The 144,179-nt window shown below is 48.2% G+C and overlaps 1 protein-coding gene across 2 annotated transcripts; it reads right to left on the reverse strand.

Moving 5' to 3' along the window:
• Positions 1–5,530: 5,530 nt before the first annotated feature.
• NQO2 (N-ribosyldihydronicotinamide:quinone dehydrogenase 2) lies at positions 5,531–62,970 on the reverse strand. 2 transcript variants are annotated; one of them, XM_075314811.1, is made up of 6 exons: positions 62,729–62,970; positions 53,041–53,205; positions 45,605–45,735; positions 27,210–27,323; positions 19,923–20,024; positions 5,531–6,247 (listed from the first exon to the last, which is right to left on the reverse strand). In XM_075314811.1, the coding sequence occupies exons 1-6, from the start codon at positions 62,733–62,735 to the stop codon at positions 6,089–6,091; spliced, it is 678 nt and encodes a 225-aa protein (XP_075170926.1). In that variant the 5' UTR covers positions 62,736–62,970; the 3' UTR covers positions 5,531–6,088. The 2 variants fall into 2 exon arrangements, with proteins under 2 accessions (XP_075170926.1, XP_075170925.1); XM_075314810.1 differs by lacking the exon at positions 5,531–6,247 and adding an exon at positions 6,298–7,729.
• Between the last annotated feature and the right edge of the window lie 81,209 nt (positions 62,971–144,179).

The raw sequence follows: 144,179 nt of genomic DNA on the forward strand, positions 1-144,179 counted from the left end.
GTGATCCCACTCGCTCCCTCCAGAGCCCTACCCAAATTAACAGCCAGGAAAAGATTTCCTTGTTAGGGGATTTAACACGTACCTTTCAATTACCTTACAACACTTCCCCCCAGCTCTTCAAAGACCCCCTGCGTAGCCAGAGAAGCTCCGACTACAATCTGTATACACAGGGGCGGAGTACAAGTTTCCTGCAGGACTATAGCTTTGCTGAGGAAAGGGCCAGGGCAGCCGTATTGTCTCCGTTGGGGAAGTATTAATATTGCGAGATACATATAGTACAGACCAAAAATTTGGACACACCTTCTCATTCAAAGAGTTTTCTTTATTTTCAGGACTCTGAAAATTGTAGATTCACATTGAAGGTATCAAAACTATGAATTAAAACATGTTCAATGAAATACTTAAAAATGTGTGAAACAAGTAAAATATGCCTTATATTCTAGGTTCTTCAAAGTAGCCACCTTTTTCTTTGATTACTGCTTTGCACACTCTTGGCATTCTCTTGATGAGCTTCAAGAGGTAGTCACCGGAAATGGTCTTCCAACAGTCTTGAAGGAGTTCACAGAGATGCTTAGCACATGTTCGCCTTTTTGCCTTCACTCTGCGGTCCAGCTCACCCCAAGGCATCTCAATTGGGTTCAGGTCTGGTAACTGTGGAGGCCAGGTCATCTGGCGTAGCACCCCATCACTCTTCTTCTTAGTCAAATAGCCCTTACACAGCTTGGAGGTGTATTTGGGGTCATTGTCCTGTTGAAAAATAAATGATGGTCCAACTAAACGCAAACCGGATGGAATAGCATGCTGCTGCAGGATGCTGTGGTAGCCATGCTGGTTTAGTATGCCTTCAATTTTGAATAAATCCCCAACAGTGTCACCAGCAAAACACCCCCACACCATCACACCACCTCCTCCATGCTTCACGGTGGGAACCAGGCATGTAGAGTCCATCCATTCACCTTTTCTACAAAGACATGGTGGTTGAATTGAATGATCTCAAATTTGGACTCATCAGACCAAAGCACAGATTTCCACTGGTCTAATGTCCATTTCTTGTGTTCTTTAGCCCAAACAAGTCTCTTCTGCTTGTTGTCTGTCCTTAGCAGTGGTTTCCTAGCAGCTATTTCCTATTTTACCAGAAGACCTGCTGCACAAAGTCTCCTCTTAATAGTTGTTCTAGAGATGAGAAGGTGTGTCCAATCGTTTGGTCTGTACTGTATGTCCCCCAGATATGGCGGGCATACCGCTGATCTCAAAATTCCATAACACACATCTCACATATTCCAGCTTAATCGTAGGACATACGGAAGAGCCACAAATTAAAATCTGCCACCCAAAACATACCAGATCCCCCTTGTGTGGTATCCACCTTCTGCTAAAATCATAATATAAAAAATGAGGTTAATATCGTCCGCGGGTGATGCTCCCACACAGAGGTATGAGGACCATGAGGATTTCATAATGTTGGAAGAGGGGAAAACCCCCTCCCTTGCATGATGTCAGCAGAGGTGGGGGCTGCGGGTGAGACAGAGGTTGATAAAAGCCAGTGTCTTAGTAGCCACTGTGTCAATGCCCAGGGGATATACATTCTGTGTATAGGATTGTCCATTTCCAAGGGGGTACCCCTACCCTAGATCTGAGCCATATTCCGTGACCAGGTGTAGCAATCTCTTTCATTTCTCCTTTTTATTTTATGTAACTGTCTATATTGTATTTGTATTGTTCCCTTTTGTAAATTCTTGTATATTTTTTTATAAACACTGTCTTCTATTTTGGATTGAGTATATAAAATGTAATAGTTTTTTTCCTTATGCTCCATATATATATAAATCCAAAACCCGAAGGACCTTATGCTATCTGTAACGGGTGGTCGGACTGCCTGTGAAACGTCTGGTGGTGGCAGCGTAATTATTCTTGCATAGAATTATTGGGGTGCTATCAGTAAGGGTACCGAGGTATATATATATTCCATTAGCGGGAATCGGTGATATATACATTTACCCTTGCTATGAGACCTCCAATATTTGGCATTATTAGCTCAGCAGCCTCATTTACTTATTGTCCGGCAGTTCCGAAATTGACCTGACACTAAGGGGGCACTAGAGAGTAGTGGTGTTCTTCACAAATCAGTGAACAACAGGTGGGCTTCTGGTGTGACCCCCCCCGGCTCTTCCTGACAAGAAGGTTATTAACTCTTCAGGTGCTTCACAGTAACTAAAGCAATGTGGAAGGAAAAAATGAACATTTTACTTTTTGCAACAAAAATGTTAATTTCGTCTCAAATATTGCATATTTTCAAGAGTAGCAGGATTAAATTAACCCCAAAAATTTGTTGGGCAATTTCTTCTGAGCACGCAGATACCTCATATGTAGTGAAAAACCACTGTTTGGGCGCACGGCGGGGCTCGGAAGGGAAGGAGCGTCATTTGACTTTTTGAACAGAAAATTAGCTGGAATCGTTAGCCGCATCATGTTGCGTTTGGAGAGCCCCTGAGGTGCCGAAACAGTGGAGCTCCCCCACATGTGACCCCATTTTGGAAACTAGACCCCTCATGGAATTTATCTAGATGTTTATTGAGTACTTTGAACCTCAGAGGGCTTCACAAAAGTTAATAAAGTTGAGCCATGAAAATAAATGTCGTTTTTTTTTACCAAAAAATTGTTACTTCAACCAGGTAGCTTTTTTTTTTTACAAGAGTATCAAGAAAAATCGCACCATAGAATGTATAATGCAATTTATCCTAAATACACAGATACCTCATATATGGTGGAAATCAAATGTTTGGGCGCACAGCAGGGCTCGGAAGGCAAGGAGCGTCTTTTGACTTTTCAAACGCAAAATTGTCTGGAATAATTAGCGTATTCCATGTTGTGTTTGGAGACCCCCTGAGGTGCCGAAACAGTCGAGCTCCCCCACATGTGACCCCATTTTGGAAACTAGACCCCCATGGCATAAAAAACTGGGAGGGCTATATTGGCTTCTGGCTGAGTGTGCATCAGCCGAGACTTGCCAAGGCCGATAAGTGTGCTAGACGTCACTGTAGCACCCCTGAACCCATCAGAGCACTACAAGGTACTGCATCCTGTCAAAGATGCAGGGTCTACCCCCATAGACCTGGTAGACCAGTGCCAGTAACAGCAAAACACACTGTAATCCCAGTTTTTCCCCATCCCCACAGACTGGTGACAGACTAGAGTTGGACCCAATGGATGGCCACCCAGGGGTGGAGCTGATCTAGTCCGCTAGACGACAACCAGGTGGGAGGGGACAGTTAAACAGTTAGTAAGTGGAAGTGAGAGGAGACGGACGTAACTGCTCTGACAGGGGAGTGTAACGGCGACCTGAGGGCCCAGGCGTGTGGTTGCCGGTGGAGTACAGTAGAGTACTCCCGGAACCATAGCACCGATGGGGTGCAGAGCCCTAGGTCAGGCAAACGCCCCAGGCAGACCTGATAAAATCTGCACAGTGAGGGGACCATCCAGGACCTCACTGATCTTAGAAGTCCAGGGGCACCAGCAGTAACGGCTGAACCAAGGAACGGAATGGAACACTGACTCTACAGGGTTCACACTGTCCGCTGTACAGACTAGAGACTGAGAGACTACCAGGAGGTGACTCCCAGACGCTCCAGGCCACGGGGACCCACCAACTAGAGAAGGGTGCAGGGGGAAAGAAACCACCAGGTCACCAAACTGGCACTGGGACTAAGGGGACCAGCGGTGAGAACCAGACTTCCTCCTGGTACCAGCCCTCCAACTGCTGTGAGTAAAGAGAACCAGTTATACTGCAATCCCTTGTGTGGCCTACCTTCTTTCCGCATCTAACGCCATCATCCACCCCCTTGGGGCCCGGCCCTACTTGCGGAGGGCCTAACATCCAGGCTGCCATCAATATCAGCTCCAGCGGAGAGACTGTGCAGCGGCGGTTCTATCTCCATAACCGCAGCCCGCAAGTAGTGTCACGACATAAACTTTATTAAATATTCCCCTATACATAACCCCTTTTAAAGCAACCCCCAGGATCACGGAACCAGGCAACGGCCACCCAGTGACACATCCTAGTAGTACACCGCCCGGGACCGAGTACCCCATAGCACTGGGGCGAGTCATCACCACTACTGCAATAGTACACAGGGGAAGGAGGACAGACAGGTGGTCATAGACAAAAGATATGCAACAAACTTCATTGCTGCAGCCAAACACCTGGGCTGCAGATAACATGGCTCCAACAGCAGAACTCTAACAGCTACTAGAGACTTACTCCCTCCAAAGTGGCCATAACAGAATGAATCTATTACCGGCATCAGGTGAGGGATCATGTGACTATTTCAAAGGAAGGGGAGTGGTTACAAGCAGGCTGCAGCTGGAAAGAACAAACCAGGAGCTATCAGCAAGGAAAGTCATTAACCCTTGCTGTACGAACAGAAAGAAAATGAATTTAAAACACCAAGCAATAAGAAGCGTAGACCCCAGAGTTGTCACAAGTCTCTTAAGTACGGGAGAGACTTGTGACACTTATGTTCTCATGTAAGATATGACTGTGTAGTCATGTGTAACAAGTTGGTGTGACAGAGCTTGCCCCTAATTATGATGCATTCAAAGGGTAAAACTGCTGTGATTTAGTGGGTAAAACAAAATGAAGAAGTGGTGCATATGTTTCTATTCGGTGTAAGGAGCGGATTTAACTCCTGAGCGCACTCAATACACATTCTACTCACATTAAACTTATAGTTATGGAAGATAAGACAGAGGCCTTTTACATATTCTATTAACTAATTTTTCAAGTCCCCTAGCAGTTTGTTTAAAAAGATATATATTTTTTGTGGATATAAGAGTGGATTGCAGACAAGAATGTGCTGCACCAAGAGTAAAACCATGAAAAATACTTTTCTTCCTGATCCGTCTGGCTGTTCATTAATAGTTATAAGGGCCATTTCCTTCATTCTGTAGGTTGGATGTATATGGTTGGCATTAGATATTCTAGCCTAGTTTCACAGTAGCAGCATCAATCCAGCATCCAATTATAAAATTGGTGACATTTGAGGGGTATTTACTTTTATTAATTTTCAGGTAAATACAATTGTAAAGGAAAGACTCTCAATGGCAGAGCATTGTCCATATGTAAAATGTACAGGTAGTTTGAACTTAATCTAGATTATTCGGCCTCTTGATTATGCAGTGTACAGGCCAGCAATGACACACCCACAAATTTAAAGGGAAGCTGTCATCAGAAAATGACTCTATTGTTTAAGACAAGCTTTTGTGCTACATTTATATTTTTTAAAACATTTTTTTTTACTTCATGATTATAATTAAAAAGACAAATACTAAATTAGAAAATGTGCAGTTTTCACAGTGGCCACTGGGGCTTTTTTTTATAGTCATACATCCTGTCCTTTCAGGAACAGTTTTCAGCAGGCTCCTTATCATCAGAGACCAGATTATAATAACAGGTAACACCTTGATACACAGCTGATTACTCAGGATTCACTATCTCACACCTGTGTCACCAGTGTGTTGCAACCTACTGAAAACTTAGGGGGAAACAGAGATCAGAAGGTCTCAGTGTTTGGTTGATTGCAGATATGTTGTAGAATCTGCTTATCGCTTATTCTAAATAGGAGTGTATTTAATTACATTTGGTGCTGAAGGGCCTAAGGTCTCTATTCTCTCCTGCTGAGACTGACTTAGCTGTTAATTTCAGTTGCAGCCATGTCCTTCCACTATAGAAACTCACTTCTCACTCTCTCCCATGCCGGCTATAGCTTATTCTATAGCTGACTACTTTGAAGGAACCAAGCCCTGGAGAAGCTGAGGTGTTGTTTCTGTTGCAGCAGAGAAGCTTCCTGCTTGAGTAGCTGTAGAGAACTGTTTATTCTGTCTTTCCCCTGTTTGTCTTAGCTTCTTCATGTTCTTTCATCGTAGTGGTGAGACTACTGTCTCGCTGGTCTTCACACTGATCAGGGTAAGTTCAAGGCCAGTGAGGGCCTAGGCACATGATGGCGCATGGGTGAAAGACCCGTCTAGGGATGTTGGGGAGTGCAGGGATCAGCATTAGGTAAGTGTTAGGAGGTGACCCCGCCCAATCTTCCTAGCACAAGGGCCATCTGTTGTATTGTTTCTCTGCTGTATCCATTGTGTTGTGTCGCTTGCTGGGCTCCTCTTGTTTCCAGCGTGATAACCTGACACGGCTCCCCCTCTGTATACAATGACTTTTGCATAGCTTTATCAGGTATTCATGTGGTATTTTCTGAAAATAACAGGAAGTTAGAGTCTACAATAGCTGCAGTGACAAGTATGAAAATTTCAAGATTTCTGTTTTTATTTTTCAATACAGACTGTAATATGGAAGATATCAGTACCAAAAAACATTAACGCAAAAATCTGATATAAACAATAAGTGATTCCCTTAAAAAGAAATCTTAACGGGATTCCCTACAACATAAGGGAGGGAACCAATATAAATTCCCACCAAGCATTTACCATTCACCTTAAGAGTCCTTACATGCATTATTACTTTCTGTCTAGCTCTTTAGAGTTTTTCAATTTAAGTATTTATCTTATAGCATATCCATTTGATATCTAACCCAAAATCTTACTCCCTAATAATATATATACAGATGTTTCTATCGGGAATCGTCCTTACCATATACCTAACGGCCTATGGAAACAATATTAGAGAATTTTATTATAGTAATAAAATTAGTATGATGACTAATATCAGTTTATGACATTTATTATGCAAGATTTAGCTTTTTTTATCTACAGTGTAATATGTTTTGTCTAAAAATGCAGGAAATGACTAATTTAGTCATATGTAATGGTGATAGTAATGTTTGCTTCCTTCTGTGAACGGCAATCAGTTGATTTCTGGGAAGCAGCACAGCAGGTGAGTATCCAGTCTTTTGTATTCAAATCTATTTTCAGTTGCTTTTTTACAATATGTACTTAAGAAAATGACAGCACTTGAAATAATAACTTAGGAATGTAAATATAAGGCTGCTGTTTTTAACCAGATCCTTTTTACTGCTTTCTTTTTCAGGGTTTAAATAAACAATAGTTTTGAGGAAATATGGGGAAAAAAATGAGGATAGTTTATTAGGCTATGTTCACACATTGCGTTTTTTAAGTATTTTTTTTTCTTCTCTGCAAAAAAAGAAGCTGTGTTTTATAGAACCAGCAAAAGCTATTAGATCTCAGAAATCTTGTGCACACAGTTTTTTTTCTTCCTGACAATTTAAGAACTCCAGTGTTTTTTAAAATCTACAGCTTATCAATGTGCAGTCTTTTTGCAGCATTTTTTCGCTGTTGTTTTAACCCCTAAAAAGCAATGAGAAAGGGCAAAAACACAGAATAACATTTGGGCTGCATTTTTCCAACGGTTTTGATGAAAAAAACGTAATTTCTTAACATTGATCCACCTGAAAAATTTGCTGCATTTTATCCACAGTGTTTTTACTGCCAAGAATGAAGGTTTTGGCTGCAGAAAAAAAACGCTCCAAAGACGACAGCTGTGAACATAGCTTTAGATCTGCTGTTTCACAGAAACATCAAATATCTAGTGGAAATACCAAGGCGGTGTACAATCTATAGGATTTTCATCCCAAATTTTTTTTAGTCTTTCGGACCAATTATTCAGCATTTCTTTTCTTCTTTCTTCACTCACATACTCTGGTGAATATGATATTTGAGGAGTAAGGACTTCAAATCCACAGAAGTGCATTATGCCATGCTGAGGAAAGCAACAATAAATATATTTAGTGTATTGACTTCATATCTTGATTTACCTCAATGCAGAAACAATAATAAAAAAAGAAATATACTGGGGTATTGCAGTAGTCATATACTGTATACCCGGCGTTGCCTGGGATAGTAACTAAGTGCCTGTCTGTCTCTCTCCCACTCTCACTCTCTGCCTGTCTGTCTCCCTCTCTGTCTGTCTGTCTTTCTCTGTCGGTCTCTCTCTCTGTCTCTCTCCCTGTCTGCCTGTCTCTCTCTGTCTCTCTATCCGTCTGTCTGTCTGTCTCTATCTATCAATCTCTCTCTGTTTCTCTGTCTGCCTTTCTCTCTCTTTGTCTGTCTCCCTCTGTCTCTCTCTGTCTCTCTGTTTCACTCTGTCTGTTTTTCTCCCTGTCTGCCTCTCTCTCTGGCTGTCTCTCTCCCTGTCTGCCTCTCTATTTCTCTGTCTCTCAAATCAAATCAAATCAAATCAAATAGGCTTTATTGGCAGGACCAAAAAACAATTAGCATTGCCAAAGCAAGAAAAGAAGTGTGACAGGGGAGTGGGTTAGGGTTGTGGGGATGGGGTGTTGGGGCCACAACTTGGGGAATGATGGTACATTTGGAAGTCTTTAGTACCCCTCATCTTATGACATGTGATGACATATTGGGCGGCGATCTCCACCATTGATTCTTCTTCCCCTAGTAGGATGCAGAGTTTCCTCTCCTCGTCCATGGATGGATATGAGCGGTAAGTTTCTGGAAGTGGGAGTCCCTCACTGCTGAGTATTTGTCACAGTGCAGTAGGAAATGTGCCTTGTCCTCCAGGGCCCCCTGCTGGCAGTGCTGGCACAGTCTGTTCTCCCGTGACTTGTATGTCTTTCGGTGCCGCCCTGTTTCCACCTCTAGGCTGTGGGCACTCAGTCTGTACAGACTCAGGGTCTGCCTGTCTTTGGGGTGGTGTAACCTTTCCAGATATGGGGCCAGAGTGTAGTCCCTTCGCAGTGACCAGTAGATGGTGAGTTTCTGGGAGTTTTCTAATTCACTCTACCAATCCTCTATGTATTGCATCTTGCAGCTCTCTTTTATTTGGGCTTTTGTCAGGGTGTGTAGCTGACTTTGGCTGGACTGGATGCCAGGGTTCCTGGCTTCCTCTGGGCTCTGGCTCAGCAGGGCTTTATGATGGTAGGATCTAGGGTTGCTGTTCTGTATGTGCACCTGGTGTGATAGCGCCCGCTTGTGTATACTGAGCCATAAGGGGAATCGGCCCAGCTCTGCCCGACCGGCTATGTTTGAGGTGCTGCGATGGACTTGGAGGAGATATTTGCAGAACTCCAGATGGAAGACATCAGTTGGGCTGGAATCCCACTTTGTCTGGTCTGGATAGGTCACTGGGCCCCATACCTCGCTGCCATACAGCATTATAGGTGTGATGACACTGTTGAATATCTTGAGCCAGACTCTCACCGGTGGCTTGAGGTGGTACAGTTGTCTTCTGATAGCAAAAAAGGTTCTGCATGCTTTCTTCTTTAGGGTCTCTGCTGCTTGCTTACGGCTTCCGGTTTGACTTAGCTCCAGACCGAGGTAGGTAAAGCTGCTGGTCTTCTCCAGCGTGGTGCCATTTAGTGTGAGGAAGGGAGTCGAGGTTTCGTTATAATTCCTCTTCTGAAACACCATGACTTTGGTCTTATTTTGGTTGATGGGCAAAGCCCATGTGGTGCTGAATGTTTCTAGCACAGCCAGGCTATCTTGAAGGCCTTTCTTGGATGGGGAAAGCAGCAGGAGGTCATCTGCGTACAGCAGGATCTTCACCTCTCGGTCATGCAGGCTGAGACCTGGGGCAGGGGAGGATTCCAGGGCTGAGGCCAGTCCATTTATGTAGATATTGAATAGAGTTGGGCTCAGGCTGCAGCCCTGTCTTACCCCGCGGCTCTGCCGGAAGAAGGCCATCCTCTTTCCGTTCACCTTCACGCTGCATCGGTTCTCAGTGTATGAGCTCTTGATCACGTCGTAGGTTCTGCCACTTATTCCACTCTCTAGGAGTTTAAGGAACAGGCCTGGATACCACACTGAGTTAAAAGCCTTCTTGAAGTCCACAAAACATGCAAATATTTTCCCCTGTTTTTTGCCGTGGACGTGGGTCTTGATGAGGCTTTGCAGGGTGTAAATGTGGTCCGTGGTGCGATGGTTTGGCATGAACCCAGCTTGGCTTCTGCTGAGGGTGTCCCGCTGGGTGAGGAAGGTGATGATCCTTTTATTAATAATGCTGTTAAACAGTTTTCGCAGAATGCTGTTAACACAGATCCCTCTGTAGTTTGCTGGATCATATCGGTCTCCATTCTTGTAGATGGGCGTTATGAGACCTTGATTTCAGCTCTTTGTGAAGTAGCCGGCACTCAGGACGTGGGTGAATAGTTTAGCCAGTGCTGCATGTATATCTGGAGAACTGTATTTGATCATCTCTGGGAGGATGTCGTCACTGCCCGCAGCCTTCTTGCATTCCATAAATTTGATTCTGTCTTTTATTTCCAGCACCCTGATTGGTATGTCCAGAGGATTTTGGAAGTCTTTGATTGTCTCCTCCATGTCCCTGAGTTTAGTGGTTAGGTGCTCCTGTTTTGGGGTTAGGTCTTCTTCTGGTATATTCTTGTAGAGGCCTTTGAAGTAGCTGTGCCAGATGTTGCCACTTTGGATGTGGAGAGTGCTATGCTTGGACTTTGTGCCGATATGACTCCAGGTTTTCCAGTATGAGTTAGTCTCTCTCGCGCTCTCTGTCTGTCTTTCTCTGTCTCTCTCCCTGTCTGCCTCTCTCTCTATCTCTCTGTTTCTCTCTTTGGGCTCATGCGCACATTGCCGAATTTCATGCATTTACGCTGCGTATTGCACTGCAGCGTAAATGCATGCGTCCTGCGCCCCTTGCACAATCTATGAAGATTGTGCATGAGACGTACGCATGTTGCTTTTATGAACGCAGCGGTTTGGGTGCTAAAATTTTGACCCAAATCCGTGCGTTCATAAAAGCAGTATGTCAATTATTTGTGCGTTCTGGGTGCAGCTCCCACTCTGTCTATGGTGGGCACAGCATCCCGAGCGCATGAATTCTGCTTTTTTTTAACAAAAATACTGCATTCATTCTGCATCGATTTGAAGTGCACATGTGGTGTCAAATTGCTGCAGAATAATCAGCAGTTACGTGCGCATGAGCCCTTTGTCTCTCTCTCTATTCGTCTCTCTACCAAAATCATATTAACTGACACATAAGCTTTTTATACTAAGAATGTCCTTTGTTGCCTATAGAAACCAGTCAGAGCTCCTATTAATGACCTGTAGCTCCCAGCTCCATTGACTTTAATGTAAGCAGTTTTTTGGCGAATAACTGTAAAGCGCAGGGTTCAATTTCCCCCTCAATTATAGTTTATGACGTTCCCTGAGTCAAATGAGGTGGCTGTGCAAAATTTGTGATTGTAAATGCGATGATGCAGATTTCTTTAGCGGACATACACACATACATACATACATACTGTCACGCTCCCCGGGTCCCCTGCCACACTCTCCGGCTCTCCTGCCTCGCTCCCCGGCTCCCCTGCCACGCTCCCCGGTTTCCCTGCCTCGCTCCCCGGCTCCTCTGCCAGGCGTCCCATCACCTGCGGTCCCCAGGCGGCCCGGTCCCCGCTCCCGGCGCCCGTCGGCAGCTCTGCTCCAGCCCGGCTCTCCTGCCTCCTGTTCACTGCTCCCTGCCCTGGCTTCTGGCACCCGGGCCTCGCGCATGCGCATTAGGGCGCGCGCGCGGTCATTGACCCTCTCTTAAAGGGCCAGTGTCCTCCAACAGGATATTGAAGGATCAGGTACTGGGTATATAGGGGGATCCTTTCCAAGTGGGCGGGGCCTGTTCTTCGTGTTTTCTAAGCTAGGAGTCAGGTCTCCTTGTGTCTTGTGATATACTCACCTATCTCTCTCGTAGAGCCGCTCCTGCCTCACCAACCGGTCCTGACGATACCCGAACGGTGACGGCCTGCCATCCCGTCAGTTCCTACCATCTCCGATCCCTGTGGTGACCCGCCTTCTTGCTCCATTGGTTCCGGACTCTGCCTGACGTCATCTCGGCCTCCGAACCTGAGCTCCGTCACCCGGACTACCATCAGAGACCCCGTGGTCCCAGGGACTTCTTCACTCCACTCCTCTGAACGGACTGTCCTGCTAGTGCTCCGGCTACCGGGCACCTTGCCCTCGGTGAGGTGTTCAGCCCAGTGGATCCACCTCCTGGGTCTGCCCGTCCACCTGGCCCTAACAGTAAGAACAGGCCATGGATCCCGCCGAAGCACTAGCGGCCCAGCTGGGCGCCCTGCAGCAGGAACTCGTACGACAGCGCGAGACCCAGACCCGCATGCTGGCCTTCATGTCCTCTGTGGATACCCGCCTGCACACGCTGCAAGCATCTGCCACGTCCATGGTGTCTCAGGTTGCTACTGCACAGTCCACGGCCACGGTTCCTGTGGCGGCTACCTTGGAAGCTTCTAAACTCCGCTTGGCCTCTCCACCCCGATATGCCGGAGATCCCAAGACCTGCAGAGGATTCTTAAACCAGTGCTCCCTCCATTTCAAGCTGCTTCCGCACTTGTTTGCCTCCGACCAAGCCAAGGTGGCGTTTGAGATGTCCCATCTAGAGGGTGAGGCACTGGCCTGGATGAACCCCTTGTGGGAAAAGGAGGACCCTGTGACCACTAACATGCAGGACTTCCTGCAGGCATTTAGAAACACCTTTGACGAACCCGGACGTGCCGCTGCATCCGCCTCATCACTCCTCAGGCTACGTCAGGGGACCATGACGGTAGGGCAGTATGCCATCCGCTTCCGCACTTTGGCCTCAGAATTGGGATGGAACAATGAAGCCCTCACCGCCGCCTTCTGGGAAGGACTCTCCAGCCGTATTAAGGACGAGCTGGCAGGCCGCGATGTTCCTTCCACCCTGGATGCCCTGATCGCACTAGCCAACCGCGTGGACCTCAGATTCCAGGAACGATCCAAAGAGGTGTCCCGTGAGAGACGTCCGATACGGCATTCCTCTCCTCCGCAGAAGCCCGCCGTACTTCAGTCAGCGTCGTCTGGTGTCTCTGTCCACGAGCCCATGCAGATTGACCGTTTGCGGCAGTCCGAACAACGCCGAGCAGAACGGCTCGCCAAGGGCCTCTGCTTCTACTGCGGAGAGGGCACACACCTTCTACGCTCCTGTCCAGAGAGGCCGGGAAACTCCAAAGCCTAGGGTTGGTAGGAGAGGCCACCCTAGGTGCTGGGACTCTCTCAGACCCGGTTACGTGGACTGTTCAAGTGACAACGGGAGAGACGCGGTTCACGGCCAGCAGGCAATTTCATCCAGCAGGCCACGGTGGACAAGTACCAGGTGCCTGTTACTCTACTCGACAAACCCCTCATGATTGCCTCTGTAGATGGGAGACCCCTCTCTGACACCATCTCGTGGATCACCAAGCCGGTGGAACTACGTATCGGTGCCCTGCACACCGAGAACATCGCTCTCTACGTCCTCCCACACATGTCCCATCAAATCCTGCTGGGACTCCCCTGGTTACGGACACACGAACCGTCAGTCAGCTGGTGTACTGGTGAAATCACTCGATGGGGCTCCTCTTGCCACGAGAACTGTCTGAAGACTATACAGCCCATCCGACGACCTCCGGTTCCGGAGTCCCTACCGGGACTGCCCTCGGCCTATTGGTCCTTCGCGGACGTCTTTGATAAAAAGGAGTCAGAGGTACTTTCGCCACATCGTCCTTATGACTGTGCCATCGACCTACTCCCGGGAACAACACCACCTCGAGGACGGATATATCCGCTGTCTCCTGCTGAAACAAGGGCCATGTCTGCCTACATCACGGAGAACCTGGCAAGGGGATTCATTCGGAGATCCTCCTCTCCTGCTGGAGCAGGCTTCTTCTTCATTAAGAAGAAAGAGGGCGACCTACGCCCATGCATTGACTACCGGGGATTGAACCAGATCACCGTGAAAAATAAATACCCCCTGCCGCTCATCCCCGAATTGTTTGATCGGCTTAGAGATGCTCGTGTGTTTACCAAGTTGGATCTTCGGGGTGCCTATAACCTGGTCCGCATCCGCTCTGGGGACGAATGGAAGACCGCATTCAATACTCGTGATGGGCACTATGAATACTGTGTGATGCCCTTCGGCCTCTGTAACACACCAGCAGTGTTTCAGGAATTGGTGAACGACGTGTTCCGGGACCTTCTCTACGTCTGTGTGGTGGTGTATCTGGATGATATCCTGGTCTTCTCTCTGGACCTCCAGACCCACAGAGAGAACGTGCAGCTGGTACTACAAAGACTGAGAGAGAATCATCTGTACGCCAAGTACGAGAAGTGTGTCTTCGAGCAGTCTTCTCTTCCCTTCCTGGGTTACGTAATCTCCGATACCGGTCTGCAGATGGACCCGGAGAAGGTCTCTTCCATTCTCAACTGGCCCCCTCCTTCCGGATTGAAGGCAATCCAACGCTTTCTGGGATTCGCAAACTATTACCGTCAGTTCATCCCTCACTTCTCTGCCCTGACTGCGCCTCTCTCCGCCTTGACCAAGAAGGGGGCTAATCCAAAGGACTGGTCACCTGCGGCCGACGCCACGTTTGGCTCCCTGAAACAGGCATTTGCTTCTTCCCCTGTGCTCCACCGTCCTGAGTTAAACCGACAGTTCACCTTGGAGGTGGATGCCTCCTCCTCGGGAGCCGGAGCAGTGCTCATGCAGAAGTCCTCCTCCGGGAAGATTGTTACTTGCGGTTTCTTCTCCAAGAGCTTCTCAGCGCCTGAACGCAACTACACCATCGGTGACCGAGAGCTATTGGCAGTCAAACTGGCTCTGGAGGAATGGCGCTACCTTCTGGAGGGAGCAGTGTACCCCGTGATCATTTACACGGACCACAAGAACCTGGAATACCTGCGGTCCGCTCAGCGACTGAACCCACGGCAAGCCAGGTGGTCCTTGTTCTTTGCCAGGTTCGATTTTCAGCTCCATTTTCGACCCGCGGACAAGAATGTACGAGCAGATGCCTTGTCCAGGTCATTCATGCCCATGGAGCAGGAGGAGGAGACATCCCAGCCCATCATCTGCCCTAGTAAGATCATTCCGGTGGCTCCTGTCACCCTGGCCCAGATACCGCCCGGGAAGACCTATGTCTCTGAGACTGACAGGCAAAAAGTGTTGCACTGGGGCCATGCCTCGAAAATAGCCGGCCATGCTGGTCAGAAGAAAACATGGAGTACAATTGTACGTCACTACTGGTGGCCATCCCTTCGCACGGACGTCGCTTCTTTTGTCTCAGCCTGCTCCTCTTGTGCCAGGAACAAGACACCCAAACACCTGCCATATGGTCGTCTTCTGCCTCTGCCTATACCCTCCGTTCCGTGGCAACACATTGCGATGGACTTTATTACGGACTTGCCCCTGTCCTCCGGACACACAGTCATATGGGTCGTGGTGGATTGGTTCTCCAAAATGGCTCATTTCGTCCCTATGGCTGGACTGCCCTCTGCCCAGGAACTCGCTGACGCTTACATACAGCACATCTTCCGGTTGCATGGCTTTCCATCTCACATTGTGTCCGACAGAGGAACTCAGTTTACCTCCCGCTTCTGGAGGGCCCTGTGCAAACATCTGGGAGTGACTCTGGACTTTTCTTCAGCCTACCATCCTCAGTCGAATGGCCAAGTGGAACGAGTCAATCAGATCTTGACCTCCTTCTTACGTCACTACGTTAACGCCCATCACGACGACTGGTCCACACTTCTTCCTTGGGCTGAATTCTCCCATAACCACCACGTCAGTGAGTCCTCCTCCAGCTCTCCCTTCCATGTCATTTACGGACTTCAGCCTTCCATCCCATTACCTGTATCTTCTTCCTCGGATGTCCCTGCTGCTGATGCTGTAGTCCGTGACTTTACAACAATTTGGGACTCTGTCAAGACATCCCTTGGACGTGCTTCCCTGCGGATGAAGAGACACGCAGACAAAAGGCGTCTGGATCCTCCGTGTTTCTCTCCAGGAGATCTGGTCTGGCTTGCTTCCAAGTACGTCCGATTGAAGCTACCATCATACAAGCTGGGTCCTCGCTACATCGGGCCGTTTAAAGTCCTCAGCAAAATAAATGAGGTCTCCTACAAGCTGCAGCTCCCGGCCACGATGAGGATACCCAACTCCTTCCACGTCTCCCTGCTCAAGCCGGTTGTCCTTGGTCCCTTCTCCGCTGCTGCCAGTTCGGCTCCTCCTCCTATTGCTGATGATGACATCTATGCGGTAAGGGATATCGTGGCCATGAAAACCGTACGGGGCCGACAGTTCTTCCTGGTGGACTGGGCAGGGTATGGTCCTGAGGATAGGTCCTGGGAACCCCGGGAGAATGTGGGTACTCCTCTGATACGTGCCTTCCTGTCCCGGTTGCGGGGAGGGGGGCGTGGGGGAGGGGGTACTGTCACGCTCTCCGGCTCTCCTGCCTCGCTCCCCGGCTCCCCTGCCACGCTCCCCGGCTTCCCTGCCTCGCTCCCCGGCTCCTCTGCCAGGCGTCCCTCGCTCCACAGCCTCCAGGCCCCATCACCTGCGGTCCCCAGGCGGCCCGGTCCCCGCTCCTGACGCCCGTCGGCAGCTCTGCTCCAGCCCGGCTCTCCTGCTTCCTGTTCACCGCTCCCTGCCCTGGCTTCTGGCACCCGGGCCTCGCGCATGCGCATTAGGGCGTGCGCGCGGTCATTGACCCTCTCTTAAAGGGCCAGTGTCCTCCAACAGGATATTGAAGGATCAGGTACTGGGTATATAGGGGGATCCTTTCCAAGTGGGCAGGGCCTGTTCTTCGTGTTTTCTAAGCTAGGAGTCAGGTCTCCTTGTGTCCTGTGATATACTCACCTATCTCTCTCGTAGAGCCGCTCCTGCCTCGCCAACCGGTCCTGACGATACCCGAACGGTGACGGCCTGCCATCCCGTCAGTTCCTACCATCTTCGATCCCTGTGGTGACCCGCCTTCTCGCTCCATTGGTTCCGGACTCTGCCTGACGTCATCTCGGCCTCCGAACCTGAGCTCCGTCACCCGGACTACCATCAGAGACCCCGTGGTCCCAGGGACTTCTTCACTCCACTCCTCTGAACGGACTGTCCTGCTAGTGCTCCGGCTACCGGGCACCTTGCCCTCGGTGAGGTGTTCAGCCCAGTGGATCCACCTCCTGGGTCTGCCCGTCCACCTGGCCCTAACACATACATACATACATTGATTGAAGGAAATAATGATTTGATCCCTTGCTGATTTTGTAAGTTTGCCCACTGACAAAGACATGAACAGTCTATAATTTAAGGGTAGGTTAATTTTAATAGTGAGAGATAGAATATCCAAAATAAAATCCAGAAAATCACATTGTATAAATTATATAAATTGATTAGCATTTTGCAGAGAAAAATAAGTATTTGATCCCTCTGGTAACAAGACTTAATACTTGGTGGCAAAACCCTTGATGGCAATCACAGCAGTCAGTTTTTTGTAGTTGATGACAAGGTTTGCGCACATGTCAGAAGTAATTTTGGTCCACTCTTCTTTACAGATCATCTCTACATCATTAAGATTTTGAGGCTGTCGCTTGGCAACTCAGAGCTTCAGCTCCCTCTTTACGTTTTCTATGGGATAAAGGTATGGAGACTGGTTATGTCACTCCATGACCTTAATGTGCTTCTTTTTAGCCACTCCTTTGTTGCCTTTGCTGTATGTTTTGGGTCATTGTTGTGCTGTTAAACCCAGCCACGACCCATTTGTAATGTCCTGGCGGGGAGAAGAAGGTTGTCACTCAGGATTTTACAGTACATGGCTAAATACATTGTCCCATCGATGCGGTAAAGTTGTCCTGTGCCCTTAGCAGAGAACCTCACCCAAAACATAATGTTTCCACCTCCATGCTTGACAGTAGGGATGGTGTACTTTTGGTCATAGGCAGCATTTCTCTTCCTCCAAACATGGCAAGTTGAGTTAAGGCCTAAGAGCTCAATTTTTGTCTCCTCTGACCACAGCACCTTCTCCCAATCACACTCAGAATCATCCAGGTGTTCATTGGCAAACTTCAGATGGGTCTGCACATGTGCCTCCTTGAGCAGTGGAACTTTGCGGGCACTGCAAGATTTTAAGCCATTACGGCGTAATGTGTTACCAATGGTTTTCTTGGAAACAGTGGTCCCAGCTGCCTTGAGATCATTAACTAGTTCCTCGTGTAGTTTTAGGCTGATCTCTCACCTTCCTCATGATCCTGGATACCCCACCAGGTGAGATTTTGCATGGTGCCCCAGATCGATGTCGATTGACACTCATTTTGTATTTCTTCCATTTTCTTACTATTGCACCAACAGTTGTCTCCTCACCTAGCATTTTACTTATGGTTTTATAACCCATTCCAGCCTTGTGCAGGTCTATGATCTTGTCCCTGACATCTTTAGAAGCTCTTTGGTCTTGCCCATGTTGTAGAGGTTAGAGTCTGACTGATTAATTGAGTCTGTGTACAGGAGGGTTTTATACAGGTGTCAATTTAAGACAGCTGTCTTTAATGCAGGTAAACAGTTGATTAGGAGTGTCTAAGTGGTCTGTAGGAGCCAGGACTCTTAATAGTTGGTAGAGGATCAAATACTTATTTCTCTCTGCAAAATGCAATTAAATGTACAGACAGAGACAGACCGGCAAAGAGACAGACCGGCAAAGAGACAGACCGGCAAAGAGACAGACCGGCAAAGAGACAGACCGGCAAAGAGACAGACCGGCAAAGAGACAGACCGGCAAAGAGACAGACAGGCAAAGAGAAAGCCGGGCAAAGAGACAAATGCCCAAAGAAACAAATGCCCAAAGAGACAGATCTGGAAAGAGACAGACCTGGAAAGAGACAGACCGGGCAAGAGACAGACCGGGCAAAGAAACAGACGGGCAAAGAGACAGACGGCAAAGAAACAGCCCTGGAAAGAGACAGCCCTGGAAAGAGTCAGACTGGCAAAGAAACAGACTGGCAAAGAGACAGACGGGCAAAGAGACAGACGGGCAAAGAGACAGACCGGGCAAAGAAACAGACCGGGCAAAGAGACAGACCTGGCAAAGAGACAGACTGGGCAAAGAGACAGACGGGAAAGAGACAGCCCTAAAAAGAGGCAGCCAGATAAAGAGATAGCTGGGCAAAGAGACAAATGCCCAAAGAGACAGACGGGTAAAGAGACAGACCTGGAAAGAGACAGCCCTGGAAAGAGACAGCCCTGGAAAGAGACAGCCCGGAAAAGAGACAGCCCGGAAAAGAGACAGCCCTGGAAAGAGACAGCCCTGGAAAGAGACAGCCCTGGAAAGAGACAATCCTGGAAAGAGACAGACCTAGAAACAGACAGTCGGGCAAAGAGACAGCCGGGCAAAGAGACAGCCGGGCAAAGAGACAGCCGGGCAAAAAGACATAGTGAGAGAGAGAGAGACAGACAGATACATAGATTGAGACAAATAGACTGATGCAAATACAGACAGAGAGATAGAAACAGACTGACAAGGAAAGAGACAGAGCGAGACAGACAGACAGCGACACACAGACAGAGACTGGGAGAGAGACAGAGAGATTACAACTCATTCACAATATAAAATGAAAACTTTGTGGTATTTAGAATGTGAAACTGTAAAATGGAATTTTCTGTTCTGTAGGCACAAAAGAAACTGCTGATTACATACTAGCATACAATATGATACTTTATATTATGCCACATAAGGTATACTGGATGTTTAAGAAAGAATAGATACATGTTATTGAAAGGGAACCCGACAGCAGATTTATGCCGCAGAAAAAACACAGGCTGTATGAATCAGACACTGCCTCCATTATTTAAGCCAGCCATGTTTTATTCTGAAATGCAGCAGCTTACATTTCAAAGCTGACCTGTTACAATGTGCCTGGGGTGACTACACCAAGAATCTGGTCATTTCATTCAAGGAGAGTGGGACGGAGAGAGACTTGCTGAAATTCGGCCTATTGGACTAGACACCAAAACTACATGATCTGGCTTTTAAATGTATCTTTTCTCTGAAAATAAATTTCAATATACAACATACCTTTCTAAAATGACTGCACCAGTGCCTGACCCATGCTGCATGTGGTTCGGGCATCATGAAACAGCTGACAGGTTCCCTTTAGTTGCAAATACTTACTTGAATAGGCCAGAGAAGGTATCGAATGTCACCACTTAAGCCTTCTTTACTGAACATTTCTTCTGTTCCACCAGTTGTAAATGAAAGTATGGATCGTTTACCCTATGCAGGAAAGAATTAGTGCATACAATCAATAGTGTTAGAAATTATCTACACTTTCACCTACAATTAACTCTTTTTTGTACAATAATAAGCCTTCTTTCCCTTTTTTTTACCGATATCAAATCAGCAACAAAAACGCTGGATATATAGACATGTCAATTTTCAGCTATAGATCTTAAAGTAATATCTGACTGTAATGTTTGGTACTTAAAAAAAAGAAAACAGATAAAAAAGAGCTGTTAGCCAACAATCCTTGGGTCCAATGTTATTCCATCGCTGCTCTGGTGGTTGTTCAAAGGCTGCAGTGGTGACGTCACAACTACAGCGCACATCAGCGCTGCAAACGGTCACTGAGCTCAGCGGCTCTGCCAATGTAGAGGACACAAGCGGCTGAGATCATTGATTGGCTGCAGCAGTTATTTGTACTGTAGATGTGATGTCACTGTTGAAGCCTGTAAACAAAAATGAAAGCAATAGTAAAGAGGTTGCAGTGGACTCGTGGAGGCTGACTAAATAAATCTTTATTATTTTAATGGAGTGCTAGCCAATATGATCAAGAAGCTACTTCTAGAACATCCCTTTAATTTTTGTTGTTTGCTATTGAAAAATCATTGTGGATATTTACTGTATAATGATTTTTTTTTAACATTTCTATACTTATGTATTTTCCATTTCAGTGGTAAAGCTTAAAAACACATTTGCACGTTTGCATTATTCTCATGTCCATAGTTGTACTTATTATCTAGATTTCTGCAGCCATTACAAAATCAGCAAAACAATCCCCCTTCACAAAAAAACATACAATACACACACACACACACACACACACACACACACGCACACACACGCACACACACACACACACACACACACACACACACACTAAATGCAGCAAATAAATATTGCAAATGCTTCATCAAAGTTGACAACATATTAAACATATTAAGAATATGGTGCAACTCTCTGTTGACTCGGCACTTGCCCCCCAGTTCTGTTATGTTACCATACAAACCTGTATTATATCATCTGAGAAAATAATGTGACAGTCTGACATCTCCATTTTGATTGTAAAATTGTTTAATGTGTACTGATGTACTGTCAGCAGGATTTTATCCCCCATTAATTTTATATGTGCATGTAGTTCTTTCAAAGACAAGTGCAATAATACCTCTACATGGTCAGTATTTGTAACGGTGTAGGTGGAGAGCAGGGGACAGGGGTTCCTAGACTGGTCCCCAGGCTAGGGTACTCTAGCTATTCCTGATCTCAGAGTTACCTTTGATGGTGAGGGTGTCTGTCCTGGCCCTGCTCCTTACCAGCCCTGATCTTATACTCCCCTCCCCCCAACCCCTGGGGAGGACCGAGGCAAGAGAGATAAAGCCAACAGAAATAGACAAACAGGAGAAACCAAATCTCTATCTCACAGTACATACAGAGGTATAAGACAAAAAGAGTTTAGGAGGAAAATAAATGCAGGGAGGAAACAACAAGACAAGAGGAGAATTCCACAACTCCACACACAAAGTGATACAATCATCAGCAGGACTGGGATACAAAAGCCCACGAACCGGTTTAGCAAAAAAACTATAGTCGGCATAAGAAGACAGGCTCCACTATCTTAAAAAGCAGGGAATCACTGTGGTAGGACTTCCACAACGTATGATCCAAGAGGTAACTAGAAGGCTAGCAGAAATTAACTCCTGCAAGCCCAATCACTAATGAGAACACAGCTGGCTGACGCCTGAGCCTGTCTGTGTAACTCAGAAGCACCAAAGGAGGCATAGTGAGGAGTGTCAGATTCTGCAGCGTGAACAGTGTCAGATGCTGCCATGACACTCACGAGTTTAGAGCCAGTGTGTTGAAGTGGCCGTGGGTAAGACCACGGCTGAGTTCCCATAATCTGCGCCAACAAAATCCCCACGCTCAGATTTTATGCAAGGGTACATTTCTTTACTGGTAAACATCTCAATGGCACACACAGCTGGCTTAGCAGCACACATAACCAGGGTTTGCTATCCGGGTCTCTAACCATAGACACACGGCACAGAACACAAAAAAAACAGCAATGATAAACAAGAATTCTGTCCCTGACTTGCCCTATGGGTTATATTACCAGTCCAAAACACAAGGAGGGAGGGCTCCCACGTAGCAGGCCTGGACTCCGGGTAAACGGCGGCGACTCCAAGAAGCAGAGATGGGGAAATCTTCAGCCCTCTCACCAGAGGACTAGCTTACAGTCTTTTGGAATGGAGGAAGGAGACGGTCCGGAGGTCCCTTGAGTCCAGTATCACGTCTGCAGCAGTTCTGGCAATCCCTCACACTTCAGCGATGAGGGCAGTCCGAGGCAGGTCTGTTCAGGTACAGCTCCAGTAGCTCAGTGTCTTTTTTCCCGCACTTTTTTCCTGTACAACCAGTGCCTGTGGGAGGGGATCAGATTTTACAGCGTCCGCCCCTAGAGCAATTTCAGCACTTGTCCACAAGGTGGCAGCACCATCCTGTGTAATGTCAGTCTCCATGTCTTTTTCAGTCATAAAACAGTTAGAGCTGCTCGCCTCGTTACATATCCCCCCCACTGAAAGGTTGGCAGTCCCTGTCAACATTCACAGGTTCCAGGGCAGCGAGGACTGAGGCTGTGGCAGGGGGATGCTGAGAAGCGGGACATACATACTGGTCCCTATAAGACTGCCCAGGAGGAACCCCGGCAGTGGTGCAGGTAGTGCACCGCAGAGGTTGATTTCCCTCCACTCTATCACAGGTTACACTCTCTACCTCCGTCAGTTCCCTAGAGGGAGGGCCAGTCTGCGCAGGTGAGTAACCAGTCCCGGAGTCAACAAGGTCACTATGCTGAGTAATGTCAATGGTGTCAGTCATGTCAGCAGTGTCGTCCTCACCGGGTACTGTGGTCAGGGAGTCAGGCTGGATCGGCAGGGGCGCAACATATTCCGGTGCAAGGTGCGAGAGTTGCCGCTATCTTCGCCCCGGACTCTGTACACATGACCATTAGGGTAGGGGCGCTCAACTACCCGATAGACTTCAGCTTCCCACTTAGCTCGGAGTTTTCCTTGAGGCTTCTTAATACGAACCAGGACTAGCTGTCCTACTTCTAAGGGTTCTTCCTGTACGGGGAGCGAGTCAGCATGTCTCTGGCCCCGGATTTGTTGGCCTACCAGTCGGTATGCAGTTTCCATCTTCTGACGATGAGTGTGTAGCCAGGATGGATAGGTACCGCCGGTATCTTTTTCAGGACTGGTCAGGTTTAGGTCATGGACCCCTTTTCCTGGGCGGCCAAAGAGAAGGGTGTGTGGGGTAAAACCCGTAACGGAGTGGACTTGATTGTTGTAGGCCCACACTAGATCCGGGAGGAATTGGGGCCATTGGTCTTTCTTGTCATCGGCTAAGGTGCGGATCAACTGGAGTAGAGTCCGGTTAAAACGCTCACACGCACCATTCCCCTGTGGGTGGTAAGGGGTGGTTCTGGACTTCTGGATCCCATACATCCGATACAGCTCCTCGATAATTTGACCTTCAAAACAAGCCCCCTGATCAGAGTGCAACCTCTCCGGACACCCATAGACCTGGATGAACTGTCGACAGATGGCCCGCGCAGCTGACTCGGCAGTCTGATCTTTGGTAGCAACAGCAACTGCGAATTTTGTGAAATGGTCTACCATAACCAGACAGTATTGCTAGCCACCACTCACCGTCCCAATCGACAGGTAGTCCACCATCAACAGCTCAAGGGGCCGGGATGTCTCAACTGTTTGGACAGGTGCATGCTGTTCAGCGGACTTATAAAGCTCACAGGTGCGACAGGCTTGGCAGACATCTTCAACCAGCTTGCGGAGTCCCGGACAGTAGATGGACTGTTGGACCCACCAGAAGGTCTTGTCTATTCCAAAGTGGCCGTTCCTCTTGTGTGCTTCTCCCACCATCTCATGGGCCATTTGGGCTGGCACTACAACCTGTAGGCACTCCTCCAGCATGTGGGATAGGAAGATCCTCCGGTATAGCACTCCTCTCAGAATCAGATGATCCCATTGGCTGAGCAGGGTCAGGGTACTGGTGGACAGTCGTGACCGCGTGTCAGAGGACGGCTTCTGCTGCTGCTTCACCCATTGTTTGAGTAGGACACATTCAGCATTCCGGTCCTGGATTCTGCACCATTCCTGTGGGGACAGTGGGGACCCTACTGGAGTGCCAGCCTCATCCACAGCATACTGGCGGCAATCCATCCGGCTAATCTTGCGAAGTCAGGCATCTCATCTCCTTCCAGCTCTTCGTCCCGGTCCTTAGTGGGCGAGGGGGATGTCCTTCTTGACAGGCTGTCCGCATTCTGATTTTCAGCCCCAGCTCTATATTTAATCTTGTAGTTAAACTTGGAGAGCCGAGCCATCCATCGCTGCTCCATAGCCCCAAGTTTCGCATTTTCTAAGTGGGCCAAAGGGTTGTTGTCCGTCAGGACTAGTACTTCTGTCCCCGTCAGATATACGGCAAATTTCTCAGTCATTGCCCACATCAAGGCCAACAGCTCCAGCCAGAATGAACTGTAATTGGTGGGATTCTTTTCACCTTCATGTAGAGACCTACTGGCATAGGCTACAACACGTTCCTTGCATTCTTGTACCTGTGAGAGTACTGCCCCCAGACCCTGTAGGCTGGCGTCAGTATGTAATTGAAAGGACAGGGTGTAATCTGCATATGCCAGGATGGGGGACGACGTCAAGGCACCCTTTAGAGCTTGGAAGGACTCTTCTTGGGTAGGCCCCCAATTGATGTGGCGTCCTCTGGGACTGTTGGTGGTCCCTCGAAGCAGGTCGTGCAGTGGTGCGGCAAGCCGGGCGAAGTTCTTGACGAACCGGCGGTAGTAGCCTGCCAGTCCCAGGAAAGCCCTGACCTCCTTGACAGTTGTGGGCTGGGGCCAGTCCCGTACGGCGGCTATTTTCTCCGGCGATGGTTGAACACCTTCGGCCGAGATCCTGTGGCCCAGTTAATCAATCTCTTGCTGTAGAAGATGGCACTTGCTGGGTTTCAACTTCAAGCCATGTTCCCTTAACATCTGGAACACGCGGCCCAGCTTCTGTAGATGTCTGCCCCTAGAGCAATTTCAGCACTTGTCCACAAGGTGGCAGCACCATCCTGTGTAATGTCAGTCTCCATGTCTTTTTCAGTCATAAAACAGTTAGAGCTGCTCACCTTGTTACAGTGTGACAATCTTTTCCTCTGTTACTGAAAACCAGCTTTTAAAGTAACATGCAAATAAGGATGAAGGATTGTAGTAGATCTGAATCCTCTGTCCTTCTAGCTCTATTCCCTACGCAGTTCCACCTCCTCCTGCTTAACTAATGGTTCCTTTGCCTGAAGTCTCAGTACATAGAGCATATCAATCAAGGAGATCTGTCAGTCTTTGCAAGAACTAAATTCGGATATAAATAGTTTGGAGGGTGAAAGCCTCCTGACAGATTTCCCCTACAATTGTACAATGTTGTGATATGAAGTATAATGTACAATAACTTGTATATATAACATGCTGATGTGAAGTTACAATCATTTGTTACTTAGTTCAAGATTCATAACGTGTAAAAGTGAAAACGAATACTTTTGGATGAAAAAATACAACTAGGAGTACATGATGGTACAAAATCAAATACAATATGGAAAAAATGTGGATAATTGCAAAAAAACCCAAACTTCCATTTTTCACCTCCGTATGTGATCTGTATTCTCATACATAAAATACACTCCTCAACATTGAAATAGCAACACAAAAAAAGAAAAGTCAACAAATTATGGAAATCACAGGATCAAGATACATGTTAATGATATGCAAATTATAAAAAAATGCTGACAAAATTTTGAAACCATCTTGATTTATTCGCTATTGAGTATGAGAGCCACATCAAGAAATAGTCACACTTACATGCCTTGGCGTCCTGTCAGTGAGGTGTCTGATGTAATGATAATGTAATGTAATGATTTAATGGGTGTCTGATGTAGTTTCAGCCTTGCTGAGTGCACTTCAGCATGCATATCATCAAGATCTGCAGCTGGCAGCTTCCTATACTTTTGCTGACCAATCACATAACAGATGTTCTTGATTGGTCACAAGCTCAAAGGTGCTGTAGGCCATGGTAGCATGTTTAGGCAATGCAGGCTGCTATCAGTATTTGGTTTCAACAGTCATTCTGTGCTCACAGGTTGACTTAAGACTAATGTTTCATATTCCAGCCTTAATGAACGGTGTGCAGGATTAAGAAGCACCAAATTAATTATGAGGCACACGCCACTTATTGAATTCAGCTCATCTTAATCGCAGTTGTGTACCTTGCCAACAATGTTGCTCAGGTCGAGTACTCAAGTAACATTTCAGGCTTAGGGGTACTTTGCACGTTGCAACATCGCTACTGCGATGTCGTCGAGGTCAAATCGAAAGTGACACACATCCGGTGCCAGTAACGTCGTCGCAACGTGTAAAGCCTAGATGCACCTATAAACGATTGCAAAAGCGACGTAAATCGGTGATCTGTGTAGTGTCGGTCATTTTCATAATTTCACTGCAGCGACAGGTACGATGTTGTTCCTCGTTCCTGCGGCAGCACACATCGCTGCGTATGAAGCCACAGGAGCGAAGAACATCACCTTACCTGCCTCCACCGGCTATGCGGAAGGAAGAACGTGGGCGGGATGTTTACATCCCGCTCATCTCCGCCCCTCTGCTTCTATTGGCCGTCTGCCGTGTGACGTCGCTGTGACGCCGCATGACCCGCCCCCTTAGGAAGGAGGCGGGTTGCCGGCCAGAGCGACGTCGCAGGGCAGGTAAGTGTGTGTGAAGCTGCCGTAGTGATAATGTTCGCTACGGCAGCTATCACAAGATATCGCATGTGCGACGGGGGCGGGTACTATCGCGCTCGGCATCGCTACCATCGGCTTGCTATGTCGTAGTGTGCAAAGTACCCCTTAAGAAACACTGACACTTTTACTGAATTTGACATGCAAAAAAAACACTTCCCATCTAACCTCGGCTTCTCACCAGTGCCATCCATTTTGGTGCGTTGCATCAAACTGGCATATAAATGGCAAGAGTTGCCACTATTCAAAATGTTTTATGACAGTTTTCAGGCATAAACACTGTGATTTATCAGTTCCCATATTTTTTTTAATTCTGCATATCTTAGTGGAACAACATACCTTAAGAAATCCAGTTTCATAACTGCCTGGGAAGTCAAAAGCAAAGCCTTGAATGAAGCATCGATCTATCCAGCCCTTCATGATTGCAGGGAAGCTGAACCAATATAAAGGAAACTAAGGAAAACAAATAGATACATTAAAGCTGGATTTACACATTGTTACAGAAAATGTATTTTTCCTTCTGAGGCCAATGGTTACTTTAAAGTATATATTGAATCAGAAATCAACCCAGGAGCAGGACAAAGTATTTTGGTGGCCTAGGCAGATGAAGCCGATGGTGCCCCCATCCCCCGAGGAACCTCCAGCCCCCAAGTAAAGGAATGGGTCAGAGACTAAGCTAAATGAACCCTTAACACACTCCATCCCCTTCCAGTAGGTAGAATTGTTACCCTTTTCACCCAAAAATACCAGCAAAAGTAACAAAAGGGATGTACGTTAGGGATGACGTTCAAGGGGAGGTGCACTTTCAACATTATATATAGAATCATTCATTGTTTGAGAACTATTTACACAATACAAGGGACAAATAGCGATATTCATCCCTGACATCCTATATTATAATGCCAGATCCAAGGTCAGTCATGGAAACTAATATAGCTGAACTATAATTGGGGCAAATTGGTTTCAATTGAGTTGTCAAGCATTTGGTGGATATCCTAATGGAAACTAGACAGACCCCATGTAATGCCCTTACTGGCAAGTCCGCATTATCCTGTCCCTGTACCCTGGCTTGGTCGCCGTCACACTCATCCTTCCTTCCGCTCTGCTGTGACTGCTCCGTCCTCACTTCCTCTCCCGGGGCCTGTGCATGCCACACAGACCTCATGGGAGTGCTCTTAGGGTACCCTAACCTGGAAGTGTCGCATCATACCTTATTGTTCCAAGCCTTCTGTACCACTGATGCTGCATCGTACCATATTGGCCGAGCTTTCCTCATTAGAGACTGTCATTGCCTTTACCCCTGGGTCCAGCTGTCGCAACCCCAAGTCTCCCTGAGTGGCACCTGGATTCTACCTACAACGCAACACCCCCATCATCAGGGGCTCTGGTGAAAACCTGGTGTGAACCATAGTCACACCCCTCAGGTATTCTGTGTGCTGTCACAGTGGATCCACTCCCTGCCCACACTCGTGAGCATTACACCCCATTATAAATAAAGGGAGGGATGTTTTTTATTTATGTCATATGACAAATACAGTTTGCAAAAAAACTGATGTGGTCCTGATGCTGAATTTCTGTACTGATGATGGTTTTGGTTCCATTTTCTTGTACTGATTGTGCTTGTGATGACGTTTTCATGTGCTGATGGTCGTTTTTGAGTAATATTCCTATACTGATGGTGGTTCTGATGATGTATTCATGTATTGATTGTTCTGCATACAAGAGACTACAAAGAAACAAAAAAAATGAGCAGGAGCATGAGTTGGTACACATGCTACTTATAACCACACTAGAAGGTGGCCCGATTCTACGCATCGGGTATTCTAGAATTTACGTATTGTGTAGTTCATGTATGATTTTTGTTATAGATATATATATATATATATATATATATATATATATATATAGATGTTGTTGTGTGTAGTTACCAAGTGTTTGTGTAGGGCGCTGTACATGTTCTGGGTGTTGTCTGGGTGTGGCGGGGGGTGAGAGCGGTGTTGTATGTGTGTTGCGTTGTTTGTGGAGCGCTGTGTGTCTGTCGCGTTGTGTGTGTGTGTGTTGCGCGGTTTGTGTGGGTGTGGTGTGTTTTGGGGTGAGGTATGTTTTGTGCAATGTGTGTGTTGTGCGGTATGTGCGTATATTTATGTATGCCGCAGTGTTTGTGTGTTGGGTGTTGTGTGTGTGCAGCGTTGTCTGTGTGTGTGGGTGTCTGTGTATGGCAGTGTTTGTGGTTCCCTGTGTGTGTGTGTGTGTTGGGGGGAGGTGTGCACCTCCCATCGTGCTCCATCCCCCATGCTGCGCACCCCCCATCGTGCTCCATCCCCCATGCTGCGCACCCCCCATCGTGCTCCATCCCCCATGCTGCGCACTCCCCATCGTGCTCCATCCTCCATGCTGCGCATTCCCCATCGTGCTCCATCCTCCATGCTGCGCACTCCCCATCATGCTCCATCCCCCATGCTGCGCACCCCCCATCGTGCTACATCCCCCATGCTGCGCACCCCCCATCGTGCTCCATCCGCCATGCTGCGCACTCCCCATCGTGCTACATCCCCCATGCTGCGCACTCCCCATCGTGCTACATCCCCCATGCTGCGCACTCCCCATCATGCTACATCCCCCATGCTGCGCACCCCCCATCGTGCTACATCCCCCATCGTGCTACATCCCCCATGCTGCGCACTCCCCATCGTGCTACATCCCCCATGCTGCGCACCCGCCATCGTGCTACATCCCCCATGCTGCGCACTCCCCATCGTGCTCCATCCTCCATGCTGCGCACTCCCCATCATGCTACATCCCCCATGCTGCGCACTCCCCATCGTGCTACATCCCCCATGCTGCGCACCCCATCGTGCTACATCCCCCATGCTGCGCACCCCCATCGTGCTACATCCCCCATGCTATAATAGTTCTCCTATCATACTCAGAGAGGAGTATAATAGGAGGACTGTAATAGGAGGAGTAGTCCTGGGGGGAGAGGAGTATAATGCTGGCTCCCTGCACATGTGTAGCGGGAGCCGGTGTACGCTGGTAACTATGATACACATCGGGTAACCAAGGGACCTTAGTTACCCGATGTGTATAATGGTTACCAGCGTTCACGGCCTCCGTCAAGATCCCAGCATCGCAAGGTTATGTCTGGCACTGCTGGGATCGTGACGGAGCCGGTGTACACTGGTAACTATGATACACATCGGGTAACCAAGGGACCTTAGTTACCCGATGTGTATAATGGTTACCAGCGTTCACGGGCTCCGTCAAGATCCCAGCATCGCAAGGGTATGTCTGGCGCTGCTGGGATCGTGACGGAGCCGGTGTAGAAGCAAGCGATATTCCAGGATGTTGTGAGTGTGTGGATGTGATGTGTGAGGTGTGTGTGAGAGTGAGTGTGATCTGATGTGTGTGTGTGTACTCACCTGGGAGTCGGAGCTCCGTGTCAGTTGGGCCAGAGCGAGCGTGCATTGCGTGAGGGGGGCGGGGCCTGCAGAGAGCCGGGGCGAGAGGCCAATCCGTGTGGGGGGGCGGGGCCATGGCGAGCCCAGCGGCCAATCAGCTTTGTGTCACCGTAAGGACACAATTTTGGAGCATGACAGACAGACAGACAGATAGAATAAGGCAATTATATATATAGATGTTAATGCTGGCCATAAGATAAAGAAAACCCAAGACGAAAATAATATGGACATATACCCTGCTGTAACTGAATAAAAGCATAGTGTATATAAATAAACAAAGGTACTTAGTAAACACAATTTTTGATCAAAAAAGTGTAAAGCTTTACCACAGCTGTACCCAAATTAGGACAGTACGCAACACTCTCTAGTATTAAAACCTTACCATGTGTCAGAACAGACCTCAATCTGAATAAGGTCAGAGAGTCACTGGGTCCCAACCATGGACACACAGCCATGGGAATCACTGAGAAGGGGGCCACACCCTAGTTAGTACAAGAGACTAAAAAGAAACAAAAAAAAGGACCTGAGCTCTCTCAACATTGTAGGAGTGGGCCCTTTTTGCACAGCGGCTACTTTTTCTGGCATTGGATACAGTCCCTCACCTGTCACCTGAGAACGTATGACCCAGGTACTCAATTTCTCTCTGGAATAGGTGGAACTTTTGAGGTTTTATCTTCAGCCCATGTTTCTGGAGCCGCTCCAGCACCTGACCCAGCCTAACAAGATGTTCTTCTAATGTCGGAGAGTAGATGATGATGTTGTCGAGATATATCAAAGTCGACTCTAAGTTCAGGTCCCCAAGTCATCTCTCCATCAGATGCTGGAACGTCCACGAGCATTAGGCATTCCAAATGGCATCTGACTGAACTCAAACAGTCCCATGGGATGGATGAATGCCATCTTCCGACAGTCCTGCTCAGCCATGGGGACCTGCCAATAACTACTAGCCAGATCAAGGGAGCAGAAGTACTAAGCCTTTCTCAAGGCAGACAGGGATTCTTCTATCCTCGGCAGTGGGTAAGAGTTTCTTACAGTGCATGCTTTCAGCTGTCGGTAATCCACACAGATTCGCAGTTTCCCATCCTTCGTCTGCACCAGTGCATTTAGTGCTGCCCATGGGCTCTTACTGTCTTCCAGACATTTGAGTCATCATCTTGGCTTGGGGGTGGGGTGTTTACCATGCCACAGACTGTATCTGCTAGGAGTTCCATCTGCCACTCAAGCACCTGCTGCTGCTGTTGCTGGATCTGTTGCAGGAATTGTCTATTCATTTCCTGTTGGGCTTGCTGTTGCTGCTGCTGGGCTTGATGTTGCTGGATGTTGGCCTGGGCCAGCTGCTTGATGAACACCTTCATTTTATCTGACCGCGCTTTCATACTTATTGTTGCCTTCACCCAGGACATGCAAATTGTCCACGGCAGTCACATGTGCTCCATGATAATCTTGCCCACACTTCTAGCACAAACTATAACATTTTGACTTGTTGGTGTACCGCCCCCGCGTCAGCAGCCTGCCACCGCTGCTCGGATCCGGATCCGCGGTGGCTCGAGGGGTCTCCGAACAAGGGGGTCGGGGTCACGCGGCCATTCGGAATAAAGGGACGAATTATTTACAGGGGATTTATGGACAGTTCGTGACGCCATCCGTGGTGCGTGGTGCATGGTAAGGGGTAGTACCACCGCTGCAATGGGAGTACCAGGTGGCGATGGTGCGGGCAGTCAGATTTTTAACCCCTTCACGGGTAAGGGGAAATGTTCCGGGACTCGGTGTTTGTGGCAGGGAGGTGCCGATGGGACGGTCAGGGATCGTTTTAGTACTCACTCAGTCCAATAACACTGACACCGACAACCGTGGTAAACCTAAGTTAATAGTACCACTGCAGCAGGGAGGGAATACGCCTGGATCCCGTCCCCGATGGTGTTGCTTGTTAGCCTGTGGCCTTTTCCGTGGCACCTCTCTTCTAAATGGTCCCTCTAGCTTAGAAATATCGGGTCCCGCTCACCAGTATGGCTAACTGGGTGAGCTTGCTCTCAGGGTTCACGCTTGGGATTTTTCTGGACTATGTAGTGGGACAGTCCTATCCCCCTCGTTGCGCTAGTACCCCGATTTTGGAGCAGGTGGAGAACGGATCTTGAAGGCTCCGTCCTCGTCGGGTAAATTGTCAAGACGCTTGAAGCTCCTTCTCGGCCTAGGGTTCACGTACTCCATCGTGCCCCGGCCCCTGCCCGGTGATGGCATACAGCCTCCGGCTGTCCTCCTCGACAGTCCGTGCCCCTTATCACAATCCCCTGCGACCGGGATCCAGCTCCTACCAGGCCCAGTTCAACGTCTGCCACCTAGTAAACCAAGGAGCCCAGCTCCTGACCTCTCCTCTTGAGAGTCACTCCACAACTGACTGTCTCCTAACACTCCTGACCTCCCCTTACAAACCCCCCAAGTGGGCGACCCTATTCCCTTCAGGTCAGCCACTGATGTGTCTGGTGGGTGTGGTGCAGAGTGTTCCTAGGATTTTTATTAGCCTGTTCTTAGCAACACCAAAGGTCAGGGACCCGTAACCAAGGAGGAGGTGGATACTGTGCAGAAGGGCATATTGCACAATACCCTGTGACGACCTGATAGGCCAGGGCGTCACATTGGGGTGCATCTTAGAGGTAGACACATGAATCATTTCCATTTAAATGCCTGGCTAGTTTATTCAGTCTTCCTGAATCACACTGTAAAAACACTCAAAACAGCCTCCTTCTGGCCCAAGGACACAAACTGAAAATAACAATTCCATTGATAGCTGCAGGATCTGCCTACTTTAGATCATGTCCAGCTCTCTAGCAAGAACTACATGGAGGTCTTCTCACCTCCACACACAGACACCTGAATGAGACTACTAGTCTCCATTTTACCTGATGTGCCATGTCCCAGGGTGGAGATATGTAAGCCATCATTCTCACCCATCTCTTATGACTACATGAGTAACACGGTCCTGACACGCCTTATTAATGTTCTTCAGCATTAAACAGGCTGGATCCTGATTCTAGTCTTCCACCTCCAAGAATTTTTGTTTTGTTGGTCTACTAGGCATTGCTCCCATCCGGCCAGAATCCTACTCCACACTGATGAGGTGCAATACCCCAAAACGGCTGTCTGTGGATGGATACCTGGCCTTGGTATTTCCCTTGTCATATCTTTAAACTTGTCAAAAAGTTGGGTATTGACTAAAAGGGCCACTTAATATGGTGGTTATGGTGGTCTCCTCAAAAGAGTCACCCCTTAGCTGGGCCCTTCCCAGAGGGATATCTGGCTGGTTTCTGTGTTGAGACTCCTAACAGAGGCTCCACGGACCTTTTTTGATTTGCATATTTCCCAGGGGGCAATGCACCTAGGATTTCACTGTCTTGAGCGCCCTCGCTGGCTGCTGGCAGTGTTTTCTCTGGCTGGTCTCCCTGAGATCAGTGATTGTTTTGTTTTGTTGGTCTACTAGGCATTGCTCCCACCCGGCCAGAATCCTACTCCACACTGATGAGGGGCAATACCCCGAAACGGCTGTCTGCGGATGGATACCTGGCCTTGGTATTTCCCTTGTCATATCTTTAAACTTGTCAAAAAGTTGGATATTGACTAAAAGGGCCACTTAATATGGTGGTTATGGTGGTCTCCTAAAAAGAGTCACCCCTTGGCTGGGCCCTTCCCGGAGGGATATCTGGCTGGTTTCTGTGTTGAGACTCCTAACAGAGGCTCCACGGACCTTTTTTGATTACCACCAAGAATAGTAATCTCGTTAATACCTACCTCCCCTTAAAGACCTGTCCAGTGGCCCTCAAACCTGGTACCTAACTCTTATAGGAAAGGAATTTACTTTTACATTGAGTGGAAAATCACTTAAATACATCTTTGTATGACTCATCACTTGCGTTTTTTCAAGTCACGTTCCTTTTTTGTTTCGTGGTATTAGTTGCTCTTTTTGTGTCCAAATTCTTTAAAATGGTACATGAGATTCATGAATTTGGCACAGTCAATCCTGATCTTTTTTTACATCTTGATCTATTTTTGCTACCTTTTAGTGCCAAAAGTCACACATTTCACAAAATGGTGCAAAATTGCACCATAATACTGGTGTACTCCAACAACAGTATTTCAAGGAGAGGACTAGAGTGAAGTTGTGCCAAATCAAATTGAAAAAAATTTGCAATTGATGAATCAGACAAAAACATCTGGTATAGCAAAACTACGCCAACAAAGTGGAAAAATGGTGAACACATAAAACAGTCTTCAAAAGAGGCATAAATAAAATAATGAATTGGGTGTAAATAAAAAAAGGAGAGAACACAAATTCAGACAAAAAATAGTCATAAAGGCAATGAGAAATCAGGGGCATGACTTATTTCGCAATATGCAGTGCTTGTCAATTGCAGTATGTTGGTTGCACCAAAAACCGTTGAAAGCTTGTAAGGCATAACTTGGTGAAACATTTACACCAGTTCATGGGCTCCTGTATTTTCTTATACCTTATTTTAAACCTGATGGAATAAACTTTAAAGGGAATCTGTCACACCCCAAACAATTTATATGTGCATGTAGCTCTGTCAAAGACAAGTCCAACAATACCTTTACATGGTAAGTCTGTTCCTCCGTTACTGAGAAATCAGCATTTGCATTGATATTCAAATGAGGCTGAATAAGCATTTGTACAAGCCTCTGTCACTCCAGCTCTATTCCCCATCCTTCACCGCCTCCTCTTGCTTGACTGACAGCTCATTTGCCTGAAGTCATGCAGCACAGAGGCTGTCAGTCAAGCAGGAGGAGACAGCACATGTTGGTAACTAGAGCTGATGTGACACAGACTTCAGATCTACAAATAGCCCTTTAGCCTCACAGTTCAGAACGGATTGGCTATGTAAATGTAATATTAGGCTTGTCTTTGAAAGAGCTACATGCACTTATCAATAGCTTGTGTGTGAAATCCTGCTGACACATTCTTTCAAAGTCTTATGGGATTATATCTGCATTGCAATTTGTCAAAATTTGGGACTGAAAGGTCTGTGGATAAAGACAGGTGTTTGTGCAACCCGAGAGCCCTCAACACACTAGCTGACTTGTGGTACATTTTCAGGCTGTATTTATCACTTTTACTTCCCTAGTCACTGACACTGAATAATCTCCTGACACTTTCCCAATACAAACTGGGTTCTCATTTCCACTGAAGAAGTGTTAACAGATTTCGAAATACATTTCGTTTTTTGAATAACACAAGTATTCTAAAATTGTAGAAATAAAGGCACGTGCACACAAAGAAACACACATATGCACACTCATTACAGTACATAATGATATGTACACAATCCTTTCTCACAAATGCACACAGGTATCACCATCATCACATGCAGAAAATACATATGTCGCGGGCGGGGAGGAGGGTGTCAGCACACCGCGCTCACCCCTTCTGCTCGGGTCCGGCAGTTGCTCCTGGTGGCTCGAGCTGCGGGCCGGATCCCGGGGTGTCTCGAGCGACACTCCTCGCCCGTGAGTGAAAGGGGGGGTGTTTGTTGGGATTATAGTTCGTGACGCCACCCACGGTTGTGGTGATTGCACCACCGCTGCTTTGGATGGGGATCCCGGGGATGGTGATGGGAGCAGCCAGGTGTTGTGTTGCCCCTCCGTGGGTAGGGGTTGGTGATCCCGGGGCCCGGTGAAGAGATGTAAAGTGTAGGGCCTGAAGGGCGCAGGGACGCGGGGGCAGCGCTGTGCCTTGCGGCACTGTGGTACTCACTCAGCCTGAGACTTGGACACAGTTTGTACGGTAAACCAACGGCTGGTAGGACGGTCCCACAGACGGCTGCACCTGCACTCCCGGTAGGTGACGGTGATGTCTCTCCTCCTTGCACCTGTGTTGTCTGATGGTATCGGTGGATTCCCTCCGGTTACCCGCTCCCCGACTGCAATCTGGGCCGGAGGAGCTCTACACTTTGCCCGCAGGCGCTGGCCCTGGGGAAACTGGTGCCTTGGCGGTGGCGGTGTCTCCCCGGTAATGGTCGGGCTGTTGCCGTCAATCGGGACTTTGTTGCTGGGGGATCTGCGTCCCCTTCACTGACGGATTCGGCAAATTGGGCGACTCCTAGCCTTGCCGGGGTCCGAGAGGCCCCTGCCCTGGTGCTGACTGTCCTTCGGAACACTGCTCCAGACCACCGGGCACACAGCCAACGGGGTCCTTCCAGGAACTTCCGAACCGTCCCACTCCGGACAGTCACCGCCGTCGCTGACCTTGCTGTTCTAGCCCTACACACAGCTGGGCTCTCAGGCTCTGCGCACTCTCTGCGCTCTCTCCACTTCTTGCTTTCCTCCTTTTCCACTTTCCTTTCCTTCACTTTCACTTCTGGTTGCTTACTCTTACTTTTGCTCCTCACACTTGCCCTGCCTGGGCCTTCTGCCTGGTCACTCGTTCATGTCCCTGACTGGACTCAAGCTCTTCCCGGAGCTGACTGCCTGGTTACTTCCTGCCTCCAGAGTTGTGAGCTCCTTGGTGGGCGGAGCCAACCGCCTGGCCCACCCCCTGGTGTGCATCAACAGACTCTTGGAGGGAGGCAACAAGGATTTCTGGTTAGCAGATGTGCCTACCTGGAGTGTGGGGTGTGGTGGTATTGTTACCCGTGTCCCCTGGCTTGCCCAGGGCGACACATTCCCCCTTAGCAAAATGCAGACCGTCCGCGGGCTGCCGTCCTACACCGGTTTTATTTTTCTGTAAAAAGGGGATAACAGGGTTAAACAAACATGCATAACATTTTTAATCAACTCTTCCCAAGACGGGAGGCACATTTTCTTTTAACGTTACAACGGTGTACGGTCACGGTTTCCGCTCTCTCCCACCCAAGCAACCTGGCCCTGATGCTGCCCCTAAAGCCCAGGCAGCACCCCTTGACCCACAGTCCAGCACAAGTCACCCGAGCGGGATCTGTCCTTCCCTCCAGAGGGTAGCCACCGGTCCCTTTGGTGGCTGGGCCCTGGCCTGCTCTGCTCAGGGCCCTCCCTCTAACCTGCCTCTCCGGAGGCGGCATTGCGGAAACGGTAACGGTACCCAACATATTTACAAGCCACTAACGTCTGTGGTTGCCCTGCAGAGTTCACGGGCTTGTCCATGGATAGTTCCCATGCATTTTTAAACTTTGAACGGTCCCCACGGGGACAACGGTGCCGGCTCCTGCCGGTTGTGAATCACAAAGGCAAATCTGGTGAAAACTCGGATGATCATCTTTCATTTTTGGCAAAACTTTTCAACAAACTTAACTTCAGTGGTGGTCCCAACGGGGGACGGTGCAACGGGCATCCGCTGCCCTACTCCGGTCCTGCTGCTGCTTCATCCGAGGGAGGGGGTGCAGAGCTCATCTTGCTCTCCGGGCTGCCCCTCAGCCTTACATCCAGGGCAAACCACCCCCTCTCTCCGCAGTGCCGAGTGTAACGCACCATATCCCCTGATAATAGATTGCGGCCAGGATGCTCTTCGGGCAGGTGAGCATGCACATCCCGCCGGGCTACAAACACCTCGGCCTCCAGGCCCGGTTCGTATATGAACCCGTAGCCCCGGCGGATATCAAACCGCCTCACCTGCCCCTCGTAGAACGGGCCCCGGACACGGAAAGTCGCTTGCCGCAGGTTCTCCTTTTCCCGGATGGCTCGGGCTACCAGCTCGGCTTTCCTCCGCTCCCTCTCCGCGATCTCCAGGCCCAGCTTGGTCGGCTCCCTGTCCCAGTATGGCTCCGGCGCGCGGGTTGAGCCCCGCGGGACATCCAGTACGTTACCCACTGTCAGGAAGGTGGGTGGCGTATCCCGCGGTGTCATGGCCTTGGGCGCTGCCTTGCAGCAACAACCCGGCGCCACCTCAGCCGAGGTGTGGGGGATGGGCACAGGGGCTTTCCGCAGTTGGGCCTTCGGCTCGGAGCGGGTCATCGGCTCCGGCTCGGGGAACTGCTCGGGGACTGTCTCTGGCACAATCTTCGGGGCCTTCCATGGCAATGCCTCCGGTTTGCTTCGGGCTCCGGCTACAGGTCGGTCCGCTGGGGCGGACGGGCTGGGTATCGCTACCGGTTGCGGTGGCAGCGGGCCTAGTGGCGGGGTCACGGCCTCCGAGACGGGTGGCGAGGGAGGCAACGGAGGGAGAGGGCTTGGACCGGGTCCCTCAGCCGCAGCGACCGGTCCCTCCGGGACATAGGGGCGTGGGTCACTCACCCTCCCTTCCTCCGCTTCCTCCTCGCGTCTCCGCACGGCTGCCAAAACGTCCGCCATGTCGGTCTCCCACTCCTCCAGGAGGAGCTGCATCTTGACCTGCAGCCTTAGATGGAGCTGCGCGGTCCGGATCTCCACCCACGCTGCGGTTCCCGGTGCGGGGGCCACGGTGTTTCGGGACGGCATCCACATGGTGTCTTTGCTGTTTGCTTCCAGGAACGGTTTTCTGGCAAGGTCCTGGCGTCCTTGCTTTTATAGCGGCGACTACATGCCGCCAGCCGCCATCGCGTCCCCCTTAGCTCTTTCCGGCCCCTCCTCTCTCGGGGCGGGGTTTTGGCCTTCGCGCCTCTACTGCTCGAGAAGACGCTCGAGCGGGAACTTTTCGCGCCAAAGATGGCGGCTTCTGAAATTTTTCTGCCGGATACCTCCGGCGGTAACAAGGCGCACCTCTACCTGACGGCAGAGCGGTAAGATCCTGTTCGCAGCGCCAAGTTGTCGCGGGCGGGGAGGAGGGTGTCAGCACACCGCGCTCACCCCTTCTGCTCGGGTCCGGCAGTTGCTCCTGGTGGCTCGAGCTGCGGGCCGGATCCCGGGGTGTCTCGAGCGACACTCCTCGCCCGTGAGTGAAAGGGGGGGTGTTTGTTGGGATTATAGTTCGTGACGCCACCCACGGTTGTGGTGATTGCACCACCGCTGCTTTGGATGGGGATCCCGGGGATGGTGATGGGAGCAGCCAGGTGTTGTGTTGCCCCTCCGTGGGTAGGGGTTGGTGATCCCGGGGCCCGGTGAAGAGATGTAAAGTGTAGGGCCTGAAGGGCGCAGGGACGCGGGGGCAGCGCTGTGCCTTGCGGCACTGTGGTACTCACTCAGCCTGAGACTTGGACACAGTTTGTACGGTAAACCAACGGCTGGTAGGACGGTCCCACAGACGGCTGCACCTGCACTCCCGGTAGGTGACGGTGATGTCTCTCCTCCTTGCACCTGTGTTGTCTGATGGTATCGGTGGATTCCCTCCGGTTACCCGCTCCCCGACTGCAATCTGGGCCGGAGGAGCTCTACACTTTGCCCGCAGGCGCTGGCCCTGGGGAAACTGGTGCCTTGGCGGTGGCGGTGTCTCCCCGGTAATGGTCGGGCTGTTGCCGTCAATCGGGACTTTGTTGCTGGGGGATCTGCGTCCCCTTCACTGACGGATTCGGCAAATTGGGCGACTCCTAGCCTTGCCGGGGTCCGAGAGGCCCCTGCCCTGGTGCTGACTGTCCTTCGGAACACTGCTCCAGACCACCGGGCACACAGCCAACGGGGTCCTTCCAGGAACTTCCGAACCGTCCCACTCCGGACAGTCACCGCCGTCGCTGACCTTGCTGTTCTAGCCCTACACACAGCTGGGCTCTCAGGCTCTGCGCACTCTCTGCGCTCTCTCCACTTCTTGCTTTCCTCCTTTTCCACTTTCCTTTCCTTCACTTTCACTTCTGGTTGCTTACTCTTACTTTTGCTCCTCACACTTGCCCTGCCTGGGCCTTCTGCCTGGTCACTCGTTCATGTCCCTGACTGGACTCAAGCTCTTCCCGGAGCTGACTGCCTGGTTACTTCCTGCCTCCAGAGTTGTGAGCTCCTTGGTGGGCGGAGCCAACCGCCTGGCCCACCCCCTGGTGTGCATCAACAGACTCTTGGAGGGAGGCAACAAGGATTTCTGGTTAGCAGATGTGCCTACCTGGAGTGTGGGGTGTGGTGGTATTGTTACCCGTGTCCCCTGGCTTGCCCAGGGCGACACACATATAGTATGTACAGTACAGACCAAACATTTGGACACACCTTCTCATTCAAAAGTTTTCTTTATTTTCATGACTCTGAAAATTGTAGATTCACATTGAAGGCATCTAAACTATGAATTACACATGTGGAATGAAATACTTAACAAAAAAAGTGTGAAACAAGTGAAAATATGTCTTATATTCTAGGTTCTTCAAAGTATCCACCTTTTGCTTTTATTACTGCTTTGCGTACTCCTGCCATTCTCTTGATGAGCTTCAAGAGGTAGTCACCGGAAATGGTCTTCCAACAGTCTTGAAGGAGTTCCCAGAGATGCTTAGCACTTGTTGGACCTTTTGCCTTCACTCTGCGGTCCAGCTCACCCCAAACCATCTCGATTGGGTTCAGGTCTGGTGACTGTGGAGCCCAGGTCATCTGGCGTAGCACACCATCACTCTCCTTCTTAGTCAAATAGCCCTTACACAGCCTGGAGGTGTGTTTGGGGTCATTGTCCTTTTGAAAAATAAATGATGGTCCAACTAAACGCAAACTGGATGGAATAGCATGCCGCTGCAAGATGCTGTGGTAGCCATGCTGGTTCAGTATGCCTTCAATTTTGAATTAATGCCCAACATTGTCACCAGTAAAGCACCCCGACACCATCACACCTCCTCCTCCATGCTTCACGGTGGGAACCAGTTATGTAGAGCCCTACATAAAGGTGAGCCCGGATGGTTCACCTTTTCTGCATCGCACAAAGACACAGTGGTTGGATGCAAAGATCTCAAATTTAGCCTCATCAGACCAAAGCACAGATTTCCACTGGTCTCATGTCCATTCCTTGCGTTCTTTAGCCCAAACAAGTCTCTTCTGCTTGTTGCCTGACCTTAGCAGTGATTTCCTAGCAGCTATTTTACCATGAAGACCTGCTGCACAAAGTCTCCTCTTAACAGTTGTTCTAGAGATGTGTCTGCTGCTAGAACTCTGTGTGGCATTGACCTGGTCTCTAATCTGAGCTGCTGTTAACCTGCGATTTCTGAGGCTGGTCACTCGGATAAACTTATCCTCTGCAGCAGAGGTGACTCTTGGTCTTCCTTTCCTGGGACGGTCCTCATGTGAGCCAGTTGCTTTGTAGCATTTGATGGTTTTTACCACTGCACTTGGGGACACTTTCAACGTTTTGCCAATTTTTCCGACTGACTGACCTTCATTTCTTAAAGTAATGATGGCAACTCCTTTTTCTTTACTCATCTGCTTTTTTCTTGCCATAATACAAATTCTAACAGTTTATTCAGTAGGACTATCAGCTGTGTATCCACCAGACTTCTGCACAACACAACTGATGGTCCAAACCCCATTTATAAGGCAAGAAATCTCACGTATTAAACCTGACAGGGCTCACCTGTGAAGTGAAAACCATTTCCGGTGACTACCTCCTGAAGCTCATCAAGAGAATGCCAAGAGTGTGCATAGCATTAATCGAAGCAAAAGGTGGCTACTTTGAAGAACCTAGAATATAAAACATATTTTCAGTTGTTTCACACTTTTTTGTTAAGTATTTCCTTTCACATGTGTTAATTCATAGTTTTGATGCCTTCAATGTGAATCTACAATTTTCAGAGTCATGTAAATAAAGAAAACTCTTTGAATGAGAAGGTGTGTCCAAACTTTTGGTCTGTACTGTACATACATACTCATGACATACAAGTACACTCAAAAAAACACACTATATACAGACATTCACATGCTACATATGTAGCGCCCCTGAAGCCATCAGGGTGCTACAAGGTTCTGCATCCCCACAAGGATGCAGGGCCTACCCCCTAGGGCCCCGGGAGACCATTGCCGGTAACACACACAAACTCCAGGTAATCCCAGTTTTCCCCAACAATCCCCCATACAATGGTGCAAAGCTAGGGTCAAACCAATGGATGGCCACCTAGAGGTGGAGCCAGTACAGTCCACTAGTTGACCAGGTTGGAGGGGCAGACTGTGGACAGTGAGAGTAGTCAGAAAGAGAGTAGGAGAGGAGTGAAGGTGGACGTGAGGAGATGTTCTGATGTGGGGTTAACTGTAACCTGGTACCCAGGAGAGTAGTTGCCGGTGGAGTACTTCCGGAACTACGCACCGACTGGGTACAGGACCTTAGGACAGGAAAGAGCTTCAAGCCGACCTGTTATCACCTGCCCAGCGAGGGGACCATCTAGGACCTCGCTGACCCTAAAAATCCAAAGACTCAGAAGCAAAGGGAGAACCAGGGACAGGACCAGAGACTCCAACCTCACAGGGTTCACACTACCACCAGACGGACGGAAGTGGACAAACCACCGGACGAGGACCCCCTGTTGCTCTACGCCACAGGGACCCATTTACCAGAGACAGGTGCAGGGGAAGAAGATATCAGATTACTACACTGGCACTGGGACGAAGGGGACGTGGAGGTGAAACCAGCCGGTCTCGGGTAACCAATTACCACCAACCAGCAGTGAGTAAAAACAAGTTGCACGAAACTTCTGTGTGGACTACCTTCTTCAGACGCCCGTTACATAACCCATCCTCTGGGGCCCGGCCCTGCTTGCGGAGGGCCTACCACCCAGGCTGCAATTAACATCAGCCCCAGTAGTGACATTCTGCAGCGGCGGCTCCCTCTATATAGCCGCAACACTGCAAGTGGCGTCACGTATGAACACTAATCTAATCCCCTGTAAATACACCCCCATTACAAAAAGGGCCCAGGGCACAGAACCGGGCAACGGCCACCACAGTGACATTCCCAAGATACAGACTGCCTGGGACCGTGTACCCAATATCCCTGGGTGCGACACATACATATCAGCACATTTAATACAGTGCTTACCCTCTACAGTGAAACACACATGAACACTCATTATAGAAACACTTGCATACATTTAAAAAAAATATATATATTTCAATTCACTTACGGATAAATAATACACTTATATGTTACCATGAACCTCCACCAGCACACTAATGTCTGTGCCTAATATTTTTGAAGAATACATCCAATGCACTGAAAATACCAAGAAGGATTTTCTTATAGACTGAATCTCAATGTGTCCAGACAATCAGAATGGGTGGAAGTTGGCAGCTAGGATATTGTCCATATTAAGACCCCGTTCTGTCTCTAGTGTAAGATGTTTATTTATCCAGCAACTTCAAAGAGTGCAGAAATTGTGTTATTCAGACATCAGTCTGGGATTTCAAGAGGAGATATATTAAGCATTGACCCAAATATCTTTAGCGAAACCCTTAAAAGAAGCACAGACCCATGAATAAATACATAACCCAGATTAGAAGAAGTGACTGCTTTATAAATACATTCCGCTGAATAAATATAGACCCCCAAATACAAAGAACACTTCACACTCTCTTGTCCCACAAAGCATTTTAGCTTAGTTTACTAAATATGTGACCTCAGGTTTTTCAACAGTATTGGTTTCTAAGGAGAAGGGTGAAAGCATTCCTAGTCTTACTAGGGCCCCCTTACACCTTAGGCTTAAGTCGGCTGAACCCGCTAATATTGACGGGTTCAGTTGATGATGTAATATGTAAGAGGGTGCCGGCTGACTAATGGTCGGGAGAGATGTTGATTGCGCATGCCCGATTGCACTGTTATCAAGATTTTCTGCTGGCCAACGTGTCAGTTGACGGCTTTCTCAAAGATAACATGGTAGAGCTCCGCCAAAAGAGTGCTCCTGTGTATGGGGATGTCGGGTAAGATGGCTGTTGGCCGAATGATTGGCCGAAGGATCGTTTGGCTGACAGCCCATATACTGTGTATGGCCAGCTTTAGAAAGGTTCTCTTGTTTCAAAATATTGATGAGATACTGATGGCCTATCCTCAAGAGAGTGGAGATCTGACAGTTAGAGGAGGCTGGATGTCATCTTTCAATGTTTCAATGTGTAGAGGCCCTTGACAAGTCTTTCAGACTAGTACCTATTCTATTGAGTAGGAGCTGATGTATAGTACTCAGCAGCATACACTACACTTTGAATGAAGCTGCTAGGTATCAGATAGGTCCTCAATAACAGGTAACTGGAGAACCCCTATTAAGGGTTGGGGGCAATTGTCCTGTTCACTCTACCCTATAGTGAGCCCAATTTGAGAGCAAGAGTATTGTGAGCTAGCAGGCTTTTAGAGACAGAGACTGGACACAACTGTAACTTGGTAGAATGTGAACACAACTTTCTGCTAGTGAATTTAATGAGAAGTCTACAGCACAGTCAGCTGAGGAAACACAAAGCTTTAGAAAGCTGCACTTCCTATATGTCAGATTACCTCGTCATTATCTGCCATATCGATGCTCAACCTTGCTAACTGTAAAGGCCCCATTCGGCTGATGGTCTAATGTGTAAGGAGCGCCGGCCAACTGATGTTCATGAAAAAAGTCAATTGGACATGTCTGATTTCAGACTACTGATTTCATTGTTCACCAGGGGATAAGCCTTCAACCTATATGTTAGTCAGTGGCTTTCACGTAGAGAACACAGAGTTGCTCGGTCAAACGATGTGTATGTGAAAGTTGGCTGAGTTGACTGTCGGCCAAACAATCTGCCAAAGCTTCATTTCAAGGTCAGCCATCTAATGTGTATGGCCAGCCTTAGGCGGGCTTTGCACACTACGACATCGCAGGTGCGATGTCGGTGTGGTCAAATTGAAAATGTCGTACTTCCGGCATCGCATGCGACATCGTAGTGTGTAAAGGCTCGTAATCGTAAGCGTCGTAATCGTATCATGGTGCAGCGTCGGCGTAATCCATAATTACGCTGACGCGACGGTCCGATGTTGTTCCTCGCTCCTGCGGCAGCACACATCGCTGTGTGTGAAGCCGCAGGAGTGAGGAACATCTCCTACTGGCGTCACTGCGGCTTCCGTAGGATATGCGGAAGGAAGGAGGTGGGCGGGATGTTTACATCCCACTCATCTCCGCCCCTCCGCTCCGATTGGCCGCCTGCCGTGTGACGTCGCAGTGACGCCGCACGACCCGCCCCCTTAACAAGGAGGCGGGTCGCCGGCCAGAGCGACGGTCGCAGGGCAGGTGAGTCCATGTGAAGCTGCCGTAGCGATAATGTTCGCTACGGCAGCTATCACAAGGATATCGCTGCTGCGACGGGGGCGGGGACTATCGCGCTCGGCATCGCAGCATCGGCCTGCGATGTCGCAGCGTGCAAAGTACTCCTTAGTTTAACTAACAATGGCTTCTGGATACATAGGGAAAAGATGGATTTTGGTGGAGGAAAAAAGGAGCAAACACTTAATAGTGCCTGTACAGTGACAATAAACAACATCTACATTACCTGGAAGATGACAAGATCTGCTTCTTGAATTTTTTTCTGTTCCTTTATAATGTCCTCACATAACCAGCCTTTCTTAAAAGCTTCCATTGTTTCTATGCCATAGCTGAATTGCTGAGGCTTACACAGCTCTCCTGTTAATTAAAAGTATAAGTAAAAAAGCCCCAATTTGAGAATTAAGACTCTGCATGCCTCTTTTTGTTCATTTGTACATATTTTGCTAATTTCGCCTTGGTGTGTTGAGAATTCAAGGTGAATTGGTAATTACAGTTTGGATAATTTTCTAGCATATATTATTAATATTGGGTAGATAAACTATTTCTAGTAATGATGCCAATAGGCAAACATAGTAATCCTTGATTACCTTCAATATTAAATCTACAATCAGCCAATCAGCACAGATTTTCCTAATGATTTCCTACTGCATGTTTTTACAGAAAAATTTTGTATCAAATTGGAATGAGAACAAATGTGTTAGGTTTTCCTCTTTGGTTTAATATAGATGTTGGGCCCATGGTTTTGCAGCACTAATATATAGGTTTTACAGCTTCTCCTGCTTTGAAAACTGCAGCCTGCTTGTTGGTGTAGTTTTCCTCACTGACTATACAGCACTCCTGTTCTCATAATAGGCCCTGATTCAGCGGACAAGTGAACAAACCTGTCCATCATCCTCCTCCATTTGAAAGCAGTAGTGTTGTGACTGAGGAATATCTGCTGGTCTAATCACCTGTCCACTGAATAGGGGCCTAGTTTTAGAACGGGAGTGCATGAAGTTTGCAATAAAAAGTGGTCGGAGAAAAATCTGAAATAATTATACACTGACAAACAAAAGGGTAACAATGTTTTGAAATTTTGAATTTCAGGCTCCATATCTCACCATCCACTACACCTTTGAGCATGAGACTAGTTAATTTTATAGACAATCATTTTGACTATCTCATACATAAATTTGACTTACAACTATTTAGCATATGATTAGTTTTGCAGATTCTTGTCATGTCACTGCATTGTTACTGTTTTGACCCTGGTGTTTGAAAAATCTTTTTTTTCCTGTATACTACAAATTACAACCTTTTTTCACATTCCCTAATAACACAGTGTGTTATTAGGTTGATTCCTAAGCGAAAGGTCACTGGTTTGAATCGAGGAGCAGCCATAAAGAAGAGTTCCCAGGAAAAGAAAAACGGCATCAATCAGTTTATCGATAGCGGTATCTCGGCCACGAAAATTGCCAAACTACATTTTGTGAGTGCCATGGCAGTTGTAAGAATATGAAATGAAGTCTGTCCATTCATTCAAAAGCCAAGACGTGGACGTTCAGTCAAAATATCAGAATCAATAAGTCGGCTGATCACAACATCTATCAGTTGTGGCGTGAAAAACAAAGCATTGGAGGTGGCTCGTACGCGTCATAATAGTGAGCTAACAGGCAGCCATGCAAGAATTGTGCATTGCATGGTACACAAATCTGGAATGCTGGCCAAAAAAAAGGTGAAGGCTTGATTTCAATATTGTCATAAGAAGTGTTGTCTCGAGCTTGCAAAAATGTACAAAAAGCGGACAGTAGAACATTACAAATGGGTGATTTGGAGCGATGAGACAAAAGTCAATAGACTAGCCTCTAATAAGTGCAAATGGTTCTGAAAGAAACACAGGAAAAGAGGCTAACAGATAGAGAAACTGAAGTTCAGTGGAGGAAGCCTGATGATATAGGGTGGTTTCACAGTCAAAGGTGTTGGATACTTGACCAGGATTGATGGTGAGTATCCTACAAGATGACTTACTTTGTACACTTGAGTACTATGCATATGAAAAAGACAACATAGTGTTCCAGCAGGACAATGATCCAAAGCATATGTCAAAATTGGTGAAGATATGGTTCAATGACAATGAAGTAGAGGTTCTGGATTGGCTCCCACAGTCCCCAGACTTCAACACAATCCATCATTTGTGTGTAGGGAGGTGAAGAAAAAGCTGAACACATACCCAAGTGAGTCGACTAGTGTACAACAACTTTGGGAATGTGTAGAAGATCATTGTCTATAAAATAAAGGTAGTCTCACTCCAGAAGATGTAGTGGATGGTGAAATATGGAGCCTGAAAGTCAAAACTTCAAAACATTGTTACCCTTTTGCTTGTTAGTATATATTAGCACATGCCACAAAATCATGTCCTCAACACATTTGTTAAAATAAAGAGGCAATACTTTTAAAACAACATTTAGCTTGTAGTTATATAGCTTCCAGGGAGGCACAAGTATAAAAAGCACAATAATGTTTTTATAGTCACGATCATGATTTTGTGCATACCAGTACATTTTGCCCTTTTGCTTTAAAATGACAATGTATAGATTCTGGTAACTGTTTCTTCATGTCTTAAAGGGAATTTGTCACCACTTTTGACCTTTTTATAAACTGTTAATATGGGTATACTGGCTATAGAATGCTGAAATTATCTGAATGTCTCATATCAGATGCCTTTGTTGTTCAAATATCATCTTTTATCACTTTATGTAAATGAGCTCTTCCAGGCTATGGGGCGGATGCTGCCTGGAAGATAACTCCACCTCCAGAGATTATTTTTAATAAAAGGGACATTACCAGTGTGAGACAAGTAACTGACACAGAACAGAAGAAAATAAGTTTAACTTTTTGCAAAGACATTTTTTGCAGCTCCCTGAGCTCTCCTTTATTGCAAAAATATAGCAACACTGTCTGCCTGTGAGCTAGAAGCTGAGAGGCACCTGCAGAAGTGTCAGTTATAATCGCACACCGCTCTGCAGTGAGAGCAGAGAGTGGCCAGCACACATCACACTGGTAACGCCCATTTTATTTAAAATAATCTCAGGAGCTGGAGTTATCTTCCAGGCAGCATCCACCCCATAGCCTGGAATAGCTCATTTACATAAAGTGATAAAAGTTAATATTTCAACAACAAGCCATCTGATATGAGGCAGATAGGTATGGCTATTTTCATCATTCTATAACCTGTATGTCGATATTAACTGTTTAAAAAAGTCAAAGTGGTGACAGATTCCCTTTAAGATAAATTTACATGTTTTAATTAACCCAGCAAACTGTTATGCGGGCGTCACACGAGATGATATATCAAACGATATGTCGTCGGGGTGACGTCGTAAGTGACGCACATCCGGCATCGTTAGAGATATCGTAGCATGTGACAGCTACGAGCGACGGTGAACGAGCAAAAATACTCACCTTATCGTTGCTCGTTGACACGTCGCTCCTTTTCAAAAAGTCGTTTCTTCTTTTCTGCGCCGCTTGTTCATCGTACCCGAGGCAGCACACATCGCTCCATGTAACACCCCGGGAACGATGACCACAGCTTACTTGCGTCCCGCCGGCAATGCGAAAGGAAGAAGGTGGGCGGGATGTTTACGTCCCGCTCATCTCCGCCCCTCCGCTTCTATTGGCCAGCCGCTGTGTGACGTCGCTGTGACGCCGAACATCCCTCCCCTTCAGGAAGTGGATGTTCGCCGCCCCCAGGGACGTCGCTCAGCAGGTAAGTGCATGTGACGGGGGTAAACGACTTTGTGCGCCATGGGCAACTAATTGCCCGTGACGCACAAATGACGGGGGCGGGTGCGATCGCTTGTGCGATTGCACGATAGATCGTCTCATGTGACGCCCGCATTAGGCCACAGTTAAAGTTGTATTAAAGGTGTATGTTCCACAATGGGCATTCATAACTTATCCACAAGATAACTGAAAAAAATGACTGATTACTGGGAGTCTTATCAATAAAGTAAGGGTTTCTGCCCCCTATTCCTCCTCACTACACACCCACAACGAGAAATCATTTGAAAAATCATAATGAGGCCTCATTCAGATGTCCGTGAGTCATGTACATGTTCTATCTGTGATTTTCACAAAAAAACATGTACCCATTTCCAGCAATGGAACTGTTCACATGCCCGCGGTTTGAGTGGCCCACAAAAAATCAAGGTGACTTTTCCATTTCTTATCTGATTTATAGATCAAAATTACCCATGAAAGTCTATGGGTCTGTGAAAATCACAGCTGGCATTAGTATACCCTCCATGTGCTGTCCGTGATTAACATTGTAATGAATAGGGAGAAGCTTTGTAATTTATTAATTAGCGAAAGTCAATGAGTAAACATTGATGGTAAAAATAAATGCAAAAATTATGGACTTCTGAATGAGGCTTCAGGCGTCCAAACCTGAAATGGATAACTACCGTATATATCTTCCAGACAAATGTCTCTCATCTGGCACTTATCTACTTCAACTCCACTCAAAAAACGCATGTTTGGCTGGATGTGCATATTATTTTAATAGTAGGAAAGGTACAAGATGCTGCAAGCCATTTTTTTCTATGGTCTACATCTTTGCTTAAGAAACAGCGAAAGATCATTTAAAGCACCACTCCAGAGGTTTGTTTTTTCTAATTTCAGTGCTGGAGTGGTGCTTTAAGGCCCTGTGCGCACTTACCGGATTTTGCCGCGGATTTTCCGCGGATTTGCTGCATGTTTCGCTGGAGAAAATGTTCATAACATCTCTGCAGTGAATCACCAGCAAATCCTATGGAGAAAAAAAATCCTGTGCGCACTGGGCGGAATTTGACAGCTGCATGTTTTGCTGCGGGAATCCCGCAGCAAAAACAAGTGCATGTCACTTCTTTTCCGCACATCGCTGCGGGATTTCACTCCATTGACTCCAATGTTAATCATGAAATCCCGCAGGGAATAACGCAGGCAGCAAATTCTGTGCGGTTCACTGCGTTTTCCTGCGTTATTCCCTGCGGTATTTCGCGGTTTACCTCCGGTAATGTACATCGCTTGTCTGCGGTTTGCAGGGAAGTGATGTCATTACAGGAAGAGGAAGCAAAGCAGAGAGTAAACACAAACACATCACAGACACAGACACAGATAGACATCACAGACACATAGAACACACATAGAAAGAAATCGGAAATATAGAAAACAAAGAACGTGGGCTCCGCTGCATATTTACCTTCCAGCCGAGGTAAGCACACAGCGGCGGCCCGGTATCCTCAGGCTGGGGAGGGAGAGGGGCAGGGTTAATGTCCCCCGCTTCACTCCCCCTCCCGCAGCCGAGAATATCAGCCGCAGCTGCCCCGGCACTGTCGCATACATTATGCGGCAGCACCGGCGTGTCCTCGGCTCTTCTTGCCGCCGTGTAGCAGTGGCAGCAAGGTAATACAAGGGGTTAATGATGGTGGGGGACCACCGCCATTAACTCCAGGCTTGATCATGGCAGCGTTTATGAGACAGCTGACATGATCAACCCATAAGTAAAGTGAAAAAACACAGACACCGAAAAATCCTTTATTTTAAATAAAACAAACAAGCCTCGTTCACCATTTTATTAACCGCTCCCGCACCAAAGCTTCGGCGTAATCCACAGGTCCTGCGCTGCTTCCATCCAGCCGCGACTGTCACAGACACAGCGCTGAATGAATGCAGCAGACAGCAGAGGTAATTACCGGTCATTTCCCACGGCCGGTAATGTGAACTCACTGCCGACCGTGGGAAATGCAGCGATCTGTCATCTATCTATCTATCCCTCTGTCTGTCTATCTATCTATCCCTCTATCTATTCTTCTGTCTATCCACTATCTCAGAATTAAATGACTTTTTTTTTTTTTTTCAATGTGCTTTATTGCATTGAATGCAATAAAGCACATCCCAACCCGCACGCGGCAAAACCGCGGCAATACCGCAAATAATACCACGGTAAAACCGCAACAAACCGCGGCAAACCGCATGCGGTTTTCGGGTGCGGTTTCCCGCGGTTTTTTACCGCGGGTGCGGTAATCTTTGAGAGCATGCGGAATTTTCTCAAGAAAATTCCATTTCCCAGTGCGCACATAGCCTAAAGGGAATCAATCATCAGGATTTTCGTATATAAGGTAAAGCCAGTGCTATACCGGCACTATCAGGCTGCTTATCTACATAACATTAGTGGTCAGCTCGGATGTTTAAGCTTTCAAATCCAAGAAAGTGAAGTTTAAAAATTCATCAGCTTTTTGGGTAACAGTTGCACCGCAGCAGATCATAGCAGGGTGGGTTATGCACATGGATTCCTGCCCCCCTGACTGTTGTTCCTCCCTCTCTCTCTAGCTCTATGCTAATTTTTCTATTCAGTAAGATGGCATTGGAGTTGGCTCCTGCGCATAGCGCTTATCTCCGGTGCCATCTTTCTGCAGTCCGTGTTACTCCCTGTTACCAGGTGTCCGGGGGCGGCATGTTTTCCTATTCTGCAGCTAATCGCTAAGATCAGCTTATCTCCACTTCTGTTGTGACCGCGTGCGCTCCCGCACAATGAGAGCTGAAGAAGTGAGGGCGCACGCCGCCCTCTCAGCCACAAGAATATAATAACGGGGTAACACGGGCTTCAGAAAGATGGCGCCAGAATAAAAGCTATGCGCAGGTGCAAACTCCAATGCCATCTTACTAAATAGAAAAATTAGCATAGAGCCAGAGAGAGAGGGAGGAAGAACAGTCAGGGGGGAAGGAATCCATGTGCATAACCCACCCTGCTATTATCTGCTGCGGTGAAACTGTCACTCAAAAAGCTGATGAATTTTTAAACTTCACTTTCTTGGATTTGAAAGCCTAAACATCCGAGCTGACCACTAATGGTATGTAGATAAGCAGCCTGATAGTGCCGGTATAGCACTAGCTTTAGGTTATATACGAAAATCCTGATGATTGGTTCTCTTTAAATTTAAGTCCCCTGTCCCCTGTATTATATTCACCTGCAGCCATCTTCTCCAGTTATCGCCGCTGCTCCATTGATTTGCGTCCTGCCAGTTGCTTTAGTGTTTCATGGAGCGCACCTTAAGTCACAACTCAATACAACTCTATAGTTCTGGTTCTCATAGACTTGTATTGGGAGCTTGTAACATAACTTCTGACTTCTGGCCAGTTAAATGTTACAAAATAGAAGAATTGCCAGCACTTCCAAAACTGAAGGTCTGAACTGGTGCAAACTGAACATAGCATACATTATCCAAAAATAACAGTTGCACGCAAGTAAAGGGGAGGGAAAAATAACTGAAGATTGTAAATAGTGAATATTGAAATGGGAATATGCATTGCTGCCCAGAAAACATAAAAAAATGTTTTGAGAAAAAAATTAGTTATTTTGCAAATAAAATTGGCCAAATTTACTTGAGCCCAGTTACCACGCCAAGGTATAACTCTCAACTGGGTCCTAATCTAAATTTCTGCCTCTTTTGTGTCAATCCTGACCTTTTATTTGGGCTAGATAAGAACCTGCAAAAGTGACCAGTGACCTCAGGTGTGTTAATTTTTCTTTTGCAGGTTCTTTTCTAGTTTAAATAAAATTGGTTATTTATTTTAAACAAACTTCTTAATAAATTCCTTCTTAAATGGTTCTATATCGTTCTAAAATACACAAATAGGACTGACCTGTAATGTCATTTCTGGTTGCTGCTGCATTAAACTGCATAGCATATAGATCAGAGACTGTAACACTGCATCCCATCTTACTGAGAACATCAACTGCAACATTTTTCAATGAACCGTTCATTGATTTTGGCTCCTGGTGAGCATACACAATCAAAACATTTTTGCCTATGGACAAAAGTGAAAACAAAAAGATTGAAAATGTGATAATTAAAAAAACATTCAGGTGGTTTCTGCACAAAACATACAAAGCCACACTCTTTCTGCTAACTCTATACCTTTGCTTTATCATGCAGCGTTACCATTTTCTGTAGCTTTAGTCTAATTAGGCTACCTTAGTTATAAGGTGGTATTCACATGCTATGCAAGACAATTTTCTAGAGAGCATCACAATGTCAAACTCCTCATTTGTGTGCAATAGTGGATGACGGTGGGAATGGCGGTCTCCAATATTGTTAAGTTAAATTGTAAATGGGTTGCATCATGAATATAACTCTTTTGTTTCATACAGCCCAATGATCAGATAATTGCCACAGGTCCAAATAAGAACAGTATCCCTAATGGTGACCCCCTTTTTGACAAACATATACTTAAATAAATTTAAGTTTATAAATTTGATTTTGAGGTACAGTATAATGTTGTATGATATAAACTACCACAATTAACTAAAAAAATACCTGTAAATATAATTTATATAATTTTGAAAAACAGTAGGAGTGTTACTTAAAGGTGTTGTCCACTACTAGGACAACCAATTCTCATTCCCTATGTTTCCTCCAATTAAAATAAAATAGCTTATACTCACCTCGCGTCCCGCTGCTGTTTGATCGGTGTTGGGGTTCACGTTGCCAGGGCTTACGTTAGGTTGTGACGTCACGCGAGCTCTGTGTCTAATCACTGACGACTTTTCTCTCCCCACCTTCAGACAAATGAGTTAATCAACAGGAAGTGAGCACTGCTGATCACTTCCTGTAGACTTATCCTGCATATCATGGTCAAAGTTTTGTGATTTTTCTCTGAGCTCTTGATATGTCTCTTATCAGCCCTGTACAATCAAAATCTCCCAATCTTTCCCTCAATGGCCTCCAGCATTGACTGACGGGAGTTAGATTTTTTGCGAAGCCACATCGTGCCTTAGAAAATTGAGACATGTGCCTCTTGTTAGTGAATCAGGCACCTCTCATTTTACCCCATCCTTTGGTCAAGACCAGCGTGCACAACGTTAGTGCTGATGAATCAGGGCTTGAATGTTTTTTTTTCTGATCCCATGTTGTCTCAGCAGTTTCCTGTCAAGATAACTTCTCTCTAACTCAGCTTCAACTAAGCGCCTTCTTTGCTTGAACGTTTTCTTTGACTGTTCTTTTGTCGAAACTGCCTAATTGTTCATTAACACTAGAACTACTGAGGTAGTCATTTTGACTACTTTGCACCATGTATTTCTATATAGGTGTCATGAGTCCAGTAGTTCTAGTGCTAAACTCATTGTAAAAAAACGAGTTTTTTCTCAAGCTGTTTTCTTTAAAAAAAACTTGCTCTTTTTGAACACCTAAAATAACTTTGTGTGAACATAGCCTTAATATAAGTGGCCGCATAGTAAGCAAATCACCGAGTATGCCACAACTAACAAGGATGAGGATGGTGGGAGATCTACTGGAAGGATTCATTGGTACCCTTGTAGAAAGAGGGGGCTTTGCCCCATGAATATAAAGGTTTTATGTGCTGTTGAATACGATAAATGTATATGTGAATTCTAATATTGTAAATAACAGACCTGGGTTAGTACACAGGGCTATAATAGGAGGCCATCTACTGGCAGACCCATACCAGAGCAGATGTTAGTCAGATAGGGTTAAGTCAATGGAAGGGAGGAGTGGCAGTTGGCAAGAGGCATGGTTAGCAGGATGGGCTTCGAGGGGTGCCAGTTCTGGATAAGCTTTGAGTAACAGAAAATGTGGCCATGGTGTCAGGGCCAGTCAGGGAACCTAGAGGTAACTTCAAGAGGTCTGGAGCCTATGGATTGCCCCGGTTGGTTAGAGAGTCATGTGACTAGACAGCTATCGGGGCCCAGAAGCGGACGAAGGTGCAAGAAAGAGGGGGAAAGGACACAAACCTGGCACCTTGATTGCGATAGCGGGGGACAGGTCAAGAAAAAGTAGAAACAGAACTTGGAAAAGATGAGCTGATGTCAGCCATAACAGTGAGAAGAATAAACTGAACACGTTTGGTTTCCAAGTGAACTCTGGTGTTGTGTGTGTTACTATTTCGTCTACGATGAGGACCGACAGTGGGGTGATGGACACAAGCCTGAAGAAAGCAGTAAGTGTCATGCACCCCACCCAAAGCTACACCCATACATAGAGTGTCATTGGCGAAGGAGCGCGGTGCCCTTACTGCCCAGTGTTTGAACCTTTCTCACCCTGATAACCCTTGACCATGAAACTTATCTTTTGAATGTTCAATCCAAGATTTTTAGCACTATTTAGCACCTGACTTTACTTATTCCTCTCTCCCGCTTTCTGACCACAATCTTTTTTTCTTTCATTGTCAAGAACTCTCGCACCGCTCAGGACACAACAACTTATTACACTTACAGAAATCTATGTAACATCAATGCCCAGCAAATTATGAACAGTCATCCTTTGCGCTGAGCTCATCCCTCTCCTGTCCAGACTAAGCATTGTCACATTATAATAGGACATTGTAAAATGACCAGCACCTAACCGTAGAAAGAAACCCAGCACAGACAGCAGCAGCCCCTGGCACACGTTGCACACACTTTTTTTCTCCAGCAGTGCTCCAGGTGTGCTGAACATCAGTGGAGAAAATCACTTTCAACAGAAGACTTCATCCCCTATAAATTTGTGCTCAAAACTCATAACTCTACTCTCAATCTGGCCAAACAAGCCTACTTCACTACACTCATCACATCACTATATGACAATCCACAATGACTATTTTCTGAGCCTTAAAATACAGGCTCCCATCATCAACCTGAGCACTGATGATCTGGCCACTTATTCCAAGAAAAAAGTCAACCGTATCAGTCAGGATGTTTTCACCCAAACTCCTCCGAGCTTGAGCATACTTCCCTTCCCCACCTGAAATTCACTTTCCATCTTTGAACCTGTCACAGAAGAAGATACCAGGCTCCTTGCTTCTTCTCGTCCTACAACCTGCACTAATATGTCATGAATGCGGCAGCCAGAATTATATTTCTATCCAGTCGCTACACTGATGCCTCCACCTTGTGCCAGTCATTGCACAGGTTAATCAACCACTACAGAGTACAATATAAACTTATCTTACTAACCCACAATGCTCTCCACAGTTCTGCACCATCATACATCTCCTCCCTCATCTCTATCATTCCATGACTCACCTAACACTAACATCCTTCATAATCTGAACCTTCCACTTCCATTTTCAAAACTACTCTCATAGTGCGGCAATTTTCTGGAATGCACTACCCCAGATGACCTAATTAATACCTAACCCACACATTTTTAAGCATGATTTAAAAACAAATGTCTTTAGACAGGACTATCACCTCACTTTACTAATCAAACTCTTCCCTTTTCCCCCTTTCTCATTTTTCCTCATAATCTGGTCTCCCCTATTCATCTGCCTCCACATTCTTTATGCACCCAAAAGCACTTGGTAGCTGTATTTAGAGATACTAAACAAAAAAACAGTTTGCACTCTGATAATGCTAAAGTATGGAAACCATGAATATGTGAACATGGACCTGCATTACTGCGAAGGAAAATCTGAGAAAAATGAGATATTTAGCATATATAAATGGCCATTTGTATATCTGCCCAGTTGCCCCTTCACGGCATATCTCGTAACTGGGTCCCTGACGCTATGCTGAAGCCTCTCTCTAGGTTAAAAACCTCCTGTGTATGGGCAAGTAGGAACCTGCTATATAGGATAAGATTACCTGTGGCAACTGGGGGAAGGGTGCACGGTCAGAAGGTATGACCCTCTTCATATAGACAAAAAAGACTGACTGCACTCCTCGATCTGACGTGTGAACAGGTGCATAACTGAACATGACATAAAATACAAAAAAACAGTTTGCACTCTGATAATGCTAAAGTATGGAAACCATGAATATGTGAACATGGACCTGCATTACTGCGAAGGAAAATCTGAGAAAAATGAGATATTTAGCATATATAAATGGCCATTTGTATATCTGCCCAGTTGCCCCTTCACGGCATATCTCGTAACTGGGTCCCTGACGCTTTTTTCTCAGATTTTCCTTCGCAGTAATGCAGGTCCATGTTCACATATTCATGGTTTCCATACTTTAGCATTATCAGAGTGCAAACTGTTTTTTTGTATCTTATGTCATGTTCAGTTATGCACCTGTTCACACGTCAGGTCGAGGAGTGCAGTCAGTCTTTTTTGTCTATATGAAGAGGGTCATACCTTCTGACCGTGCACCCTTCCCCCAGTTGCCACAGGTAATCTTATCCTATATAGCAGGTTCCTACTTGCCCATACACAGGAGGTTTTTAACCTAGAGAGAGGCTTCAGCATAGCGTCAGGGACCCAGTTACGAGATATGCCGTGAAGGGGCAACTGGGCAGATATACAAATGGCCATTTATATATGCTAAATATCTCATTTTTCTCAGATTTTCCTTCGCAGTAATGCAGGTCCATGTTCACATATTCATGGTTTCCATACTTTAGCATTATCAGAGTGCAAACTGTTTTTTTGTATTTTATGTCATGTTCAGTTATGCACCTGTTCACACGTCAGGTTGAGGAGGAGTGCAGTCAGTCTTTTTTGTCTGTATTTAGAGATACTGGCTGATGACCATCACCATTAAATGAAAACCCCTATTTATTATAGTGAGGCTGGACCATACCTGGAAAGCACTATCTACTCTCAAATGCCACCCCCCCCCATTTCTTTAAAAATTGTGAGCTTGCAAATAGGGCCCTCACTCCTCCTGTAACTGTTAAACTTTGTAATGTCTTTTTTTGTCTTTACATGTCCCCACTCAATTGTAAAGTGTTGCAAAATATTTTGTGGCTATATAATTAAAGAATAAAAAAAATAAAATAACAAAAAATGAAACCCCACATATCACGAAAAAAAGAAAAATGCAAAAATTCTTTGAATATCTATTTAGAACTCTTAAAATCCTAGGAATGAGAAATCCCAAAATGTTCCTGATCGGGAATGGAAGAACGTGCTCCAGCCTTGAACTGTGTAAAAAATATTTTAAAAATAAAAGTTCAAATGACGCAACTGTAGGAGGTGGTGGCACTAACCCCCACTCCTACTCTATTTTATGCTATACTATGTGTTTTATGCGGAATGTATTGTATATATGTTGCAGTTTATAGAGAATGTGCTAGAAGTTCTGGTCCTAGAGGAGGTGGATTCTCGATGCAGCAGAACCGAAATTGTGTAGTGTGTAGTGGTTGGCGCTATCTAGCTGTCGAAAATCCAATGTAGAACTGTTTTATTGCATAATGTGTAGAGTAATATAACTGTATTAATGGTGTATATATATATATATATATATATATATCAGTGCTGGCCAAAAGTATTGGCACCTCTGCAATTCTGTCAGATAATACTCAGTTTCTTCTTGAAAATGATTGCAATCATAAATTCTTTGGTATTATTATCTTCATTTATTTTGCTTACAATGAAAAAACACAAAAGAGAATGAAACAAAAATCAAATCGTTGATCATTTCACACAAAACTCCAAAAATGGGCCAGACAAAGGTATTGGCACCCTTAGGGGCACTTTGCACACTACGACATCGCAAGCCGATGCTGCGATGCCGAGCGCGATAGTCCCCGCCCCCGTCACAACTGTGATATCCTTGTGATAGCTGCCGTAGCGAACATTATCGCTACGGCAGCTTCACATGGACTCACCTGTCCTGCGACCGTCGCTCTGGCCGGTGACCCACCTCCTTATTAAGGACGTCACACGGCAGGCGGCCAATAGGAGCGGAGGGGCGGAGATGAGCGGGATGTAAACATCCCGCCCACCTCCTTCCTTCCGCATATCCTACGGAAGCCGCAGTGACGCCGGTAGGAGATGTTCCTCGCTCCTGCAGCTTCACCCACAGCGATGTGTGCTGCCGCAGGAGCGAGGAACAACATCATGGATTACGCCGACGCTGCACCGATGATACGATTACGACGCTTTTGCGCTCGTTAATCATATCATCGAGCCTTTACACACTACGATGTCGCATGCGATGCCGGAAGTACGTCATTTTCAATTTGACCCCACCGACATCGCACCTGCGATGTCGTAGTGTGCAAAGCCCGCCTTAGCCTAATACTTGGTTGCACAACCTTTAGCCAAAATAACTGCGAACAACCGCTTCCGGTAACCATCAATAAGTTTCTTACAATGCTCTGCTGGAATTTTAGACCATTCTTCTTTGGCAAACTGCTCCAGGTCCCTGAGATTTGAAGGGTGCCTTCTCCAAACTGTCATTTTGAGATCTCTCCACAGGTGTTCTATGGGATTCAGGTCTGGACTCATTGCTGGCTTCTTTAGTAGTCTCCAGTGCTTTCTCTCAAACCATTTTCTAGTGCTTTTTGAAGTGTGTTTTGGGTCATTGTCCTGCTGAAAGACACATGACCTCTGAGGGAGACCCAGCTTTCTCACACTGGGCCCTACATTATGCTGCAAAATTTGTTGGTAGACTTCAGACTTCCTAATGCCATGTACACGGTCAAGCAGTCCAGTGCCAGAGGCAGCAAAGCAACCCCAAAACATCAGGGAACCTCCGCCATGTTTGACTGTAGGGACCGTGTTCTTTTCTTTGAATGCCTCTTTTATTTTCCTGTAAACTCTATGTTGATGGCTTTTCTCAAAAAGCTCTACTTTTGTCTCATCTGACCAGAGAACATTCTTCCGAAACGTTTTAGGCTTTCTCAGGTAAGTTTTGGCAAACTCCAGCCTGGCTTTTTTATGTCTCGGGGTAAGAAGTGGGGTCTTCCTGGGTATGCTACTATACAGTCCCTTTTCATTCAGACGCCGACGGATAGTACGGGTTGACACTGTTGTACCCTTGGACTGCAGGGCAGCTTGAACTTGTTTTGATGTTAGTCGAGGTTCTTTATCCACCATCCGCACAATCTTGCGTTGAAATCTCTCGTCAATTTTTCTTTTCCTTCCACATCTAGGGAGGTTAGCCACAGTGCCATGGGCTTTAAACTTCTTGATGACACTGTGCACCGTAGACACAAGAACTTTCAGGTCTTTGGAGATGGACTTGTAGCCTTGAGATTGCTCATGCTTCCTTACAATTTGGATTCTCAAGTCCACAGACAGTTTTTTGGGCTTCTTTATTTTCTCCATGCTCAATGTGGTACACACAAGGACACAGGACAGAGGTTGAGTCAACTTTAATCCATGTCAACTGGCTGCAAGTGTGATTTAGGTATGTTAGGTGTATATGTTAGGTATGTTAGGTTAGGTTACCTGTTAGGTGCCACAGGTAAGTTACAGGTGCTGTTATTTACACAAATTAGAGAAGCATCACATGATTTTTCAAACAGTGCCAATACTTTTGTCCACCCCCTTTTTTATGTTTGGAATGAAATTATATCCAATTTGGCTTTTTTGACAATTTTTTTTTTTTTTCATTGAAGACAAATTAAATGAAGATAATAATACCAAAGAATTTGTGATTGCAATAATTTTCAAGAATAAACTGAGTATTCTCTGACAGAATTGCAGGGGTGCCAATACTTTTGGCCAGCACTGTGTGTATATATATATATATATATATATATATATACACACACACACAGTATATATATATATATATATATATATATATATATATATATATATATATTTGTTTAGCCAAGAAAGCTGAGGGTGTAGGTTTTATAGATCTAGTGCTATTAGACAGGTCCTGGTTGGAAATGAGCTTAATCCAGGTGACAGGAGTGGCAGATAGCCAATGGGTTGGTTAGCTACATGGACCTTGCAGTGGGGTTCCTGAAGTAAGGACGTGGACTTGTAACTTGGGCCTGTAGGTGAACCCAGAGGTTCACCTCAGGACAGGCTAAAGGCCCAGTCACACACAACGACTTACCAGCGATCCCGAAAACGATGCGACCTGATAGAGATCGCTGGTAAGTCGCTGGGAGGTCGCTGGTGAGATGTCACACAGTCAGACCTTACCAACGATGCAGGAACGATACAGGTCGCAGTAGCGACCTGTATAATGATCTCAGCAGTCACTGTGACCCTGTCACACAGTGTCAAACACAACGATGTGTCCTGCCCAGCAGGACATCGCCTTTCAAGAAAATGGTCCAGGACATTCAGCAACGACTGGCAATCTCACAGCAGGGGCCTGATCGCTGGTAGATGTCACACATAACAAGATCGCTAACGGGATTGCTACTGTGTCACAGAAACCGTGACTCAGCAGCAATCTCGCTAGCGATCTCGTTATGTGTGACGGTACCTTTAAATGAGTCCAGGAACTAGAAGGCCAATGGGTAGAGAGAACCTTGGAAAGGACAAAGGAATTCAAAGGACTAGAAAACTTTCGAGGCAGTGAGTGGACCACGGATAGCTGAAGAGATAAGAGGGGGCGGATGCAACGGCATAGGCTCGGTAGCTGGAGGACTAGGTCCCAGTTAGCGGGATAAGCCAGATGGAGTACCCCGGGAGAAAGTGGCAGCAAGAACGTAGAAGTGTGTCCATGTCTGTCATGAAAGTGAAAGATCAAATAAACTGTTCTCTGATATGTTGCCAAGAGAACTTCAGTATCGTGTGTCTATCTGCTACATCTATGACGGTGACCAGCTGCGGGGAGGTGGACGCTGCCCTGAAGAGAATTGCATGTTTCGCACACCTCGCCTGATGTGGTTTAAAAACACTGAGTCCCTCTGGGGAAGGAGTACGAAGCCATCACAGCCTGTCATCCACATCTTCCTTCACAACTTTTACCCCAAATTTTCTTAATAGATTCTAAAAAATAAGCTACTGTTTTTGGGTCTCTTTACCCCTGTAAATATGGAATAAAAAGGTATTTAGAAAGATGTAGAAATGGTTCTAATTAAAATGACAACATGTTTTGAAAAAAAATAAGCACTGAAACAATAACTGAAAAATAAAAAAAAATGGTACTTACAAAAGAAAAGCAAAAATGAAATGAGTACTGGATCAATCACATAACATGCAAGAACAATAGCAGACAAAACCCAATGACATATAATGGGGTCTGCCAGATTTCCTCATGGTGTTATTGATGATACATGTGATCAGAGTGTAAATTCCTCTCACCTCTCATGTATCAAAGATAATCTTCCTTATATAAACTAAATAAAATCTTACAATGGTAGGATAAAGTGCTTGTACAATATACAGTACATTACAGAATATCATATTGCCAAAAATTCTAGATCTGTCGCCCCATATTTCATATATATATATATATATATATATATATATATATATATATATATATATATATATATATATGTATATATATATATATATATATATATATATACATACATACACACACGCACAGATATTCTGCAGTTACAATAAAGCAAAACATAATACTGGCACCCTTACAGCTGTATGATTTAGCAGTAAAATTAAACTTGAAACTACATGATTCTAAAAATTATCCATACCTGTCAACTAGAAATGAAACTGGTTTCCTTACCTGACATTTTAAGAGTCCGTTTTTAATACAATGAGTCTTCTGATGTGTCCCTTATAGTGTACCAAGTGTTAAATGTTTATAAAGTAGGTAGTATAAGGTGTCTGTCTTTTGAAAAGCAGTTAGTCTGATCCGACTCACAAGATCACTATTGTCAGTAGAGAACTGAATGAAAACAAAACCCGTAGGCAGCGTTTCCCGGCTTTCCCATTCATCCAACGTGCAGAGAATGTTATAACCAGGATTCCCTTTACTCTTTTATTCTTCACACTGAATTGCTTTCCCTTGGAAACAAGAGCCATGCAGATCAGTTCCCATCTTCTTCCACAGAATTTGTGCAGTTGAGCAGTTTGTGATCATCAGAAGTGACAATAGATGGTGAAGAGCACTGTATGGTTTATACCCTACACTATCGTAGACGTTAGCAGTTTAGTGATTTTGTATAATCCTTTGTAATACCTAACAGCAGTAGAAAAAAAATGGGTTGAGAAACTTGGATAATCACTGGAGCGAATACCTCTATTCAAATTGCTGGGGATTTTACCTCTTTGGAATTTATAAACTAAACACTAAAAATAACAACCTCAAAAACAATGAGATACAGAGAAAGCCTTTCAAGTACAGCTCATACAAAGTGCATGAATAGGAAACAGGATCAGGTTGTACTTGTGAAATATGGACCACATGAATCCAATGTTGCCTAATGTCCAACACAATATGATGTTTATGTTTCATTGGATATGCCATACTTTTACCAGGTTACATTATGGCTTCTGCATATTTAAAGTTTTGCTGTGCCTCATTTTGGCAGTAGGTCCAGATTCCATAATTTCCAGAAATTACTTGAAGTTACCTCGTTAGAACATTCAGTCAAGAAAGTATTTTAGCTTAAGTCCTAATTAAATTAAAATACGTTGCATGATAACATTAGAGTTGCATGGTGGGTCTCCATAGGTTACCCTTCTGTGGACTAGCACAAAGAGAGTCGGCCATAGGGAAAGAAAGCAGAGTCTGGCATTGGTGTCGGGATTGCTGAGTAAAATCATACGGCTTGGCATTGTCATGTTGAAAAATGACTCCTGGGACACTTTGGAGAATTGTCTGTACCACTGGTTCTCCAACCAAATCAGTGTAACGACAAGATGTTAGTGTACCTAGAATAAAGACTTGATAGGTCTGTGTACCATACATTATGCCACTCCACACCATAATTCCTAGAGCAAGACAGGGGTCATGTTTCTTCATGGCATTGAACATCTGGTCTAACCAATCTATGAAACTTTCAACATAACCCATGAAGTATCATGCCTCTTGGTAATAAAGTGAGAAATGAAAGAATATTTTTTATTAAAAGTTTTTATTAAATCTTTATTAAACATGAAAAGGGCATAATCAATTTCTGTATATAAACAACAGGGATAAACCACCTAGGAGGGACACAACCTAGACCAGGTAATCTAAATACTCAGGTATAAGCATTACAGGCAATTGCCATTAAACGGACCATGCATAGTGTTTCAGTCCAAAATCAAGAGTATTCTGGGACCTTAAATACAATAGAGGGACTAAGATATCAATGTCAATAAATATCAATGAAAAAATAAATATTCAAGCCAATGCTTATTATGCCATTCAATCATTAGGGCAAACAAATTCCATCGTGGCCTAAACACAAACCAGACATTTTTTATTTAAATACAGATAACATAAAAAGTGCATAATGCAAACAGATATTATTCACTGACCCCATATAATTGAATGTACAAATATGAACGGACCTAAAATCACAATATGATATATCAAACATCAAAGTGAAAGTGCATTGTGCATTAAATTATATTCAGTTGCAATAAATACACTCGTGCACTAGCGCACGTGTGGCGCCCTAGGACCTGGTCGCCACAACGGCATTGCCCTCCTGAGGGTTAATGCTGAGCCTGGAGGTAATGGGGAAATCTACTGGCCAGTAAGTTAACATCCACCGCAGTTTCTCCCTCAGGCCAGTAGGGGGAGCTCTGAACCTGAAGTTTCAGGGAGCTTCCTTAAGCCTGACCTGGGGGAGGAGTTAGTTAGTCTGTAGGGAGCAGCAGAAGTGAACAGACACAGAGTGAGCTGTCCTGTGAATCTGGGGCCTAGAGCTGGAGCAGTTTGGCCCAGAGAAGCAGGAGTAGCTGAGAGGCAGCAGAGAGACTCGGACATCGGAGTCTGTGGTTGCCAGGGTATAAAATCCGTCCCTGGTAGCCGAATCCGAAGGGCAGGAGAGCTGCAAGCCCCTGGCCCAGACACATCCAAGGTACAGCTGCAGCATCAGGGCCCGGTGTGGACCCCAGCGGAGAAGCACCAGGGAGTGGGCCTGCGCAGCCACCTACAGAGGGAAGGGACGTGCTATTGGTCCCAGCAGCGAAGAGGGCCATTGCTGGATTCAGAGAAGCAGGGTCCTATCATCACCAAGAAAGGTACAGGAGTAGGCCTCATACTCAGCTGGCCAGAAAGATCACCCCAAGTACTTCCAGGCCGACCGGATCCCCATCACCACCTGTAACGGTCTCCCAGGACTGGACTGTTCCCAGAGTAAAAGAGGAAAAGGTAAAGAGACTGTTGTTTGTGCCTGGTTCTTTCCTCGCCTGTCGGCCCTGCACCGTGTTAGTCACACAGCACCATAGACTTTCACAAGCACCAACTGTGCCCCGGGCATTGCTCCACCTGTGGGGAGCAGTACCATCATAGCTGCCATAATATCATCCCGGAGGCCTCACACAGCAGCGGCGGCTTATTAGCCGCATACCACAGGTGGCGTCACGAACACAACCATTAACAAGCAAGCCACATATTCTACTGACACCCACCAGGGCCACGGAGCCGGGCCCAGCCACCACTGACTACCACCGGACTAGTCCAGCCCGGCACCGGGTGTCCCATAGCCCTGGGGTGGGCGAGTCAACTTTTGGCGTCACGAACAGGATTTCGTGCCCGGTCCCACCGGGTACTGTGCGCCTGCCGGAATTGTGCTTAAAAGATTGTGTACTGGCTGCAGACCACCGCCGCCATTAGCCTCGCCGAGCGCAGGAAGAAGGGGGGCGTGCCTGACAAAGAGCGCGAAGGGAGCGCGCCATCAGAGCAGAGCGCTGTTAACCCCGCGAGACCCGGAAGAAAATTTGAAAAGTGAACGGAGCCTGGTAAGGTTCACTAAGGGGGAGGAAGATGTCCGACTCCGAGGGAGAGCAGGTGGCTGCCATCGCCCAGGGCGCCGCAGCACCGGCCGAAGTAGTCCCAGTCGCCGTCGCCCCAGCCCCCACTGTAGCGCCGGTAATGCCGATCACCATGCCGTACATACCAGGAGCAGAATGGCTGCCGCAGTACTCCGGGGAGTCCCATACCTTGAGTGACTTCAGAGAAAGCCTGCGCAGCTTGTTCCGGGTGTATCCTCTGACTGAGAGCCAGAAGGTGGGCATAGTAATGGGACAGCTAGCCGGCGCAGCCCAGCGTGAAGCGAAGTCCTGGCCTGATACAGATAAAGGGACAGCAGCCCAGATACTGGCCAAGCTAAAGAGTACTTTTGACACCCGCACCGCAGCAGAGATAAAGATGAGATTCTTTGGGTGCAAGCAACGGGCCACGGACAGCATAAGGGACTATGCCTTAAACTTGCAGGAGGCCCTGAAAGCAGTTAAACAGGTGGACCCAGAGAGTGTACGTGAAGAAGACAAACTCCTAACTGAGCAGTTCATAGAGGGGCTCCTGTCAGATGCCCACAGGACCCAGCTGCGTATCATGGTCCTGCAGAACCCTGCTCTGGACTTTGCAAAGTTTAAGGACCAGGCCATCAGGGTACTGAGAGAATCTACACCGAATGACCCAGTACCCCTCCGGCCTCTTGCTATCACGTACCCCGGGGTGGTGCCTGCAACACGAGCCACTGCAGGGGCTGAGGCGCAGTCCCTGGATAAGGATCCCACTGCAGAGCTCAGACAGCAGTTCCAGGAGCTGACCAAGACTGTGGCTGCCCTTGCCAAGACCGTGCAGTCTCTACAAATGACCCCCTCGCCTGCAAAAATCGAGTTGGCCTCCAGCCCAGAAGACGTCCCATGGATGCGACAGAGGAGGATTCCGCCGACCCGAGGCAGAGACACAGACCGGTATGATTCAACAGGACAACCGATCTGCCGCCACTGCAATCAGGCGGGCCACATTGCACGACGCTGTCCTTTAAACGGGCCGAGCCTGGGGCCAGGAGCCAACCCCCAGGTGTGAGGAAGCCCGGCTCAAACCCCAGCCGCAGCAAGTATGTGGGAGGACGCCCGGTCCTTCCCATTGTGCTGGATGGGATCCCTTTGAATGCCCTCCTGGATACGGGGTCCCAGGTAACAACCATCCCCCACAAACTGTACAAAAGATATTGGGCTGATTCAGACATTGACCATGGCCCAGATGATGATTTAACGATTGTGGCCAGTAATGGTCAGCCCTTACCTCAAATTGGGTACAAAGAAGTAACCATTAAAGTGGGGCGGGTGGAATTGCCATGTCAGGGGATGATAATTGTAGATATTGATCGCAAAGAATCTGACCCACTGCTAACCATTGGTACAAATGTGATAGAAAATTGTATTGCCGAAGTGATAATTTTGTTGCAACAGGCGTCTGAAACTGCCAGCTCCGGGCAGCAGCGTGCCCTACAGAGGGAGATCAGAGCCCTGATGAGGAGGCAGCAAGTAGAGCTGGCCGGAGGAGAAATTGGCAGTGTGAGGGTAAGTGACCCCCTCCCCATTGTAATACCCCCAAGAAGTGAAATGTTGATATGGTGTCGGGCAGCAATAGGCCTCAAGGGTCAGGATTACCATGCCTTGGTAGAACCAGTGTATTCAGACAGTAGGCCTGGAGTCCTGATAGCCAGAGGGGTAGCGGACGTCCGCAAGGGGAGAGTGCCCGTCCGTGTCCTGAATTGTGGGGAGGAGGAGGCCAAATTGCCCCGGTACGCCACTGTAGCAAAACTGTACACTGTCAGTAACAATACCATTAAAGCAGTGGAACCCTTGATCCCGTCCGATCAGGCGGAAGACAATGGCTCCAAGGGGCAGCCGGAAGACTGGTGCCAAAAATTACATGTAGGCACCGACTCCACCCCCTCGCACCAAAAGCATGGGGTTTACCGGGTGGTACAGGAGTACGAGCGGGTCTTCAGCAAACACCCCCTAGATTTTGGGCAGGTGAAAGGGGTTAAACATCAAATCCCCACGGGTGATCATCATCCCATTAAAGAGAGATACCGCCCTGTACCCCCCGCACAGTATCAGTGTGCCAAGGAAATGTTACGGGAAATGAAGGAGGCTGGGGTTATCAGAGATAGTTGTAGCCCCTGGGCAGCTCCACTAGTGCTCGTAAAGAAAAAAGATGGTACAATGAGAATGTGTGTAGATTACAGGCAAATTAACCGCATTACACATAAAGATGCTTATCCACTGCCCAGAATAGAGGAGTCACTAACAGCCTTAAAGTCAGCTAACTATTTCTCCACCTTGGATCTCACCAGTGGGTATTGGCAGGTTCCCGTGGCAGAGGCGGACAAGGAGAAGACTGCATTCACGACACCAATGGGCCTCTGTGAGTTCAACTGTATGCCATTCGGGCTCTGCAACGCCCCAGGGACATTCCAAAGGTTGATGGAGTGCTGCTTGGGCCACCACAACTTTGAAACCGTGCTGTTGTACCTGGATGACGTAATAGTCTACTCCAAGACTTATGAGGACCACCTGAAGCACTTAGCAGAAGTGTTTGAATCCTTGTCGAAATATGGCCTGAAGATCAAGCCGTCCAAATGTCACCTCTTGAAGCCAAAGGTACAGTACCTGGGTCATGTGGTCAGCGCAGAAGGTGTGGCACCTGATCCGGAGAAAGTCACTGTAATCAAGGACTGGCCAAGACCCACCACAGTGAAGGAGGTGCGGCAGTTCCTTGGACTGGTGGGCTACTACCGAAGGTTCATTGATGGTTTCACCAAGATAGCAGCGCCCCTTCAAGATCTCCTGGTGGGCCAGCCAAAGCAGGCTAAGAAGCAGAGCCCTCCATTTGAATGGAGCAGCCAACTGGAAACATCCTTTGTCCGGCTGAAAGGGGCTCTCACGGGAGAAGAAATTCTGGCCTACCCTGACTACAGCCAACCGTTTGTACTGTATACAGATGCCAGCAACGTGGGGCTGGGAGCAGTTCTGTCCCAGGTACAGGGAGGCAGAGAGAGGGTGATAGCGTACGCCAGTAGGAAGCTTCGGCCCACAGAAAGGAATCCAGAAAACTACAGTTCCTTCAAGCTGGAGTTCCTCGCTATTGTTTGGGCAGTGACTGAACGCTTCAAGCACTATCTGGCATCGGCCAAGTTCACCATCTTCACGGACAACAATCCGTTGACACACCTGGCAACAGCCAAGTTAGGTGCGATGGAACAGCGATGGATGGCCCGGCTGTCTAACTTTGACTTTACCATCAAGTATCGGGCTGGCAAGAAGAATAACAATGCTGATGCGCTGTCCAGAATGCCTCACTTGCCCGAGTCTGGAGAAGACATGGATGAACTCGAAGAGATAGAGTTACCGGCTTTCCATCACCAAGGTGTGTCCCAGTGTGAGCATGCTGTGGGAGTGAAGCGCTCAAGCCAGCACGGGGTCTCGGTCAACCCCTTACTCCACCATAATTGGGAAGAAACACAGAACGGTGACCCGGCCGTGCGATTGGTCAAAGAGAAGCTAGCGCAAGCTGAGACCCATCTTGGCCCAGACGCTCCAGAGGAAGCCCAGCAGCTGTGGAAGGAGAGGGGACGACTGTTCACCTACCAAGGCAAGCTCTGCAAGAGATATGTCAACTATCGAACAAATGAACTTGTCTGGCAGATAGTGGTTCCGCAGAGAGATGCTCCAATGGTCCTAGCAGCGTATCATGATAACGCAGGACACTTCGGGTGGAAGAAGTTGGAGGCCCTACTCCGTGATCGGTTCTATTGGGTGCACATGAGAAAGATGATCGAGAAGTGGTGCCGAGACTGTGGCCCGTGTAACCTGAGGCGGAAAGACGATGCCAGCCAAAGGTCTCCCTTGCAGCCAATTGTCACAAAGCAGCCTCTGGAGTTGGTGGCCCTGGACCACGTGAAGTTAACACCAAGCCGGTCAGGCTATGTGTACGCCCTCACCATTGTGGACCATTACTCTCGTTTCCTGGTAGTAGTGCCTGTGAAGGACCAGACAGCCAGGACAGCAGCTAGAGCGTTCCAGGCATCCTTTTGCCGACCTCACGGCTATCCGGAAAGGGTACTGACTGATCAGGGTCCTGCATTCGAGGCTGAAGTGTTCCAAGAGTTCTGTAACATGTACGGTTGTAAGAAAATCCGAACCACACCGTACCACCCCCAAACCAATGGACTGTGCGAGAAAATGAACCATGTGGTTATTGATATGCTGAAGACCCTACCGCTGGAGGAAAGGAACCAATGGCCAGAAAAGTTGCCAGATCTGGTAGACCTGTACAACCACATCCCAGTGAATTCGACCAACTGCAGCCCCGCTTACCTGATGCGAGCCAGACCAGGCAAGTTGCCCGTAGACTTTGAGATGGGGACTGTGTCGCCTGAGGCGGTTCAAGAAATAGAGGATTGGGATACAGAACGGCAGCAGCGGTACCGTAAGGTCCAGGAGTGCGTAGAGAGGAGCCTGTCTCAAGCAAGAACGAGACAAGAACAGCATTACAATCAAACAGCCCCAGCAACTCCCTTAGCACCTGGAGAACAAGTCCTCAAGAAGAAGCGGAAGGCGCATAAATTGGATGATCAGTGGGAAAGCGAGCCCTACACCATTATCCCCTCCAACTTTGACAATAGTAAGGTATGCCTCATAAGCAAAGATGAAGGCAAGACCTATCAAGCAATTTCCCGAGACCGCCTGAAAGCGTGCCCTGAACGGTGCAGAATCCAAAGAGAAATGAAAGGAGTACAAGGAAGTCCCCAAAGTCAAGAGAAAGAAGGGGAGATGATTCAAACCATCCTTGGAAAGTTCCCCAAAACTTGGACCCGAATAAACAATGCCATAGTGGTACCAGTTTTGACGTTTCCGCAGTTGGTCGAGCCAGAAACGGAAAAGGTTCCGGATCCACCTAAAGAATCGTCCGCTCCAGCACGAGATGACACGCCAGCAGTGGAACAGGAGGATCAACCCCCTGTCAGTGGTGAACCTGTCATACCCTTGGCGACTCTTAGATCACAAAGGCAACCATCACGCTTACCTATGGGGGTTAGGCCCACCTGTAGTGCTGAGATAGAAGACGCACCACGTAGTCAGGGGCAAACACCAGAGCTACGTAGGTCCCAGCGCAGCACTCGGGGACAACCCCCTCTAAGGTATAGGGAGTCTACTGTATAAAGTAAAGAGTACTTATTAGAGTGTAAATAGTTATGCAAAATGTCTGTCATGTTGTGCACAAAATGTTTTCTTTTTCTTTGATTGCGAAAATGGACAATTGGGCCACTGGACTATGGGTGGCCAACACCTAAATTGTTCATAGTTAGCACCAGTGTGCTCAAACACCCCTGAAGAAAAACCCGTCCGGCGTGCATAGAGTGGGGTCATCAATGCTCTGACGCACGCCCAGAGCCTACGTTGGGGGTTTGATCGCGGCGGGTCCCCCATGGAGCAGTGTAATGGACACCCGGCAGGGAGCCACACTGGACTCTTATAGAAATGTTTAAGATTGTAACGTTAAAGAGAATGTGCCTCCCATATTGGGATGAAATGTATGACATGTTATGTTTTGTTTCTACAGTCCGGGAGTACTGAATTTAACTAAGGGGGAGTGTGGCGCCCTAGGACCTGGTCGCCACAACGGCATTGCCCTCCTGAGGGTTAATGCTGAGCCTGGAGGTAATGGGGAAATCTACTGGCCAGTAAGTTAACATCCACCGCAGTTTCTCCCTCAGGCCAGTAGGGGGAGCTCTGAACCTGAAGTTTCAGGGAGCTTCCTTAAGCCTGACCTGGGGGAGGAGTTAGTTAGTCTGTAGGGAGCAGCAGAAGTGAACAGACACAGAGTGAGCTGTCCTGTGAATCTGGGGCCTAGAGCTGGAGCAGTTTGGCCCAGAGAAGCAGGAGTAGCTGAGAGGCAGCAGAGAGACTCGGACATCGGAGTCTGTGGTTGCCAGGGTATAAAATCCGTCCCTGGTAGCCGAATCCGAAGGGCAGGAGAGCTGCAAGCCCCTGGCCCAGACACATCCAAGGTACAGCTGCAGCATCAGGGCCCGGTGTGGACCCCAGCGGAGAAGCACCAGGGAGTGGGCCTGCGCAGCCACCTACAGAGGGAAGGGACGTGCTATTGGTCCCAGCAGCGAAGAGGGCCATTGCTGGATTCAGAGAAGCAGGGTCCTATCATCACCAAGAAAGGTACAGGAGTAGGCCTCATACTCAGCTGGCCAGAAAGATCACCCCAAGTACTTCCAGGCCGACCGGATCCCCATCACCACCTGTAACGGTCTCCCAGGACTGGACTGTTCCCAGAGTAAAAGAGGAAAAGGTAAAGAGACTGTTGTTTGTGCCTGGTTCTTTCCTCGCCTGTCGGCCCTGCACCGTGTTAGTCACACAGCACCATAGACTTTCACAAGCACCAACTGTGCCCCGGGCATTGCTCCACCTGTGGGGAGCAGTACCATCATAGCTGCCATAATATCATCCCGGAGGCCTCACACAGCAGCGGCGGCTTATTAGCCGCATACCACAGGTGGCGTCACGAACACAACCATTAACAAGCAAGCCACATATTCTACTGACACCCACCAGGGCCACGGAGCCGGGCCCAGCCACCACTGACTACCACCGGACTAGTCCAGCCCGGCACCGGGTGTCCCATAGCCCTGGGGTGGGCGAGTCACACGTGCTTACACAGAGCAACCAAAACCAACACCTTCAATATGTTAAACAACATAGAGAAACAAAACTGGATCTCATAGTGTAGTTACAGGGCAAAGACTTCATAAAGCATGAATGAGCACCAAACACCTTCAATATGCTGGGATTCATGGACCCTCAAGGGTTAATATTAAATATTCAGGTCCCGGAATTGGCTGCCATGCGTCAGGACACCAGTGAACCAGTGGCTGGAACAAGTCCCGGCACAATATACAAGAAGTGCTCCGATGCACATGAAGATTAAAACCTATAACAGGTCATATAGTATATTCACATAATCACATTACAAATTGTATAGTTTGGCATTATCTTAAGTCAGACAGAAATAAATGATAGGTACCTGGCAGCCTGCCCCTCCACCCCTGACGTACGTTTTGCCAAGCTTTCTCAAAAGGGGTTATGGCTATCATTGGATCTATGACAAATGCAGGATTCATAACCTAATATGGTAGACTTGCATTCCAGCCTCCATTGCTCCAATCTAGCCTCCAGTCTCCATGTGAATAACACAAGGGCAACGCCATAAAGAGGCCTTCATGACACAATGTCCATGATTCGTCTTGGTGTTGCAATTTCAATGTTGAGAAGTGTATTTCTTTGCACCATACAAAGCTTATGCAATGTGAACACACAAATATACCAACCTCATTATGCTATCGCTAACAGTGACATCACCCAAAACGTGTGGGGCATCATCAGATACTTTGGAATTTCATGGGCCACCATTGCTCCCAGCACCCTAAGTAACATCACTGTGATGCGCTACCAATGGCATCAATAATGTCACTGTTTCTTCTTGGGTCTTCAGGATAACATGCCACAAAATGCCACTAATGTTGCTCTTAATTATGTCTTACAGGGAAACTATTAAGATATAATTGGAGTTGATGTTACAATGGCAGAGATTTTAGTCTCCATAATTTCATTTCATCATATGCATTTCTGAACACAATACAAGCCACCAACATTCTGAAAAAGTCTTTTAATATTTTATTATTGAGTCCAATGTAAAAATAGCTTTATAAAAAACTCTAGCAATGTTCGCAGACATCCCTCATATTATATTTTAAATATCACAATGAACAAAGTTTCACTGCATAGTAAATACTTTTATAAAGTATTTGCCATTCCCAGGAATCTGTTAATTTTTAAAATATTTGAAATAAAACAAAATCTTATAGTTATATTTAACAAGACTAATATTCTAAGCAAATTTGTGATAATGTGAAAAAAAGAATAACAATATGGTCCTATATACTAAGCAGTCACTTACTATTACTACCGTAGGCTGCAGGCTCTGCACATGTTGTGTGGGATTTCCTGCTCTCCAGTCTAGGGGGCGCGCTTGCGCACTTCCTCATCTTTTATAGGGAGAGGTGCACACCTTGCTAAGGTGTCCCCAGCCTATTGATGGGAGGCATCAGCTACTTAAAGCTCCTCCCCCCTGATAGGAGGTGCAGAGCATTATGTGTCTTTGTATGTGGTTTTCTCCTGAAGGGCTGGTGTCTTCTGTTCCTGAGTCCAGTATACTCCCTGAGTCCAGCCACCTGTCTGAAGCTGCTATCCTGTTTGCAGTCCAGTTAACCACTGTCCCGGGTCTTCAGGTATCCGCATATTGAGGGACCGGCTTATCTAGTTACTCGCATTTTCCCTGGACTCCAGCCTGGTCCTGTGTCCTGTATTTGTGTTCCTGCCGTGTGATGTACCCTGATATCTTGCCGTGTGATGTACACGAAGCCCTGCCGTGTTGCCTGTTATCCTGCTGTGTGATGTACCCAAAGTCCTTCCGTCTCCTTTGAATAAAGTCGTGTTTTATGTAACCTGCAGTCTAGATGTACTTGCTGTGCTGATGTAGCGCCCCTGACTATATCAGGGTGCTACAGGGAACTGCATCCTTTCCCTAGGGTGCAGGGCCTACCCCTCCATGGTTCCAGGTTCTCAACAATCGGTGTCACTACTATCAGCACCACAAATCCCAACCACACCTCACATCATGACCTGTCAGACACACCAGTGGGTTGGTAAAGCTGGAATAGGGCCATCCACCTAGGGGTCAGACAGACTGGTGAGAGAGAGAGTAGTGAGAGCCCTCAAAGAGTGAGGAGCTGGAGTGGTAGCTCCCAGGGAGCTAGACCAAGGTAGGGTCGCAGACGGTGGACCGGGACTAGAGTCGTCGGGGACAGGTTGCAGGGACGTTGGACAGAGGTGTATCAGACGTAGTCTTGGAGGACTGTCGGCACCATAAAGCCCAATAACCAGACCGGTACCGAGCACGGCGAGGTACAGGACCCTAGGTCAGGAACCGACTCAACATCCTGATAATTAACCTGGGAGGGAGAGTATCTTTATCAACTTCCCTAAGAGCTCAGAGATTGAAGGCATCAGCACAATGCGGGGGATAGGGTTTTCCAGACAAAGCAACCCACTGAAATCCCAAGTGCCAGCCATCAAGAGCACAGCTACATTACACATAGTGAGTGGGGCCCTAACAGCTTCAAGCCAAGGGGCCACAACAGACCACAAAGTGTGCATGGAGACAGGCTTCGGATTACCAAGTCACACCGGTGGGAGCGGATACCTGGCTCCCCGCAGTGGCAGTGGTACACAGAGACTTTGGTTTACCTGCAGTGTGTGTGTCTACTTTATAAACCTCATCCAACACCACAACCACCACAGTGAGTACCCTGATCCCTGCACCCTGCCTTCCAAATCCACCAAAACCCCAGAGGCTGGGGCTTTCCCTATCTGCGAAGGGACTGACACCTTGCTGCTCCACACCATCTGCCCCGGTACTCCGTCCAGTAGCGGTGGTACTCCCATTACCGCAACCTGCAGGTGGCGTCACAAACTTCTCCCCTGTAAATATTCCCTTTCAAGGATCGGAGTGTTCTGCCGAGCCCGGATCCGGACCTCTCGAGCCACGACCACCCCAGATCCGAGTACCCTGATCTGTGCTGGGGCGGCACACTGACATCACTCTGCTGTGGTCCACGCCTGTGCCTGCACTGCCCTGTTGCAGTATGTGACTGCTGTACTCGATGTCTGATGACCTCTGCTCGATGTCTTGAGCATTAGCCAATGTCAAGTGTCTGATGACTTCTGCCCTATTTCTAGACCCTGGCCTGATGTCTATGACCTATGCCTGAGGACCTGTGCTTGAGGTCCTACTCCTGGTGTCTCATGTCTGATGTCTGCTGGTGCTTACCTTGCTCATTCCTGTTCAGGTCCCTGCTCTGTGTTTCTGATTCCCCAGTCCGGCTGTCACCCTGGCCCGCACAGCTGCCACAGTCCTGGTCGACTGTCCTGGGAGTGGCACCTGGCATCCCGCCTTCCGGCGGGCGCTTGGTCAAGCACCTCCCTCTGCTAAAGGGTAAGTCTGGGCTCCCCCTGTGGTCCACTGGGTCCACTCTATTCTCGGACACTCGCCGACTTCCTGGATCTGCTGGCGGTAAGGTCATGACACAATTGCATGCAACAAGTCCTTGACCACCCCCACTTTGTGGGACACAGAACCTCAGTCTGTGTTTATGTTGACCTGGGATAGTTCTTAGTGCCACATAGATACACCTTACTGTCACCTCCACCCCACTCATGTCAGGACCCTCGTTTGATTAAAATGGGAGACCCATGGTCGCACAGACCCCACGGTAATTTGCCTGGTCTGTTTCGGGTATTTCTATATCTTTTCCTCCTTACTTTTCCCTGCATCTGCACTCTCTGGCTTTGTTTTCTTATCTTTCTGTCAACAGAGTACTCACCAGGGCAAAGGTCATCTGCTGGTCAGCTGTGTGTCAAGATCACCTGGAACCAATTTCAGCTGGTTTTGTTGGCGCTCTTTTTCTTGCTCTGTGATTGGTAATTCCTGAAAAGTACGGGAAAATCAACTATTTAAAGCTGGATTTCTTGGATCAGCTGGCAGTCGGTGCTTTGAAGAAGCTTGAAGATTCCCGATGGAAGGCCTGTTCCAGCAGCTGATGAAGAGAGCCGGTGAAGCAGGCGGAGAAGGCTGGATGAGAAGATGCCTTGAACTTACCGAATCTCCGACGCCGATAGAAGATGAAGTGCTGTCCCTTGAAGCTGGAGAAGAACCTACTCCGGTTCCTGGTTCCAGCGCGACGCCCGATGTAGAAGTATAAGAAGTTGTCCCCTGAAAAGGATCAGGAAGAGCAGGAGCACCTACTCACCGCTGCCGCTATCCTGCAACAGGAAGAGGAATCTCGAGCGGTGGAATTCTCTGCCTCCTGCCAAGTCTCGTGGTTCTTACTAAGATCCCGAGCGCCGGTGTAGGTCGCACCCATGTGACGTCATCGGCTGGAGCCCGGGGACCTCATCTAGCCTCAGCTGCCGTAAAAGCATAGCGGAGGCCCAGGGACAGCAGCAGAGTGCTTCGTCAGAGTTAAGAGGATCGTCCGGTCTGGAGACAGGAGTCACAGTGGCGGCAGCTCCATGGATCGCAGCAGCGGAGGAGGAACTGCTGGCCAGGTCATCCATGTGGCAGCTCCAGAATCCAACCCTGGAAATGGGTCTAGGCACCAGCAATCCAGGAAGTGGTCCAGTCTCTGCTGCTGCAGCATCAAAGGCTTCTAAGGATGGTGAGTTACCTCATTCTAATGCTGATCTTATGGATGTAGGTAGCCTTAAATCTGTGTTTAAGGGGTTTTTTGAGGAATGGTTAGCTGAAAATAGGGGGTCTGGGGTTTTAAGGCCCCGTCACACACAGAGATAAATCTTTGGCAGATCTGTGGTTGCAGTGAAATCATGGACATATTGTTCCATTTGTACACAGCCACAAACCTGGCACTGATTGTCCACAATTTCACTGCAACCACAGATCTGCCGCAGCTTTATCTCTCCGTGTGACAAGGCCTTTAGCTCTTGGTTCTCCTACTATCGTTGTTGCTCAGGAGGATAGACCGTTGTAGGATAAGGAATCAGGGGTAGCTGAAACCTGCCTTAAGGAGGCTATTACCTGTGAAGTTGCCCCGCTGGGCTTCCATTTGAGCAGCGGGGTTAAGGAGAACATTTTAAAGAAGGAATTTGTAGATTTACTTTCATTGTTGCCCATGACAAAGGATCCTGTTGTCAAGGGTGATAGGAAAGATGAAAAAAATGACCAGGAGGATAGGAGATGGAGTGTCCCCCGCTCCTTTAATAATTGGTTACAGGCTTCTTGCATATATGCTGCTGTGCTTGGAGAAAAATATCCTGAGGCCTGCAGCGGGCTGTTTCAGCACATCGATATTGTACTGGAGGCATACCGAAATTTTTGTGGTATGGTCTGGTACTATTATGATGAATCTTTTAGATAGAAGCTTGCTGTTCACCCTTCCATGCGTAGGGGGGTGAAAGACGTAGGATTGTGGTTAAACCTCATGTTGCTTCAACGGAATTTGTCTGGGAGGCAAACCAATACGAATTCAGTCACCAAAAAAGGTTTCTGTTTTGCGTTTGATGAATCCTCTTGCAAATGGCAAAATAACTGTCGATACAGGTATGAGTGCTCCTTTCGTGGGGGCACTCATTCCATGTTTAAATGTTTCAAAAAAGCCAATCAATCAGTGCAACAACAGTCAGTTGCAAAAGAGGTCACTAAGGGCAACAACAACGGTGAGGCTGGAAAGAATGGCCTTGTGGCTAGAGATTTTTCCTTATTGGAATATAGCGAATCTTATCCTGTCAGGTTTTAGGGATAGTTTTGCGGTGCCTGGCTTTAAGGGCCACAGTTGTTATTTACCTAATAATTTAAAGGGAACCTGTCACCTGAATTTTCGCTATGAAACTAAAAGAATCCCCTTCTGCAGCTCATGGGCTGCATTCTAGAAAGGTTCATTTTCCTACTGGCCCCCCTTTCAGACCTAAATAAACAGTTTATAAAATCTTACCTTTTGGTATGCTAATGAGCTTTGCTGGCCATGGTAATAGGTAACGTGGATGATATGGGCCAGCACATAACGGTGGAGGCAGAGGGAAAAGCGCGGGCACGAGATTATTGGCGGGTACTTGGATGACGCTGGTGATGACATTCACAGCGCCGCCCATAATCTCGTGCCTGCGCAATTACATCACCGGCGCTCGCGATTTGAACAGCGCTCAGTCCCGCAATAATGCTACTGGGCATGCGTGAGACTTCAGGAGCACTGCGTAACATGAGGGCGGCGGCTTCATCGATGTAAATCAACACAGGGGGATGGCGAACAGCGGCAGGAGGGGGAATAACGGAAGAAATACAGCCCGCCCCCGTGGCCAGCAAAGCTCATTAGCATACCAAGAGGTAAGATTTTATAAAGTGTTTATTTAGGTCTGAAAGGGGGGGCCAGTAGGAAGATGAACCTTTCTAGAATGCAGCCCAGGAGCTGCAGAAGGAGATCTTAGCGAAAATTCAGGTGGCAGGTTCCCTTTAAAGTCTGTTCTTAGGTTTCCGAAAATTGTGCAAAAAAGGTTGCCAAGGAAGTCGAGTTAGGGAGGGTTGCCGAATCTTTTTTGTCCCCTCCATTTAATGATTTTTGTGTTTCCCCGTTAGGTGTCGTCCCCAAAAAGGCGCAGGGTTGTTTTAGGATGATACATCATCTATCCTATCCCAAAGGCTCGTCAGTTAATGATGAGGTTGACAAGGATAAGGCTTCGGTTGAATACGCATCTTTTGACAAAGCCATAGATTTATTAAAAAGGTTTGGGGGTGGAGCTTTGCTAGCTAAGGCCGATATCAAATCGGCTTTTTACCTATTCACCCAGATGGCTTTAATTCCTTGGGTTTTAAATGTAATGAGGAGTATTACTATGATATGTGTCTCCCTATGGGCTTTACCTTGTCGTGTTATTACTTCGAGGCTTTTGCCTCCTTTTTGGAGTGGTGTGTGATTTCTGATGCCCCTGGGGGTGGTATACTACACTACTTGGATGAATTTCTTTGTGTTGGTTCGGCAGCTTCTAATGATTGCAGTAATTTATTATCTAGATTTTTTGAGTTGGCTAATCTTTTTGGGGTTCCTTTAGCGGAGGAAAAGACAGTGTACCCATGTGGATGTTTGGATTTTTGGGAATTACAAATGATTCTGAGAAGATGGAATGCAGGCTGCTAGTGGACAAGTTAGTTAAGATTCGAGATTTATTGGAGGTATGCTAGCTGAAGAGAAAACGACTCTGAAAGAGTTGCAGTCCCTATTGGGGATTTTAAACTTTGCGTTACGCATTATACCTATGGGCAGAGTTTTCTGTAGAAGACTTTATGATGCGACAATTGGCTCCAATGCTCCCAATGCTCATTTTAGAATTAATAAGGATGTAAGGGATGACTTGCTCATTTGGCTTAGTTTTTTTTGGAGCATTTCAACGGTCGCAATTGCTGGCAGCAAGATTTTATAGCTTCTGATTTGCTGAACTTATTTACAGATGCATCGGGCATTGTGGGATATGGTGGATACTTAAATGGTGAGTGGTCAGCAGAGGCTTGACCTTTGTCTTGGGTCCGTGGCAATGTCTGTAAGAATATTCTAGTGTTGGAACGTTTTCCAGTGTTGGTTTCTGTGGTAATATGGAGCTTGCAATTGAAAGATACACGGATTCTGTTACATTCAGATAACAAAGGCGTTGTTTTTGCGATAAATACTTTGTCTTCTAAATGTGTTTGGGCAGTTAGGTTGCTTAGACAGCTAGTTTTATGGTGTTTAAGATACATTTGGATTAAAGCTCGGTATATAGAAGGTAAAACTAATTGCTTGGCTGATACTTTATCTCGTCGCCAGTGTCAAGAGTTTCGAAGAATAACTCCGGATGCAGCTCGAAATGGAATCCCGTGTCCTCAGCAGCTGTGGGCTCTGGTTTGGGATTGATCCCATTTTATATTAGACAGTCTGCTGCAAGCAAAACATGGACTGATTATTCAGTTGCATGGCAAAAATGGGTACAATTTTGTGCCATGTCAGGATTTGATAGCAGTCTCAGTGATGTGCGGGTGGTTCTGAATTTTATCAGTTGTTTTTTATCTGGCAATCAGTCTTTCTCCTCGGTCGCCAAGACGATAGCTGGCGTGTCATTCTTTATGAAGTTGATGGGTAATCCTCCTTTGGTTTCGATTTTTCCAGTCAAACAGGTCTTAAAGGGTTTTCGTAGTGTGAGGGCCTAGCTATGAATGAATTGTCCAAAATAATAAGATCATCTGTGTTTGTATGATTATTGCTCAGATGCTGATGCGCATACAAGGATGCGTGTTTTGGAATGTGTTATTGAAACAAATTATGCTAAACTGAACAATGCAAGTATTCAGTAGCTGGTTCAAACTGGTATTAGAAAGCCAGTAGAAGGCTGATGACGTACTACATAAGCCTTGCTGCTTATCTCTAACCAGTCAAGGACAATGTTGAACTGAATAACTGTGTGTATTCTATAATATACAGGTTAGAAGGGCATTGCACCTTTCCCAAATGGAGACATGTCTCTGAGTGGTCATTTTGATTCATATACATCTGTACAGATTTGATTTGGAATCCTTCTCCGTGACCCTGAGAGAGACCCCCTTAACGGTCTCCCCCAACAGCTGGCTCCCATTCGTGGGGCCCCCATAAGGAAGTACCCCCATACCTGGACACCCCGATACCTTGGACGCCACAGACCATGACCTCCCTCTGCTCCAATCAGGCCTGACTAACCTACAACCCCGGTAAGTGTTACATATTGTGTATTCACTGCCGATGCGGTTGTTTTTGGAGAGGAGGGTCCGATGAGCTGTATGTCCACATCGGTGTTAAAGGTACCTGACAGTGACTCAGTGGGGGTGCCCGCTGGGAGCCCGGTAGCACGATCCCAACCTTGAGGTGTGGATCAGTAGTGTCACATGGGATCCGGAGAATGGATGTTAAGAAGACGGTGGTGGTCGGATATAGCTGTTTAGACTGACCCGATCTGTAGTTTAAAGATGCGGGGGGTGGACCCATGATCAAAGATAGAGAGTTAGGACAATAAATTGGTACAGCTGGGGCATTCTTGTATGTAATATTTTTGTATGTTCTCCTCCTTTCACAGGATACCCTTATTTTTACTTAGCTGAGGGGACTATAGTAAGGGTGGAACGTTCCAGTGCCGGCCGGACTGCAGCGTGCACCGTATAGTCATATATTAGTGTAATCCTATCACCACCAAGATAGCAACAATGCTTAGGAGCAGGAAAAAAGAAAGTTCAGCAACCTGAAGGTTCACAGAATGTGTTGGAGTTAGTGACAGAGAGAGAGGGAAAGAGAGCTGTGCGTCATGCCCCGGAGATTTTACCAAGAGGAGAATGGTTACAGCTGTCTCAGTGGGCTGCAGCACTGAAGGCAAAGAGAGGCAGGTTGAGAGACAAAGGATTGTTGGATGATGCAGAAGTGTTTGTTAAAGTAGCGCAGATGTTGCAATCGGAAGGTTATATTGAATTAGAGGAAGAGGATACAGAGGGTGATGCTGTATTTTACTCTATGTTACTGTGTCGCCCTGGGCAAGCCAGGGGACACAGGTCACACACCACCACACCCTACATCCCAGTTAGGAACACCAAAGCTAAACAAAAATCCTTGTTGCCTTCCTCCAGAGGAGGATGATTCACACCAGGGGGTGGGCCAGGCGGTTGGCTCCGCCCACCGAGGAGATCACAGCTGTGGAGGCAGGAAAAACCAGGCAGTCAGCTCAGGAGTCAGCTCAGGGAAGAGCTAGAGAGTTGAGCCCAGGCAGGGCAAGAGTGAAGTCTAGCTGAGGGCTAGAAAGGAGTAAACAACTAAGTGAAAGTGAAGGAAGAAGAGTAGTAAAGGAGGAAAGCAAGAGTGGTGACAGAACAGAAGTAGTGTGCAAAGCCTGAAGTAGTCCAGCTGTGTGCAGGACAGGTCAGCAAGGTCAGCAACGGCGGTGACTGTCTGGAGGGGGACCGTTTGGAAGTTCCTGGAAGGACCCCGTAGGCTGTGTGCCCGGCGGTCTGGAGCAGTGTTCCGAAGGACAGTCAGCACCAGGGCAGGGGCCGCTCGGACCCCGGCAAGGCTTGGAGTCGCCAGAATTTGCCAAATCCGTCAGTGAAGGGGACGTAGATCCCCCAACAACCAAGTCCCGATTGAAGGCAACAGCCCAGCCAGTGTAGGAGAGACGCCGCCACCGCCAAGGCACCAGTTTCTCAGGGCCAGCGCCTGCGGGCAAAGAGTAGAGCTCCTCCGGTCCAGCTTGAAGCCGGGGAGTGGGTTACCGGTGGGGACCCATCGCAACCAACAAGTACAAAAAGGTGCTAGGAAGAGGGACATCACCGTCACCTACTGGGAGAGCAAGTGCAGCCGTCCGTGGGACCATCTTACCAGCCATTTGGTTTACCGTAAAAACTGTGTCAACGTCTCAGGCTGAGTGAGTACCACAGTGCCGCAAGGCACAGCGCTGCCCCCGCGTCCCTGCGCCCACCAGGCCCTGCACCCCCAAGCCATCACCGGGCCCCGGGATCACCAACCCCTACCCACGGAGGGGCAACACAACACCTGGCTGCTCCGCATCACCATCCCCGGGATCCCCATCCAGAGCAGCGGTGGTGAAATCACCACAACCGTGGGTGGCGTCACGGACAATAAACAATCCCCACACCCAACAACCCCCTTTCACTCACGGGCGAGGAGTGCCGCTCGAGAAACCCCCGGGATCCGGCCCACCGCTCGAGCCACCACTGAGCAGCAGCCGCCGGACCCGAGCAGAAGGGGTGAGCGTAGTGTGCTGACACCCTCCTCCCCGCCCGCGACAACTTGGCGTCACGAACAGGATCTTACCGCTCTGCCGTCTGGTAGAGGTGCGCCTTGTTACCGCCGGAGGTATCCGGCAGAAAAATTTCAGAAGCCGCCATCTTTGGCGCGAAAAGTTCCCGCTCGAGCGTCTTCTCGAGCAGTAGAGGCGCGAAGGCCAAAACCCCGCCCCGAGAGAGGAGGGGCCGGAAAGAGCTAAGGGGGACGCGATGGCGGCTGGACGCATGTAGCTGCAGCTATAAAAGCAGGGACGCCAGGACTCTGCAGACATACCGTTCCTGGAAAGAAAAAGAAGCCATCATGTGGATGCCGTCCCGCGACACCGTAGCCCCCGCGCCTGGAACCGCGGCGTGGGTGGAAATCCGAACTGCGCAGATCTACCAAAGGCTGCAGGTGAAGATGCAGCTCCTCATGGAGGAGTGGGAGGCCGACATGGCGGACGTTGTAGCCACCGTGCGGAGACGCGAGGAGGAGGCGGAGAAAGGGAGGGTGAGTGACCCACGTCCCGATGCCCTTGAAGGGCCGGTCATCGCGGCTGTGGGGCCCGGTCCAAGCCCTCTCCCCCCGTCGCCTCCCTCGCCACCCGTCCCGGAGGCCGTGACCCCGCCACTAGGCCTGCTACCACCGCAACCGGTAGCAGTACCCAGCGTCCCCGCCCAGGCGGGCCAACCTGTAGTCGGAGCCCGTAGTAAACCGGAGGTGTTGCCGTGGAAGATCCCGAAGGTTGAACCGGAGGCATCCCTTGAGAAGTTCCCTGAGCCGGAGCCGATGACCCGCTCCGAGCCGAAGGCCCAGCAGCGGAAAGCCCCTATGCCCATCCCCCACACCTCGGCTGAGGTAGCGCCGGGTTGTTGCTGCAAAGCAGCGCCCAAGGCCAAGACACCGCGGGACATGCCGCCCAGATTCCTGACAGTGGGCAATGTCCAGGATGTCCCGCGGGGCCCGACCCGTGCGCCGGCGCTGGCGGCAGCGCCGTATTGGGATAGGGAGCCGGTACCGCTGGGCCTGGAGATTGCCGAGAGGGAGCGGAAGAAGGCCGAGCTGGTAGCCAGAGCTATCCGGGAGAAAGAAAACCTCCGGCAAGCAACCGCCCGTGTCCGGGGACCGTTGTACGAGGGGCAGGTGAGGCGGTTTGATGTCCGCCGGGGCTACGGGTTCATCTACGAACCGGGCCTGGAGGCCGAAGTGTTCATAGCCCGGCGGGATGTGCATACCCACCTGCCTGAGGAGCATCCCGGCCGCAATCTGATGCCGGGCGACATCGTACAATACACCCGGTACTTTGGGGAGCGGGGATGGTTTGCGCTGGATGCTAAACTCAGGAGGGGCCCGGAGGCCCGAGCGAGCGCAGACCTCCCTCCCTTGGCAGCGGCACCAGAGCTTGAGCAACCGGAGTAGGGCAGTGGATGCCCGCAGCACCGTCCCCGTTGGGACCATCACTTTGTTTGTTTGAAAGTTTGAAAGTTCTGCCAATGATGAAAATGATTACCGAGTACCTCACCTGATTTGCCTTGTGATTGAACCGGCTGGAGCCGGCACCGTTGTCCCCGTGGGGACCGTTTAAAAAGTTTTGCATGGGAACTATCCATGGACAAGCCCGTGAACTTGCAGGGCAACCACAAACGTTAGTGGCTTGTAAATATGTTATTTGCCGTTACCGTTTCCGCAGACTGCCTCCGGAGAGGCAGGTTGGAGGGAGGGCCCTGAGCAGAGCAGGCTAGGGCCCAGCCACCAAAGGAACCGGTGGCTACCCTCTGGAGGGAAGGACAGATCCCGCTCGGGTACCGTGTGCTAGACTGTGGGTCAAGGGGTGCTGCCTGGGCTTTAGGGGCAGCATCAGGGCCAGGTTGCTTGGGTGGGAGAGAGCGGAAACCGTAACCGTAAACCGTTATGCAACGTTAAAGTAAATGTGCCTCCCGTAAGGGAAGAGTTATTAAAAATGTATTTATGTTTGATTTACCATGTTATCTTTTCAGAAAAATAAAACCGGTGTTGGACGGCAGCCCGCGGACGGTCTGCATTTTGCTAAGGGGGAATGTGTCGCCCTGGGCAAGCCAGGGGACACAGGTCACACACCACCACACCCTACATCCCAGTTAGGAACACCAAAGCTAAACAAAAATCCTTGTTGCCTTCCTCCAGAGGCTGATGATTCACACCAGGGGGTGGGCCAGGCGGTTGGCTCCGCCCACCGAGGAGATCACAGCTCTGGAGGCGGGAAAAACCAGGCAGTCAGCTCAGGAGTCAGCTCAGGGAAGAGCTAGAGAGTTGAGCCCAGGCAGGGCAAGAGTGAAGTCTAGCTGAGGGCTAGAAAGGAGTAAACAACTAAGTGAAAGTGAAGGAAGAAGAGTAGTAATGGAGGAAAGCAAGAGTGGTGACAGGACAGAAGGAGTGTGCAAAGCCTGAAGTAGTCCAGCTGTGTGCAGGACAGGTCAGCAAGGTCAGCAACGGCGGTGACTGTCTGGAGGGGGACCGTTTGGAAGTTCCTGGAAGGACCCCGTAGGCTGTGTGCCCGGCGGTCTGGAGCAGTGTTCCGAAGGACAGTCAGCACCAGGGCAGGGGCCTCTCGGACCCCGGCAAGGCTTGGAGTCGCCAGAATTTGCCAAATCCGTCAGTGAAGGGGACGTAGATCCCCCAACAACCAAGTCCCGATTGAAGGCAACAGCCCAGCCAGTGTAGGAGAGACGCCGCCACCGCCAAGGCACCAGTTTCTCAGGGCCAGCGCCTGCGGGCAAAGAGTAGAGCTCCTCCGGTCCAGCTTGAAGCCGGGGAGCGGGTTACCGGTGGGGACCCATCGCAACCAACAAGTACACAAAGGTGCTAGGAAGAGGGACATCACCGTCACCTACTGGGAGAGCAAGTGCAGCCGTCTGTGGGACCGTCTTACCAGCCGTTTGGTTTACCGTAAAAACTGTGTCAACGTCTCAGGCTGAGTGAGTACCACAGTGCCGCAAGGCACAGCGCTGCCCCCGCGTCCCTGCGCCCACCAGGCCCTGCACCCCCAAGCCATCACCGGGCCCCGGGATCACCAACCCCTACCCACGGAGGGGCAACACAACACCTGGCTGCTCCGCATCACCATCCCCGGGATCCCCATCCAGAGCAGCGGTGGTGAAATCACCACAACCGTGGGTGGCGTCACGGACAATAAACAATCCCCACACCCAACAACCCCCTTTCACTCACGGGTGAGGAGTGCCGCTCGAGAAACCCCCGGGATCCGGCCCACCGCTCGAGCCACCACTGAGCAGCAGCCGCCGGACCCGAGCAGAAGGGGTGAGCGTAGTGTGCTGACACCCTCCTCCCCGCCCGCGACATTACCTAAGTCTGAAGACGGTTTTGTGGGTTCTCGGTTAGGCTGTTTTGTTGCTGCGTATTATAGCAATCCCAATGACAGTGTGTATAACAGCATTAAAATTAAATCCTTTATTATAAATGTTCTAAAAAGAAGAACACAGTTCCTCTAGTTCATGTATCATCAGCTCACAAAGCCCTCACCATGAATCTGTAACATGAATGCCCAGGTAGCTTATAGGCAAATCATACTGCATCTAGAAAAACATGGTGGTGGCCACTAGGTCAAAACAAATAAACAAAACCAACACAATAAACAAAACAAACAGTGATTATGCCTGATCAACGGACGTTAGTCCAATTTGATAGAAAAACTAAGCATAAAAAATGAATATACCTAACAAAACAAGTTGTCAATTAACACCTGATACTGACAATGGTCAGATACCATAATTATTAACATATGTTAAGGCATATAAAAAGGAATGGTCTCACCAAATCCTTCCAAAGATGGGGGGCAGGCAGTCTCTCCTTCAGATTCCTGGGTTCAGTATGCTAGTCCAGCATTCACTCTCCCTATCCAATCAGGAGACCACAAAATAACAAAGTTACCTGCCACCCCAAACTGCCGTCCTAACAAGGACGGTCCACATCTAAATTGCAAGGTTGGACCCCTAAGCTGACCCTGTTAGTGTCCCGACGCGTTTCGTCCACATCGACTCTTCAGGGGACATATTCTTAGATGTATACCAGGTCCTTATTGCCAGCCCTCACATGCCTCAGATGTCAAAAAGCAAACCCATCTGAGGCATGTGAGGGCTGGCAATAAGGACCTGGTATACATCTAACAATATGTCCCCTGAAGAGTCGATGTGGACGAAACACGTCGGGACACTAACAGGGTCAACTTAGGGGTCCAACCTTGCAATTTAGATGTGGACCGTCCTTGTTAGGACGGTAGTTTGGGGTGGCAGGTAACTTTGTTATTTTGTGGTCTCCTGATTGGATAGGGAGAGTGAATGCTGGACTAGCATACTGAACCCAGGAATCTGAAGGAGAGACTGCCTGCCCCCCATCTTTGGAAGGATTTGGTGAGACCATTCCTTTTTATATGCCTTAACATATGTTAATAATTATGGTATCTGACCATTCTCAGTATCAGGTGTTAATTGACAACTTGTTTTGTTAGGTATATTCATTTTTTATGCTTAGTTTTTCTATCAAATTGGACTAACGTCCATTGATCCGGCATAATCACTTTTTGTTTTGTTTATTGTGTTGGTTTTGTTTATTTGTTTTGACCTAGTGGCCACCACCATGTTTTTCTAGATGCAGTATGATTTGCTTATAAGCTACCTGGGCATTCATGTTACAGATTCATGGTGAGGGCTTTGTGAGCTGATGATACATGAACTAGAGGAACTGTGTTCTTGTTTTGTTGCTGCCCCATAACCTAATCCCCATACTGCCCAGGAGTTGTTTATGGAGTATGTTGTCCCACCCACTAGTCAGAATCCCCTGGTTCCTTTTGTATCGCACACACCAGCTCCAGCCCCTGTCCCTATCCTGGTGTTAGCAGCTGCGCTCACTCCGCACCCAGTAGAACCACCTCTTAATAACCACACATTGACCCCGCCCACTCCTGCCTCCATGTAGCCGGTGGTCCCAACTGAGAAACCGCCTCCATATAACCCAGATGGTTGATCTGTTTCCAGTGTAGTTGTCAAAACCCGGACTGGAGAGATGATTGTTAGAAATGTGGAGCTCACCATCCACGTCCGAGCCACAGCCATAAGCCTGCCCCAACTTTCCCTGTTCTTACTGCCTATGGAGGTTACTATGTACCTCCTATACAATATAGTGAACCCCATTCCGAACGATCCCGGACCTGTCCAGAGGTTTTCAGTTCACGATATACCCAGGTACTCACTACGCCCGGGGGGCTCAGGCTTTGTTTAGGATAGGCACGGGGCATTTGTTGACACAGGAGACAGGGGTGTATGTTAACCCGACTAATGACTAATTCAAATTTGCATCATGCTGGGGGACTGGCCCGACTGGTTTGGCAAGGTGGTCAGAGGATTCAGGAGGAGTCAGAGGAATTTGTCGGATGACATGGTCATGTTGAGCAGAGACTGTGTATACTGTTCAATTGTTTATGTCTCTGACATGGATGTTATTTTATTAACTAGAAGAAGTATTTCACTGTTTTTGATATCTGCTGGTTTGTTTGGGTTTCCTGTGGAGAGAGTGTCGCGGGCGGGGAGGAGGGTGTCAGCACACCGCGCTCACCCCTTCTGCTCGGGTCCGGCAGCTGCTCAGTGGTGGCTCGAGCGGTGGGCCGCATCCCGGGGTTTCTCGAGCGGCACTCCTCGCCCGTGAGTGAAAGGGGGGTTTGGGATGTTGGGATAATGTCCGTGACGCCACCCACGGTTGTGGTGATGTGTAGCACCACCGCTGCTCAATGCGGGGGATCCCGGGGATGGTGATGGGGAGCAGCCAGGTGTTGTGTTGCCCCTCCGTGGGTAGGGGTTGGTGATCCCGGGGCCCAGTGATGGCTTGTGAGGTGCAGGGCCTGGTGGGCGCAGGGGCGCGGGGACAGCGCTGTGCCTTGCGGCACTGTGGTACTCACTCAGCCTGAGACACGGACACAGTTTGTACGGTAAACCAAACGGCTGGTAGGACGGTCCCACAGACGGCTGCTTTGCTTTCCCGGTAGGTGACGGTGATGTCTCTCTTCCTTGCACCTGTATGTACGGATGGTTGCGATGGGTCCCCACCGGTAACCCGCTCCCCGGCTTCAAGCTGGGCCGGAGGAGCACTACACTTTGCCCGCAGGCGCTGGCCCTCAGAGACTGGTGCCCTGGCGGTGGCGGTGCCTCTGTTGTACAGGTTGGACTGTTGCCTTCAATCGGGACTTGGTTGTTGGGGGAATCTACGTCCCCTTCACTGACGGATTCGGCAAATTTGGCGACTCCTAGCCTTGCCGGGGTCCGAGAGGCCCCTGCCCTGGTGCTGAATGTCCTTCGGAACACTGCTCCAGACCATCGGGCACACAGCCAACGGGGTCCTTCCAGGAACTTCCAAACGGTCCCCCTCCGGACAGTCACCGCCGTCGCTGACCTTGCTGTTCTGGCCCTACACACAGCTGGGCTCTCAGGCTTGGCACACTCTCTGTTCTGTCACCACTTCTTGCTTTCCTCCTTTACTACTCTTCTTTCCTCCACTTTCACTTCTCTGTTGTTTACTCCTTTCTAGCCCTCAGCTAGACTTCACTCTTCCCCTGCCCGGGGCTATCTGCTGTTTACTCAAGCTTGTCCCTGAGCTGACTGCCTGGTTTCTCCCGCCTCCAGAACTGTGATCTCCTTGGTGGGCGGAGCCAACCGCCTGGCCCACCCCCTGGTGTGAATCATCAGCCTCTGGAGGAACGCAACAAGGATTTTTGGTTCAGCTTTGGTGTGCCTACCTGGGATGTGGGGTGTGGTGGTGTTGTGACCTGTGTCCCCTGGCTTGCCCAGGGCGACACATTCCCCCTTAGCAAAATGCAGACAGTCCGCGGGCTGCCGTCCTACACCGGTTTTATTTTTCTGTAAAAAGGGGATAACAGGGTTAAACAAACAATAATAACATTTTTAATAAATTCTTCCCAAGACGGGAGGCACATTTACTTTTAACGTTTCAACGGTATACGGTTACGGTTTCCGCTCTCTCCCACCCAAGTAACCTGGCCCTGATGCTGCCCCTAAAACCCAGGCAGCACCCCTTGACCCACAGTCCAGCACACGGTACCCGAGCGGGATCTGTCCTTCCCTCCAGAGGGTAGCCACCGGTTCCTTTGGTGGCTGGGCCCTGGCCTGCTCTGCTCAGGGCCCTCCCTCCAACCTGCCTCTCCGGAGGCGGCCTGCGGAAACGGTAACGGTACCCAACATATTTACAAGCCACTAACGTTTGTGGTTGCCCTGCAAAGTTCACGGGCTTGTCCATGGATAGTTCCCATGCATTTTTAAACGGTCCCCACGGGGACAACGGTGCCGGCTCCTGCCGGTTGCAAATCACAGCAGACAATCAGGTGAAAACTCGGATAATCATCTTTCTCATTTTTCAAACTTTTCAACTTTGCAAACAAACAGGTGGACCCAACGGGGACGGTGCTGCGGGCCTTTATTGCCCTACTCCGGTCTTTCAAGCGCTGGGGTTGCCGGCAAGGGGTAGAGGTCTGCGCTCGCTAGGGCCTCCGGGCCCCTCCTGAGGTTAACGTCCAGCGCAAACCACCCTCGCTCCCCAAAGTGCCGGGTATACTGCACGATATCTCCCGGCATCAGGTTACGGCCGGGATGTTCTTCGGGCAGGTGAGCATGCACATCCCGCCGGGCTACAAACACTTCGGCCTCCAGGCCCGGCTCGTAGATGAACCCGTAGCCCCGGCGGACATCAAACCGCCTCACCTGTCCCTCGTACAGCGGTCCCCGGTCACGGAATGTCGCTTGCCGGAGATTCTCTTTCTCCCGGATCGCTCTGGCCACCAGCTCGGCCTTCTTCCTCTCCCTCTCGGCGATCTCCAGGCCCAGCGGTACCGGCTCCCTATCCCAGTACGGCGCTGCTGCCAGCGCCGGCGCACGGGTCGGGCCCCGCGGGACATCCTGGACATTACTCACTGTCAGGACTACGGGTGGCATGTCCCGCGGTGTCTTGGCCTTGGGCGCTGCCTGGCAGCAACAACCCGGCGCTACCTCAGCCGAGGTGTGGGGGATGGGCCTAGGGGCTTTCCGCTGCTGGGCCTTTGGCCCGGAGCGGGTCATCGGCTCCGGCTCGGGGAGTTTCTCAGGGGATGCCTCCGGTTCGGTCTTCAGAGTCTTCCACGGCAACACTGCGGACTTGCTGCGGGCTCCGGCTACAGGTTGGCCCGCTTGGGCGGGGACGCTTTGTACTGCTACCGATTGCGGTGGTAGCAGGCCTAGTGGCGGGGTCACGGCCTCCGGGACGGGTGGCGAGGGAGGCAGCGAAGGGAGAGGGCTTGGACCGGGCCCCACAGCCGCGATGACCGGCCCCTCAAGGGCGTCGGGACGTGGGTCACTCACCCTCCCTTTCTCCGCTTCCTCCTCGCATCTCCGCACGGTGGCTACAACGTCCGCCATGTCGGCCCCCCACTCCTCCATGAGGAGCTGCATCTTTACCTGCAGCCGTTGGTAGAGCTGCGCGGTCCGGATCTCCACCCACGCCGCGGTTCCAGGCGCGGGGGGTACGGTGTCACGGGACGGCATCCACATGATGGCTTTCTTTCTTTCTTCCAGGAACGGGATGTTTGCAGAGTCCTGGCGTCCCTGCTTTTATAGCCGCAGCTACATGCGGCCGGCCGCCATCGCGTCCCCCTTAGCTCTTTTCGGCCCCTCCTCTCTCGGGGCGGGGTTTTGGCCTTCGCGCCTCTACTGCTCGAGAAGACGCTCGAGCGGGAACTTTTCGCGCCAAAGATGGCGGCTTCTGAAATTTTTCTTCCGGATACCTCCGGCGGTAACAAGGCGCACCTCTACCAGACGGCAGAGCGGTAAGATCCTGTTCGTGACGCCAAGTTGTCGCGGGCGGGGAGGAGGGTGTCAGCACACCGCGCTCACCCCTTCTGCTCGGGTCCGGCAGCTGCTCAGTGGTGGCTCGAGCGGTGGGCCGGATCCCGGGGTTTCTCGAGCGGCACTCCTCGCCCGTGAGTGAAAGGGGGGTTTGGGATGTTGGGATAATGTCCGTGACGCCACCCACGGTTGTGGTGATGTGTAGCACCACCGCTGCTCAATGCGGGGGATCCCGGGGATGGTGATGGGGAGCAGCCAGGTGTTGTGTTGCCCCTCCGTGGGTAGGGGTTGGTGATCCCGGGGCCCAGTGATGGCTTGTGAGGTGCAGGGCCTGGTGGGCGCAGGGGCGCGGGGACAGCGCTGTGCCTTGCGGCACTGTGGTACTCACTCAGCCTGAGAAACGGACACAGTTTGTACGGTAAACCAAACGGCTGGTAGGACGGTCCCACAGACGGCTGCTTTGCTTTCCCGGTAGGTGACGGTGATGTCTCTCTTCCTTGCACCTGTATGTACGGATGGTTGCGATGGGTCCCCACCGGTAACCCGCTCCCCGGCTTCAAGCTGGGCCGGAGGAGCACTACACTTTGCCCGCAGGCGCTGGCCCTCAGAGACAGGTGCCCTGGCGGTGGCGGTGTCTCTGTTGTACAGGTTGGACTGTTGCCTTCAATCGGGACTTGGTTGTTGGGGGAATCTACGTCCCCTTCACTGACGGATTCGGCAAATTTGGCGACTCCTAGCCTTGCCGGGGTCCGAGAGGCCCCTGCCCTGGTGCTGACTGTCCTTCGGAACACTGCTCCAGACCACCGGGCACACAGCCAACGGGGTCCTTCCAGGAACTTCCAAACGGTCCCCCTCCGGACAGTCACCGCCGTCGCTGACCTTGCTGTTCTGGCCCTACACACAGCTGGGCTCTCAGGCTTGGCACACTCTCTGTTCTGTCACCACTTCTTGCTTTCCTCCTTTACTACTCTTCTTTCCTCCACTTTCACTTCTCTGTTGTTTACTCCTTTCTAGCCCTCAGCTAGACTTCACTCTTCCCCTGCCCGGGGCTATCTGCTGTTTACTCAAGCTCGTCCCTGAGCTGACTGCCTGGTTTCTCCCGCCTCCAGAACTGTGATCTCCTTGGTGGGCGGAGCCAACCGCCTGGCCCACCCCCTGGTGTGAATCATCAGCCTCTGGAGGAACGCAACAAGGATTTTTGGTTCAGCTTTGGTGTGCCTACCTGGGATGTGGGGTGTGGTGGTGTTGTGACCTGTGTCCCCTGGCTTGCCCAGGGCGACACAAGAGCTGCAAAGGTTATTGTTGAAAGTATAATGTCTATAGTCAGAGGTTTCAATGTGCAGCTGGAGGAAGTCAGATTAATGCTAGACGGAGAACTTGCTGCCCATCATGCAGACAGCCACAACCTGGGAAGGCGGCATACAGATGGAGATACCCCTCTCCACCAATATTTAGTAACCTCACGTGACTACCATTCAGATGGAGACACTCTGCTCGGCTGTACAAAACATAGATTAACCCTTCACAGCCATAATAACTTGGAACTAACAGATGGTGATAACCTGCTTGCCTTAATAAAACCTATATTAACCTTTTAATAACCACAACATCCTGCAATATACAGACGGAAACAAACGATTTTCTCATACAGGACAAACATTAACTTCTTATTGTCATGGTACCCTGAAGCCTACAGAGCCACTGCGATACAAAAAACGGCCCTTGCAGATATTTTCCAGCAGGAATCACCACTCCAATATTAACCCCTTAACAACCCATGACGTACTGGGTACGTCATGGATCGTGTGAGGTTAATCCCCGCCCTCTGCCGTGGGCAGGTCGCGGCGATCCACGCACATATCAGCTGTTTTCAACAGCTGACATGTGTGCCTGCTAGTCGTGGGTGGAAGCGATTCCACCCGCGACCATTAACCCCTTACATCTCGCTGCCAAAATCTGGCAGAGAGATGTATATGCGCGCCGCCATTACAATGACTTACCCCGCCCCCATCGGAAGTCGCGTGACATGATCACTTGACTTCTGGTGGTTGCCATGGTAGCACAGGGTCATGTGATGACGCCTGTAGCTAACATGAGTCACTTAATACAGCCGGCATTGAAAGTAAAGCACCAAATTTGCAGTTCTGAGCTCTGTAGCTGTGATCTGCAGATAGGGCAGAGCGATCGGATTGCTGATCGCTATAGCCCTCTAGGGGCACTAATAAAATAAAAAAAAAAGTTAAGAAAAAAGTTTTAAAAAATTTAAAAAAATAAAAAAACCTAAAAGTTCAAATCACCCCCCTTTCACCCCATTGAAAATTAAAGGGTTAAAAAAATAAAAAATATACACATATTTGGTATCGCCGCGTTCAGAAATGTACGATCTATCAAAATATAAAATCAATTAACATAACCTAAACAACCTTTCCTATGACCGGAAGAGGTCCACAAGAATATGAAACCTAAAATAATGTAGCCCCAATTTACCAAAGGGTGGAGGTGGGGATACAAAAGAGAGAGGACCACGGATTATCAAAGTGAAATACAAATTTATTGAATATACAAAAAGTGATACAGGACACACAGTGGAAGGAGGCTAGATGGAAACAGCCTACCAGGAAACAACCCACAACAATACCAGGGCACACCACCAGATGGCACAACCTGCTGACAGGCAGCAATAGAGAGAGGGAATAAACAAGGTATAAACTGGCCCGTAGAGAGTCCAAAGGGACAGTGTGAGAAAGACAATTGTACATAGGAGATCTGTAGGATCCCCTAAAAAAGTCCCAGAGGCAGGGGGGCATAAGTGATTAATCTATTTTACCTTGCGTCATGTCAGAGCAGTGATGGTGGATGTGTCCTGGCGTGGGGGCGGGGCCTCGACGCGCGTTTCACCAAAGGCTTCGTCAGGAGGCTCCTGACGAAGCCTTTGGTGAAACGCGCGTCGAGGCCCCGCCCCCACGCCAGGACACATCCACCATCACTGCTCTGACATGACGCAAGGTAAAATAGATTAATCACTTATGCCCCCCTGCCTCTGGGACTTTTTTAGGGGATCCTACAGATCTCCTATGTACAATTGTCTTTCTCACACTGTCCCTTTGGACTCTCTACGGGCCAGTTTATACCTTGTTTATTCCCTCTCTCTATTGCTGCCTGTCAGCAGGTTGTGCCATCTGGTGGTGTGCCCTGGTATTGTTGTGGGTTGTTTCCTGGTAGGCTGTTTCCATCTAGCCTCCTTCCACTGTGTGTCCTGTATCACTTTTTGTATATTCAATAAATTTGTATTTCACTTTGATAATCCGTGGTCCTCTCTCTTTTGTATCCCCACCTCCACCCTTTGGTAAATTGGGGCTACATTATTTTAGGTTTCATATAAAATCAATTAGTCTGATCAGTAAACGGCGTAGCGGTAAAAAAAAAATTCCAAACGCCAAAATTACGTTTTTTGGTCGCCGCAAATTTTGTGCAAAATGCAATAACAGACGATCAAAACGTAGCATCTGCGCAAAAATGGTACCATTAAAAACGTTAGCTCGAGACGCAAAAAATAAGCCGTCACTAAGCCTTAGATCCCGAAAAATGATAACGCTATGGGTTTTGGAAAATGGCGCAAAACGTGCGACACTTTTTTTGGACAAGCTTGTGAATTTTTTTTAACCCCTTAAATACAAGTAAACCTATTCATGTTTGGTGTCTACAAACTCGCACTGACCTCAGGCATCACAATGACACATCAGTTTTACCATATAGTGAACACGGTGAATAAAATATCCTAAAAACTATTGTCCTCACCAGCGCCATGCTCGTACCAGCCCATAATCTCGCGCCTGCACATTTAGCTCATCGGCACGAGCAAGGGCAGCTATGTTTTCTGCTCTGGCTGCGATATGGCAGAGCGAATTGCGCCTGCGCGAGCAGACCTAACTGCACAGACGCGAGATTTGAAAATGCGACGAGGAGTATGACGGAGGGCGTCATCCTGTCAATCAAGGAAGGAGGACGGTGATCAGCGGCAGGAGGGGGATAAAGGAGCAGAAAATGAGCCCGCCCATCTGGCCAACCAAGGTAATTAGCATACCTAACGGACAAGTTTTATAACGTTATTTTTGGGGTCTGGAAGGGGAATCAGGGCCAAGGTGCCCCATAATAGAATGCAGCCTAGGAGCTGCAGAAGGTGATTCTTTTAGTTTAATAGGTAAAAATCTGGTGACAGGTTCCCTTTAAACCCTTTAATCTGGTGACAGGTTCCCTTTAAAGAGATGGGCACAAGATCAGCTAGAGAGGAACAAGCCACTGATCTAAAGGACATAGTGCAGGAGAAAGGGTAGTCTGCTGGAAACTATTATGCCAGGCTCCAACGAGTTTTCTTGGATCTCGGGTTCACTGCAACCAATAAGCCACAAACCACTTTCCTAACCACTGCCTTCATTGAAGGTCTGCAGACAGACCTTAAGGACACAGTGATGTCCACTCAAGCCGAGGGTATAAATCTGCCTGCCAAGGATGCTATCCTAGTTGTTAAAAGTTTTCAAAAAAACTTAGCAAAGCAGCCAGCCCCGAAATCAAAAAGGAATGCCCCGGCCCTGGTGTATACTAATACACCAGTGCAGTCCCCTCCTCAGCCTATACCCCAACAAGCCTCAAACCCCATATTTACACCTCCAAACCAACTGTGGCAGCATGAATACTGACCTATGCAGCGACAGCCACAGTTCTTTCAGCAACAACCAGGCTATGCTATAAATCCGTATCAGTCCAACATCAGACCCAATCAGTGTTTTGGGAATAATCAGCGAGTCCAGCAGAGCCAGTATCTGGTCTGCTGGCGCTGTGGCCAGCCCGGTCATTTCCAGAGAGAGTGTCATGTCCCACAATCTCAGTGTGTAGTCAGGTGCCCTCAAAATCAACGCCAACAGCCAAAAAACTCATTATGAAGGTGTTGCCAATCAGACTCTGCTGTGATGGTCAGTACAAGCCAGGAGTATTCGATATCTGTAATTTTGGATGTCGCAGGGGCCCCTTTCAAATTCATGGTGGACACTGGGGTAGCCAATTCCATTGTTAGAGTGTCTGATATACCACCTGACCACACCCTGCCCCTTTCTGATGACACCCTTACCATGGTGGGCGTTAATGGTTTTCCCACCACGCACACTCTGACCAATTCCTCTACCTGTAGGACCCTTTCCCGGAGATTTATGACCAGTTCGTATTGTCAAAAATTTGCTCAGTCAATCTACTGGGGTCTGATCTGTAGAATAAATTAGAGGCCGTCATAAACTATGATGGAGAAGGAGGTATTACTCTCACCCTGACTAAACCAAATTCCCCAGAAGGGTGTGAGGAGATTTGCCTCTTCCAGGCACTTCCCACTGTGATGCTCTCTATGCCCTGTGCTGATGAAACTGATGTAGACAACCCAGAGCTTTTAACTGTTCCTGACAAATTATGGTCAAAAGGACCTGATGATGTTGGTAAACTCCCTGTGGATCCAGTAATGGTCCACCTGAAGCCAGGTGTGCCTCTTCCCAGAGTACCACAATACCCCTTGAAATCAGCCCAAGAAGCGGGTCAGCAGGGTCAAATTGATAGTTTTCTGCAAAATGGAGCACTAATACCTTGATGGAACATGATTAAGATGTATAGTCGAAACGCGTAGTCCCATGCTACTGCTGTAGCAACTATTTCTACAACTATTGCTGTAAACCGGATTTTCACTTTTTAATGGCTTATCAATAAATATGGACTTTTTAATTCTCTGAGGTCTGTGCTGCATTTTCTCTTCCTCTCTTCGGATTCCAAGGCTGCCTAGCCTCTCCGTGCGTAGTATCGCTACAGAGACCGGTGGAACAGCTGATCAGTGAGCTGACAATCTCTTTGCTTTTCCTGCACTAATACTTTGTGTCTCATTCTGTAATTCACCCCTTTATCCGGTCAAAAAGAAATCAGCCCCAGGAGAACCCCCAAGATGCCGTCTAGTCCAAGATCTTAGAGCTGTTAATGCCGCCACAGAGTCAGAGACACCTGTTGTACCCAACTCACATACTCTGTTGTCAAATATTTCCAGTGAGTCAGGATGGTTTTGTGGCACCCCAGGGTTCATATGCCACAGTAACAACACAAAGGGTAACTCCTCACACAACACTAGCACCTCCTGGCCAGAAGGGGGAGACCAAGCTGCTTCCCTATATATTCTGGTGTAGAGAGGAAGTTGTCAGTTCAGTCAGCTCAGTTTATTCAGTTCAGTTCCAGGGAGGACTGAGGAAGAAGGATCTGTTGGTTGCAGCTGGCTCAAGCTCACCACAGGGTCCGCTGACCAATTCCAGGCCTAAGCCGAGGGTCTGAGGAAAGGAGACAGATTAAACAGAGGAACATATCTGGGAGAAAGAGTATTGCTGATCTTACGCCAGTGGAGTGCACAGAATGGATGCCGGATCCGAGGCTGTGCAGGTTACATACTGTACAGTTAACACCGGAGAAGTGAAGATTCCACATTCTTCATCTGTACCACAGACACAGCAACACAGCAGAGTTCAGGAACACTACAAGGAAGGACTCGAGTTGCCTGTCAGGTCGGTACCCGGGAGGAGAACAGGGCTGGCTGCCTAGTTTATACAGCAGCAGGCCCACACACACAGATAATAGAGCCAAAACGGCCTGGCTGGGTGGAAGAAACCCTGAACCCTGCACAGACTCCGTGGACAGTACTCTGCTGAATGCTATCTTCAGTAAAGGCTAAGGAACTGCAAAACCGTGAGTCTGCTTATTTATGGTGCTCGTGTCTTGCACTCCCCGATAGACTATCACACTGCCCCGGGGAGAAGGCTCTACCCGTGGGGAGCCGACCCATCTCAAGCTGCCATCCATCACACCCGGAGGATCTGCAGCAGCGGTGGTCATCTCTGATCACATTCTACGGGTGGCGTCACGTACATAACCCCCCTTTTTATTGTGGAACCAGGGATCACAGACTGGGTCACGACACCGTGATCCCATTTCCAGAAGCGACCCCTTGGTCCTAATCAGTTCACACGATGTTTTACAATGTGCCTTCTATCCTGGATTGTTGCAAATTCTGATGTGGCCCTTTTGCAGTATGTTGATGATTTATTTCTGTGTGCGATAACTGAGGATCAGTGCTGTGACTTCTCTGTGTCACTTCTCAAGAATCTTTTAGAATTGGAGTGTAGAGTTTCTCACTCTAAATTACAATTCTGCCAGTCACAGGTCATCTTTCTTGGCCACTGTATTTCTAGGGATGCCAAACATCTCACAGAACACCGAAAGACTGCTATACAACAAATGTCATTTCCCAAGATGTTTACAGATCTTCAGAAGTTTCTGGGACTAATTACTTATTGCAGACAATGGATACCTGATGCTTCAAGGACTATGCAACCCCTTTATGATGGACTTAAACATGGGACTTTATTTTACTACTGTGATAATCCAGATCAGTTCAAGTACATGAGACTGGTTTTTAAAATGTTTAAAGATCAAGTTGCCTCTGCCCCTGCCTTGGGCATCCCAGCTTACATGAAACCATTCTATCTCTATGTATCAGAAAATTCTGGACACGCAGCCGGTGTCCTCACCCAGAAGTATGGAACAAGACAACGCCCCATTGGTTATTACTCAGCAAGATTGGATCCTGTAGCCCATGCATCTCCCACCTGTCTTAGAGCTGTACACGCTACTCAGTTACTTCTTAACAAAACTGCGGACATTGTCCTGGGTCATGAAACTTATGTCTTCGCACCCCATGACATAGCAGCCATACTCAAGCTAACCCAACCAAAACACCTCTCTTACCAATGCCACCTGCGTCTCCAGTGTTTATGTGACGACCCTGGACTAGTCAGGGTGTCACAGGGTACTGCACCCTTTCTATCTTTTGGTGCAGGACTCTCATGGTTCCGGGTTCCCAACCTATGGTACTGCCTCCATCTGCATCCAAATCCCAATCACACCTCACACTACACCTGTCAGACACACCAGTGAGCTGCCTAGCTGGAATAGGGCCGCCCACCTAGGGGTCGGGTAGGCTGGTGGGAAGGAAGTGAGCAGAACAGAGTTAGCCATCGAGAAGTGAGGAGCTGGGGGAGTAGTGGCTCACTGTAGGTAGTCGGTTGGGTCACAGACAGTGGTCTGGGACCGGAAGAGTCGGAGACCTGGTCGCAGGGTATTGAGGCTGGGTTAAACCAAAGCTGACTGTTAGCATGTTTAGAAAATAACGGCAATGTGCCAAGAAAGTTTTTTTGCAAAAATACAAAGTATTTTATTTTATTTGTAGAGCAATGCGATATAGGAACACACAGAAAGGTGCAAAAAAGTGAATTAAAAACAATGCACACACGCACAAAAACCAGGGCAGCGGTACATCTCAGGATTATATATATATATACAGATGTATGAACTAATATGGTTGGTGAGAGATCAAAAAGGAGGGATAGTCAAAGTGGACAATGGCTTGATTATATATTTGTTAGGAGTAATCTCAATATACTATGCCTGGCCACTAAAGATCTTACATAATTAAATTATCGACACTTTTGGGGTTAATGCAGGGTTAAAGCTGCGATAGCAATGGTAATGGGAATATGCTATGCAATAAAGACTATCGTTGATGGCTAGAATAGTATCTTTGTATCACTATAATACAGTAGCAGATAATATGAAGAAAACTACTGTCAGCGATATACATATCAATCCAATCGCTTATCTGTACAGCAGCAATTAAAGGTGAATTTTAGATAAGCGATATGCATATGGATTAATCAGCCATGGCAAAGATAACATTACATCCCATTACCGAAACAATTACAGGGTTAATACAGGGTTAAAACTGCGATAGCACAATTGTTTAACTGTACAGCATGAATCAGAGGCAAATTATGTATAAGCAATGTGCATATAAATTAGTCAGCTAACACCAAGATAACATTATATCCCATTACAGAGGATCGGCAGCAATAGGTGAAAACAGTTTCAAAGCCACATACTTTGACATAAACCCCTGCAATGAGGTGCCCATGACCTGCATATAGGTTAATCAGCCATCGCAAAGATAACATTAAATCCCATTACCGAAACAATTACAGGGTTAATACAGGGTTAAAACTGCGATAACACAATTGTTTAACTGTACAGCATGAATCAGAGACGAATCAGGAAGGTTCCTGATCTACATGACTAATACATCATCATCCTGCAACATATCAAGGAGACATATATAATATATATCTGACTACTATTATGTTTGCCCATACTTTGCCCGACTTTCTAATGGAACCTCTGACTTCCTGCCTGTGCACGCGCTGGCTCCCCGATGCCCCTCCTGCTAGCACCTGGCGTCCATCAGGATCATATGCTGTGCACGTCAGCACGCTGATGATTCCTGGACGCCCATGTGCTCTGCGCCACTATTGGCAGATAAACATCAGAACTAGGGATTTAAACCACCGGCAGCACACTCCCTGCACCTCCCGAAGAAGCGGAAGCGAAACACGTGTTGAGGAGCAGGACAGTGTGTTTAGCAGAGTGATCAAACGGGAGGTCATCGGCACTTCATTGTAGGGGTTTATGTTAAAGTATGTGGCTTTGAAACTGTTTTCACCTATTGCTGCCGATCCTATCTAATGGGATATAATGTTATCTTGGTGTTAGCTGACTAATTTATATGCACATTGCTTATACATAATTTGCCTCTGATTCATGCTGTACAGTTAAACAATTGTGCTATCGCAGTTTTAACCCTGTATTAACCCTGTAATTGTTTCGGTAATGGGATGTAATGTTATCTTTGCCATGGCTGATTAATCCATATGCATATCGCTTATCTAAAATTCACCTTTAATTGCTGCTGTACAGATAAGCGATTGGATTGATATGTATATCGCTGACAGTAGTTTTCTTCATATTATCTGCTACTGTATTATAGTGATACAAAGATACTATTCTAGCCATCAACGATAGTCTTTATTGCATAGCATATTCCCATTACCATTGCTATCGCAGCTTTAACCCTGCATTAACCCCGAAAGTGTCGATAATTTAATTATGTAAGATCTTTAGTGGCCAGGCATAGTATATTGAGATTACTCCTAACAAATATATAATCAAGCCATTGTCCACTTTGACTATCCCTCCTTTTTGATCTCTCACCAACCATATTAGTTCATACATCTGTATATGTATATATATATATATATATATATATATATATATATATATATAATAATCCTGAGATGTACCGCTGCCCTGGTTTTTGTGCGTGTGTGCATTGTTTTTAATTCACTTTTTTGCACCTTTCTGTGTGTTCCTATGTCGCATTGCTCTACAAATAAAATAAAATACTTTGTATTTTTGCAAAAAAACTTTCTTGGCACATTGCCGTTATTTTCTAAACATGCTAACAGTCAGCTTTGGTTTAATTACTGTTTATGGTGACTGCTGAGAAACTATAAATTGTTCTTGATATGGATCAGTGTATTCTTTTGTGGCTAATATATTGAGGCTGGGTGCCTAGACCCGTTCTTGGAGGATGGACAGTATCTCAAGCCTAATAACGGGTCTGGCACCGAAAGCACAGCTGGGTAAAGAACCCTAGGTCGGGGAGTAGCTTCAGGCAATCTGATAATTCACCTGTGGAGGAGTCTCTTTATGAACTTTCCCCAAGAGCTCAGAGATCGAAGGCACCAACACAACAAGGGGGATAGGGCTTTCCAGCTTATGCGGCCCACTAAAATCCCAAGTGTCAGCCATCGAGAGCACAGCTCCCCTATTTAATTATAGGGAGCGGGACCCTGACAGCTTCAGGCCAAAGGGTCACTCAGAACATCTAAATACTAGTGCATGGAGGAAGGCTCTGGACCACTGGCAATACCAACGGGAGCGGATTCCCGGACGAGCTCCCCCAGAGTGACAGCGGCACCCAGAGACTTGGTTTACTCCTGTTTCAGAGTCTGCTTAATGGTCGCACCAACACCAACATGGCCTGAGTGAGTACTCTGTCCTCCCCTGTGTCCTGCCTGCCCGCATAGCCTGCATCACGCTTCCCTACACCTCCAACATCCAGAGTCCCAGGGACTCCCCTACCCGTGGAGGGAATATCATCTGGCTACCCCACTCCATCTCCCCTGGGTACTCCCATCAGCAGCGGCGGTACTCCCCTTACTGTGAAGCACGGGTGGCGTCACAAACTCTTATCCCCTGTAAATAGCCCCCTTTATTTTCGAGTGGCCGCAAGCCCCCGGGTCCGGAGACCCACGAGCCACAGCAACCCCGGATCCGAGCAGTCCGACTGCTGCAGGGGCGGTACACAATCACAGGAAGCCAATAGTTGTCATGGTAGCACAGGGTCATGTAATGATGCCTGTAGCTATCATGACTCAATTCCTGTTGTTGCCGGCAGAGTGCTGGCTGAAACAGAAGATGAGCATTTCTCCTGATCTAAGCTGTGCAGCTGTGATCATGATAAATGAATGAGCGATTAGACTGCTAATCCTTATAGTCCCCTAGGGGGACTAGTAAAATAAAAAAAAGTAAAAAAAGTTTTAAAAAAATTAATTAATTAAAAATAAAAAAACCCTAAAACTTCAAGTCACCCCATTGAAAATTAAAGGGTTAAAAAAATAAAAAAATATACACAGATTTGGTATCGCTGTGTTCATAAATGCCCAATCTATCAAAACATAAGATCATTTTATATGATCGGTAAACGGCGTAGCAGCAAAAAAATTTCCCAAAATTAAGTTTTTTGGTCGTCGCAAATTTTGAGCAAATTTTAATAATAGGTGATCAACACACAGCATCTGTGCAAAAATGGTACCATTAAAAACGTCAGCTCAAGACGTAAAAAATAAGCCATCACTGAGCCCTACAACCCAAAAAATGAGAACGTTACAGGTTACGGAAAATGGCACAAAAAGTGTGCCACTTTTTTGGATAAACTTCTGATTTTTTTTAACCCCTTAGATAAAAGTAAACCTCGCTTTATGTCCTCGCTTGAGGATGTTATTATCCTTGTCCTGTATAACTTGCAGTACCTTCTAGCTTACGAGTTACTATGTTTTTTAATTTTTTTAATTTGTATTTTAATTACATGTTGTTTGTTTCCTGTAGTAACATTACTATAAATGAAGATCTGCCAATTTCGTCTCCGGTTTGTACTCTCTGGATCGCTGCAGAATCAGGAATAAGGCATGAAGATGGAAAACTTTCTGGGCCTTGGAACAAATTATGGCATATTTATATGTATTGATTGACATATTCTATACTGTTCTGATGCATAGTGCTAATTTTTATCCCTGGCGTGCAATACGGCTCTTTTTTCAATTGTTCCCGTTACAACAGAATATAATTGTACGGATCTTTTTGCATGGGAACATTTGTTTATATGAATTTTGATGTTTCGCTATAGGAATCCTTTTTGATTCCTTTTGTTATCCTAGTATTGATATAGGAATTTACCTCCTCAGTTATATTGGAATGATTTTTATCCAAATACATTTTTATGACTGACAATCTATTCAAATACCTGGATAGTGGGATTCCATGGTGATATATACTGATAGAAGGGGATTGTGGTATTCCTATATATCGGATATATACCGATGGGGATCTAAATAGATAGAAGGGGATTGTGGTACTCCTATATATCGGATATAAGTATGTGATTCAAATGTTATTTGGAATGCCTTTATTGCACTTGTGCATATATGAATAAGATTTATCGCATCCTGTCTGCCTTTTGATCCGCCCCCCTTTGTGACATACCTGCGCTCACGATGCAGGCGCGATCTCCGGGTGCATACACCCGGCGGCATCTTTTGCGGTGCCACGAATGCGTTAATGACGTCATGGAGCTTTGCTCCGGTGCATGCGTGGAATGCCGCTACTTGCCGCCGTGTGTGTGTGTGTATAGTACCCGGGTCTCGCTGCAGGTGAGTGCAATTAATATGTCACAGGTGGGCGGATGGAAGCGGATCTATGGGGTATTTAAGGGAGAACTTGGCGGCTCACAGACAACGTGTGGCGGCCCTTGAGAAAGGCAGCCGAAACGCGTGTCGGGCCTGTGATCTTGGATATCCCCCATTAGTCTGACTAATACTGGTATGTATTAATTTACCTGTCCGCTGGAAAGGGTGGTTCTCTAATTTATAGTAGCCACCGATAGCGGGCCACATTTATTTTGCTGCACCATTGTGTTCAGACCCTTGGGGGGATCATATTAATACCTGCACTCTATGGATATAGTCTTTGATTTAATGAATGTTGTGTTACATTCTCAACTTACTATCCCAATATTAGGTGCAGGCTGTACTATTATTTATATCTGGATCTCCACATAGTGAGGTTACTTCTTTTAGCCTGTAATTGTCAGTATGTTTACACAATTTGTGGTGGTAATTTTTTGATACTATTTTCAATAAAGCAAGCAAACTCCATTGTGTGGTATCACATCCTTTTATTATGATGAGGAGTATGATTACATTTGGTAAGAGATTGGGGGATTATTAAATTAGAACACTGGGTTGTAACATGGTTTATCTTAATTCCCCCTTGTTCATGAAAACTGTTGTAATAATTATCCTCAGCATCCAGATTTCCCATGATCTGAAATCCCTCTATCAGCACCCAGCTTTCCTATGTTCTGATATCGATCTTGTCCTCGGCAGCCAGCTTCCCCATGTTCTGCTATACATCTTTCCCTCAGCACCCAGCTTTCCCATATCAGAGCATGGTAAAGTTGGGTGCTGAGAGGTGTATAGCAGAGCATGGGAAAGCCAGGTGCTGAGGGAAAGAGCCCTTTTCCATCAGCACGAAACGTTCCCATCCCATGCTTGTATCTTTGTCCCCCTTGTATATAGTTCTCCAAATACAATAATGGTCCTCGCATAGCCTTCCACATAGTATAAAGGGTTCCACTTAACCCTTCATATATTAGAATGCAGCTACATATTCCTTCATATATTATACTGCACCCCTTAGTCCTCCATATATTATAATTCCCCCCATAGTCCTTCATGTGTGCCGCCCCCGTGCCAGCAGCTGGCGCTGCACTGGTCCGGGCCTTCAGGGGAGGTGGCTCGAGGGTCTCCGGACCCAGAGGTCTCGCGGACACGCCGAATAAATGGGGGGACGTAGATGTACGGGCTAGGCCGTAATAGGTTTGTGACGCTACCCACGGTGTGTGGTGAGTTGGGACACCACCGCTGCTGTTATGGGGCACCAGGGGAAGATGTTGTGCAGCAAGTTGTTAACCCCTACGTGGGCAGGGATGGTGGATCCGGGACCCGGTGGCTCGGTGCAGGGGATGGCGACCGCAGGGGGTGCTGGTGTACTCACTGTTAGTAAAACACACAAGTCTCTGCTAAACCAAGGTGATGGTGGCCGGTGCCGTGGCCGGTTGCGTTCAGGTCCCCCACCTGGCTGGTGGTCTCTATCCTTTCCCTGCACTGCTTTGTGTAAGGTGGACTTTCCTAGTGTGAAACTCAGGATTCCACTCCCCGCCGGATGTGGCCTAAGGAGCCGTTCCTGCAGACCCTGGCCCGTAGGATCTCTTATCCCTAATCTGTGGGCTGTTGTCTTCTATGAGGGACTTTGGGTGGGACAGGACCTCTAGTCCTGGCCTCAATCGGTTAATTAACCAGTCCGCTTGTTTCCAGTTTCTGGCTTCAGGGTCTGAGTACTCCCCTTTGTTCTACAGGTTTCCGGGTCGGTTCCCCGTGTCGGTACCGGCGGGCTACAACCCTGTTCCAGTCCACTTCGGTTCTGCCGAGCCGTCTTCCCATCTCCTGCTGACGGAGACCACCGTCTGCCTCCTAGCCAGTGGCACCAGGGCTCCTACCCTGGTACCGTTCAACTTGAACTCTCCTGCTGGAGTTACACTTGGTTCCAGCCCACAGTCCTCTCCAAACTGAACTCTAAAGCTTATCTCACTTATCTGCTTGTTTTCCCGCCCTGGGCTGCCTAGACCCCTAGGTGGGCGTGTCCCAAACTCCTGGTCACGCCCACTGGTGTGTCTATCTTTCCCTAAGGGGGGTGATTAGGGTTTCTGGTTGGCTGTGTGTTTCCTAATGAGGGAACGGTGTAATGCGAGGGTCTAACTGTGACTACCTGGTTTTGCCAGGGCATCACACATGTATAAAGTAGCCCTCATAGCCCTCCAATTATTATAATGAATTTACCATAGGTCTCCATGTATTAAAATTCACCCCATAGTTCTCCATATATTATAATTCACTCCATAGTTCTCCATATATTAGAATGCACCCCATAGTACTTAATATATTATACTGCACCACATCGTCCTCCATGTTTTATAACGCATCCCCATAGTCCATGTATAAGGTAGCCTTTATAGTCCTCCATATATTATAAGGTAGTCCCCATAGTCCTATATGTATTATAACGCAACCCCATAAAACCTTCATATTGTGTTATGCAGCTCCATACTCCTCCATGTATAATGCACCCCAATATTCCATGTATAAGGTGTCCTTCATTTTGTATAATACAGCCCCATAGACCTCCATGTATAATATTAATCCTACATTAGACCTGCATTGTAATATAGATATATCAAAAAGACACACATAAGTCCAAAAAATTACAAATTTATTAACATAATACTGACAAACATCATAAATTCATCACATGATCAGAGATGGGTATCAAAAGACACAGTTAAAAGTTTTTACCCCTTAAAAACACAGAAAAAATCCTAGAGTAGTGTGGTAAATAAGCTAGTGCATAAGAGTGGTCAGAAAAAAGCATATAATATAATCAGTTGGATGTACCAAGCATGATATTGTGGCGCCCTGGACAAGCCAGGACATCACAGGTACTGCAACAACACACCCCACACCCCGGTTAGGCACATCAGCCGCACACACAAATCCTTGTTGCCTCCCTCCAGGGGCTGATGTCCACAGCAGGTGGGGTGGAGCCAGGCGGTTGGCCCCACCCACTGAGGAGTTCACAGTCCTGGAGGCAGGAAAAGGAAGTCAGTGTAGTTTGGAGGAGAGAGGAGTAGTTCCGAGACGGAGAGTGTGAAGTAGTGAAGTGGTAAAGGAGCAGTCTGACCGTGTCCGGGTACGTGGCCTGGGCACATACAGCAAGGTTGGCAGACGGTGGTGACCGTCTGCAGGAGAGGCTGATTGACGCACAACCGTAAGGACCGGGGTCGGGCGGTGGCCCGCCGGTACCGTATCGGGGAGCGAAGAAAAGCCAGCACCATTCGGCAGGGCCTACGGACCCCGACCAGGCTTGGAGTCGCCGTTAAACCGGTCAAATCCGTCAGCGACGGGAACCTCCGGAGTTTCCCAGCAGCAAAGACCCGACTGAAGGCAACCGCTCAACCGTGAAGGGATATAAAGCTACCGCCACAGCTAGAGCTCCCAGGGCCAGCGCCTGCGGGCAAACAGAGGCTCCTCTGGCAAACACACCGCTGGGGAGCGGTCTACCGTTGGGAAGCCATCGGGGTCGAAAACAGTACACAGGTGCAGGGAGAGACAGTTACCGCCAACCTACCGGGAGTGACCGCCGCAGCCGTCTGTGGGACTCGTCCATCCAGCCGTTTGTTTTACCAGAGACTCCGTGTGTGTTACTGGCTGAGTGAGTACTACCGTGCCGGCTGGCACAGCGCTGCCCCTGCGACCCCGCACCTGGCCAAGCCCCGCAACCCACCTTCCAACCTCCATCACCGGGACCACCAAACCCCCCTACCCATGGAGGGGAGAAAAACAACTCAGCTGCTCCCTGTCATCGCTCCCGGGATCCCCGTACAGAGCAGCGGTGGTGTCCCAACCTCACCACGAACCGTGGGTGGCGTCACGGACAATATCCCTAAACCAAACCACCCCTTTCACTCACGGGCGAGGAGCGCCGCTCGAGTCCCCGGAATCCGGCCCACCGCTTGAGCCACCGACCGAGCAGCAGCAGCAGCCGGACCCGAGCAGTGGGTGAGCGCAGCGCCCTCCCCGCCCGCGACAATATTACAAACTGACAGTCCAGCAAGGATAAGGCAGGCTGTAATTTCCAATTTTAAAGTGACAGTGCCATACAGTTAACACTACAAGTCACACGTATATAGACACAAGGTTCTGTGACTCAATGTTTAAATAGGAATTCCCCATATGAAAATTGCCCGCATTTGTGACGCCCTGGACCAGCCAGGGGTCACAGGTAAGACATCACCACACCCTACACCCCGGTTAGGTACACCAAAGCTAGACCAGAAACCCTTGTTGCCTTCCTCCAGGGGCTGACGTTCACACCAGGGGGTGGGCCAGGCGGTTGGCTCCGCCCACCGAGGAGTTCACAGTCCTGGAGGCGGGAAAACCAGGCAGAAAAAGATAGAGTTTGGAGTTGAGTGGTAGAGGAGCAAGTGAGAGGAGCGGGAGTAAAGCTAAGAGAAGTAGAGCCTGAAGTTGGTCCGGGTGTGTGCCCCGGACAGAGACAGCAATGTTAGCAGACGGCGGTGACCGTCTGCAGTGGAGGCTGATCGGAGGTTGCCGAAAGGACCGTGGACGGGTGGTGGCCCGGCGGTACCGGACCGGTATACAAAGAGAAGCCAGCACCATTGGTATGGGCCTTTCGGATCCCGGCAAGGCTAGGAGTCGCCGTGAATTTGCCAAATCCGTCAGTGAAGGGGACCTCCGGGTCTCCAAACAACTAAGTCCCGATTGAAGGCAACCGTCCAACCGATGAGACAGACGCCGCCACCGCCAAGGCACCAGTTTCTCAGGGCCAGCGCCTGCGGGCAAAGTGGGGCTCCTCCGGCCCATATCCAAGTCGGGGAGCGGGTTACCGGTGGGAATCCATCGCTACCAACAAAAGTACTGGCTGCAGGAAAAGAGACAGTCACCGCTAACTACCGGGGAAAAGCAACAGCAGCCGTCCGCGGTGTTGTCCACGCAATCACCACAACCGTGGGTGGCGTCACGGACAATAAATCCCCAAACACCAATCCCCTTTTCACTCATGGGCGAGGAGCGCCACTCAAGTCCCCAGGATCCGGCCCATCGCTCGAGCCACCGAGCAGCAGAGGCCGCGGCAGCGGCGGCAGCCGGACCCGAGCAGTGGGAGAGCGCAGCGTCCCCTCCTCTGCCTGCGACACATTCAGGTCAGTATAACCCCATTAAACATCATACAACCCTGCCAAGCAGGGAAAGGAGGGGGAGAGACAAGGAACATTAGACTACCGGAAGGCAGTTTGAGAGTTTTAGAGACCACTACCTGGAGAACCACACTGCCCAGCACGTCTACGTGCGTTTAACACCCGCTTCATCAGGAGGTGCTGTGACAGGGGGATGGTCACCATTTTATGGTGCTGGACTCACCTGAGGCCCATTACTGGCGCGCACTGCATGGCGGCGGCCATGCCGCCCACTCCAGCCGGCGTCCCGGAAGATATGATGCGCATGCGCGCTAATCGCTTCGCTCATTGGGCGCCGACCGGAGGGGAGGGACAGACATCAACACACAGAGCGCGCGCAGGCATCAGCGCGCCCAGCACCATCTTAGGTGAGGGCAGCAGTGCTGGCAACCCACCATAAACAAAGAATGCATATTCAAATCGTACAGTACCAATGATCTAGAGTAACGTCGTTGTTGTATATATAGAAAGACATATGAGTTGGGTACAGATACACCATTATCACAGTCCAATTAGATTCACACAAAGATTATGGGAATACAGCACACAAGATTCCAAGGGACATTCATTCACTCATATACATTATAGGAAATCGTTACTCATCCCAAGGTAAGATTGCGTGCTACATAGCCACAACCAGATAGTAAATATGACACAACATCTTGTATATTATAAAAGATAAGTCGCAAAACAACAATAATTTCATTAGTAGGCCACTCAGATACAATTTAAATGCACTTCATAATGGACGTAGATCTTGAGGTACAATTCCATCATAGGTGAAAATATGTGCAGTGCGCGCCAGTAATGGGCCTCAGGTGAGTCCAGCACCATATAATGGTGACCATACCCCTGTCACAGCACCTCCTGATGAAGCGGGTGTGAAACGCGCGTAGAGGTGCTGGGCAGTGTGGTTCTCCGGGTAGTGGTCTCTAAAACTCTCAAACTGTCTTCCAGTAGTTTAATGTTCCTGGTCTCTCCCCCTCCTTTCCCTGCTTGGCAGGGTTGTATGATGTTTAATGGGGTTATACTGACCTGAATGCGGGCAATTTTCATATGGGGAATTCCTATTTAAACATTGAGTCACAGATCCTTGTGTCTATATACGTGTGACTTGTAGTGTTTCCTCTGTGTATTATGTAAGTGTATGGCACTGTCACATTAAAATTGGAAATTACAGCCTGCCTTATCCTTGCTGGACTGTCAGTATGTAATATCATGCTTGGTACATCCAACTGATTATATTATATGCTTTTTCTGACCACTCTTATGCACTAGCTTATTTACCACACTGCTCCAGGATTTTTTCTGTGTTTTCAAGGGGTAAAAACTTTTAACTGTGTCTTTTGATACCCATCTCTGATCATGTGATGAATTTATGATGTTTGTCAGTATTATGTTAATAAATTTGTAATTTTTTGGACTTATTTGTGTCTTTTTGATATATCTATATTACAATTCAGGTCTAATGTAGGTTTAATATATTTGGTTTGGTAGATATGCATATATGAGATATGGATCTCTATTTCCATTTTTGGATTTACCTCCATGTATAGTGCAGGTGTCGTGGGCGGGGGAGGACGCCGCTGCGCTCGCTAATGCACGGGTCTGCTGCGATGGTTGCTCGGTGGTTTGAGCGGTGGGCCGGATCCGGGGACTCGAGCGGCGCTCCTCGCCCGTGAGTGAAAGGGGGTGGTTTGGTTTGGGGATTCAGTCCGTGACGCCACCCACGGTTTGTGGTGAGGTTGGGGCACCACCGCTGCTGGTGACGGGGATCCCGGGAGCGATGGCAGGGAGCAGCTGGGATGTTGTTTTCCCCTCCGTGGGTAGGGGTTGGTGGTCCCGGGTCCCAGATGAGGTGACAGGGAGGCAGGGTTGGCAAGGTGCAGTGTCGCCTGGACTGCGCAGCGCGGTGCCGGATGGCACGGTTGTACTCACTCAGCCACAAATGTACGCAAAGTCTCTGGTAAACCAAACGGCTGGATGGACGGGTCCCGCAGCCGGCTGCTGTGGCTTCTCCCGGACGGTTAGTGGTGGCTGCCTTTCCCTGCACCTGTGTGTATGTTCGGTCCCGATGGATTCCCAGCGGTAACCCGCTCCCCAGCATGTATATGTGCCGGAGGAGCCCTTTTGCCTGCAGGCTCTGGCCCTTGGAACTCTAGCTGTAGCTGTATTTCCTTTTTTATGGTTGGACGGTTGCCTTCAATCGGATCTTGGCTGTTAGGAAACCCCTGGGGTTCCGGTCACTGACGGATTTGACCTCTAATAGTGGCTCCAAGCCTGGTCGGGGTCCGTAGGCCCTGCCTGTGTGTGCTGGCTTCACTTCACTCCCCGGTTCGGTACTGGCGGGCCACCGTCCGTCCCCGGTCCTACAGTTCCGCGTTGATCTGCCTCTCCTGCAGACGGCCACCACCGTCTGCCAACCTTGCTCTTAGTGCCCGGGCCACACACCCAGACACGGTCTGTTTGCTCCTCCACTACTACTTCACTCCTTCACTTCCCTAACTCCTCTCTCAACTCCACTGCCTTCCTTTTCCTGCCTCCAGGACTGTGAACTCCTCAGTGGGTGGGGCCAACCGCCTGGCTCCATCCCACCTGGTGTGGACATCAGCCCCTGGACGGAGGCAACAAGGATTTTGTGTCTGGCTGATGTGCCTGTCTCGGGCTGTGGTGTGTGTTGTAGTACCTGTGACGACCTGGCTAGTCCAGGGTGCCACACAGGCAGCCCCCCCATGCTCCATGTATAATGCAGACAGCCCACATGCTCCTTGTATAATGCAGGCAGCCCCCAATGCTCCATGTATAATGCAGGCTGCCCCCCATGCTTCATATATAATGCAGGCAACCCCCCATGCTTCATGTATAATGCAGGCAGCCCTCCATGCTCCATGTATAATGCAGGCAGCCCCCCATGCTCCATGTGTCGCGGGCGGAGGAGGGGACGCCGCGCTCTCCCTACTGCTGCTCGGGTCCGGCTGGCACCGCGGCTGCTGCTGCCGCTGCTCGGTGGCTCGAGCGATGGTACGGATCCCGGGGACTCGAGCGGCGCTCCTCGCCCGTGAGTGAAAAGGGGATTGGTTTTGGGATGAGTTTATTGTCCGTGACGCCACCCACGGTTGTGGTGATTTATTAACACCACCGCTACTCTGTATGGGGATCCCGGGCAGGATGGTATGGAGCAGCCAGTTGTTATGTTGCCCCTCCGTGGGTAGGGGTTGGTGATCCCGGGGCCCAGTGATGAGGTGGGTGATGCAGGGCCTGGTGGGCGCAGGGACGCGGGGGGCAGCGCTGTGTCTTGCGGCACTGTGGTACTCACTCAGCCTGAGACGGTGACACAGTTCTCGGTAAACAAACGGCTGGTTGGTCGGTTCCCATGGACGGCTGCACTTGCTTTCCCCAGTAGGTGACGGTGACGGTCCCTCTGTCCTGCACCTCTGTTGATATTGGTTGCGATGGGTTCCCACCGGTAACCCGCTCCCCGGCTTGGATATGGGCCGGAGGAGCCCTACTTTGCCCGCAGGCGCTGGCCCTGAGAAACTGGTGCCTTGGCGGTGTCTCTCTTCAATGGTTGGACTTTTGCCTTCAATCGGGACTTGGTTGTTGGGAGACAGACGTCCCCTTCACTGACGGATTTGGCAAATTATGGCGACTCCTAGCCTTGCCGGGGTCCGAGAGGCCCCTGCCTTGGTGCTGACTGTCCTTTGTATACTGCTCCAGACCGCCAGGCCACTACCCGCCCGCGGTCCTTCCAGCAACCTCCGAGCAGTCCCACTCCAGACAATCACCGCCATCTGCTGACCTTGCTGACACTGTCCAGGCACACAGCCACGGACCAACTTCAGGCTTTACTGCTGTTGCTTGTTACTTTACTTGACTTCAGCTTCACTAATCTGCTCCTCTACCACTTCACTTCCTTCTACTTTCACTACTTTTTCTTATCTGCTTCCTCTCACTTTCACTTCTTTAGCTTCACTCTGTTCTCAATTGCACTCGACTCCACTCTGAGCTAAACTGCCTGGTTCTTCTCGCCTCCAGGGCTGTGAACTCCTCGGTGGGCGGAGCCAACCGCCTGGCCCACCCCCTGGTGTGAACATCAGCCCCTGGAGGAAGGCAACAAGGATTTGGGGTTAGCTTCGGTGTTCCTAACTGGGGTGTAGGGTGTGGTGGTGTGGTGACCTGTGACCCCTGGCTTGCCCAGGGCGTCACATTCCCCCTTAGCAAAATGCAGACCGTCCGCGGGCTGCCCGTCCAACACCGGTTTTATTTTCTGAAAATGTATAAAAAGGTAAACGGTAACATAATACACTTTATAACAACATCCCACAACGGGAGGCACATTTCTTAAACGTTACTAACGGTTTTACGGGTACGGTTTCCGCTCTCTCCCACCCAAGCAACCTGGCCCTGATGCTGCCCCTAAAGCCCAGGCAGCACCCCTTTACCCCAGTCCAGCACAAGTCACCCGAGCGGGATCTGTCCTTCCCCTCCAGAGGGTAGCCACCGGTTCCTGTGGTGGCTGGGCCCCAGCCTGCTCTGCTGAGGGCCCTCCCTCCAACCTGCCTCTCCGGAGGCGGCACATGCGGAAACGGTACGGTAAAACAATTATTTACAAGCCACTAACGTTTGTGGTTGCCCTGCAAGTTCACGGGCTTGTCCATGGATAGTTCCCATGCCCAACATTTTTAAACGGTCCCCACAGGGACAACGGTGCCGGCTACGGCCGGTTGCAAATCACGGTAGATAATCTGGTTACTTTTCACGGTTATTATCATTTTTCATCATTTTTCATTGTCAAACTTTCAACTTTTAAACAGGTGGTCCCAATGGGGACTGGACAACGGTGCTCCGCTGCCCTTACTCATGCTCTTCTGCAGAGGCGGACCCATCCTCTGCCACCAGCATCTCAAACATGCACTGACATGCCTGCTGTGACAGGGATACCCGGTACCCATTTCCACCGGTACGCGGGGTATGAACAACCACGGGGTCTCCTACATAGCGGGAACGCTCGCTTGCCTCTTCACACTCAGCAGCAGACCCGGGGCCGGGGCAGGAGTCGTCATCTCTTGTTCCTGCATCAGGCGGGTTACCGCCAGCTGTCGCAGCCTCCTGGCCTCCAGCATCCAGCACCTCAGATCCCTCTGCAGCAGCACGGGGCAGCAGGTCAGGCGAGTTTGCTCTGAGGCGTCCCGGGAGTAACGGCAAGAATGATGCATAGGTCGAGACTAGGCCGGGCCCCTCAGCCGCAGCGGCCAGTCCTGGTAGGACATAGGGACGTGGGTCACCAGTCGGTTCGGCTACACCTGTTCCTCCTCCGTACACCGGGGCAGTTGCAATCAGCATCTCCACCTCGTTGGTCCACTGCTCCATCATCCTGAGGATCTGATCCTGCTGCCATTGGTGGAATTGAATCACCCAGGCTTTCATCCAGGCCACGGCCCCAGGCTCGGGGTCTGGCACAATCACCGCCGGAGCCTCCAACACATCTTTATCAAGGGGGGCCGGCTCTGGGGGCCTCTGGGGAAGCAGTGCAGGGCTGCCCCAGACGTCTGCAGCCGGTCGGTCCGCTTGGGTGGACGGGCAGGGTACCGCTACCGGTTGGGCAGGTAGCGGGCCTAGTGGCGGGGCAGCAGCAACTAACGCGGGTAGCGGGGGAGGCAGCAGGGTGAGCGGGTGTAGGCCGGGCCCCTCAGCCACGATGGCCGATCCCTCCGGAATACAGGGACGTGGGTCTCTTACCCGCTCCTCCAAATCTTCCTCCACCTCGCATCTCCGCATAGCAGCCACCACGCCCGCCATGTCGGCCTCCCACTCCTCCAGGAGGAGCTGCATCCGGGCCTGCAGGCGATGACTCAGCGGGGTAGTCCGGTTCTCCATCCACGCCGCTCTGCCGGGCGCGGGGGTCTCGCTGTTGTTGGCTGAGGCAGACATTTCAGTGGTCGGGCTTTCCAGGAACTGGCAACAAGATGGCCACAGGGCCCTGGCGTCCCTGCTTTTATAGCTGCGGTTACATGCAGCCAGCCGCCATCGCGTCCCCCTTAGCTTCTTTCCGGCCCCTCCTCTATCGGGGCGGAGTTTTGGCCTTCGTGCCTCTGCTACTCGAGAAGACACTCGAGCGGGAACTTTTCGCGCCAAAGATGGCGACTTCCGAAATTTTTCGGCCGGATACCTCCGGCGGTCACAAGGCGCACCTCTACCCAACGGCAGAGCGGTAAGATCCTGTTCGTGACACCAAGTTGTCGCGGGCGGAGGAGGGGACGCCGCGCTCTCCCTACTGCTGCTCGGGTCCGGCTGGCACCGCGGCTGCTGCTGCCGCTGCTCGGTGGCTCGAGCGATGGGCCGGATCCTGGGGACTCGAGCGGCGCTCCTCGCCCGTGAGTGAAAAGGGTATTGGTTTTGGGATGGGTTTATTGTCCGTGACGCCACCCACGGTTGTGGTGATTTATTAACACCACCGCTGCTCTGTATGGGGATCCCGGGCAGGATGGTATGGAGCAGCCAGTTGTTATGTTGCCCCTCCGTGGGTAGGGGCCCAGTGAGGAGGTGGGTGATGCAGGGCCTGGTGGGCGCAGGGACGCGGGGGCAGCGCTGTGCCTTGCGGCACTGTGGTACTCACTCAGCCTCAGACGGTGACACAGTTCTCGGTAAACAAACAGCTGGTTGGTCGGTTCCCACGGACGGCTGCACTTGCTTTCCCCAGTAGGTGACGGTGACGGTCCCTCTGTCCTGCACCTCTGTTGATATTGGTTGCGATGGGTTCCCACCGGTAACCCGCTCCCCGGCTTGGATATGGGCCGGAGGAGCCCTACTTTGCCCGCAGGCGCTGGCCCTGAGAAACTGGTGCCTTGGCGGTGGCGGTGTCTCTCTTCAATGGTTGGACTTTTGCCTTCAATCGGGACTTGGTTGTTGGGAGACAGACGTCCCCTTCACTGACGGATTTGGCAAATTATGGCGACTCCTAGCCTTGCCAGGGTCCGAGAGGCCCCTGCCTTGGTGCTGACTGTCCTTTGTATACTGCTCCAGACCGCCGGGCCACTACCCGTCCGCGGTCCTTCCAGCAACCTCCGAGCAGTCCCACTCCAGACAATCACCGCCGTCTGCTGACCTTGCTGACACTGTCCAGGCACACAGCCACGGACCAACTTCAGGCTTTACTACTGTTGCTTGTTACTTTACTTGACTTCAGCTTCACTCCTCTGCTCCTCTACCACTTCACTTCCTTCTACTTTCACTACTTTTTCTTATCTGCTTCCTCTCACTTTCACTTCTCTAGCTTCACTCTGTTCTCAACTGCACTCGACTCCACTCTGAGCTAAACTGCCTGGTTCTTCCCGCCTCCAGGGCTGTGAACTCCTCGGTGGGTGGAGCTAACTGCCTGGCCCACCCCCTGGTGTGAACATCAGCCCCTGGAGGAAGGCAACAAGGATTTGGGGTTAGCTTCGGTGTTCCTAACTGGGGTGTAGGGTGTGGTGGTGTGGTGACCTGTGACCCCTGGCTTGCCCAGGGCATCACACATGTATAATGCAGGCACAAGACCAACGTCTGCCACCTAGTATTAGCAAGGAGCCCAGCTACTGACCTCCTCCAACTGACTTGTGACCTCTCCTCTCGAGAGTCACCACTCAACTGACTGCTCCTGACACTCCTGACCCTCTCAAACCAACCCCCCAAGTGGGCGGCACTATTGCCTTCAGGCTACCCATTGGTGTGTCTGGTGGATGTGGTGCAGAGTGTTTCTAGGATTTTAATTAGCTCTTTCTTAGCAACACCAAAGGCCAGGGACCTGTAACCAAGGAGGAGAGGGACATCATGCAGAACGGCAGATTGCACAATATCCTGTGACGACCTGATAAGCCAGGGCATCACACATGCAAACCAAGAATTCACCATTTTGGCTTCCACCCGACTATCCAAAAGGACAGATATGATCTTTATTTTAGAGCCTATGACAACCTCAGTAAGTAAAATAAACTGAGACACACATATTGTAGTCACAAACTGTGGTCAGAAGTTTTCTGATGACTTTCTTTGCTTCGCATGTGATGGTTAGACCCTGATAAAGTGACCCTTATGACTACAGAAGAAAAACATCCCTGTTTTCCGAACCGCAAAGGAATCAGACTGAGAGGAAGCCCCCTAATGGCATGGGTTCATCAGAGCTCAGAGAAGGACATCAGTCTTAGAAAACCCAACAGGGTGTGGAGTCATCCGAGGTCTATCTTTTAGGTGAAAATCAATACGTATGGCAAGAGCCAATGCGGCCTCTAATGCCTCAAGAGTTTCATATACCATCACTGCATCCTTGAGCCTTTCTGAAAGACCCTGGCAAATATTACTTCTAAGGCTATGTGCCCACGCTAGAATGTCCCTGCGGATTTTTCTGCCTGAAAATCCGCGACTTTCGCGGCAAATCCGCACCCGCGGATTTGCCGCGAATTTAACGCGGATTTACCGCGGATTTGCCGCGGATTTTGATGCGGATTTTATTTTTTTTTTTTTCCCCCATTCAAAACCAAAAATCCGGACCAAATCTGCACCAAACAATTGACATGCTGCAGATTTTTCCGGATCAAAATCCGCGGCAAATCCGCAGCGGAAAAATCCGCAGCATGGACACAGCATTTCCAAAATGCCATTGAAATGGCTTGGAAGTGCCGCTGCTGCAGATTTTCGGGAAATCCGCGGCAAATCCGCGGCAAAATCCGCGCAAAATCCGCGCGAAATCCGCAGCGTGGGCACATAGTCTAAGGGTTAGGTCTTTCCACCTAGTGTCAGTGGCCCATCTCCGAAATTCAGATCAAAACGTCTCTGTCCAGCTGATCTCCCTGCTGGAGCTTGCATAGGTGAGGCTCAGGTAGAGAGAGACACGGTCAGGGTTTTCTTAGACGAAGCCTAGGTGTGCAAAACTCATCCACTGAGTGAAACGACAGATAGTTGGTCAGAAGAGAAAAGGCCAAGGATTGAGTTTCTCCCTGAAGGAGGGAGATCACAATCCTCACCCATTGTTCCTCACTCCTGGAAAAGTTTAGGCAGAGCTTTAAATAAAGCTTGCAGGATTCAGGGAATAGAAAAAACGTATCCTGCCCTCCTGAAAATCTATCCAGGATCACCACCCTGGGTTCGGGTTTAGCATAGCTGGTTGACAGATCTGTAGCCCTCTGTTGTGGTTGCATAACCCTTGAGCGCAGGATAGCCAGACCAAGGGACAGTCTCTGCACTCAATCTGAGAGGACCTCTACAGGATCCATTTAAGGCTTGGGAAAAAAAATTTGGCCTGTTAAAATGTCATGACAGAGTGCACAGATACTCAACAATACAAGAGTGACAATGGGGATGATATAAAAGGAAAGCCCTGGCAATAGGGAAAGCGGACACCTCTTACAACTCACCTGTGTCTATACCCTAACCTCCCTAATGTCCCTGTAGGGGTCTTCCCCCCCCCACTGCAATCACTTGCCTAGGCCCTCGCTTACCCTTAACTGACCCTGGCTAGCGAGAGCACTAGTCTCACCATTGCAATAACACAACGCAAGGTAAGGGAGACAGACAAAGGGAAACAGACACAAAAAGGAAAACACTCCAAGTTTCTGCAATACAGCAAAACATCGCCACTGCAATAGTCATAATTCCTCAGCTTCTTCCAGAGACAGGCTCCTTCCAATGTTGTTAGCAATAGAATGAGAATCTATAACCAGCTTAAGATGGTAAGACATGTGACTTTTTGTAGCAAAGAGTAGTAGTCACAAAAGAGCTGCACTTAAGATCTTAAGATTTAGACTACAAAGAACAGCCACATAGGAAAAAGTTCTTATCCCCTGCAGCACAAAGGAAAGTAGATACATTCATATACCAGTAGTAGACCTGTGAACAATTAGGCATGGTGACCTTCTGGTTGCAGACTTGCTAGAGAACTCCCCAGTACGGGACAGACTCACAACACTTGTTTACACTGTTCTGCTTCAGGAGTGGTGTCTCACGCCTCCCTGCAAAGTGGGACAGGAAGATAGATTTTGTGAATAAGCAGGTTTCTTGTCCTCCTGCAGAAGGCGTAGTTTCACTTTACCCATGGCATGCACTATCAGCAGCATGTCCACTTTCCCGTCCCTTTCCACATGCCCCGCACATATTAAATTAGGTAGAAGATATACAGTTAGGTCCAGAAATATTTGGACAGTGACACAAGTTTTGTTATTTTAGCTGTTTACAAAAACATGTTCAGAAATACAATTATATATATAATATGGGCTGAAAGTGCACACTCCCAGCTGCAATATGAGAGTTTTCACATCCAAATCGGAGAAAGGGTTTAGGAATCATAGCTCTGTAAGGCCTGCGCCACACATCCGTGCCTCCGGCACGTGTTTGTCATTTTTTACACGTACCGGCGGCACGGAGACATGTACAGCAATGCTACCCTATGGTAGCAGGCACACACACGTAAAACCACACGGAACGTGTGTCCGTGTGCGTTTGTACGTGTGTGCGATTTTCAAAGCGCTGACATGTCAGTGTTTTCTCCGGCAGCACGGGTGTTACACGGCCCGCACCCGTACCACACGGGTGTAGTGTGGATGCGGTCCCGTGTGACACGCGCCGGAGTAAACACACATGTCAGGGAAAAAAATAAAAAACATTAACTCACCTTCTCCAGCCCTCCTGTCTCTGCCGCTGCTGCCTCTTGCTGCCGACCGCCGCTCATTATTCTCATTGAATATTCACTTCACTGCCTGGCAGCAGCAGCAGCGGGGAGACGGGAGGGCTGGAGACCGAAGATCAGTACCACGGACAGCAGCGCGGACATCAGGAAGGACCAGGTGAGTATAATAATTACCGGTTCTACGTGTGCTATCGCGGATAGCACACGTAGAACACACGTGTCACGCACGTACCAGAGACACGTACTTACCTGCACGCAACACGCAGGGGAAATACGTGTCTCTCGGCACGTGCGTGAAATTCACGTGAGTGTGGCAGAGGCCTAATGCATAGCCTCCTCTTTTTAAAGGGACCAAAAGTAATTGGACAAGGGACTCTAAGGGCTGCAATTAACTCTGAAGGTGTCTCCCTCGTTAACCTGTAATCAATGAAGTAGTTAAAAGGTCTGGGGTTGATTACAGGTGTGTGGTTTTGCATTTGGAAGCTGTTGCTGTGACCAGACAACATGCGGTCTAAGGAACTCTCAATTGAGGTGAAGCACAACATCCTGAGGCTGAAAAAAAAGAAAAAATCCATCAGAGAGATAGCAAACATGCTTGGAGTAGCAAAATCAACAGTCGGGTACATTCTGAGAAAAAAGGAATTGACTTGTGAGCTTGGGAACTCAAAAAGGCCTGGGCGTCCACGGATGACAACAGTGGTGGATGATCGCCGCATACTTTCTTTGGTGAAGAAGAACCCGTTCACAACATCAACTGAAGTCCAGAACACTCTCAGTGAAGTAGGTGTATCTGTCTCTAAGTCAACAGTAAAGAGAAGACTCCATGAAAGTAAATACAAAGGTTCACATCTAGATGCAAACCATTCATCAATTCCAAAAATAGACAGGCCAGAATTAAATTTGCTGAAAAACACCTCATGAAGCCAGCTCAGTTCTGGAAAAGTATTCTATGGACAGATGAGAGAAAGATCAACCTGTACCAGAATGATGGGAAGAAAAAAGTTTGGAGAAGAAAGGGAACGGCACATGATCCAAGGCACACCACATCCTCTGTAAAACATGGTGGAGGCAACGTGATGGCATGGGCATGCATGGCTTTCAATGGCACTGGGTCACTTGTGTTTATTGATGACATAACAGCAGACAAGAGTAGCCGGATGAATTCTGAAGTGTACCGGGATATACTTTCAGCCCAGATTCAGCCAAATGCCGCAAAGTTGATCGGACGGCGCTTCATAGTACAGATGGACAATGACCCCAAGCATACAGCCAAAGCTACCCAGGAGTTCATGAGTGCAAAAAAGTGGAACATTCTGCAATGGCCAAGTCAATCACCAGATCTTAACCCAATTGAGCATGCATTTCACTTGCTCAAATCCAGAGTTAAGACGGAAAGACCCACAATCAAGCAAGACCTGAAGGCTGCGGCTGTAAAGGCCTGGCAAAGCAATAAGAAGGAGGAAACCCAGCGTTTGGTGATGTCCATGGGTTCCAGACTTAAGGCAGTGATTGCCTCCAAAGGATTCGCAACAAAATATTGAAAATAAAAATATTTTGTTTGGGTTTGGTTTATTTGTCCAATTACTTTTGACCTCCTAAAATGTGGAGTGTTTGTAAAGAAATGTGTACAATTCCTACAATTTCTATCAGATATTTTTGTTCAAACCTTCAAATTAAACGTTACAATCTGCACTTGAATTCTGTTGTAGAGGTTTCATTTCAAATCTAATGTGGTGGCATGCAGAGCCCAACTCGCGAAAATTGTGTCACTGTCCAAATATTTCTGGACCTAACTGTATGCCTGCAAATTTTAAAGTATTAATGGGAATCTGTCAGCAGGTTTTTGCTACTTCATCTGCGAGGACCATGTTAAAGTCAAAGAGATTCTGAAACTATCCATTTTTTTTTTTTTTTAAACTCGTTTTATTGAAGGTTAAGTAAGACATTACATTATAGGATGAGTCAGTAATTTGTACTTTACAAGAATACTTGTATACTATTTGAAATGCATGGTAATAAAGCAGCAACAATTAAATCAGCAATTATTACTTTCAATCCGGCCTTAGCACATTAATCAATATAGAAATGTCAGTTCGCAAAACATATCCATTCTGATAAGAGAAGCGCAACCCAGATTACAGAGATCTCGTGATATCCCCAATACTGCATACCGTAAATCACGTATTTCTCCTTTCCACCCATCAGATCACCATTAGCTATTATCAGGGTTTTCTTAGACGAAGCCTAGGTGTGCAAAACTCATCCACTGAGTGAAACGACAGATAGTTGGTCAGAAGAGAAAAGGCCAAGGATTGAGTTTCTCCCTGAAGGAGGGAGATCACAATCCTCACCCATTGTTCCTCACTCCTGGAAAAGTTTAGGCAGAGCTTTAAATAAAGCTTGCAGGATTCAAGGAATAGAAAAAACGTATACTGCCCTCCTGAAAATCTATCCAGGATCACCACCCTGGGTTCGGGTTTAGCATAGCTGGTTGACAGATCTGTAGCCCTCTGTTGTGGTTGCATAACCCTTGAGCGCAGGATAGCCAGACCAAGGGACAGTCTCTGCACTCAATCTGAGAGGACCTCTACAGGATCCATTTAAGGCTTGGGAAAAAACATTTGGCCTGTTAAAATGTCATGACAGAGTGCACAGATACTCAACAATACAAGTGTAATACTTATATATGTTCTGAGGATTTCGATAGCGTAGGGCAATGACAATCAGAGACGAGTTCTTGGTACAAGATATTTTATAATGTGTAACCACGGTAGATACACAACGGAAAACACAGCGGTACAAATACACACAATACCTTCCCGAAACGGAGCGAAGGGAATTCCCGGGGCCACGCACCGGACTCCCCCAGGGAGACCACCAGAGCGAACCCCTATACAGGGACTGTCCGGCAATCACCCCGGAAGGCCTAAATGCGCCGCAGCCGGGACACAAGGGGCAAGCGGTAAAAGTCCAGGAGTGTCCGTACGGGATGATTGTCCAGAGTGGTTACAAACCAGAGAGAACCGGGCAGAGTGCTGACCGAAGATGGCAGACGGAATCCGGGCACAGCTTTGAGAAACCGGGTAAGGTCCAGAGTCGGTCGGTCGGTAGTCTTTAGGAGGATCCAAAGGCAATCAGGATTAGCAGCAGCAAAGCAGGAGCACACAGCAAGCAGTATACTCAGGCACTGGACTAGGCTTAGAGGCGGCCTTTTAAGCAGCTGGACAGGAAGTAGGGCAACAGAACAGTAAACTCCATGTTAACCGAGGGCAAGCTCATTCAAAAGAGAACTGGAAAACCTGGAAACCTGACATTACTCCCCCCCCCAGAGACGGCCTCAGGACGGATCAGGGCCAGGTTTGTCCGGGTACCGTCGATGAAACTGAGCAAGTTTTCGGGGTGCCCGAATGTTCCCCACCGGTTCCCAGGAATCGTCCTCGGGGGCGTACCCCTGCCAACGGACCAGATACTGAAGCCGACGACGATGGAGCCGGGAGTCAATAATGTCCTCAACCACGAACTGCTCCTCGCCGTCGACCATCACAGGTGGAGGAGGAGGCACAACACGACCATGAAACGTATTAGGGGAAACGGGTTTGAGGAGAGACACATGAAAGACCGGGTGTACCTTTAGATGGTGCGGTAACCGTAGCCGACAGGCCACAGGGCTCACGATCCCGGTGATCCTAAACGGACCGATGAATTTCTGTCCCAGCTTCTGCGAAGGAACACCCAATCTCAGGTTTTTGGTGGATAACCATACAGAGTCCCCTACCTTGTACATGGGTGCCGGTTTCCGGTGAGTGTCTGCCGACCTCTTGTAACGCTCCTGGGCCGTAGCCACAGTGTCCTTTAGAACCTCCAGATTTTGTCGTAGTTCCGTCAATCTGTCCTCCACCGCTGGCACCGAAACCGCAACCGGTGACCTAGGCAAAACAGTCGGATGGTAACCCAGGTTAGCGAAAAAGGGCGTTACCTTAGTGGAGCTGCTCTGAGTGTTGTTATAGGAGAACTCCGCCAACGGAAGCATCTTCAACCAATCGTCTTGGAGATGGCTGACATAACATCGAAGGTATTGTTCCAGGGTTTGATTCGTCCGTTCGGTCTGCCCATTTGTCTGAGGATGGTATGCAGAAGACAAACAGACATCAATCTGGAGTGCCGTACAAAACCCCTTCCAGAATCTAGACGTGAACTGCACGCCCCGGTCAGAGATGATTTCGTCTGGTACCCCATGCAATCGGAATACGTTCTGGATAACCAAATCCACTGTCTCTGCTGCTGAGGGAAGACCGGTACACGGAATAAAGTGAGCAGCTTTAGTCAATCGATCCACCACCACTAAAATGGTATTGTGCCCGCCTGAGACTGGCAACTCCACAATAAAATCCATGGAGATAGACCCCCAAGGGCGAGATGGCACGGGTAACGGTTGGAGGAGTCCCGTAGGAGCCACACGAGGGGCCTTGCACCGGGCACAAACCACACATGAGTGGACATAGTCCTTCACATCCTTTAAACAGGTAGGCCACCAGAAAAAACGGCTCAGAAATTCCTGCGTCTTCAGTACCCCCCTATGACCAGCCAACACGGAGTCGTGGACCAATTTGAGAACCCGAAGTCTTACGGCCTCCGGGACATAAATGCGTCGCTCTCTCAACCACACACCATTCCGAAGAACAAGCGTTACATCCTTTGGGGGGGCAGCAAGAAATACGTCACCATCATAGGCCAGCTTGATGTCCTTCCACAAGTCCTGGTCCTGGATTACTCCAACAAAATTGGCATCCGATAACACGGTCTGAGACGGGGTTCCAGGCACGGAGTCCACGGCGTGGATTCGGGACAAGGCATCGGCTTTCCCATTACGTGAACCTGGATGGTATGTAACGATAAAATTGAATTGGTTAAGAAATAGGCTCCAACGGGCTTGCCGTGGAGACAGGCACCTGGCAAACTTAAGAAATTCCAGGTTACGATGATCTGTGAGTACTATCACTTGCTGCGTGGCTCCCTGTAAGTGGTGTCTCCATTCCTTGAAAGCGGAAATAATCGCCAATAATTCTTTGTCCGCAATGTCATAGTTCCTTTCTGCAGGGGACAACCGGCGGGAAAAGAAGGCACACGGATGCAAGAGACTCTTGTCCCCGGTCCTTTGAGAAAGAATGGCCCCTAATGCATAGTCGGAAGCGTCGACCTCCACGATAAAGGGAAGAGCGGGATTCGGATGTACCAATATTGGCGCTGAGGTAAAACATACCTTGAGACGATGGAATGCTTCCTGGGCCTGGGCGGACCACACAAACTTCTGTCCTCTCTTGGTTAACAGAGTGATGGGACGAACAATCTCTGAAAAGTTACGGATAAAGCGTCGGTAAAAGTTGGCAAAACCGACAAAGCGTTGTACCTCTTTGATGTTTCCCGGTTCCGGCCAGTCTAGAATGGCTTGTATCTTGCTAGATTCCATGTTCAGTCCCTGAGGAGAGATGACGTACCCTAAGAATTGTATTTGTGAGCAGTGGAACTCGCATTTCTCCAGTTTAATGTACAGGTGGTTTTCCCTCAGACGGGTAAGTACGGTCTTAACGTGCTCCTGGTGTTCCTGTAGAGAATCAGAAAAGATTAGGATATCGTCCAGATAGATCACCATGAATTGGTCCATGATATCCCTAAAAATATCGTTAACCAGATGTTGAAATGCCGCGGGAGCGTTACAAAGTCCAAAAGGCATCACTAGGTACTCAAAATGTCCGTACCGACATCGGAACGCGGTCTTCCACTTGTCTCCGGGACGTATACGAAGCAGATTATATGCCCCACGGAGGTCTAATTTGGTGAATATTTTTGCCTGTTGGACCCTCTCCAATAGCTCAGGAATCAACGGTAACGGATACCGTTTCCGGATGGTTATCTTATTCAGTTCCCGGTAGTTAATACAGGGTCTCAGAGTCCCCTCCTTCTTTTTCACGAAAAAGATGGGTGCCCCTGCGGGTGAGGTAGACGGACGAATAAATCCCTTGGCTAGGCTTTCATCAATATACTCTTTTAGTGCTGCTAGCTCAGGTGCCGCCAACGGGTAGACATGACCAAACGGAATCTCCGCCCCTGGGAGTAAGTCTATGGGGCAATCATACGGTCTATGCGGGGGAAGCCGATCAGCTTTTCTTTTGTCGCATAAATCAGCGAAGTCACGGTAAACCGGGGGTAAAACAGGTACCTGTACAGTGCCCTCCGTATTAGATGTTACTGGAACCGGAACAGTTGGACAAAGGGTCGGACCACTCTGCGGTGGGAAGGATATTTCTTTAGTCTCCCAATCGATGACGGGATTTGTAGACCGTAGCCACGGAATACCTAGAATAATCGGAAAATGAGGAGAAGAAATTATCATGAAAACAAGGGTCCCCTGCTGACCTGGCTTCATCACGCATTCGAGCGGTACTGTTTCCCGATCCACTGGTCCAGAAATTAACGGGGATCCGTCTACCGTCTCCATGGTAACCGGCGAGGATCTTTGCTGAGTCCGGATACCGTGTTTCCTGGCAAAGGAAGAGTCCATGAAATTTCCCCCTGCCCCAGAGTCTATCATTGCAGAGGTAGGAATTAGCTGTCCCTCCCAACGGATCTGAATGGGGAGTGAGCAATGGGTGTATTTCCCCTCTGAGTCCTTCGGTGAGGTGGACATTACCGTCAAGGGAAATACCGCATCCAAGTGTCCACTTGCCTCAGAGATTTCGGACTCTGCGTCCGTGTTGTCACACTCTGCCATGGCTGCCAATACCTTATTTGGGCGATTGGGACGTTTCGGGCAGTCGATCAAGAAATGGTCCGATTGACCGCAATAGAAGCACAAACGCTCACGGAGCCGGTGTTCACGACGTTCGTTGGTCTCTCGTTTTTGCAGAGAGTCCACTTGCATAGGTACGTCCTCGGCCTCCCGTGGCGTCCTGAGAGCGGGTTCTCTGGAAGGAAACGCAATATTGTTTACACGGTTTACAGCTGCCCATTTTTCCTGTCTACGTTCCGTCAAACGGGTATCAATGCGCACACAGTGCTGGAGAAACAGTTCAAAATCCCCTGGAGATTCGGAACGGGCTAACTCGTCCTTGATGGTACCGGACAAACCTTTTCTGAAAACAGACAATAAGGCATTGTTTCCCCAATCGGTGTCTACCACTAACCTCTTGAACTCAGTGGCGTATTCAACGACAGAACGCTTTCCCTGACGTAAGGAAAGGAGAGCCGCTTCAGCGGTAGCACGGCGATTCGGATCATCAAACATTTGCGCCATTGCGTTCAGAAAGTCATCCAGGTGATTCAAACGGATGTCCCGATTCTCTATCATGGGATTAGCCCAAGCCAGTGCTCGTGAGGTTAATAACATGATGATACATAACACCTTTGACCGATCAGAACGGTAATAATCAGAATGTACATCGAAAAACAGTATACATTGGTTAACAAATCCACGGAACTGACTACGATCACCATTGAAATGGAATGGGGGTAACCTAGGCATACCGGCAGCTGATACGGACGTAGTGGGGACGGCTTCCTGAGCCTCCACTCTGACTTGCAAATCCTGTATAGCCGGCCCCAGTACCTGGTGATCATGGCCCAGCTGTGCCTCCACATCTCTAAGTTTATTCTGCACCGCCTCCATCTCCTGCTGCAGGGAGTTAATCATGGAGAAGAGCTGGTCTACTCGTGTCTCAGTCATTGCCCCAGCGAAATCCTCTTATGGCCTGAGTATAATGTAATACTTATATATGTTCTGAGGATTTCGATAGCGTAGGGCAATGACAATCAGAGACGAGTTCTTGGTACAAGATATTTTATAATGTGTAACCACGGTAGATACACAACGGAAAACACAGCGGTACAAATACACACAATACCTTCCCGAAACGGAGCGAAGGGAATTCCCGGGGCCACGCACCGGACTCCCCCAGGGAGACCACCAGAGCGAACCCCTATACAGGGACTGTCCGGCAATCACCCCGGAAGGCCTAAATGCGCCGCAGCCGGGACACAAGGGGCAAGCGGTAAAAGTCCAGGAGTGTCCGTACGGGATGATTGTCCAGAGTGGTTACAAACCAGAGAGAACCGGGCAGAGTGCTGACCGAAGATGGCAGACGGAATCCGGGCACAGCTTTGAGAAACCGGGTAAGGTCCAGAGTCGGTCGGTCGGTAGTCTTTAGGAGGATCCAAAGGCAATCAGGATTAGCAGCAGCAAAGCAGGAGCACACAGCAAGCAGTATACTCAGGCACTGGACTAGGCTTAGAGGCGGCCTTTTAAGCAGCTGGACAGGAAGTAGGGCAACAGAACAGTAAACTCCATGTTAACCGAGGGCAAGCTCATTCAAAAGAGAACTGGAAAACCTGGAAACCTGACAACAAGAGTGACAATGGGGATGATATAAAAGGAAAGCCCTGGCAATAGGGAAAGCGGACACCTCTTACAACTCACCTGTGTCTATACCCTAACCTCCCTAATGTCCCCCCCCCCCCACTGCAATCACTTGCCTAGGCCCTCGCTTACCCTTAACTGACCCTGGCTAGCGAGAGCACTAGTCTCACCATTGCAATAACACAACGCAAGGTAAGGGAGACAGACAAAGGGAAACAGACACAAAAAGGAAAACACTCCAAGTTTCTGCAATACAGCAAAACATCGCCACTGCAATAGTCATAATTCCTCAGCTTCTTCCAGAGACAGGCTCCTTCCAATGTTGTTAGCAATAGAATGAGAATCTATAACCAGCTTAAGATGGTAAGACATGTGACTTTTTGTAGCAAAGAGTAGTAGTCACAAAAGAGCTGCACTTAAGATCTTAAGATTTAGACTACAAAGAACAGCCACATAGGAAAAAGTTCTTATCCCCTGCAGCACAAAGGAAAGTAGATACATTCATATACCAGTAGTAGACCTGTGAACAATTAGGCATGGTGACCTTCTGGTCGCAGACTTGCTAGAGAACTCCCCAGTACGGGACAGACTCACAACACTTGTTTACACTGTTCTGCTTCAGGAGTGGTGTCTCACGCCTCCCTGCAAAGTGGGACAGGAAGATAGATTTTGTGAATAAGCAGGTTTCTTGTCCTCCTGCAGAAGGCGTAGTTTCACTTTACCCATGGCATGCACTATCAGCAGCATGTCCACTTTCCCGTCCCTTTCCACATGCCCCGCACATATTAAATTAGGTAGAAGATATACAGTTAGGTCCAGAAATATTTGGACAGTGACACAAGTTTTGTTATTTTAGCTGTTTACAAAAACATGTTCAGAAATACAATTATATATATAATATGGGCTGAAAGTGCACACTCCCAGCTGCAATATGAGAGTTTTCACATCCAAATCGGAGAAAGGGTTTAGGAATCATAGCTCTGTAATGCATAGCCTCCTCTTTTTAAAGGGACCAAAAGTAATTGGACAAGGGACTCTAAGGGCTGCAATTAACTCTGAAGGTGTCTCCCTCGTTAACCTGTAATCAATGAAGTAGTTAAAAGGTCTGGGGTTGATTACAGGTGTGTGGTTTTGCATTTGGAAGCTGTTGCTGTGACCAGACAACATGCGGTCTAAGGAACTCTCAATTGAGGTGAAGCACAACATCCTGAGGCTGAAAAAAAAGAAAAAATCCATCAGAGAGATAGCAGACATGCTTGGAGTAGCAAAATCAACAGTCGGGTACATTCTGAGAAAAAAGGAATTGACTGGTGAGCTTGGGAACTCAAAAAGGCCTGGGCGTCCACGGATGACAACAGTGGTGGATGATCGCCGCATACTTTCTTTGGTGAAGAAGAACCCGTTCACAACATCAACTGAAGTCCAGAACACTCTCAGTGAAGTAGGTGTATCTGTCTCTAAGTCAACAGTAAAGAGAAGACTCCATGAAAGTAAATACAAAGGTTCACATCTAGATGCAAACCATTCATCAATTCCAAAAATAGACAGGCCAGAATTAAATTTGCTGAAAAACACCTCATGAAGCCAGCTCAGTTCTGGAAAAGTATTCTATGGACAGATGAGAGAAAGATCAACCTGTACCAGAATGATGGGAAGAAAAAAGTTTGGAGAAGAAAGGGAACGGCACATGATCCAAGGCACACCACATCCTCTGTAAAACATGGTGGAGGCAACGTGATGGCATGGGCATGCATGGCTTTCAATGGCACTGGGTCACTTGTGTTTATTGATGACATAACAGCAGACAAGAGTAGCCGGATGAATTCTGAAGTGTACCGGGATATACTTTCAGCCCAGATTCAGCCAAATGCCGCAAAGTTGATCGGACGGCGCTTCATAGTACAGATGGACAATGACCCCAAGCATACAGCCAAAGCTACCCAGGAGTTCATGAGTGCAAAAAAGTGGAACATTCTGCAATGGCCAAGTCAATCACCAGATCTTAACCCAATTGAGCATGCATTTCACTTGCTCAAATCCAGAGTTAAGACGGAAAGACCCACAATCAAGCAAGACCTGAAGGCTGCGGCTGTAAAGGCCTGGCAAAGCAATAAGAAGGAGGAAACCCAGCGTTTGGTGATGTCCATGGGTTCCAGACTTAAGGCAGTGATTGCCTCCAAAGGATTCGCAACAAAATATTGAAAATAAAAATATTTTGTTTGGGTTTGGTTTATTTGTCCAATTACTTTTGACCTCCTAAAATGTGGAGTGTTTGTAAAGAAATGTGTACAATTCCTACAATTTCTATCAGATATTTTTGTTCAAACCTTCAAATTAAACGTTACAATCTGCACTTGAATTCTGTTGTAGAGGTTTCATTTCAAATCCAATGTGGTGGCATGCAGAGCCCAACTCGCGAAAATTGTGTCACTGTCCAAATATTTCTGGACCTAACTGTATGCCTGCAAATTTTAAAGTATTAATGGGAATCTGTCAGCAGGTTTTTGCTACTTCATCTGCGAGGACCATGTTAAAGTCAAAGAGATTCTGAAACTATAAATTTTTTTTTTTTTTTAAACTCGTTTTATTGAAGGTTAAGTAAGACATTACATTATAGGATGAGTCAGTAATTTGTACTTTACAAGAATACTTGTATACTATTTGAAATGCATGGTAATAAAGCAGCAACAATTAAATCAGCAATTATTACTTTCAATCCGGCCTTAGCACATTAATCAATATAGAAATGTCAGTTCGCAAAACATATCCATTCTGATAAGAGAAGCGCAACCCAGATTACAGAGATCTCGTGATATCCCCAATACTGCATACCGTAAATCACGTATTTCTCCTTTCCACCCATCAGATCACCATTAGCTATTATCACACTAGTACCGACTGCAGGCTAACAGCTAAGGAACCGGGAGATCCTCCGGTCAAGGGCGATCCCATCCATCTACCCCATATTTTGTCAAATTTATTTAAAGAACCTCTTGTCTTATAAACATAATGTTCTGACGGAATTATAGCATTTACCAGTGCAATCCACGAGGCTCTAGTTGGGGGGTGGATGCCCATCCAGTTTAATATGATGCCCTTCCGGGCCAAAAATAATACCTTTTTTATTAGTAAATTTTCATTTTGGGACCAGGAGCGTACATCCACCACCCCAAACAGACACAGAATTGGGCACAGAGCAACTCCTTTCTGAAGTATGGTGGACAAAGTCGTTGCAACCTCACTCCAATAGGAGAGAATGACCCGGCAATCCCATATCATGTGCCAGAAATCAGCACCGTCTCTCCCGCATCTCGGGCAGCCCACCCCCCCCAAATTATTCGCCTTTTTCATCTTGTTCAGTCTCTGAGGAGTCATATAACTTTGGTGTATTATATATAACTGAATCAGTCTATTATTGACTGCAGGAGAGACCAGTGTGTGGGATTCGACAATGTCGTCCCACACTACATCGTCAATTTCAGGGATCCTGACACTCCACCTCTCCCGGACAGAAAGAGGACTGTTCATGGCCTTGGCCCGGATAAGTGAGGAGTATAATTTGGAAATAAGGCCTCCAGGACCTTGTGATCTGATAATTCCAATGACTGGAAAGGAAGAGAATCTGATCCCACGGCCAGAGAACTGAGCCCGAAAGGCGTGCCTAATCTGGAGATACTGAAACCCATGAGATTCCGGCAATTCGAATTCCTCACGCAATTGTGCGAAAGGGCGGAGTTCACCATCCCGGACCAGTGATCCCAGGGAGACTATTCCTCGATTCCTCCATTCACCAAACCCCGGTAGCCCACAAAAGTGTGGGAGGTCCAGGTTATCCCATAAGGGTGTCTCAGTTGGCATATCATGAAAACCGAAAATGGCTTTAGCCTCTTTCCAGACCCTGGCCCCCAATTTATGTATTGGAAGGACCAGACCCTCAGGGGCCTTCCTGTGGTCCGTCAACAACGGCCACAGGAGATCCACACCTGTGAACTCTGCCAAAAGGCCCTCCGGAGAACCCCTAACCCTAGGGAGTGTCCATTGTCCCAAATATTTCAATTGCCCGGCCAGATAGTATATGTACAGATCAGGAAGGGCCATACCCCATGTCCTTGGGTCTCTGTAATTTGGCCAGCTGTACCCTTGATCTGGATGAACCCCAAACAAAGGTGATCATCAAGGATTCCAGGGACCGAAAGAAAGAGCGGGGAATCTGTACGAATACATGTTGGGTTATGTAAAGACACTTTGGTTGTACTATCATTTTAAGGAGATTAATCCTGCCCGCCACTGAGAGCGGGAGTTGGCTCCATCTATTAAATTTCTCCCCGAGGTGTGATAGTAAGGGGGCAATATTTCTTGCTATCATCTCCGAAGGGCTTCTCGTCAGTATAATCCCCAGGTACTTAAAATGATCCACCACTGGAACTCTACATATGTGGGTATTCATCATTTCCTCCCTGTCCCGAGATAGGAAAAGGAGGTACGATTTTGACCAATTTATTGACAGGCCCGAGAACTCCCCGAATCGGTCAATTAACTCCACGGCTCTAGGAATGGAGGAATCCGGATCAGACGCAAACAATAATAGGTCATCTGCATACAGAGACAAACGTTCCTCTCCCTTATGGTGTCTCACTCCCCGGTAGATTAGGTCCGCCCGAATGCGCACTGCCAATGGTTCCATGGCAAGGGCGAACAGGAGAGGGGATAGAGGACATCCCTGTCTGGTTCCCCTCCCCAAAGGGAAAGATTCCGAGACTCCGCCTCCCACCTGAATGTTGGCAGTTGGAGCTTTGTATATAATCTCGATCCATCTAATAAAATCGTTGCCGAAACCAAACGCCCGCAGTACCTCCAGCAAGTACGACCATTCTATAGAGTCAAAGGCTTTGGCCACATCCAAGGAGACCAGAGCCCAATCCTCCTCTAACTTGATGCCCATCTGTAGAATCACCTGCGCCCTCCTCAAATTATCCGAGGTACTTCTACCCGGAATGAATCCAGACTGATCTTCATGTATTATGGAGGAGATCACTTTATTAAGTCTAGTTGCTAGAATTTTGGTAAGAATTTTGTAATCAGAGTTCAACAGAGAGATCGGTCTGTACGAGCCACAATCCAATGGGTCTTTATCTGGTTTCAATAGTAGCACAATGGTCGCCTCATAGAAGGAATCAGGCAACCGTCCCCTGCGGAACGAAGCCTTAACCGTCTCCAAAAGAGCTGGTGCCAGCTCCCCCCTATACTTATCAAATATTTCTATCGGGAGTCCGTCTGGACCAGATGCCTTACCCCTATTGAGGGCTCCCATCGCCTCCACCATCTCTTCCATACTAATGGGCTCATCTAAGGCCGACCTCTGGGCCAAAGTCAGTCTGGGAAACTCCAGATCCCGCAAATATTCAGTGATCTCCTCCCTTGACACAGTCACCCTGGACTCATACAGGTTCCTATAGAAGTCCAGAAACACCTTCAGAATACCAGTGACGGAGGTGAATGATTCGCCACCGGGGTCTCTGATCTTAAGGACCGCAGGTGAGCTAGTGGATTGGCGCACCAGGAACGCTAGTAAACTACTAGATTGGTTCCCTTGCTCAAAGTATCTCTGGTTCATGAAGAAGACATGTCTCTTAGCCTTATCTTGCAGGAACAAAAGATATTTCCTCCCAGCCTGTAACCACTGAGATTTGTTTTCCTCAGAAGGGTCCGTGGTGAATCTATGTTCAAGCATTCTATTTTGGGTGGCCAATTCCTCCTCCTCTCTGGCTGCCTGTTTCTTGACATAAGAGATGGAGGAGTGACAGCATCCCCTCAAATACGCCTTAAGCGCGTCCCAATATGCCGAGTGATTCTCCTCCACGGAGTTCGTCTCGGTGTATGCCCTGAGCTGATCAGGGATCCTATCATTAGTACCAAAGAGTGACAGCCACCAAGGGTTAATCTTCCGTGACACTTTACGGGATTTACATCCTTCCCATTTAATACTGATAAATACCGGAGAATGGTCTGATACTGATCTGGGTAGATGACATACCGAATGTATAAGGGCGCAAACTCTTTTATTTCCACAAATGTAATCAATTCTAGACAATGAGTTTTTCCCTGGGGTATAACATGTATATTCTCTCAGTACTGGGTTAAAAAACCTCCACATGTCACACCATCCCACCTCCTGGAGGAATGCACTCAGTCTAGTTTGTATCGTGGGGGAGATCGGGACCTGTCGGGTGTTGAATCTATCCAGTCCTGCGTTACTAATCAAATTGAAGTCCCCCATGCAGAGCACCAAAGCTTGTGGGAATTGTGAGGCAAACTTAGCCGCTTCATACAAAATTGAGATTCCCATCGCAGGGGGAATGTATATGGCTAAGATCACTATCATGATCCCATCTATGTGGGCCTGGACAAACACATACCTCCCATCATTATCCTTTATAATCTTGCCCGGGTCCCACCGCAATGCTTTATGGACTAGTACCGATACTCCCCTAGAATATGAGGAATGAACAGAGTGAGCTGACCATTGAACCCAAGGCTTCTGAAGCACTCTCGTGGTATCCAACAATAAATGGGTCTCTTGTAAACATACAATCTGAGCCTTGGATTTTTTGATATGTGCGAATACTGCCGCCCGTTTCCTGGATGTGCCCAGTCCCCTAACATTCCATGTCATCAAGCTTAAAGCCATTGATATGTATCTTTTACTGAATTAATAGGGAAATGTCAAAAACTTAACCCACAGTAGAACTTGGGCAAACGTACCCTTAAATACAAACTATCGGTTGCACTCACACAGCCGAAAGAACTGGTCCAGTAGTGCGACCAGGAGAGAGTGTCCCTAGTAACGACCAGGGTAAACCAACGTGGCTAGATAGTGTACTTGGTACGGGGGTGTCCTCGAAACAAGGACTTAAGCTTCTCCTGCAGTCCAACGTATTGAATTACCCTGCGACGTAGCATATTAATCGTACATGGGTAAAATAACCCAGAATAAATGGACATAAATATAGAAGAAAGAACGAGAAAAGAGAAGAGAAGAGAGAAGAAAGAAGAGAGAGAGAGAAAGAAAAAAGAAAAAAAAAGGGGGGGGGGGAGGAGGGAGTGAGATGGAGGGGGAGGGGATGGAGGGTGGATAGGGAAGAGTGAGGAGAAGAGGGGAGAAAGAAAAGAGATGAAGATGAGCGGAAGAAACAAGAGGGTGAGAAGGGGGAATATAGGAATAATAGAAGGAGAGAGGTATCAGAGGGCATACTGGGTGGAGAATGGTGGAGAAGAGGAAGGTTGAAGAGGGAAGCTGGAGGGAATAGCAAGAGCAGACTTAGAGATAGATAGAAAAGAGGATAGCAAAAAAGGGTAGGTGGATGGGATAGAAGGATCTGAGGGGTTAAACAAGTAAGTGAGACTGAAAGGGAGAAAGAGGCGATAGAAATGTAAAGGAACTGGAAGGAGAGTTTGCAGGTAATCCCAAACTATAAGTTATTATCATGTATGGTGACCTTAAAAGAAAAAAAACCTTAATATAGCATTGAAGATTAAATTCAACATCTTGAACTTAAGTGCGTTGCCAAATACTGCGAACCCGGAGTGAGGGCCCATTTTGGATCGCAAGATGCAGGATAATACAAGATCGCACGAAGGAGAGCATGGTACCGCAACCGCGGTCTGACACATGTCCCGCCTGAAGTCTGCTCCATCCGGTCCCACCAGCGATGAATATTCCAGAGCTCAAACTGGACTTAGTAATGATCGCAGTGAAGTCAACTTCTCAACAAACTGGAACCAAAAGAGCAGGACGCGGGCGCAACTGCGACCCCGAGCACCGCTCCACTCGTATGTCAGGAGGAATGAAGGAGATGAGAATATTTTGCGTCTTCAATAACAAGGGACGCCGAATCTGCATAGGGTGATCCTAAAACGATCGCAACAGCGATTTCGGATGTCCCAGAAAGAAGGAATCGTATCAACGACCTCACTCCAAATGAGATGAAATAAGCAAAGCAGAACCGCAAGGCCAACACAACAGCGAACCTCCCGGCGTCACCCATGACTGTAACGCATCAGCGCTTCCTCTTCAGCGTGTTGATCCAGTCGTCCGCCTCCGCAGGAGAAGTAAAAAACAAGGATCTCTCTTGATGGACCACTCTGAGGCGAGCCGGGAAGATCATGGAGTAAGCAATTTGGTGATCTCTAAGGCGTTTTTTCACCTGAATGAAGGATGCCCTCGTTTTCTGAAGGGACGCAGAGAAGTCAGGGAAGATCAGTATAGGAGCATTATTGTGTAGGATCGGGCCTTTGCGTCGCGCCGCACCAAGGATCGCATCTCTATCCCTGCTGCTCAACAGTCGGGCCAGGAGGGGTCTAGGCTGCGCTCCCGGGGGAGGAGGTCTGGCCGGTACCCGGTGGGCTCTTTCTATAGCAAATGCCGCTGACAGCGTCGCATCAGGGAAAGTTTCAGAAAGCCACGTTTCCATGAACTTACATGGGTCGCTCCCTTCTGCCCTCTCCGGCATTCCCAGTATTCTCAAATTATTGCGACGCAGGCGGTTTTCCAGATCGTCAGCCCTTTGCACCCAGTTGTTTGCCGCGCTTTCCAAAGAGGACAATCTGCCCGGCGTCGCTCTTGCGTCGTCCTCCAGCGTGGAGATCCGCTGCTCCGTCTCCTTTACCCGCTCTCTCAGATTTTGCAGATCCAGCCGGAGGAGACCCACATCAATCTTAACCTCCTCGATTTTGCCCGTCAGCGATACTTTTGAATCCTGGATCGCCGCAAGTAATTGCGATGTAACTTGCTGTAAGGTTAGCTCCTGCGATTCCTTGGATCCGGCCTCCATGCTCTCCTCCTCCTCCGCCTCACTGGATTCCCGCTCTGCCTGCTTGCCGGCGCCATCTTGCTGGGAGTCCCGGGCAAACTTCTTCAGCTTTTCAGCCGCCGCTGCGCTGCGACCTCTGCTCATGGTACCGATCAGAATGCTCACCGCACCACAGGTAATCCGAAGGTGTGTTTAGGCACCAATTTCGGCAGGATTAATAGCATTTATCAGCGTTGGACTGCGGAGCTGCTCTCAGATGCGACCGCTCATGCTGCCTGCTGGCCACGCCCCCTCGAAACTATCCATTTTTAACTTAGATTATTGGGTGTTCTGACATTATCAAAGAATTTCAGTTTAGCTGAGCTGTCCCGCCTACACTAGGCTCTCAATATATATTGTGCATTGACTGGCAACATTGACTGACAACTCCATACAGAGCTGGAGCGCAGGGTGTACGGACAACAGTTATATCACGTGGTTTGCACGCTTCAACAGGTCCACTCCTGTTGAAGCATCAAAGCCACACAAAATGGCTGTTGTCCTTAGCCCTTGCGCTCCAGCTCTGCCTTGAGTTGTCAGTCAATGTTGCCAGTCAATGCACAATATATATTGAGAGCCTGGTGTAGGCGGGACAGCTCAGCTAAACTGAAATTCTTTGATAATGTCAGAACAGCTGCACCCAATAATCTAAGTTAAACATGGATAGTTTCAGAATCTCTTTGACTTTAACATGCCCCTCTCAGATGAAGTAGCAAAAACCTGCTGACAGATAAAGGACAACATTTTGTGTGGCTTTGATGCTTCAACAGGAGTGGACCTGTTGAAGCGTGCAAGCCACATGATATAACTGTTGTCCGTACACCCTGCGCTCCAGCTCTCTTGCCCTGCGTGGACTTTTAATGTGACACAATAAAGGATAACTTTTATGGATGGTGAGTGCCTCTTCATTTTTTTCTTTTCCAAGTGAATTATTCACTACTTTTTCTACAAGTGCAGTGCCATTTTTTTCCTTTTATGCCATGGGTTACTATGGGTTACTGCAGACTGCATTATGTTAATGTGTGGGTAGGTTTTATTTATGTTTTAGAGACTTGTTACTAGGTTTTTGCTATCCTTTCTGAGAGCAACATAATGTAGAGACAGAGACACTGATTCCAGCGATGTGTCACTTACTGAGCTGTTTGCTGTCATTTTGAAAAAAACATTTTTTTTCTTAGCTGCGGATCTAGCAGTTACACAGAGCGCATTAAGGCTATATGTGCACGCTGCATGTTTGTGGTGACCACAAAGATGCAGCATTTTGGCAAAAACGAATCCGAAAAACACATGCGTTTTGATGCGTTTTTTGTTGCATTTTGATACATTTTTTATTGCGTTTTGTCAATGCGTTTCCAAGTCAAATCTATTGACTGGAAGGGCTCAAAAATGCTGGCAAAAAACGCATAAACAATTGACATGCTGCATCTTCCTGGTCACCACAAAGATGCAGCCAAAGGAAACTGCACTGTGTGGACAGAAAAAATGAAATCTGATAGACTTTACTGGGGAAGGAAACTCATGCAGTTTTGAGACCAAAACTGCACCCAAAAAACGCATAAAAACGCGGCAAAAAACGCAGCACGCGTACGGGGCCTAATATGCTGGACTACCCAGCAGCACGCCAAGTAGTCCTCTAATCTACTGCTGATTAGAGAGTGATTTTATCAACACTACACTAAGCAGCCCAGTAAGTAACACACCGCTAGAATCAGGATCTCTGCCCCTACTTTATGCTGCTCTCAGATTAGGTGACAAAAACCTGGTCACAGATTCCCTTTAAAGGTCCGTTGATTGGTTGGTTATATGAAGCCGATTGAAAGTCATTCAATGGCCTGTGACTGCAGACTCGTGAATCCTCATAGCATGCGCACAGCACGCTGTCCGTTTTTTTCACTGAGAGCGGGCCATCATGTGACCACAAGTGTGCAATTTGCATACTTCTGGCCACATTTGTATGGGACCTTAATCTGACTTACCAGTAGGCAGTGTGATCAATTTAATGAATATAATTAACCTACTGTGGCCATGCCAGTACCCTTAATTGTATGAGTGTGTGCATGCATGCTGTGGTTTTTTTTTTTCTCTCTTGGACCACTTGGTCCATGGACAAAATTAAAAATGTCCACTGCCTCGTTGGATAACATTGGTCCGCGTGCAAACCAATGTTTTGTCGGATTGCACTCGGACCAAAAATCCGGTCATCTACACAAGCCCTTAAGGTGCAACACCATAATTGTAAATATGGTTACCTGTGTAGGGGCCCACTCAGAAGTTACACTCCCCTCCAAGCTGAACCAATACCTATGCCTCGGCACAGGATGGAAGGTCTCTCCTATAATGAGAGATTGTAAAAGTTGGGCTTGTTTAGTTTAAAAGATGCCTCAGAGGAGATCTCATTTATATGTATAAATACGTGTGTGGTCAATAGAAAGGACTGGCTCATTACCTATTCTGTCCAAGACCATTCCTTATGTGTGGAGGAAAGGGGATTTTAGTAGGTAAATAGGAAAGGGTTCTTTACAGTTTGGCAGTCAGACTGTGGAGTGCCCAACTCTAAAACATAGTAATGACAGATATTATATCAGTACTTGAAAAGGCCTGGTTGCTTTTTTTTTTTTTTACAACAAATAGAATTGTGAGTAATCTAGCTATAGAAAATCCATAACTGGTGAAGAAAGGTGGCTCTTGATGGACAGATTTATTTTTTCATTCCATGTAACTAAATGAAATGATAAAAAAATCTCTGTATTTAAGGTCAAAACCAATTGTGTCCATGATGGTTTGAAAGACCATTTTCTGTATAGTGGATTGGTTGTAGGTGACTGTGACCACTGCTGGCTATGAGGTCACGGAATGCTGGGACACTATATGAGCAACTGCCGCACGGAACTCCTCTGAGGGTTATAGCGAGTGGAGAGTGAGTATGACTTATATTAGCTCCTGATTTATGTCCTATCATATTCCATGTGTCTATGACTTTTGCTCCTCATTTCCCTGTATTTATCAGTGATATTTTATGCATCATCTTTATATCCATCTAATTTAAAGAGAAGTTAGACAGGGCTGGTGGGACATTCAGCAGGGGGCACCAACAAGCCTCTACTGGTTTAGGAAACCAAAGTTAATTTTACTCTAGGGGGTCACTATCTATCTATCTATCTATCGATCTATTATCTATCTATATATCTATCTATCTACTGATTTATCTATTATCTATCCACCTATCTATCTATCTACCGATCTATCTAGCCACCTATCTATTAATTTATCTATCTATCTATCTATCTATTATCTATCTATTATCTATCTATATATCTATCTATCTACTGATTTATCTATTATCTATCCACCTATCTATCTATCTACCGATCTATCTAGCCACCTATCTATTAATTTATCTATCTATCTATCTATTATCTATCTATTATCTATCTATATATCTATCTATCTACTGATTTATCTATTATCTATCCACCTATCTATCTATCTACCGATCTATCTAGCCACCTATCTATTAATTTATCTATCTATCTATTATCTATCTATCTATCTATCTATCTATCTATCTACTGATTTATCTATTATCTATCCACCTATCTATCTATCTACCGAACTATCTAGCCACCTATCTATTAATTTATCTATCTATCTATCTATCTATCTATCTATCTATTATCTATCTATCAGTATATCCCTCTATCTATTATCTATCTATCTATTATCTATCTATACATCTATCTATCTATCTATCTATCATCTATCTATACATCTATCTATCTTTCTATCTATCTATCCACCTATCTATTATCTATCTATCTATCTATTATGTCTCTATCTATCTATCTGTCTATCTATCTATGTATCTATCTATTATCTAACTATCTATTATCAAATCAAATCAAATAAGCTTTATTGGCAGGACCAAATACAAATTAGTTTTGCCAAAGCAAGTGTACATTAGGGACTGGGGCTGTGGGGATGGTGGGTGGGGACTGTAGGAAGGATGGATGGGGCACATCCAGGGTGGGGACTGTGGGGGCACTTCTAGGGTGGGGGCTATGGAAGTCCATGGCTTATGATGGGGCATATCCAGGGTGGGGACTGTAGTAACGGTTGATGGGGCATATCCAGGGTGGGGACTGGGGGGCCACATCTGGGCTGGGGGGCTATGGAAGTCCATGACTTATCATAGTCCTCTTTCTCAAAGTTTATGACATTCGCTCACATACCGCGCTGCTATCTCCACTGCGCTCTCTTCTTCCCCCAGCAGGATATATATTTTCTCTTCCTCCTTCATGGAGCTGAAATCCGGGAAGAGATGGGAGAGTCTCCTGAAGTGAGTGTCCCTCACTGCTGAGTACTTGGTGCAGTGTAGCAGGAAGTGGGTTTCATCCTCCAGGGCTTCCAGGTCACAGTGTTTGCACAGTCTGTCCTCCCTGGGCTTGTAGCTCTGCTTGTGTCGGCCGGATTCGATGGCTAGACTGTGGGCACTGAGTCTATATCGGCTCAGGGTTCTGCGGTCTCTGGGGTCTGGGAATTTTTCCAGATATGGGGCCAGTCTGTAGTCTCTCTGTAGTCTCTGATACGTGGTCAGTTTCTTTGAGGTGTTGATGTCGGTCCTCCAGTCATTGACATACCTCTCCTGGCCCTCGTCTACCATCTTCCTGATTCTGGTTCTTGTCAGGCTGCTGTGATTGGTTATTTTGTCCAATTGGGTTTGGGAGGGCTGTGCCAGGGGTCTTGGTTCATCTGGACCACGTATATATATCAGAGCTTTGTGGTGATAGGAGCTTGGATTGCTACTCTGTAGATGAGCCTGAAATGATAGTGACCTCTTCAGAGCTGCTAGGTGTAGAGGGAATCTGCCCAGCTCGGCTCGACAGGCACTGTTGGAAGTGCTTCGATGGACCTGGAGAAGGTGCTTATAGAATTCCAAGTGAAATATTTCTGGTGGGCTGGAATCCCACCTTGACCAATCTGGGTAAGTGTGAGGGCCCCAGACTTCGCTGCCGTACAGGAGGATGGGGGCGATGATGAAATCGAAGATTTTTAGCCAGACCCTCACTGGTGGCTTCAGATGATACAATTTGATGGCATAAAAGGTTTTGCAGGCCTTGTTTTTCAGGGTCTCTATGGCTTGTTTGAAGCTCCCTGACTGGTGAATTTCCAGGCCCAAGTAGGTGTATTTGTCTGTTCCTGTAGGAGTGCAGTTGTTTAGGACAAATGGAGGATGCTGGTCAAATCTTCTTTTTCTCTTCTGGAACACCATGATGTTGGTTTTCTTTAGATTGATCGGTAGTGCCCATGTGGAGCTGAATTTCTCCAAGATTTGTAGGTTGTCTTGAAGACCTTTCTCGGTTGGTGACACCAGCAGTAGGTCATCTGCATAGAGCAAGAATTTCACCTGGGCGTCATGGAGTGTGAGACCTGGAACAGGTGAAGATTCCAGAGCAGCAGCCAGCTCATTGATGTAGATATTGAAGAGCGTTGATATTGAAGAACGTTGGACTTAGGCTGCAGCCCTGTCTGACTCCTCGGCTCTGCTGGAAATAAGCCGTTCTTCTACCATTCACACTCACGCTGCAGAGGTTCTCGGTGTAGGAGCTTGTGATGACATCGTAGGTCTTTCCTCCTATTCCACTTTCCAGCAGTTTCAAGAACAAGCCCGGGTGCCACACTGAGTCAAAGGCCTTTTTAAAGTCTACAAAGCAGGCGTATATCTTCCCATGCTTTGTATTGGGGACGTGGCTCTGAATGAGACTGTGCAGGGTGTAGATGTGGTCCGTGGTGCGGTGGTTTGGCACAAACCCTGCTTGGCTTTAGCTCAGGACATTGTGCTCGGTAAGGAA

The sequence above is a fragment of the Anomaloglossus baeobatrachus genome, chromosome 6, assembly GCF_048569485.1.
Source record: "Anomaloglossus baeobatrachus isolate aAnoBae1 chromosome 6, aAnoBae1.hap1, whole genome shotgun sequence".
NCBI lineage: Eukaryota > Metazoa > Chordata > Amphibia > Anura > Aromobatidae > Anomaloglossus > Anomaloglossus baeobatrachus.

What these genes read in the sequence shown, in the direction of transcription:
- NQO2 (XM_075314810.1), bottom strand. An exon ending in CAGATCTTGTCATCTTCCAG is followed by an intron (nt 27,324 to 45,604) that starts GTAATGTAGATG and finishes TGTTTTCCTTAG; the next exon opens with TTTCCTTTATATTGGTTCAG. An exon ending in ATGAAACTGGATTTCTTAAG is followed by an intron (nt 20,025 to 27,209) that starts GTATGTTGTTCC and finishes TTTCCTGCATAG; the next exon opens with GGTAAACGATCCATACTTTC.